Source organism: Anopheles coluzzii, chromosome 2 (genome assembly GCF_943734685.1).
Source record: "Anopheles coluzzii chromosome 2, AcolN3, whole genome shotgun sequence".
NCBI classification, from domain to species: Eukaryota; Metazoa; Arthropoda; class Insecta; order Diptera; family Culicidae; genus Anopheles; species Anopheles coluzzii.
In genome coordinates this window covers 41,554,717-41,676,612 of record NC_064670.1, presented here as the reverse complement: position 1 = coordinate 41,676,612, position 121,896 = coordinate 41,554,717, and the positions used below count along the sequence as shown (strand labels likewise).

The window sequence follows — 121,896 nt, the reverse complement described above, 5'->3', positions numbered from 1 at the left end:
CTAGAAGTGCACCGGTTATGGTAGACGCAGGAGAAAGGAGTAAACCAGGAGCCAGCCCTAAGGATATGAACGGTAGTAAAGCTGTCCAAAGTCACACAATCTCTGGGCGGTGGTGAAAAGTAATGGTTGGTGGGTTTCATAAATTTAGCCGAAAAGATTGTAAAAGCGATCCTAAGAAACGACCACCAGGAAGCTCAGTGTCGCGTTTTAGTGGTATGATCGTAGTAGCGATCTTTTCCAGTTATTTGACACAAAACTGTCATCTAATGAAATTAACTTTATTCCTAAATTAGGTAATGGTTTAAAACAGCCTTCTTCAGTTGATTTTTCGTCATTTTTCAGTCATCCTTAGCTTTTTTGAATATCAACAGGTGTGCGTGTAAAGAGATGTATAAGTATATAAAACATAATGAGGATTTTGTATCTTGTTTTATTTTTATATTTGTCATTTTTGTCAATGGTATCATGAATTTACTTCTTGATTGATATATTAGTTATATACTTCATTCAATTGGTATTATCATTATTGTTCATTATTTTTATTTGTAATGATCTTCTCATTTTATTTGTCTCTGTTTCTATACTTTTAGCTTTTACAGCTTACTTATTACAGCTAGAGTTTTCAGGAAAAAAACCCTAATATTTGTTCCTGACAAAAATACCCCAGAATGTGTTGTCTGATAATATTGAGTATTTTTCTTAAGTTTAAACATTATGTATCATTAATCTGAAACTGTTGCATTTATAATGAGAATGATATCATTGGTTGAATTATGTTATAAATTTTGTTTTTTCGATCTATACATATTTTTTAAGATCTATATAATAAGTAACGCATTTAGAAATATCCAACATAAGAAGAACTCCTGAACTAAACTACACTTATTGAGCAAGAAACTCGATTTTTAATCTTTACACCGTGTTAATGTCAATTCAACCTTCTAGCTTCCCGTCTAAAGTGTTAATCCACCTTCGTTTTCCAAATTTGCCACTACTTGACCTCTCTCTCGAGGAGGAATGATCGGACGACCCCCACCCCCCTCCCTTCTTCTGCTTCTTCCTAATTGCTATGTGTGTGTGTGCGTTTGTTTTTTTTTTTTTGAGATCGCATGCAATCTCAGCTGCATAGAATTCCAAAAGGACCTTAGAATTGGCTACCGTTTTCAGTTATTTACCCGTCTTCTACAGTACCTAAGATTTTTTTTTGTTTCCTAATGAACTTTAAGAAAAAAAAACCTATAACAAACAAAACTCAGAGCATAGCATACAGTTATGCCAATCAGCATCATATGTTCAGCATAATGTTTCTAATCTTACCTAAGAATGCAAAAAGTGCAACAAATTCTTTCAAGCCTTCAGCAAATTCTTCCTATCGCTTCGTCCTATTCGCCGCTTTTTACGATTCCAATTTTGTTCTGTTTGGTACAAACAGAAAGATCGGACGAGAATAAGAGTCCCAGATTCGCATCTCTTTTTATATGTTCACTATGGCATGCGGGTAACATAGTTGTGCACTGTTTGGCAGATAATTGATTAATGTTCGGCGAACCGTTCGACCTTTGCTATAGCCACCCAACCCTCTTAGACGCCAGAGTCGATGTTCACCTTCCCGGCAGATACGCACATGCACCAATCGCAGCATGGTGTCAGGACAAACTGTGCATTAGTGTTTGTGGACGTTCCCATCTTCTTCTTCTGGTCGCATAATGTTGCGGATCATTGCGGATCAGCACCATAAAACTAATTAATTGCCGTTGGCGGTGTACAGTGTGACTGGTTTCAGCAGCCGATGCTTGTTCATGCCACACTTGATAGCTAATTAGGTTAAAGTGGAACAATAGGGCTTAACTTTCAAGGTTGCAACAACCTTGACTAAGAGCAATAAAATAGATTAAATACACACATTTGCCTGTAGACTTATCGCGATACCACACAACTACAATAATTAGGTGATGCGGTGATTGCGACCTAGTGTTATATGAATTTTAATGGAGATATACCATGATTTTGAGTGTAAGACTTGTAAGACTGGTGGTCGTCGTCAGTAAACCAGCCGTCATGTTATGCCCTTAAAATTATTTAAAGAACAAAACGAATTTAAATTCAACACAGACTGCTAATTTTAGGCATCATCTCTACACAAGCCTTTCCAAGGACCGTAAAAGGACCATTTTGGACATTATGGTAGCATCCAATACTTTAAGGATATTTTTTCGATCAGGACAATGCATTCTGTTATAACTTTTTCGCACATGGTATAACGCTTTGCCAGTGAAAATGAATTATGGTAGAATGTCCTCAAAACAATTGAATATAATTTTAACGTAAATGAGTAATTTTTTCTATGCGAACTTTAAGTTAGCGAAGAAAAATATGAGTATTTATTTTATCGGATGGAATTTGTATCTGAATTTATCTTTTTTAATACACACATATTATATCTCGCTAAATGTATTATCATTCTGTTATACTGCGTTGTATGCCTTGCAGTAACCATAAACCCAGTAAGGACATTTCGTTGGAAAATAATCCTTTCCATAATTAATGTATTCTTATGGCAAATACAGTGGAACCCCTCATAACGAGTTTATTCCGTTCCAATGACTCACTCGTTATGCGAAAAAAATGTAATGCGGGAGGCTCTTTTTCATACAATTTGTATGAAAAGTGAAATAATTAGTTCCAGGCTAAGAAAAGTGTAGGTATACAGGGAATATATGCATCGCAACCTTACGTGCCAACAGTAATCAAGTGATAAATTCTTAGTATCGAAATACTCGCCTTCATGAGCAGGTAGATCCATTGATCCAAATGAAATTGCTCGTTATGCGAGATTTTACTCGTTAAGATGGGTATTTGTAGAACATTTAGATTTGCTCGTTATACTCGTTATGAGGGGTACTCGTTATGAGGGGTTCCACTGAAATCTTAGTAGATAAAAATATAATTAGAGTAGTAAATTTCCTTACTTTTTCATTTCTTTAAAATTTCTATAAAAACACAAAGGTAAAATCACAAAACAAAACTTCGCACTAGGTAAATATTGCTAAGCAACTCCTTTTATTCAATCCGGACCAAGTTTTTCTCAAAATGAATATAAAAAAGAATACATTTCATTTGTACATACACTTTTAGTTCCTTTATTATCCATTACAGTATCTCAGATGAAAGTTTTATTGTGTTTAATCCAACGTAAGCACAGCTATTACAATTGGTAGTTTTCGACCCTTGTTACACATATTTGCTCGTCCTTGCATCTTTGCTCGTCTCATTACATTGCAGACCTGCTACGAAGTGGTTCGCTATCTTCGTTCGTGTCTAGGAAACCAATAACGCAAGAACTCATTCAAAAAGCTTGCGATTTGAACTGTTACGGTACCCCATTTTCCAACATTTAAAATGCCTCTCCATTCTTCCAACGGAGCAACATAGCATCAAGCCTATTGCATCCAAAAAGGGATCTGTTTCTTCCTGCTTTCGTACACGCGTGTCGAAGTGGCCCTAAGATTTGCTTTTAAAAATCATAACCAAGTTAGATAAATCAAACACCCTACACCTCAGCTGAATCAGTAATCTACCGTCAAGCTGCTTCAAGTCATTTTATTTTTATTTCATTTCGTTCCTTTTCTTTTCATATGTTGCTGCTGAGTGTGTTTATTCATATGTCAATTGAAAATGTTTATAAAAATATACACTCCATTGTACTTAGCAAACATGGCCCTAATGTATTACATGCTTCTCACACGCTCCCACCAGAATGAAGTTCACTTGTTATCGTTACCTTCGTTTTTAGTTTGGCTTTGTTATTTTCCACGATTTTTTCTTCGTTTTGTATTTCAGTGTTTTGTTTCTTCTTTTTTTTATTTAGCAGCCTCTCACTAAGTAAATTTTCAAGCAGCTAAGCGTTTAAAACGCTTTTCTATTACAGATGGGTTTTATGATTTGGATTCTTGTAGAGAGAGAAAGAGAGAGTGGAGGAAGAGCGCAAACAAAACAGCACTTTCGAAAGGGGAGCAGTTGTTTCAACTCTTTGTTTCGTAGTGTACGTACATGGTTTTTAGTGTTTCTTGTTGCTTCATGCAGTTTATGGCAATCTCATTGTAATAATCACATGCGTGTTATCCTACATCCTAAAGCGTTACCTTCGGCAACTGCACAACAGACTACCGCTCTTTACACAACCGTTGACGGGATGATGAAAGGCTTCGTTAAACGGAGTTCAATATGTGTGGGCGCGCGTGTATAAAGTTTTGTATTCATGAAAATATACATTTTCCTTTGTATACAAGCTTCTGCTTGTGTGGTTTTCCCTTTTCTGTTTTCCGTATTTGCTTCGGTTAGTGTTGGGTGTAATCTCTTCTCTTCTCTTCTACGATACATTCATCATCGTGCTGAGGTAGTGTAAATCGACCAGATTTTTTCCTTTATCCAATTGTTTCCATCCTAATATTTGTACCAGAGCAGGAAACCACACCACCCGGTGAAGCAATTTCAAAGCTTGTGAGGATGAAAGAAATATATTTGTACATTCTATGCATTCTGTACGAAAGGAACTGCAAACTGGCATTGCAGACCAGCACTGCGGGCTGCACTGCTTTTTGCAACGAACTGTAGCCAGGTACCGGTAGAAGAAGGAAAAAAAACGTAGAAAAAAGAACATTCATCCTAATTACTGCTTCACACATTTTTGTAGATGATGATCACTAAAGTAGTCCCCTTAGTTGACACACGCTTTGACGCTGTAATGCGTTGTTGTATTATATTTGTACAATTTGTTTCGATCAACTTGGGCTGTGTAAACGGGCGAAGGAGGGGGGCAAGAGGTTAGAGGCCTGTTTCAGCTTGGTTATTATCATTGTGTTCATCATTTGATTGCGAGAGGAGAATTGTAGAATTATTGTTTTTTTTTTATGATGTGTTTATGATGTTAACCTGTATTTGGTTTGCCAAACATTGATTTCGATAAGTGTCTCGCTGCAAATTCCTTTTCTGCTTCCTAGACATAATGTGGGATAGGAACATTTGACTTTTGTTTGATTTTTACCACTAAATTTAATCCTCCATTTTAATTTGCGAAAAAAGCTAACCGTAGTAAGATTAAGTTTAAGTAAAACAAGTACAACACGAGGGATGTTGATAATAGAGTTATTCATGTTCAAAAAGAGAAACTTTTGTAATGATCAATAGTATATAGGATATTGTTGCGATTTTTTTTTTAATTTTCGAATTATTTTTTTAATGTGGATAGAGACTGCCTCAATTTAAAGCAACATAATAACGCATCATTTTGCAGGCCATATGATTGATAAACACCTCGGGAAATGATTGATAGTGGATGAAAACCAAATTGCCTTACATATCTTCTACCACACACTGGGCACGATCTTCAAATTGAGTGTTTTCACGCTTGTAAGAATAAATCAATTTGTTAAATTCTAGTTTATACAATTTCGATGCAACTATAATTCCATGCCGTTGCCGTTTTGAATTTTAAACAATAGCACACGCGATTATTTGAAAATCCTAACTTTCCAATCAATTCGTCAAGATATAAAAAAAACTTACATTCTACTCTGGTATTGTAAAGTAAATCTTGCAACAGAGCTGTGTAGGGTAAAATATAGCCAATATCAATAAATTCAACAAACAGAGGTAAGTAATAAGACGAATTCAATCCAGCTCCATCATGCTTAATGCTACGTTGGAAAAGAAACATCGGAAGCAAGTGCCATACTATGCCATTAGTCAACAAACCTGAGCATACGCTGACTGCGCTAGTTCTACTATTCGCGTGCCTTATTCAACCTTTTCGTGTCAGTCCGCTTGTCTGATCCCAACACAATAACTCAGAGAAAGAGAGTTTGGAAACGGTAAGATGCATCGCAAATAATTATTATTGCTTAATGTAATCTGCAGCAAACCAGAAACAAACGGAACGCAAAACAACTAAATTGGAAATACGGACAAATAAAAAGACATAACTGCACGCTGTTCCTAGCCCAAAAACAGAGCAAAACCTTCCTATCGTAGTAAAAATAGAAGCTGACACTACAAAAACGCTCACTATAACATTAACGAAAATCACAGATTGTTTGTAGGTTTGTTGTACGTTGCTGCTGCAGAACAGATTTCTCGGGGTTGCATGCTGCACACAAAAATCAACCACGGAAGTGCATCGGGGTGCCCTTTATTTTCCAAAAAAAAAAAATGATACAGAAGGAAAAACGAACAAAAATCAATTTAAAAACATAAACGTTGTCTTTACCACTGTATTCATTACGTGTTCTGCGTGTTTTTGTTACACATACACACAGGACATACAAAAAACGCACGCTTCGACGCTGGAATTCAAATAAATGCAGTATGGCAGCTTGCAAGTTTCTGTATACAACAGACAATTTGCAGCAAAACAGAAAATATTATCACAATTCTTCGTTTACAACTGCTGCAATCAATGGGTGCGTGTGGGGGTTAAAGCTGTATCGTTCTGCAGCCGAAAGCGATTAAAATGATATATTTTAAAGTGTTTGTTGGTGTATGCGTTGTGCCCAACCAAGTACCAGAATAGTGTCGCTTATTTGCAGAACCATCTGCGAGACTGACTGTTCGCCTTTGAACCGATATTAAAGCGTTGTAGCATTAAACCATCCTCATTTCGAAAATCATTCCTAGCGCCAGGCCGTTTTCTTTTCCAAACAAGCACTTTGGTCACACTTTTCGATATCCCTAGCCCCGGGGGGGACTGCACGGGGGCAAACCGTTCTTCTTTTCCCGGGTACTAGTGCCTAAAATAACCAGAACAATCAACAGTATTAGTCTGATGCTGCTGCTTAAGGTACACTTCTAAGCTCTTTCCCTCTCTCGCTCGATCACGCTCGATCTCCCATTTTCCTGAACAAAGCCTCGCTAAACTATCCGCTCACTACACAACCAGGAAGAAGGGAAATAAAAACACTTGGAAAACGGAAATGATCACTGAATTTTCGTACCGGTTGTGTAATGCAACGCATAAAAGCTATCCTTGACACTGCCTCATCTCCCATCGCTGCCTGTACTGTCGCTGTCTTGCTTAAACAACTACGATTATGAAAAAGGAGGAATTGGGGCGGGAAAGTAACGATCGATTTCGAACATCTCGGAACGCACTTCACACAACTAATGCGACAAGATTCCTGTAACACATGCGACACCGGTGAGCTGAGTAGTATGTCAAATATCTAGTAAAAAACAGGGGTACAGACAAAAAAGTATTCGTTACATACTATAGCACTTACAGAACTACTACTACTACTCCAGAGGCCAGGGGCGGCTGTATTCTTCCATCGTGTTCTTCCGCAAAACAAAAAGACAAACCGCTGACACCCGCAGTATCTATCCTATCACTCTATCTATTTCCATTCTGTTCCTTATCTTTCTCGTAAACCCATCCTACAAGGATTAATCGCACACAATAGTTGAGAAAATGTAAAAAAGATTATATGTGTATACATATCTATATAATGTCTGTTTGTGTGTTTTGTTTTTTTACGCCAGGGTAATTAGGTACATACGTTATCAATTATCAATGGTTATCGTTTTTATACGTTAAAGGTAATTTTCATTCACATTCACGTCGGTCAGTGTACGCATATGCAATCTCTTGATTTCTTTTTTTGTTTTTTTTTTGTTTGCTTTCTTCAAGCATTTCATTCGTCTCGTTCAATATCCACACCTACGGCACACAAAATAATTCCCATCCTTCATTTTTAAAGAGAAAAAGTTTGAATGTTAAAATGATCCTTATGTGTAAATTATCCTGTATCTCAAACATACAGTTTCCATTGCTCCGACACAACTCGTTTTCACATTGAATTTGAAAAAAAATAACAAAAATGGTTCAAAAGTAAACACGTTTGTAAGAAATAAAAAAAACTGCAATTGTTCAATCCAACCCCAATACACACGCACTTTGTTCCTGAGCTTCATTTCATTCGTTTGTGTTTGTTTTTTTGTTCCTGTTAACCCTATTGGTCACGCTGGATGGATGTGTAACTGCATGTATATGTACGCGCGCGTGTAGTTTGTGTGGCACAAAGTATGATAAGTATATGGTCGCGTTTGACGCGGCACTCATCTCAGTCCGTGTGGTTTTGGTTTAGGGATAGTTGGTCATACCGGTTACCAATATTTGTAATCTGCTGTACACATAATAGAGGTGATTTCTGTGAAGTTGATTTGATCAGAGATTGGGGTTTTATACAAAAGAAACCAGTGTGGTTTTGGTTTTGATTTCGTTGTAGAGGTAAAGTGTTTAACTGGAAAGGATCACGACCACTTTCCAATCGAGAGAACGCACTACAAGGCGCTTGCTCGATGAGTTTGCAACAAACAGAAGAAGAAATGTGGAGGCAATAAATCCAAATTAGTACTTGGTGCTTGTTTTCTTTTAGTGATCAACTTCGTATAAAAAATATATCCGTATATATATAATGTAACAAGTTGTACTGACAAACAAAAACAGGTTTGAATAATCCTTATCCGGTACCTTACAGTGTATCTACGTATATGTATATGCATGTAAAGAAATGTGTTCTTACTCGCTAATGCTTGTTCAAATATCATATAATGACCAACATATGTTTCAGCATTCCTCCCTCGCTTTATCTCTCTCTCCCTCTTGCTCTTCTATCTCGCTCTGTCACGTGTTCTGGATTGCACTTTGCATGGAAAGTGCACTCCCCGTACAAATGCTTCTCCTTCTTCTGCAACGATCTTCTCTTAGGTGGTAGTAATTTCTTATTCACTGCGCCATCCGGAGTGATTGCTTTTGCACCACTGCTGCCGGCGTCTGCCAACAGCGCAATGGCAAATATCACTTATTCCCCGCCGCACTATGTGCATCATGTGCCGTTTTATGCATTATTCATACAATGCACGCTCATTAGAAAATATTATGTAGTTTTAAACAAAACGAAGGTAATTGGTTGCTTTCTTTTTTTTTATCTTACAGTCTCATTGATTCGTCATTGGTGATTTGGTGCTGGTTCGACTTTCCCTCCAGAGTGGAGAGAAAATGACGCGCAAAACCATCACCATTCGACTTCGCGACTCCTCCTCCTCCTCTCGGCACGCACACACACGTTGCTGTATCGTTCATAACAAGCGCACAACACAACAGGAAGCTTCCGGACCGATCTAGAAGTGCTCCAGCACCGTATCTATGCTGGTGTTGTTACCCGTCCGCACATTCTCGAGCATTTTATTCACAAACTCAGTAGAATTGCCAGCAATTTTTATTTCTGTTATACAAAAAAGGATAGAGGTAAAGAAAGTACGTTAAGCGATGTCGGTGCTAATCACACCCTCAGCAGTTCAAACACTTACTGGATGACGTTTGCACCAACGTGTCTAGTTGCTGTTTGTACTCTTCTGGGTTCTCACTGGCCGTTCCCGCATTGCTGCACTTCGTCACCAGGATCTGTTTCAGATGCAATATTCCGTTCATGAGACGCTCTGTTGAGAGAAGCAAAACCAGATTCGTTACAACCTCATACAATTCATGAAGCACATAATAATATACAAGTTTGTTTGCTAAAGCGAATGGACAATTGTTCACGTATACGCACTGTGTTCCGTCTCCAGCCCGTACAGCTTGATCTTGTTCGCTTCGTGCTGTGCCTTCTTCTTCAGCCGGCAGGCCCGCGACGCCAGCTTGTTCTTTTCCTTGCGCGTCTTCGGGCGCGCATTGAACGGCAGCTCGCTAACGGGCTTCATGTCGTTGATGACGCGGCCGAGCTTGTCCAGCTCCTTGCCGATGTTGTGCAGCTTGCGAGGATTCGGCGTCAGATCGTTGCCGTCACCCTTCCGCGCCTTGCCGCTGTGCTGTAAACGAAGATTCTTAAGAACATTAACCGTACGTTCGAGCGATTCCCGTACCGATGTGTGCGCACATAATAATCGCCACCAGAGTGTGTCGAAGGTTGGAATGGAATGTAAAGAGGAGGCGTTTCGTGTTTTGTAAGAGAAAGAAAAAAGAGAAGAAGAAGAAGAAGAAGAGAAAGAATCCAAAACGGTTAGTTCACTTTTTGATACAAATTTTGTTGAATTTTAAAATTTATACGGCTTTTCTTCTTAATTTGGACAAGTATACTATATAAAAGGCAAAGCATATTTTCTTGCAATGCAATCCACACTGAAATGCAACGATTGCAGCGGCACGCTCGGGTCATAAGATAAGAGTCAAAATGTCGGGCAATTGCAGAGTGCCTGCAGCCTGCTTTTTACACCAACCTTAATGCCTCGAACGGAGCAGTTCGGGCTGAATACGGGATCGGTGACCGCGTTCAGCACGTGCGGATCCTCCACCTGCGTTTTTATGACCAAACGCTGTCCCTTCGGTCCCTTCGCCTGCACATTGTACTGCCAGAAGTAGCGCTTTGCCTTGCTGCCGGCACTGGACGACACCTTGCCCGTATCCTCGCTATCCGAATCTGTAGCAACAGAAGAGGTAAATGCGGTAAGAAACAACGCTCAACGCTCACAAACATCAAGCACAAACATACCTTCGCCGCTGGAGTAATCCTCATAGTGATCGCTATCGTCTGAGTAGCCTTCGTCGTGTGAAAAATCGGGCGCCTCCGGGCTAAGGATGCTTCCGGTGCTCAGCGAAGAGGTTGAGCCGGCCTCGGCCAAACTACCGGTCGACAGGAGATGTGGGCGCGGTTCACGCCGTTGCCAAATCTGCTCAAAGCCGGAAATGTGTGTCGGTGCGGACGAGGACAAGCGCGACATTGCCGTACCGGACGTGCCGGCATTCGAGCCGACCGAAACGGCCGCACTCGTCGTTCCCGCCGCCAGCTGGGCCTGCAACAGACGCCGGCCGGAGTAACTGCCGCCGCTGCCGCCGGGGCTGAGCGCGGCACTGGACAGCAACCCGGCGGAACCGCTACCGGCGGGAACCGACTGTCCCAGCACCAGATTGCCGCCGCTGCCCAGCCGATCGGACGTGTTGCTCATCAGCAGCTGCTGCAGGGTGGAATACTTCGGGTTATGCTGCACCTGGCCCACGTTGCCGCTGTTCCTGCTAAAGTTGAAGCCACGCCGCGAAGCGCGCAGTGGCATCTGCTGCTGCGGCTGCTGCTGGTGTGCACCAGCATCGAGGCCCGGGCTGCTACCGCCCAGGTTCTGGTTCTTCGCCGTGTCGCTGTTATTATTGCCCGGGGACGTCGCACCGCCGCTCTTGATCAGCTTGCCGGCGCTGATCGTACTCGAGGCACCGTTGTACATCGTGTTGTTGTTGTTGAACGAGCTCTGCAGCTGCTGCTGCAGCAAATTCTTCGCCGCTGAGCTGCCGGCCTGCGGTACCATCAGGTGGCCACCCTCGGAAATGGACGGGCTGGAACCGTGGCTGCTGGGCGAGAAGGCGAGCGGGGACTGGACCGCACTGCCCGGTTCCTGCTTCGTGTACAGCTCGAACGGCGACGAGGAGATGCGCGTCTGCTCATCGTACAGCAAGCTGCTGTTGCTGTTGGTGTTGCTGATGTAGTTGGCCGCCACCATCGGGTCGTTCGTGAGCAGCTGCATGCCACCGGCTGCCGTGGCCGGTCCGAAGCCTGACGAAACGCTGTTACTGCCCACGCTACCAACCGTGTTCTCGCCGCTCGCCAAGATGGTCAGCCCGCCGGACGAAAGGTTCGACGAACGGCCCAGAATCTGCTGGGGCAAGCTGGGCGACAGGATGATGGCACTGTCGCCGCTCAGGTTCGGCGACTGCTGGCTCAGCGGCTGGCTGAGCAGCGTTATATCGTCGTGAAACAGCCCGTCGATCGTGTTCAAATCATTGCACAGCAGCCCGTCGTTGAAATCTTCCAGCGGGTAAACCTCAAACTCTTCCATCAGCTGCTGTCCGGCGCCGAGGCCACCGACGCCACCACCGCCCAGCACGATCGCGGTACCGTCGCCGACCATCACCTGCTGTATGCCCGACTCGTCCAGCTGCGTCGCCGACGACACCGTCGAGGACGGGGAGATTAAATTGTTCCACGTGTCCATCATCTGCAGGCCGGCTGCATTCATCGGCCCGAGATCGATGCCGTCCGCCGTCAGGATCAGGTTGTCCCAACCGCTGTGAAACATGCCGTCCATCTGTGTGGGCAGGCTGCCCGTCTGGAAGCTGCCGCCGTTGCCGGCCGCCATCACGCCGACATCGTGCAGCAGCTGGCCAGAGCTGCGGAACTGGTGGTCCATCTCGTTGCCAAAGTCCAGATCCGACTGCATCACGCGCTGATGGTTGGCGCTCCGGGACGGTATCGGCATCGATGCCGTCGTCAGCATCGGATTGCTGCTCAGTGCGTCCATCATGAAGGTGTTCTGCTGGAAATGGTGTTGCTGATTGTGGCTGTTGTTGTTGTTGTTGTTGATCGTGTTGCAACTACTGTTGTTGCCTGCGTTCGTTCCGCCGTCCGCGGACGAAGCCGTGTATACCGTGGGTTCCTGCTTGACGATCGAAACGCTTCCGTCAACGCTACCGATACCGGTGGTGAAGTTTAGGCCGCCTCCGCTCTGCAAGCCGCCGAAGCTACTCATCATCCAGACTCCTGTACGCGACAAACCAACCACGCTCGGTTTGCTGGATGCTGCCCGAAGGCTAATCCTTGTGTCGTAAAGGGATGCTTTCTATCTGCAAAAAGAAAAGAAAAAGGAAAAATATATTAGTCCGTTGCAACGATTCTATGTTAACGCAAAACGATAAAGTACCGTATCCAGGTAGAAATAAATTAATCTCTCCCACACTAATCCCTTGCAACCCATAACATTCACGATCCAACAGCACATAACTAATGCTGGCGGCGCGGAGAATATGTTGCAAAAAAAAGAAACATATCGTCACTGCTACTTTCGGTCGCTAAAAATACCAATCCGAAAGCGAAAGTTTAACACGCGTCAGCTGACATAACCGCCAAGTACTGCCCGGGGATCGCTACGGCAGAAAGGGGAGAGCTCTCCTGCCCTACCCGGCACCAGAATAGCGCACGGTTGTTTCTATACTTCCGCAATGTAAATACAGTATTTCTCCGGCATTACACACTTCGACTGCCAGGATGCATATTGCACCAGACACTGACAGAAATGTAAGGTGGCCGTTTTCCAAAAAAGTGTGACCTTATGATTTGAATGATTCTCGACCGCAAAGATCAGTTTGCATATACAGACTAAGATCATGCATTAATAAACCAATGAAAACTGCACAAAACACAAAACATCTCGATCGCCATCTCGAGCAAGGACTGCAGTGATCGTATGCATACACATAATGTAATATCAAAGCGGACTTCCATCGATTTCATCAAACGTTTCGATATGTTTATTTATACGTTTCAAATACTTTTGCACGCCCACTTTGCTAACCAGCTTCCCTACTTCTCACCACGGGACACCTAACGAAGACGGTGTTATTATGGCAGCCGAACAAGCGTGAACGCCGATTTGAAAACAAACGCTCTCGCTCTCGCCCTTTCGCCTTCCCTCCCCTAAATCTCTAGTGGTGTTGTGTCCTAGTTACGGAATTCTAAAAATAATCCTCACCAGCTTCTCGCCAATCATGTCCGTGGCCGAGAAGATCCTCATCATCACACCACCAAACCCCCGTCCACACCGTCCGGGTTGTTTTGGTTAGTTTTTGATGACCTTTTCTCGCTACGTGCAATGTAAACACATAGTTTTTTTCGCGTCATTCTATCCCACGATTGTCTGGCCGACCGGGAACTTCGTTTCGCCCGCTCACTGGCAATGCTTTCGTGGTGTAACGACTCGGTCTGTCTCTTGGTTGCTCTTCACCGTGATTAGTAGTAGTGTACGGTTTCAAAATAACAAACCCCGCCGGTTTATTTTCACCACCTTGCAGTAAAGGTTTTTCTTTTTTATTTCGACCTGCCCAGTAGTCCCCCGATGATTGCTATTGCCTTGCACTTAAACACACAAATACACCTGTGTGCGTGTGTTTTGAATGCAATTTAAATATGCGGCACGTTTCTTTAATGTATGCACGCGCCACAGATACAAACTTGATTACGAATCTAGAGGACGTCACGAGGCAGATTGACGGCAGTGTTCACGCATAATATCTTTTTGTTGCAAAATGTTTTGTAATAGAGCACGCCTCTAATTAAATTCAACTTATTGCTTGTGATTATATCATTCTCAATCAAATAATTTAAATCAGTTCGTTTGCGTTACACAAAAAATAGAAATAAAAGGAAACGATTAAGAACACAATGTTGACAAATTAGGGTAAATATATGGGAAATAGCTCGTCACTAACGTTTTCGCCATTTTTTACTCACTCACAAAATTGTAATGCATCACAGCCATAAAGCACACACATAAACGAAATTATACCCGTTACAGTACAAAGAACATACGAACGAAAAACGCCAAACCACCAAAATAATGTTCTACCATTTCCACCGCGTTCGGGTGGTACGTTACCCTGCGTTCTCCGCTCTCTTGGCCACTGTGGCGCACACACACACACACACACATGGCATGGTTCTGCCGTTCCAACACATCCATTCCAGCATGATCGCTTCACCGTCCAAGGCATCATGGTCGGTTAAGTTCAAGGTTTTCCCTACCCTGCCGGTCTGAAGAGCGGAACCAAAAGGCAGCTGTAGTTGCAGGCACGTGTAGCCACGCGTTGCAACAACTTTACGCGTGGTTTGTGCATGTGTGTCTTTGTGTGTGCTTCGACCAAGCGCTGATGATTTGGTTTTGGTAGTGGTGGAGGTTTGATGGAGCAGCTATAACGTTTGGTGAACGTGGGGGGGAGCCGTTTCGTTTTCGGTTTCAATTGGTGCTGGAAAGAGTTGGCCTTTTCCCTTCCCCCCCCCCCCCTCCCCCATTGGTCAGTCAAGCAGAAGTATCGTTTGTTGTGTTTCGGCGCTTTTTTCTCTCCTTCCAGCTGCTTCACAGTTTGAACCGGAAGTGAGAACTTGTTTTGGTAGGGCCTACACTAGGAGGTATTGTTTTGTTTTAGTGGTGAACATGCATATGAAGCAAACACAATGGAATTTTTTTAATTGATTTCCATAAAAAAAAAACTGCGATCAAGCAAAGCGGTATGATAATTTCTACAAAAAAGGCCTAAGTCACATCAAACTACTAAAACTAAGGATATTTTTAGTTAAAACGTTTGTTTGTTTATAAAGCTTTCCGTTCAATAAAGACATAATCTAAAAGACAAATTGATCAACAACTCGAAACAGATTAGTCTGAAGTGGTTCATCAGACACGGTAAACAATGATAGGAAATCGCACATACACACACACACACGACCATCAATACAGCCTGCATTATTTTCCTCTACTCCACACCACACTCCACTCCATGCTAGATGCAGGCAACACATCCCCTGGGGTCCGGCCCTCAACATACCGTCATCGATGTGTGTCATTGTTGTTTTACAAATATTAATTTCCCTTCTCCCTTGCTTGCATACACACCCACACAGAACGGCCTGCCCGGACAGCGGCCTGACCACCACACCAGACGGTTATGTGTCTGGCGTGCAAACAAAATCGTCCCCAACGCCACCCTGAAGTGGGTCAAATGGCGCAAAAGGGGGCTTGTTTTTGATGGTGCGAGATTAGTTAAGAGTAACACCGCGAACGAAAACAATTACCCCGATAACATGCACAGAGTGAGAGAGAGACAGACACACATACACCAACACTCGTGAGAGGTTTATTTCTATATTTAATTTAACAACAAAAAACCAAAAGGGGAGAGAGATAAAGAATATTTTGCGTGGAAATTCCACCCACCAACGCGATATGGCGATTTTAAAGAGCACCACCATTTACTAGCAGCGTGAAACTTTATCTACTAACGTGACAGACGGTTAGGACCTTCTTCCCCCTCGGCCACACTACAAGATCACATTCCACACTACAACAAAGTGCTACACATTCGCTGTTGGCTCGGTCGGTTGAAGAGGAGTGCGCGCTGTGGTGGTGTGTTGTTCACTTTTACACATTAATCCCTTCCCAATGGGACTGGGGAATGGGGGGATGGAAGCTATCGCCAACTCGTGACGTCGGGAGTGTGTGTGTGTGTGTGTGTGTGTGTTGTCGACATTGGGCGAGATGGCGCAACATCCCTTCACTACCAACCCCCATCCTCGTCGGTTTATCAAGTATAGACAAGTGTGTTCTTGCGTTTGTTTGCTGTGTGTGAAGGAGAAGTTACTTACCGCTTCATGTACACAAACCAAAACTACCCTTCGTTGTACACCCCTCTTGTACGCCCTGTGTATGGCTTACTATTATGTACTGCACACTCGTTATCATCGCCCAATCGAGGGTATGATACGATCGTAACGAGTGCGGGTGGAGCGAGAGAGAGCGACGAAGACTCCAGCCACGATTTCGGAAGCTCGCGAAATCACAAACAATCATATCATAGCACTTATCGCCATGCGGTGTTGTACCGATATTTCGACACCTTTCGTGTACTTGCAGAGGTCAATTGGTCAGTGTTCTAGAAAGCTCCGATAGCGGATTGGACATTAGTTTGCGAAGAACTTCTGAACATAAGAAGCATAAGAAGCTTCTCAGAATGGATCCTAAACCTACCAAAAGGGTTATTTTTAATTCCGCGAGGACAACAGCGCTTACAGTGGCCATGAGAACATTAGAATGCCGATCTTAAACATTCAGAATGTTATACAGAAAAATCACACACACACACATATTCAACCGCATTATTACATGGAAAGGTTGGTCTGGATCTAACCATCGTCCGGCAAGATCCTCGAATCCCCCCTTAGCTCCTCCGAAAAAAAGTAAACGGTAAGCTTATAGCACAACACACACACACACACACACACCACACACAAAAAGCAAGCAACGATCAAATACGAATGCTGGCAGTGGTGGAGCTGCGTATAAATTGCCCATTTATTTTCGGCATTTTGCTTTATCCTCTCCTTCATTTCTGGTTTTCGGTATAATGTGTTTCCTTTTCCACCTTTTTTTTTTGTTTTGTTTTCTTTCTTGAGCTATTTTTAGATCGTGTCGAATGTTTATGACAGTGCTAACGCACACAACACAAAACCCCACCCCGATCGACCTCCACATTCCACCGAACGTAGCGCGCGATCAGCCAATAAAGGGTTCAACAATCTGTCTCTAATCGGTCGTGCAAACGATGTACAACCACCCATCAGCTGAGCTAAGCGTGGGCTGAATGGGGAGCTGAAGGAGAAAGAAAGAAAAAAAAGCTCGTCGTAAAGCTTGGACAGCCCAAGACAGTGCAGTGCGATCGCAACTCATTTGGGGGAGAGGCGCCATACAATAATAGTGATTAAATTAGAATTAGAAACGATTCACAACCCACATTCGTGGGGATGGTGGGACGTTTTCGCCAAAATTAGTGCCTCTGCTTGGCATGAACATTGCTCTCCACGATCGAATCTGGCTGTACGAGCGGAATACTACTACGAGCTCGGTTTAAACGGCCCCCGAAGATCCCACACCACTACCATCCAAATGGCTCTTCTCCACACACACACACATAGTGGGTAAAATCAAATCGACCTTGTCAAAGTTTATTAACACAGCAGTGCGCGCGAGATCAACCTGCCGCCTCAAACGGCCGCCGGCCGAGGGGTAGAATCCAACCGCCTCGACTCGGCTCAAAGTACTGGCCAGCCAGTCCAAATCCTCCCCTCTCGCTTCACACCTAATGGTCTGTGAGTGTGTATGTATTTGAGCGGGTTCGTTCGTTTGTATGCGTGCCGCAAGCAAACCACCGCGCCACCGCCACCCAAAACCGCGCAACCGTGTGTTGCAAAGTTTGTTTACGAAATAAAAATAAAACTTTCAGAGGCGAACAAAAAAATAGCCAACGGGGCCCCGCATCGTTCATCTTGGCAAACACTTTTGGCTGCCTAAGGGTAGTATGCTTATCTCGTTTTCGTTTCCTTCCCATTGCAGATGTAGCACCACCACCACCACCACCCTTCATCCCGTTCGATTCGTTGACCAAAACAAAGCGAGAGGAGAGTGCTAACACTGATCATGCGGCGGGAGATTTTCACACGCTTATGGTTCTTCTCCCACCACAGCCAGGCTCAGGACAGTGGAACAATTTTTGTCGAGCTGAGCGGCAAGCAGGATACCGCGAGAAGCATAATCATTATGGGCAATTAAGAACAAAACTCACAAAACAGTTCCGCGATCGTTTCGTTACCGGTTTTTATTAGGGGAGGGCCGAATGGGTCATTCGAGCATAAAATGACACGTTTTTAAAGACGATTGTCAGATAAAAGGGAAGTAAATTCTGCTTCTTCAAATTATTCCTCTACTTTTATGACAAAAAAAATATCGTTAATTTATTTACGATTTTAAAACACATTTTTTATAGCTAAAAACAAACTTTAATTGTAGCTACGCCTAAATCAGTAAAACAATGCTGTAAACGATGTTCATGTATTATAGATTTTTCGGTCGTAGCTCGTTTTTTTTGTCAAGACGGACAAAAAAAGGATAAAACGATGTTTGAAAATATCATCATACATTTCATTTAACACAATAAAATAAAAAAATATATATTTCTAAATAATGATTTTTGTTAAATATATGCTGCCAAGCTCAAATACATATGGCGGAGCATATCAGACGATAGGGTAAGGAATATACCAATCGGCTGATGTAGAACGTTTGACAAACGCTAGCCTAAAATGTTAGATTTCTAACTAATTACATTAATTGTCCAATAATTTCTATTCTTCATTGATCCACATTAGATTTGAGCCTTCTATACAGGTAGTCCCCGAGATACACAGTACCTCTTATAAGCGGATTGGGAGATACGTGGTTTTCAAAATTTGACCGTTTATTGAGCAAATTGTACTGATTTGACACATCCGTGTTAAAAACCATTTCAAAAAGTTTAAAACTGTTATATTCAGTCAGAATCATATCAAATTATTAATAAAGTACTCCCTACTTCCAAAATTAGCAACTTACGCGGAAATTCGACTCACGCGGTATTTTACAGCCATTTTCGGTCCCTATTAACCGTGTATCTCGCGAACTGCCTGAATATGTGGATATAGAATGAGGCTTGTTTCACAGTCTCATGAGATAACCCTTTTTAAGTAACGTTAAACATCATACAAAAAATGTAAAGGATTTATTGTGCAGTTTTAATTTAATAGCCTCTACTGAAGTTGAAAATATTTTCAAAACCTCTTCACATTTATGCATTCATTTACTGTGCCTAAATATGAACTTTACATACACATGCCACACATGCTATTAATAAAAAAACATACGTCCATTGACTATCAAATTAAATATTTGGCACTCCTTTTCATCCACCATATGAATCATTTATACCCAAACAACAAACAATTGCCGTAGCATGGCAAAACAGACCGAAAACCACCAGCAGCCTGGCTTGCCGCAGTTGTTCAACATCTGTTAAATAGCTCTCGTCCACCCATTATTTGCTACATTAGAGGATCGGTTACATTCTATCCCCAGCAAGAAGCTAAAATGCGAACAAAAACTTACTTCCGGGTGAGATGTATGTGTATGTGTGTGTCTGACTTTCCTTTCCGATTCCTTCTTCTCTGCCGCTACAGCTCCCGGCTGCCGGATTTTACATATACTGCGGACCACACGACAGATGCACGAAATAATCTCCCCACACTCCACCAATCAAACAAAGTCTCACGGTTGCTTCACGCGCTGTTCAGTTTCGCTCCCGTTTCGCATGTTCACATTTCGCGCGCAAGTTTCGCTTCTTTCGTTCGCGAGTATTTGCCTGGTTTTTCTCCCCAGGCTGTTTATGTTGATCACTTTTGACTGTGTTGAGAAAAAAAAACAAAAACTCCCAAAAAACACCACTCTCGAACTCCCGTGCACAGCCGTCTAATAATTCCGTTCACTTTTATTCACTCACACACGCACGCAGCGTTCGCCCCAAAAATGGCACCAGGCGATCGACCATGAAACGCTTGATAAGATAAAACAGCCAAAAAACCGGCACCCGTACAACTGGATGGGTGTATTTATGAGTTTGAATGGGTTTTTTTTAATGTTTCACTCGATCACTGCTTTATGCTGCTGCGTTTGGCTTGTTTGTATTCCTTTCTAATTTTACGGTTATTCAAGTTTTTTTTTCTATAAATGTTTAGTTGTTTATTTGTTTTCAGTTAGTTTTCTGTGTTTTTATGCTACAAAAAGAAAATGATTAAAACATTAGATTTAATTATATCAAAAATGAACTATTTGGTAAAACAGAAAAAATGCAATGCCTATAATGAAACGTTACAATGAAAATCGTAACATCGTAATCACATCATACAAATCGGCAATTATCCTTCTTCACGTTCGTCTCGCTCACTTGTTGCCTGGTAAACAACGAACAGTGAAGAAAGCTGTAAATAATACTGTGCCCAATCTAATAAACTCGTCGCACTGCCATCTTGTTTTCCCGGAGGCGGCACCAAGCGCCCGCGGGTAACGAAATTATCGATCGATGGAAATGAGGCAAAAAACAGCAGCAACAGCTACTATTATCACGACACTATCACACATCCCACCCCTAAAAAATCGCGAACCACACAGAAAATAAAGATGATGAAGACGGAACACCTCACGCTTGACCGTTTGTGTGTGCGTTACTTCCTTTCGGCGGGGCTAGGCGATTAAGTGACTGACGAACGATCTCCACAAGTCACAACAAACGCGCGCGGTTGTGCTGTTTTCGTTCGACCGCAAAAGCGTTCATGTCTTGGTTCATCGCTGTTGCCAGTGTATGTGTTTGCTTTGGCTACGTTGGCAAATTTACTTCAAGCAAGGCAAATTGAACTTCCAACCCCGACCGGCCCTTCGCATCACACCCCAATCGGACTCGCCCTGCTCGAGGGACGATGATGATGATGATGATGATAAGGTGGTTGCGCGCACGTGTCCGTCCACGTTTTCTACTTCCACTTCCACCTGGACAACACCAACACAAACACTCAACACACCGCACGAAACCGATCGCCCAATGCACAAGAACACTTCCACACACTCGGCGCGCAGCGTTTGATTGAATTAATATATTAAATCATTCAGTGTTCACCGCACGTACAACGCGGGGTGTGAGGGTGTGTTGCACAAATTAGATTAATAGACGAAATTATCAGCACGCATCAACACCACCACACCGCGCGCACAGGCGCCATTGGTTTTCCTTTCAAGTTCAAACAAAAATTTTCCCTTTCTAGCAGCCGAGGGAAGAGGAGCTGTGACGCGTACGGCGCACGCGGAAGAGCACAAACCTGCTGCGAACCTTTGTTTATCACCGTCAATAACGAACTAGCAGGCTCGCGGGACCCGACTGCCCGACCGACCGACTGACTGACTGAACTTGTGCGGGGGTTTTGTTGCTGTGGTCGTGTGTTTTGGTTGTCGCCAGCAGCATCGGCCGTCCGAACCTACAAATACGCGCATCCACCTGCTGTGTTGAGCAGGTTTTTTTCTGACTGTTTTTGTTGTTTGCCTGTGTGGTGCTGCTGGGCGGGAAGAGCGCGCAACATAACACAGCGGGAGTGCGACGACGAACAGCGACGGGCAGCATGACTGCTGCTTTCCACCCGGCACCGTGCGCCTCCATCCGATCACAAACGTTTTTTCGTTTCGCGCTCTTTCTCTCTCTCTCTCTTTTTCTTGTTTCGGCACGCTCGCGATCGGCATCAACAGCAAAACACAACGCACGATCGGCGTTTCAATGTGAAGGCTGTACAGATAGGACACATTCAAAAGAGGGATGAAAATATCCCTTTCTGCGATCGCGAATCGTACATTCTCTCCTCCTCTTGCCCCTTGATCTTTCGAGCCACACGATTGGGGGGGAGGGGGGGGGGGGTTGCTTCGAATTATTTACCCACCATCCATATTCTAGCCTGCCGCTCGCCCAACATTCGATTTCGTTTCACATCTTATTACTTATTCATTCAGCAAATTCAACTTCGATCGACACGCGCTGGTTGCGGTGGTGTGCGTTAGCTAACCTACATGGATTCCTGCCCGTATGTGTGTGATTGTTTGGTGCTCCATTCTGCCACCGGCATTGGAAGATTGATGCAAGATTACACACATCATCGTTACCAACACTATCGAAGGAAAATAAACGCACAAACACACACACACACACACCCGTCACCAGTGTCTGATGTAGATGAGGAGCTTGTTTTGTAGTACCAAAGCTCAGGGCGCACGCGAAACTCAAATCCTGTAAACAAATCCATTAAGTTCGTCACCGGTTTGCCATTTTTTTCCTGTTTTACTGTTGTTGTTGTTGATGATGATGATGGTTCTCCCTCCATTACAGTGTGTGTTGCTGTCGAAGTTGACATTGTTACGATTGATAGTGCAATATCAGTTTCTTATTTCATCATGACCAGGCCCAGGCCGTCCCATCCAAACGACGTGGTGTGACATATTGGTGATACGGGATCGGGAGCGCAAATGCAAAAAATAATGGTGTCTGGAACGTTGTTTATTTATAGATCATCCTTTTTCTCACTATCTGCCCACAACAGACTCATTGGTTTTTTTCTTCTGTTTAGTTGCAATAACGTTACAGTGACTTACAATTTGATTATTTTACTTTCGGCTTGCCAACATTGGCATAGGGCATAGGAATCTTGAATCAATCATGTCTTATGTATTGTTTTATGTAAATACAGACATTTATAAGTTAGGAAGTATATTTTTGCTGTAGTCTAAAGTAATGAGAAGTGGTTTTACGATTCCAGCTAATTTCTTTCACATGGATTTTGACAATTAATGGCTGATTGAATGTCTACATTCTGTACAAAATCACACACTAAAAAGCCTGAAGTTTTGAACCTCAGTTTTTGGCAGCTAATTTTTTAAAACAAATGCTGCATCGTTGTGTGCTCGAAAAGATTAGCTGATGTATACTTCAAATCTACTATAGTATATGGATTTCGTAAAGAAAGGATATAAAATGTTCAAATTGCTTTTTTGCCATGTAAGAAAAGTATTATAAATAAGCATTAGAAAAAACGAAAAACGAACGATTTTGCGATGTACCACTGGTTGTAAATAATTGTCGAAATTCAATTAATTGTTGTTTCAATGGCAAGGACTAAATATTTTCAGTACACTAACGTTTGCGTATGATTAGAACGCTTTTATATTCCAGTTTCGAAAATTCTTAATGTACTCTTACATAGTTTCCTTCGATTTATTGGTTAGTTCCCATCAATTTTTGGTGGGTTCCCATTTTTTTTTTTTGTGCGTTTCCACGATTTTTTGGTCGTTTTCCAGAATTTTTTGGACCAATTGTATTGATATTCAATAAAAAAATAACAATAAATTATGGGAACGAACCAAAAATCTATAGGATACGACCAAAAAATCGTGGGATACCCTGTAATGTCTTCTTAATAACTCTTAGCTCACAGTACTTTTTTCGTGAAATTTCAACTCATTTTGTTTTTGGAAAGTCATCTAGACAAAACAAAACAGAACCATACAGCATATCATAACGGTTGTGACACTGTTGACTAATCCTTACTCGTGAGGAATTCCAGCAACTTTAAAAATCCTTTCATTTTGACAAACACTCATCGAAAGCTTGTTTACGCTTAGAAATAAAATTTTCCATCTAATCTCCAGGCGAGCAGCAAAAACAACGCGCACAAAAAGGCAGCAAAAAAGGAGCAAGAAACAAAGGGTAACAACAAGAAACAAAACTCGGTAAACAACAACACACCTTTCCTCGTCGGGTCCACTACTCCCCATCCCCATCATCGAACGGAGCAACCAGGAGAGGTGGAATGCATTACCGCTTCTTATCGTTTTCCATCCACCGCGTTTATTGCTGTGTGTTGATCTGCTTAATTCGCTACATTCCTGCACAAATACACCCAGCCCCGCAAGCGGTGTGACTCACACACAAACCATCATCCAAAGGGGAAAACCCGGAATAATTTGCAGTTTGGCAACACATTTAAGTGGATCGCGAGCGCTCGAAAGCCCAGAAGAGGCGTACATTTCCAATGGCACAAAAAAACAACATCCAGATCCATCTATTCCAGATCTCCACCAGCGAACCGACTCATTTTTTTAATTTTCAATTGTGTTTGTAAGGCCCACACGTGACGTCATCAAACTACCCTGCGCACTGTCCATCTTAACCCCCTTTTCACCCCTCACCCACTCAAAGCAGGGGGTTGTTTTTATCGCGCACACAATTTAAGCAGCTCGCGACGCTTGTTTTGATCAAAACCGGTGTATGTGTGAGTGTGCTGAAGCATGGCTGTGTGTGCGTGTCCGGCCGCCGGCTGTTTTATCTCATCGGTGTCGTGGACGTGGACTTTACTTCTCCCTTCGGCTTGCGAGAATGATCTGAACGCCCTCCACCCGCAGCAAAAGGGGGTGTGTATGTAAAAGGGGGAAGGTAAATGTAAGACACTGTGACCAATTGAAAACGGAGCAAGCGTGTGGCGCGCGTCCAACGGAAAGCAATAACAACAACAACAAATCATTCTTGGAGGCTTGGTAGAATGTGGCGTGACGCGAACGCATCAAAACAACAACACAAAACAACCGGCCAACCACCGCCACCAATAGCACACCCCTGCAGCACCGTGGACCCTTAGGCATTCGACGCGAACACTCGCGGGTAAAAGTAAACAGGTTCGCCGCGGTTCTTGCCTGACCGGGATGGAAAATTTCAATTGAATGAGTGCCCGACATGGGAGGGCTGCGCGTGAGTGACCACGCTCCAACTGCCACGCTCAAACGAATCCAATTGGAATGGAATGCTCCGTCCGTCTCCGGTGTCCCGCTGGGGGAATGGAAAGGAACAGGAACGAACGAACGAAAAACGACAGGGAAGAAACATTTCCTTGCTACGCATATAAACAGTTTTATATCTTTTGCCTGCTTGTAGTGGGGTGGGGCATTTTAATCGATCAATCGATCGCCGAAAGCTCCCCGGGCTGCTTCTGCTACAGTAAAAGCAGCAACAAATTTGAGCTAATTTTACTCCGGTAAGTGGCTCATGCAATCGATGCAATCGGGATCCAAAGTTCACTTTCCTCCACTTTTTCTTTCTCACGCAGCTCTATCTCACCCGCCCTGCCAATGGAACTACACACCCGTTACATTGTCAGCAAAGTGTGCTCCAAGGCACGGTAGAGTTGGCAAGTAAGTAAGTGTGTTCCCATAACTCATGCTAAATCACGTACAACGTCGTCCCTCACCCCTGCGCCTATTTTTACGACATTTGCGTGCTTTTCCGAACACAGCACATAAATCCGGGACACATGCCGCGCACATCGAACACGGCGGCGATCCTACGCTTCACAGCGTTTACCGCTTTATGACACCGGAAGAACGATAACCGGCGCTGCTTTCGATGTCAATAAGCGGCGTTCGGCCGGACGGACACATTTAACCGTTCCCATAGTGCAGTTTTTGTTAGTCAAGGTTACACTAGACAGAAATTTTACCATGTGACAACAGCAAAATAACGCAACAAAACATACCTAAATACAAGATCGCAATCGCGCAATGCCAAACGAAAACAAACCCTCTCCGGGGTCTCCGTGCCTCGTGCGTTCTTCTTGCTGACTTACCCGGGCACACTAATCGCAAGTGTCCATTCTCGCCAGTGAGCTTATTCATTCACAAAAACAACATTCAAAAACAACCAACACAGCCCTCGAGGTTTTGATGTTGGTCGTACTGTGTTGCGTCAGAAACGACAAAATAACGATCCCAACACTGCCGCGGAAACGCGCATATTAACCTTTCTTTTGTTGCCGGTGAAGAACATCATACCTATCTTAACCGCTGCTGCACACGGAAATAGAAATATGGCTCACTTCTTAGTAAATGCCTTCAATCAAAACTGAATCCAATTCAGTGGAGGGCTTCGTCGATGCAATTTCGATTGCTAAAAATAACGCCTCCACCTCCACACCTAATGTGACCTTTACGTTGGTGTCAACAGGGAAACGAAATGCGTAACGAACCGCAAGGATTCCTTTTCTTTCCAACCCGAACACCATCATAAACCCGATGGAAATGCGTCTCCTTCTCTCTCACTCTCTCCTCTCTCTGTCTCTTGTCCCGAGACACACCTACTACACCGCCGCTTATTGCACAAGGGGGTAGAGAGTTTGTTATCGAAATGTATTACGCATCGTGGGACTTAATAGAAAATTATCACGCAAATGCTGAGCTCGGTGGTCCAATAACAACAACCCACCCTCGTAACGGGTCCATGTGTCTTACGCAATCGGGCCAAGCCAAGATTGATTAAGCTAGAATGCTTAATTGATGATAAAGGAAAATGGAATAATTATGCCCACATTAATCGATAATCGACATAATGGAAACGTTCGAATGGAAACTTATTTAATTTTTTACAGTAAATATTACACAGTTGTGGGACACTTCCTTGCCTCTTTCCTTATGGGAAGTGAATTTCAAATGATGGAAATTGGATGCTTTTGGCACCCTTTTTGGACAGGTTCCTTGGAAATTCCTATTGGAGTTGTCCAACAAGGATGATATAGAGTCCAATTCCCATTATATTAAGTTCATTTCCTATAAGAAGGAATCAATAAAGTGGACCACAGCTTTGAGTACTCCTGCAAACCCTGTAACTTATATGGAACATTTTTTAATGCAAAAAAAGGAATTCAAAACGTCCAAAACACAATATTACTCATTCCATCAGTGTGAATAACAACATTCTCTTTCTCTTGTCGCTTCCATACCAATAAACACGCTACACATTTAATTAGGCGTAAATGATTTGTAAACACGTAAATATGACACTCACACACACCCTTCGCACGTCTTAGTGGCCAGATTTGATTACCGTAACGGTAGCAAACAGTCTTATGCAAAGCAGAGCATTAGTCCCGTTTGGTCCTATCAGTTTTCCAGCTCCAATAACACGGTACGGTAAAGATGATCGCCTCTTCACATTCCATTACATCAGCAATCATTACAACGCATGTCTCCCCAGCAAGGAACCTTGTATCGTCCTCATCCTACATCCTACGAACATCTAGGAAATACGCCTACATAAACATAAGGATGCCCACCACTTCCATACGCATTTGCTAGCCCACGCGCGACCCATTCTTCTTCCCATAGAGCAGGATCCGTCCTTGGGAGTGCTGCTTGCCTGTCCCTGCTTGGTATGCTTATTGATTTTTGGTCCCTCGCTGAGGGAATGTTTCTTGTTGTGACGGTTTATCGGTTGTGACGCACGCCGCTGCAAAAGGGCGTCCATTCTCTGCCCGACTCGCGCGTAGGCGTACGTTGCGCGTTTTATGAATGAAACGCGCACAACCCTCCCCAACACCAGCTGAACCCCCAAACTCCGCTTCCCTCGAGGAACGATGAAACAACACGAATAACAGCATAAGGATACGCACAACAAAACATACCCATTCGCTCTCTCTCTCTCTCTCGTTAGCAGTATTACGCTCTCCCTCTCTCGTTTTCAAGACGAAGAAACAGGACGAACGCGATTTTTCGAGAGTTTTCTGCTCGAAAGTCAACCCTCGATTCAAAACAAATCCACTGGCGCCATCTGGTGGTGGGTACTGCAACGAAGCTGTTCCATGCTAACATTCCTAGGTGCGAGCGCTCTGCGACGAACGTCGTTTCACCTCCTGGACGTAGGGGACGTTAGTGCATTGACACATCGTAGTCACCCCCTTACCTTTCGACTGTTTTGTAATAAAATGGCAACAGCAGTAGTAGTAGCAGTAGCAGTGGTAGTAACGCTATCAAATAGGTAACAAATCAAACCACTACTACCCAGCGTTCGTTTGCGATTCGTTTGCGAAATGTGAAACCAATGCCTCCGCGCGCTTGTCCCGCAGATGGTGTTGGTGGTTTAGTAGAATAAAAAGCGTAGAACATTACATTAGCCCCGTCGCAGGCCCGGTTTCAAGTGCAAACTGGGTCAATAACATCGTCGAACCGTTTTGCATGCACTTGACCAATGGCGGGGCGGTGTGTTCACGCTCTTTCGTAACAAGACCCAACCAGGGTGGCCGGTCCAATATTTATTATTACTTTAATTTGTTTGCTTCTGTTGAATCGAAAATAAGAACTAACCAAAAACCATGGGAAGTTTGTTTCACTCTAGCTGAAAACGATGGCTCATGTTTCAATTTGCAAAACACACACACAAACGCACAGCAGTTTTGGTTCTTAAAGGAACTCAAGTTCCAATTGTCCATTAGTCAATTCGTTGCCCCGAATGTCTCCACGCTGTCTGGTGGTGAATGATCGGAGAGACATTATGATGATTTAAGCAGGAATAAAAATAAATTTGCAAACTATCCAGCCAGCAAAAAACAAGCTACGCAGTAGGGAATGCAATCAAACACCATTGTGATTTATTTGCTGTGGTAGATTCCATGTTACATTGATTTTCCAGGAAGTCGATAAAGAAATCAGAGCGAATTGATTATATGATTTTAACTCGTACGCGGCATTGCTAAATGTATTCATTTCAGAAATGTCACACGACGATTGCGGTGTCATCAATATATTTCATCCAAAAAACCACCCCGATGTCCTGGATTTGACTCGTCCGGTATCGGCATTTAAGCTATTTCAATATTTAAACAAAAAACTCTAAATAATCTGACCTATTTTATAGCCGAGCGATACATGTTGCGGCACCCTACGTCATGAATCAATCTCATTTACCCCTAAGCAATATAATAAACAGTAGGGAACTTTTCTTGATTTTCCACGCTCACCCTCTCTCAGAAGAGATTGATGTTCTCCCCTCTTGCAAAACACAAGCCGCATCAAAAACTGCTCTTCGCGCAGGAGCCCTCCCGGGTGTGTCAAGATGCCTTTAGCAGACGGGAGTGTACTTGCCGCTAGAGTTCGTTGTCCTTTCGCACGCAAAGGAAATTCTCGAAGGGAACCATCCCTCGAGCGTTCAAGAAAATGCAAAGGGTCGCTAGGGCACGCGAGCTACAGAACAATCAATAGAGCAATCCTTAGGGGATGAAAGAAGGTATGAATCTTACGGACAAGATGTACAGATGTGCGCTGTACGCAAAGGGGGAAAACGCTAGAGCCCCATTGCTAGGACTCGATTGAATCAAACACCATTATAGCAAGAGCTTGTGATGGCTTTCTGTACTGGGAAAAAATACACTTTTTACAAAACCTTTGTAGGAGTTCATGTAGATTCTATGCAATACTTTCAATGCGTAAGAATCACTACAAACTTTCTCCCCTCAAACGTTCAAAAAAATGTAGAAAATTTGATATTTTTAACGCAAACGACGAACCCTCTACTCATCCGAAACGAGGCTCTTCTCTTCCCTTCTTAACAATCGCACCGAATATAGACAGGCACCGAATTTCTTTGTTTTCTCCTTTTCAAAGCTATATCACGGGGAACGAATCAAGAAACTCCCTGGCTGATCCATGCTAAGCATATCCTAGCAAATTTGCACCATTCATCGCGAATGGCTTAGGATCGCATCACTACCAAGGGGAGTGTGTAAGCCCGTGCATCGGACCGTAAACCTCCAGGAAAAATTCCACCACAAGGGGATCTTATTTACTAACACAAACTGTAGCAGCAAAAAACAACACGAAAGGCAAACCTGTTGGGTAGCAACAAAGCACCCAATAAAAAAAAAGCGAAAGAAGCTGAATTCTCATTATGCAATATTCGGGACACGCACTCACAGGAACCACAGGGAATCACCCTAGCGCCGTGCAAATATACCGCTGCTTCTTTTTGCCTCCGAAGGCAAATATACCGCTGCTTCTTTTTGCCTCCGAAGGGTTCGACAAATCGCGAGCAAAGAGGAACTTGCGAAGCGCTACTGCTACACTCGATTGTACACACCGGCGCACATACACACTATAATTGCCACAATGCGCGCGCGGCAGGACAACAAGACAAAAGATTCCGCCTCACCAGTGTGCGTGAAAAGTGGCTCAAAACTTGTCTCAGGACAATGCAAATGGGTTTTAACCTCGTTTTTCTATCACCATTCCAGCACTTTCGTTGCCTTTGACCCGAATGCCCTGACAGGGGGTAGCGCGGAATGGTTCGATTTTTTTTGTACATTGCCCCCTTTTATCATCCCTTGTGCAGGTTATCCCCTCTTCCTTGCTGCCATTTGCAAGTGGAAGAAAGCAATCGACAATCAACCACGCTACTATAGGGAAAGGTGTTCTAACAGGTCGGACGCGCTCGGCACGAAAACTGGAATACTTTCCCCCTTATTCTTCTTTGCAAGGCACCACAAACACAACCCAGGAATGGGATGGAATAGCCGTTCTTCTGGTTTTAAGTGCCACTAAAGGTGGTTCTGTTATTGCTACTTTCACTCAATGGATGGGATGTCCTGTGAGGCCCTTATTTATTTATGTATCATGCATTATGTATTACCGGAGAAGGTAATAAAAAAAGATCATACAGAGATACACGTTTTACTATAATATGCGGTGGGATGATTTTGGAAAGTTTAAAACATTCCTTAATTCGTTTATTAATTATTGATTTAAGACAATTGTCGTAAACAGTAACACAATCAAATTTGCAGCGTTGATCTATTTGTGGAATTGATCAAATGCATTACACACCATGATAAAGATGATGAGTGTTCTGTGTAGATCGACGGTACCAGCACATCTTCTCATACTGATGAAATAAACATTTGAAGTATAAGGAGGCAAACTTCACCCAAAGAAACAATGTGGTAGCGAAAGAAGCACAAGAAGAGTCGAAGCCGGTAAGACTTCATTTTGCGAACTGGGAAAGGTTTATTCTTGGCTACACATACACACACAAGGGATACCATGGGAGAAACTTTCGCAATTTTGCAACCTCATCGTAACACCATCACCCTGGCTGGAATGGGAAGAAGCGAACGTAATTGTAGAGCGGAAGAATCCAGATGGAAAGGTGTTTTTACTTTTTCATCATTCAGTCATTGCATTCCTCTCTATAGCAGCGTTCTCTTCACTTGGCGTTGGTGTGTGCTGTATTCCAGTTTGTTTACCGACTAAATTAGATACGCCTGAGGTATATTCCATCAGATTCCAACAGATTTTTGCATGTTTGTTGACGATAAAAGCAACTTGCTTATGACATGATGACATAATACTTGCATATACAATATGTTCAATGTACTTTAAACAATATAAAACACATCACTCCTCAATCCCAGATTGAATTCATGATCAGTAGCACTGAATCAGGGAATCTGCAACAGTTTGCATACATTTTATACACATTTTAGCTCGCTTATCGCCTTAAACTCCATCCAGACACCAACTATTGCCAGCTAATCATACTGATCCGATCATACAATCACTCCACCTAGCCCTATCTGCTCATTATGGCAACTAAAACAATCTCAGATCCACCAGGCACACGTTTTGATCACGTCAAAACTTTCTCGCTTGAACTCCTTTTTTTTTTGCTCTCATCCTAGCCATAAGCAAAGTTCAAGAGTCCAGACGCACGACAGCCTGCAAGCGGTTATCAAACGTTGCCTACTTTCCCATCGTCATCATCATCATATATTTGCACAAGCTTCCCCCATTCTCCCATTCCCCTCAGACCACAGGCACCTAACAGTGTCTTCCTTTCTACGGCAGGAGCAACGTTGCGCCGATTATCAAATGCTCCCGTCGTCGTTGGCGTCGTCTGGCTACGCTGATAATGGAACTGTGCAGTGCCATAATTTCACAGGCCGCTTCATTCATGGTTCCCAGGGTTGGTGCTGCGGAGCTCTCTGCTTACGATTTTATTCGTTCCCTTCTTACTACACGGCGGTATTTGGCGTGGACAGCGAAGGCGAGAGAGAGAGAGTGTGTGTATGTTTGTGATAAGACCCCTGCCACGAGGTACACGAGACGTTGGACTGCCACGTTTGAGGCACGGCTGAAGTCGCAAATACGCAACTCACAATGCTTCATTCTTCAATGAACAAACTGAAATGCTTGTAGACAATTTTCAAGAAAGTTTTTTCAAACGTATCTATAGCATTAACTTGTTGATAAAATCCAATAAATCTTTCTATATCTTCCTCATGCACGATGTTCAAGAATCAATGTAAACCAAAACCTCCCAAAACCAAACCTTACCTTCATGTTCAAATCCGTCGCCTGGGGAGCATCTTTCCAATAACCGACACCCATAACAACGTTGTTGAGTCGGCGCACTAGGTTTGTTTTGGTTTCATAGAAAGCCGACGACTAATACACATTTACATTGGGGAAGAGCTATGTACACAGCTCAAACGAGAAACTAAACAGCAATGGGTCTGTCGCGAACAATTCAGCAAACACTCCCTCATCTACTACACCTCACCAAGCCTAGCAGGGATAATTCCGCGAATTACCTAGGCTCAGCTCACCTCGATTGGATGACCTCGGACGGCCCGGCGGGTACCGAACGATTTTCCAGCGAATTCCAAGAACTTCATACACGAATGGAAGGACGCACGAAGAGTGGCCCTTGTTACGATTGATAAGGAGATTGGTATAAGGGCTCTCCTCTCAAAATTCGGCAATCGAACCGTATTAGCATCGGAAACGCATTACTGCCCCCTCCAAAACATGACGTGGGATGCGAAACATCGATCGGAATTAGCATTCGCTACACAACAAACCGAGCGCGGTTTGGACATTTGTTTGGCAACATCGTTAGCAACTCGCTCGCTCCATTACACACACCGAGCGCGCGTCTGGTGCGGAATTTTACCACGGCACGCAAGTTTACGTCCCGAAAACACGTGCCCGAAAAAAGAGCGAACCCTCCTCTCATCACCATTCGGTGCTTGATATTTCCCCGCTTGGCAACCGCTGCCAGCACAAGGCAGCAACCAACACAGGAAGCCACACAGGAAAGGCGGCAGTAACCCGGTGAGGTGTGGGGTGTGGTGCAAGCGGTAAGGACGCAAGGGATGAATGCGCGTGTAAGCGCAACCTACTGCCACACATTTGCCCCCTCGTGCATTTTCCAAAGACTTTCCCTTTCCACCCTTGCAACAGCACAAGGACATTACATACAGCTTGTTTCGAAACGAATCCCCCCCTGTCCCCTCCAGCCGGGTACGCAATTCACCCCTTACCCACCCTTGCTGCTTCCGCTTCCGGCAGCACGCACTGCCAAAACAAACACCTCCATATTTCTTTACAATTTGCGTCTGTGTGTGTGTGTGTGTTGGTGCGCAAGAAAATCATATCCCGGTGCGTATCCTTCCCTTCTCTCCGCGCTCACACGCACGTATTGCGCAACGGTGGTCGATCAATATTTTAGACGAAGCCCCTAGCTACACTAACAACCGACACAGCACCGGAAAAATGTCAACAAACAACACAACACACCCCGTCGTCATCATCATCATCATCACAATCTGTTCTGCGCGTGCCCGTACTTGATGGTGGTGCGTGTATTTGTGTCGCGAAAGGGAAACACCTTTGGTTTTTGGAAAATGAAACTTCCACCATCGCGAAACGGCGGCGGTGGCGTGTGGGTCGTTTCGTTTGGGAGACTATGGGACCATGATGGCGCACACGATGGAACGAGACACACCGGTCGGCCCGAAATGGAAGCGAGACGGAGCAACAACAAGAACAACAAGGAACCGGAAGGGGGGGGGGGGGGGGTGGCAGGCTTGTGCGGATTTTGTTGGAGGTGTTTTCGTCGTCGTTACAACAAGCACAGCCTACTGGGGGGAGGCGATGTGTTTAATAACACAGCAGTTGGCATTACACCTACCCCTTCCCTTTTCCCTTTCCTACACCCTGGTTGCTGTACTTTGGCGTCTGTGCTTTGGTCGACAGAAATCATTCAATTTAGTCATCCAACGGATGAGTCATGCCCAACTCTACCTAATTGGATCAGATTAGCGTGTGTTCTAAACAAACACATTTATTTTCCTCCAATCCTAACCAAAGGCAAACTATTAAAATGTGTGTTAGTTTAGATCAATTTTATCTTTTAATCGGTCAAAAACATTTCTAACCACAGACTAATTTATCATTTACTGCTGCCACCCGTCTCTGTGCGCACACACAAACAAGGCAGTACAGTGTGTAGGCGATGTGTAAAGTAAATACAGCTCTAATTACATCAGCAAATGTACGTCACCATATGTGTGCACTTACCTTGTCCCGTGGTTTGTCTGTCGGACGCTTCTCGGTTGAATTTGCCCGTTTCTTGAAGAAACACTGACACAGCCGCTACGACGGACTGTATATGAACTGCAAAATGTGAACGACTCACTCAGGCTGAATTATATCATTTTTTTTTTATTTCCTAACCCACCCCGCGAGGGGAGCAAGGGTGCGAGGTTGCCGTCACCCACTTTCTGTGCCGCACACAAAATGCCGGATCCGCGTAAAGGTTCGGGAAGAATTCGCCAACCGAATTTGATGTTCTTTTCGCACCACAGAACACAGAAACACAGCCACTGCCGACTACTAACAACAATGTTCGACTTCTGCCCGATGACGTGAACAACGATCTCGCCTTTCGATGTGTGTTGTGCCCGTGTCGCTCTGTGTTTGCGCGTTTTGCGTTCGCTCGCTCCGATCAGATGATTTTCCTTTGTTTTGATTCTGCTCCCCACACACGACGGCACCAATATGGCGGCGGCTGTGTTGCTTTTTCTATTCCGCTACCTACTGACACACACACACACCCTTGCACGCATGCAGATACAAGCGCACACGCACGCCTCGCACACTACGACGGAACGAAGCGACGGGTGGCTGGCTGAAAGCAGCGCACGCTGGTACGCGTTCTCGTGCGCGCACGCTCTCGCTCTCTCTCTCTCTCTCTCTCTCTCGCGGGCGCGCGTGTATCGATCGACGACGGACAGCGATTTCTCTCCTTTTCGTGTCAACAAACCACCCTGTTGCGTGCGCCCTTTCCTTCGCACCTCTCCTGTCTCCTTCGCTCCTCTCCTGTCCACCAGCTAACCTGTTTACCCGCGATGTAGCTCAATTTTCAGTGCGACCGAGAGACTCTTTCGTGGAAGCTGTCAACAGTTTTAACTCGAAAACGATATTGTACTTTATGCGGACTGCGAAACACAATAGAAGTGCAATCAATTGAAGAGCAATTACTTTGGCCTTGCTTTAGAGAGTTCGCTTCTTACATAATAATCGTTTGTATATCAGCTGTGCAATACACACACACATACACCGATATGCACACACAAACAAGTTTGTACACAGCACTTTTAGGCCAGGACTTTCGCCTTTTTTTCTCTCTCTACACCTTTTGCTGGTTCCTTGTGGTTGTGTTCTGTTAAAATTGTTTTTGATTCAAATTTGAACACACTTTATTCAGTTTTTTCTCTGTTCAATGCACAACGACAACAAAAACAATAGGAATCACAATTTAGCCTGCTCGGTGGCTGTCGCAAAAATGTACAACACGGAACAAAGCACAACAAAGTGTGTCACTTTTACAGCAACTTTACATCACCACCAGAAAGCAAAAAAAACTGATAACCCGTACGTCACACGCGGTGTCTTCGGAGTTAGTGCAAAAATGTTTCTTTTTTGTTTGCGTACCGTATGTCTCACTGTCTCAATGTTATCACTTTCGGCTGCGACCGCTTTGCGGTGCGTCCGCACTGCTTGTTTGATTGTTTTGAATTGAAGCGAGCAGGACGAACGAGCAAGCGCAACGCTCACTCTGTGTGAGAATTATCATCGTTCAAGCGCAACACACTCACACACCCATACATTCCCGTAGCGCGTCTCGCACTGTGCATGTGTGTGTGTACGTAGAGATTTCAATCTACCACTACAACCCTCTAGCACCGTCTCTTGCACCCCCTGCCCAGCTATTGCCTTGCGAAAGAGAAAGCGAGAAAAAGCGTGCGCGCGCTCCCGATCGCCAATGTGCGAAGGCGAGAGAGAAGTGCCGTGTTTACAATTTAGCGCTTTCGCACATACCGCATTGCAATCGATTTGAAGGGTAAGAATAAAAGGGAGAGAAAACGATGAGAGCCGAGAGGGCTGAAATGAAATCGAGAGCGAGAGCGCAGACGGGGAAAAAGAGAAAGGGAGCACAAATTCCACTAGCCGAATGAGGTGTTTGTGTTGCAGGGTTTGTTGTGCGTGGAAGGTTGGAATGGGGTTGGAAGTGGCAGGGGTTGTTCTTGGATGGTGCGAATAAATAGAGCCACTCACACATCCAAACCAACGAGCGCGAACACAAGCTTTATGTATTGAATTAGATTTAATAAATAGAAAGATAGAACGATTGGCACAGGGGAAAGGGTAGTAAGAGAGAAGGAGAGAGTGAGGGGCTCTTCTCTCGCCAACCCTTGTGCAATCGAAACACACAAAACAAAAGCCACCCTTTTACATAAAACAAACGCAGGGCGCAGACGCGCTCGTGCACACACACATACGCAAATCGTGCTCCAACGCTACGGCGTGTGTAAAAACATTCTCGAAATAAAGCGCCAGCGCATGTAAACAAAAACAAAACTTCGTGACAAGCTGGAAGCCCGGAAAATTGGTCTGCCAGATGACGGATTCTTTTTTTTTTGTTGTCAAATGGTGGAAAGCGTATATTTTAACAATTGCTACTTTTTATTCTCCCCATTAAATGTTAAGCTTCCCATTAAATGTCATTTCAACCAAATGTTACTATCCCCATAAAGGTTTCCACCGTTCGTCCCCACGTGGCATCCAAATGTGTGACCGTGCGTTTGGCAGGCCGCATGTTTACAAACAAAGCCCCCCAACATGATCCGCCAGCGATGGAGAGGGGAAGAGCATAAAATCGATCGACTCACCATGCCACTGGGTCGCTGCACACGGGTTGGGTAAGGCGGACGGGTGCGCATGTCACCTACGAGATAGCGCCGAACCTTCGCCCTAACGCCAAGCGCGACTATGCTGGCGGCATACTTATGCTGCAAATAAATCAATCCCCTTCTCACCACAGCAGCCCTCGCGCTTGGTTTCCCTTTCTTGAGCACATGGTTTTGGTGGGGTGCTTTCTTTCGGTGCGGCACACAGCGTGGTTCTTTGTTTAGCCCTGCACTCGGCAGCTGTGTGGACGGGTTAGTGTTAGTGCACGCTGGCTACACTGTAAAGCGTTTCCAAGCGTTAGCGCATTGAGTTTGGCATGGAAACGCATGGTTCAGCGTTCAAATGGTTTTGAAGTAAATGTTAACATTTTTAAATAAAAATCATTTCATTTTTCGTATTTAAAGAACCCTGTTATTAAATACTTGTTCCTGCTCTTTCATACGTTTAGAGGTTTCTTGTGGTTGGTTATAGCCCAAATGGCCATAAAAAAACGTTGCCAAACCCTCTTCTACACCTTTGGGTTTCTTCGAGTCGCTGCGATGAATACAAATTAATGCATTTGAATATTTTGTCACCGTTTAAGGTCGCACAAAAACAAAAGCCCACTAGCGACCGAGCACGCCGAGCTTAGGTTTAAAACCAAGTTTAGCATATCCAACCGAACCTACGGTCAATCAACTCACCCGAATCTCGATTTGCTGGTTTGATGTAGAACGTATGATATACACTTCAAAGTAAACAACACTATTTTAGAAGCCATTTTTATTATTTGTTTGAAAAAAAAATAAACCCAAACTGTCCCTCCAGCATGCGATGGAGCGGGATGTACACTATACAAGTAAAAGGCTTTATTATCTCTTCATGAAAGCGGTTTACATCTTATTGAACTATCACGCCGTCGTTGAATTACTGAGAGTACATTGAATCGATCATTATTCAAAAAAGTGATTTAAAGTTCTTCAAAACTCCTTAGCGTTTGTTCGTGTGTGTGCAAATACAAGCAACGTGCAGTCGATGTCGATTAATTTACGTGCAAAGGGGATGTTCTATCGGGTCGAACTGTAGAGCTTTGTTTCCTTCCTGTCGCACTGTAAAAAGGCTCCCTTTCTCACTCGTTTTGTGAATCTACTTAAATGGACGTTTGCGATTGTTCTGTATTTGATTTTCCGAAATTACCGAAGCGCAAAATGCTTACATGACAAGCTGTAGAAATATGGTGCGAAAATACATGACTGTTTAGTGGGAAGCTTCGTTCAGAGGAGCAGAGTAAGCTCAGCCGCGCTATAAATCTATAAGCTCTGTGTATATTCTTACTGATTTAGATGTTTGCTTTACCAAGTGTGCTTTAGGTGTGTGTGTGTTGTTTGTTTGGATGTATATTTGCATTGGGGTGGGTTTCAACACCCGCTTTCATTTTTTGCCGTCCGTTCTTCAACACACACGGTGAAGTAATGGTTGGACGTATTGATTGTGCATGTGCATGTGCATACCGCTAAAAAACCGTGGACTGTGTACTGCAGCAAAGGCCTATTTACACACACACACTGGATACGTGTTTGGTACCTGAAGCCCAATCGTTGAAGCAAACGACACAGTCTCAGCCTCAGCCTCAGAGACTTCCAGTTCCGTTCCAGGTGATCGTACAACACAACGCCCCATCCGCTTAGCAAATAGGCGGTGCCGACTCGTGCGCCACCGCCCTTGAATAAATAGTATCTACTTCTTTCCACTACGCGACCCATCACCTCTTGCACGAGGAGTGTGGGCTAATAATTGACACATTTTGGAGACAACTTTCGTTCAAATTTACCGGACAGAATGCCGACCCTCTGGACGTAAGGGAGAGAATTCTGTTTTTCAAACGGAGCTTACTATTAGAGCTACTACTGCTGTCTACCGCTAAGCTATAGAGGTTGACTGGGTGTGTTTGGTGGTACAGAGTAACATTCATTATTTAGCAAAATTCTACTGCAAAAACATTAGCTCTACTCATTCTCCGCATGATTAGGCTTGAATAAACCCATCCTCTACCACTGATGGTATATGTAACGTTCTACTGATGCACTTCGCTAGTATGATTCACAAAACAAGAACATGCAAATCGTGTACCAACAGGATTCTTGCTAGTTTCACAACTTGGTGTGATGTTCCAAGCGCGATTACGAAAAAATAAAACATATTTTGATCGAATAGTAGTTGCTGTATTTGTGTTCACTTCTGAGTACTGGTCTAGTCTAGGCTTACAATTAGCCACAACTGACCCGAAATTCCATTTTGTTGTTGTTAAAATTGATTAAACGCTCCAAAAGATCACACTGTTTTCTTTCAGCTTGCTCTTGAACTGCATTTTCACAACTTTCTTCCAGAAGCATCAATGCAGAGCTGCTTGCACCATACATAGATATCAAAATAACATTAATCAAGCATAAAAAATACACGCCACAACTATATCTCTGCTGCTTCAGCATCATCACCGCATAGTTATCGCTTTTGATCGTCGTTTGCTTATATAAAATAGCTCGCCACCTATATTGTGTCAGCTCTCTGGCTCAATGTTGCCCACTGGGTGCACTTTAATTACAAACGCTAGCCGTTGAATGCCTGTGCCCAATAAAATGCTCGTTGTGTATGTGTGTGTGTGTTTAACAAGCTTCTTCTTATCTAATCATTAGGCCTGCCGCTAAGCTGCATCACAATTCTTACACTGTTTGCTAAAATTAATGCGCATTATGCTGATCGGGCTGGCAGGACGATTTACTCAAACTTGGACTCCGGCAGCAGATCGTACCACGCCTTGATGCCCTGTCCGCTCGAAATGTCCGGATCGCTTAGGGAGAGTTTTTGCTGAAAAACAAGAGGAAACAAATCGTCAAACACACACACTTCTGTGCGATTTTTGCATCTAAACTGCCTACCATTCCGATGACGGGACTGCCGAAGAACCCTTTCTGTGTGCACACCGTCACCTCCAGCTCCGAATTGACCAGCTCCGCGTTCGAGATGATGTACTCGAACGTGGTGTCAAACACGGGATCGCAGTTGTCCTTTACCACGTTCGTCTTGCGCTTCGATTCCTTCGACCGGCCCGGCAGCAGGTACAGCTTCACGTACGGGTCCGGAATGTTGTTGGGATCTTTCAGCGGAATATTGTTGATCTTGTGCACGATCACTAGCAGCCGCTGGCGCTGCACACTGTACGCCACCGTCAGCTGGATGCGTCCGAGGCCAGCCGAGCCGGAGGAGGACGTGGTGCTGGGGCTGCGACGCAACAGCTCCGTGCCGCCGTCGCTCAGATTCGGGCTGCGCGGTGGCGTTGCCATCATGACCGTGTTCAGCGTCGACACGACGAACGGTTCCTCCTGGATCGACATCTGCTCCATGATGGCGGAGGTGGTCGACTTGCGCGAGTCCTGCTTCCGGACGCTACCCTGATGGGACAGGGCGGCCGCTTCCGCTGCGTTCGAGTCCCCGGTCGACGGTTGCTGCTGCAGCGTACCGGACTGCGAACCGTGGGACGCCGAGGTGCGGATGGAGCTGGTGCGTGACAGCACACTGTCCGCCTCGGACGCCGGTCCCTTGTCCGGCGTGGTGACCGCTGGCTCCTGCTCCCGGTGGCGCTTCAGGATGCGCAGCGACAGCGACATAATGATCTTCGTCTCTGGGCCGGACTTTTGCAGCTGGAACGGTTGTGACATGATCTCGAGATTTTTCTTCTCCATCAGTGCGCTCAGGATGTACGTCAGTGTGCCGATGGTGTTGCCCGTCTTCTGGTCGATCACCTTCAGCTGCAACGTGTCGTTGTCCGGGTTGCCCACCAGGAAGGTAAAGCCCTGCTCCCAGACCGGCGCATCCGTGCGCATCTGTACCGAGGTTTGCTCGTTCTTTTTGCCCACCGAAAGCACCAGGTACGGGTCGGGTTGTGACTGTTGGCGTGCTTGCTGTGTGGGGATAAAACGAACCAGTTAAAATCCTGTCAACTACGACCGAACGATGAGCGCCACGACAAACTTACCGGCAGGTTCTTGGCCGAATCGATGAAAACGGTCAGCAGTGCGGTGCTCATAGAGGTCACACGCAGATGTTGCGTTTCTTCCAGTGCTTGCTTCAGGTCAGACTTTTCGGAGCTCAGCTTGAACCAAGTCATGCGTAGATGCACCAACCCATGCTTTGCCTGTTCCAGAGTCAGCCACTGTAAGGGGAATAAGAAGGAATAAGAATAAGAAAATTGTTATTTAACTTATCACCATTCGGATCAGGGGCAACTTTTAACTCTGAAAATAAATGTTAATTTCTGTACAAATTCAACCGAATGCTCTGCGAGCACTGAAAAGTTTGACACCCCTGCCACCTGTAGCTCTTACTCACCGTATCGATTTCACCGTTCTTGGTAACGCTGCTGATTTCTACCGTTGCTCTGTTTAAGCGTCGAGCGAATACGAACCATTGCAGGGAAGACGATAGAAAAAATAAAATTATTCACTATTCTCGTTTCAAACACATTCAGTGGGAAAATGTAAAAAAAGGAAAGGTTAAGCAATAACCATGCAAAATGTAGTACATGATTGGTTTTTATGAGTTAGTGGTAAAAACAAACGGTTTATCATATGCATTATTGAAAAAAGGTAGAAAATAGCCAACAAAAACGGGTAAGTTTAAAATGTATTAGTATTAGAACACCAGCACCAGCAGTTAAACAAACCATCAAAAATCAAAGAGTACGTGCATTCAATACTCAAACTGTTACCAATCTCCCTTATGTTGCTGAAGATAGGGAGAGAGAGATGGAATTTAAAAGAAAGGCAAAAGCATTGCCAAAATACAAAAGTAATCTTTAGAAAAAATGGCACCCCTGAGGAATGGAAACAAAACCTAACAAACTTCTAAACTAAATAAAGAAAACATGACCAATAACTTCAAGGTTTACTACAAGACTCAATACAATGTTAAACAATGATCATTTTCGTTAACTGTAAACTAGAATGAAAAAAATACATAAACAGTTAAATAGGTAACGCCAAAAAATCTTTATTAATGTAAAAATATGACAAACATCAGATTAAGTGAAAGAAATTTCAATAAAAGAGCTACAAAGGGAACATCGAATGAAAAGAATTGCATATTTTTCGTTACAACTTTACTTGCCAATATGCGAATAAGATAGTGAAAGAAATATTACATCAATTTTAAACATTGAAACATAGAAGACAACAGGCACTAAATGAAAACCCAAAACAGAAGCGAGCAAAAGCCCAAGCAATGATATAAGAACGGACGGAGCAAAAGAACGATCGTAAGATGATGAGCAGAGCGTGGAGCCGGGTTAGAGAGTTTAAAAAAGATGGAGTACAATGGTGTAGATTAGACTAGCAAAACAGAGATAGAGCAAAAGGATAGGAGATATGTTGATAGATATACATATACAAATATGTATGGCGCTAGCCAAATACAAGAAATGATTGTACTGCCTGCAAAATGTGTTTGATTTGATTTGCGAACCTTCCTAGTGGGTCGTGGTCACCGGTTCGATCCCAGTCGAACAACTTTATGCCAATCAACGTTTGATGCGTAACGTCAACACACGCCTGTCTCGTCGTCAACGCGCGGATTGTCGTCGGTTTCGGTCGGGGTTTTTTGGTGTGTGTTTTTGTTAGCGATGATGTTGATATGGTGATGTTGCGATGAGTCGGTTAGGTCGTCGATCAGATGGAGTCGAAGCGGAAATCGGATGTAATAGAAAATAGGGGAGTGGTGGTAGTTAAAGGGAGAATGCCGCAGGCCGTTATGGCAAAAAGATGGCGCATGATACCATATCATCGCCCGTGAGTCGGCAGCGGTTAGTTGGGTTAGTTATTAGTTTTGTGCCATTTGGAAAAGGAATTCAGTCGTGTTTGTGGAAACAATTAACCACGCTCGCAGCATTGCCAGCCAGGCACAGATCACGGGATAACACGCGCACAATACAAACGACGCACGAACACAGTGATGTGAACGAGGAAAGCGCAAAACATGGGAAAAATAGACAGAGAAGAACGAGAAAGAAGAAAGAACAATATTTTGTTAGTGCTGTGTTAGTGGTAAACAGGATATCGAATCGATTAGTATCCGCTAATGGTTTGCCAGCTAAGTACATCGGGACGGCACTAGGTCGACTATATGCTAATCACGACTTTCTGCTGCCACCGTCTGCCGCGGGGCAACCCTAATTTGTGCACTCAGGAGTGTGAAAAAAGCTTTCTTTCGTGTGTATGTGTGTCAAAAAAGCCCAGACAAGGAGAAAATGTTTACATTCTGCATTCGTTAATCATATGTAATGCAGTTTGGTAGTGCCGGGAGAACAACACTAATCGATCAAGGAATGGTGAGTACATACAACACAGTCTGTGTGGTGCTTGTTTATTTACAGCAAACTCCGTTGGTGCATCACACCCATCGATCAGCTAATGGCAATGATGGAAGCTGAGAAAGCTAACAGAGGTGATGATGAAACGTCTCCAACTATGGCAATAATATACATTCAATGTAAGCTGTAACGCGTGGCGAACGCAGTCGGTGGTCGGAGCTGACGTCTTCATGTATTTGTAATTAATTTGCCTAGCAGTTCACACCTGTACAGTACGTTAGATTAATGACGACGGTAGACGCATGTTGGCACGAGCGAAATGACAAACCAAGCACTCAACAAACGCTTAATGTTACAGAGGAGTAGAGACAGAGAGAGAGAGCCAGCGGGAGTGTGTGTATGGATCAAAACCGGATGATCCCCTGGTCACGCACAAAACATGTATAGAACACAAACGCAAGAAAACGAAAACCGCGAACATATGATATCGCGCACAGATACAGGAGAAAGTAACAAACTATATAACAGGAACAAGAAAATATAAATATGTAAACAAACTGTGAATGAAAACGTAAAACAAAACATAACAAACGAAAACATAAGCGAAAACTACAGGAAAAGAAAATGGAAACTCATCACCACCTGCCAAGGAAATCGTCGTTCTGTACCCCGGGAAAGCCTGGATCATAATCCCACAGGTTGAGTTCAATCTCTTGCCTAAGAATGGCATTGACTTCAGCCTAGAAAATTAGACTCGGATTAGTGTCGGTGCTCCATTCTCGCGCGCTCCCGTAGTTAACCTTCAACCCCAGGGACATTGTTTCGCCCACTTCGATATTGAGCGACTCCAGAATCATGCCACCCATTGGTATTCAACAAAATGAACTATTGTTCACGTTGATTAAATCTTCCGTTCATCTGCCCATGAGGCTATGTTTTACACACGCTATCCACGATGATACAGTTGTTGCAAAATGCGCAAAAACGAAGCAATACCGCAGTGAATAATCAGCAGCACGTACGAACAACCGAACGAACGAACATTTACCACGAACAACATTAACAACATCAATAACAACGATCAACAGCGTCTGCACTTATACCCAAAAGCACGTAAAAGAAGGAAAAGGTTTTCAACTGAACAACGGAGCCAAACATTAGGTACCAAACAAAAAAAACGGGAACAGCTACACGATAACGGCGCTAGCAAGGCGATGGACAAGGCGCATTCCTTACTTGGGTTGGCCATTTCATTTACTTATAAAACACTAACGGAAACGAACGAAACGGATTAACAGAAAAGTTAAACATATTAAACAACATACAAAAGTAATAGAAGAATGGCAACATGTTCATTGGGTTAGGGAATAATGAGCATGATACTGATTACTGGGATTACCTAAAACATACATACAGAACATTAAACTCATACAAATTATTCAAACAACTTTAATAGAAGAGAAAAACATATTAACCAAAGAAAACAAGCAATATAATGGCATTTAATAAATTAAATGAAGAGTGATGTTAGTAAGGAAAATTATTTACCAAACAATTCAAGGCCTAACGCATACATCATTTGGGAAGTAACCAATACCAATACGAAAACCAAAGACAAAACAGTACGTTCGAAAAATAAACGTTGGTAAATTTGTTAAACAAAATCACCAAAACCATGGAGAGGGTGGGGAAAATCGGGAAAATAAACTAAATCATAAGAACGGAGTGTAAAATAACAATAAACAACGAATTGGCTCACCTTCCCAACAGTTCATCTTCGCCGGCGTCCTCATCGTTGATCACGACCTGAAGTGTTTGACCACTTTCCGCGTGGATAAAGGCCTGTAGGTATGGGGAAGTGTGTAGGTCGCAGTAGTGTTGAGGGTTACAAGAGTTTACGAGTATCATGTGACTATGTAAAGGATGTTTGATTGTTGTTCCGCGCTTATGTTCAGAACTTTGTGAGCGATTTTGCAAGAATTCCAGCCCAATTACTGTGCCAAGTTTCCCAAAGTGGTTTCTAATTTTGTTAAACGAATCCTAATAATGATTTATTGAGTGTCCAACGAACGAAACGGAACAAAGTTCACGCAAGATTTCACGGTACGTCTATAATATACACGTCGTACCAGTACTGTAAACTTTGGCACTATGAAATTTAATGAACACTGACCAGCAACAAGGCCAGATCCTTCACGATACACAAGGGATGCAAAAAACATGTCACTTTTTACTTTGACATGAATTGTTGGAGGTATTTGGGGCATTTTTTCTACTTATTTTCCATTCCCTTGTCACAAAGTAACGGCAAAATGTCGCAGAAAACGTAACAAGTATGTTCTGACGAGGAGCGAGCAAAAAAGACAAACATACATGAACCGTCCATCACCTGTCCTGTCGGCTATGGCGTCGGTCGGGAGCGTTTGCGATAAGCACAAGCTATAATACTGTTACAGCTCAGTCCCATACCCGATGGAAGCATGATAGCTGCAGCGTACGGGTTTGGCAGCATTTTAGCGCAGCTTTTGCAAATACAATACCGTGCATACCTCTACGCCATGTGAGGTGGAGTGTTGTAGTCCGGAAATATAGTATAAAGTATATTTAACACCTGTTTTATATATCAACCGGTAGACCAAAACAAAATAAACGTAAACCATTGCGCTCGTAATCATCGAGCAGCGTTGCGGGCTGAGTAAATGGATATCGGTGTCGTGCTCTACTCTACTCATGCATTAGTCCTGCGCTAGCATATGCAAAACATTCCTGTAAGATGAGTCCTAGCGTTCTAGTGTGTTTGGCGATGGATAGCCTAACTACTGTGCTGGCAATAAAACTGAGCTAAGAAATGTATATACAATTTTATAGATTGCAATTCCATTATTTTGTTTTGTGCACAACTTATGTTTTGGTATTTCATCTGCGTCCTTCAGTAAAAGGCAAAAAATCTATTTAAGAAATCATATTAAGGTAAATTGTCCTACAAATTACTCAAGGAAAGGAAGACACATAATCTTGTGCTAGGCGTTACTAAGGTATGTTTGTCATTAACATGGCATATCTTTAGGCGTAATCAGGCGTATCACGTCAATGTTAACCCAGGATGATAAATCATACGCAATACGTACCTCAAACGCCTAAAGTTATGCAAATCCCATGGCAAATATACCTTCTACAGTTACATGCTACCTTGTTAACGGGGTATTTTATATTTACAGACGCATAAAAACACACTTCACATCACATCATCATGCAAACGCTCCACAACTCCAACTAAGAGTTAAAGACAGTAAAGAGTAAACATCAAATGCTCATATCACAGTGTAAAGACGTTTACCAGTGGGTTAAGTTCAGTAACATTCATACAGTGATTCATGCAAATAAACATTCATATCCTCAGGTGGATAAGACGCACCTTCTCAAAACCAAAACAACTAGAACACATTACGTGCACTGTACAGCTTAAACCAAAAACAAACATTCTTGAAACCGGATAGAGGAAGGAGACAGATTGGCGTGTTGATTGGATTTGCGTTGCCGCTGAAAGTTGGTGGACGAACAGACAGCCCCATGACATCCATTTGAGTAGCCGCCCGATGGACACCTGTCGCGTCACTGTATCCTGATCCACAGGGTTTTATGTGGGCCAGCACTGATTTAGCATACATAACTGTGTAATAACTGCTAAAATATGCTGGCGAAACCGATAACGCGAATAAAAAGTCGTCGAAGATTTGTGGTAGAAAACACTTAAACGCCGAAAGTGATACTTTTCCAGCGTTTCCAGTAACGGTTCGCCTTCCTTTGGCAAACGTAACACATCCTCTATTTTCGTTGCTTTTTCGTGTCTCTTTTTCAGAAAAAAAAAACTACTAACAAACAACCCCAGGCACGCAAATTTCGTTGCCGTCATTTGGTCGTTGTGGCCACTTACCTCGCACCAGTAGTCCCACTTGGGGTTGACCGTGTTGTCGATGGTTTGCGTGCGGAACTGCTGTGCACCGACGGAAATGATGGCGTACGGGTCCGATTTGCCCTTGCCGAGCACGCTGATGTCCTTTTTCATGAGGTCCTTCGCCTCGACGACATGAATCCTAAGTACGCCCTGTGGTAGGACGATAGCCGCCGATCGTGCAGAAAAGGGACGAGAAATTAAATTAATGATTTTATTTACAAACACCTTGTGCTTTCACTGTGGAGTAAAATGTTTGTATGGCGAGAGCATACTGTCGATGGTATGATTGATGAGATTTTCCATTGATTGAATGGCATGTTTTAATAAACATACTTAAAATACGATAAGAATGTAATGATAAATTACACTTACAAAAAAACACAAAATACAAAAACAATATTTCAGATTATTCTAAACTTTCAATCCACCTATAAAAGAGACACAAATGCAAAGGAACATATCAAAAGGCAAAACGATGTAAATATAAGCAAAAAGAACTAAAAAAGGTCCCTTTTTGCATAGGAGTCAAATTTCCCTACGCAATAAAATCACCGCAACGCCAACGGTTTGGCCGCCCCAAATCGACCGACACTGGTGAAATTGCCCGATTCATCATCCGGCTAATAAGCAGCATAAAACATCCCTCGCTTTCAGCGATGACCCGATGATGCTGATTACTTGCACAAGTCCACAAGCACACGAAAAACTTACCTCGGGTTCGGGCATCTTCAACGACAGTGCCGGCACCCCATCGCTCAGCACGATAGGCAGCTTGTTCGGCAGGACCATGATGGCGGCCACCTGCTCCACGATAATCTTACGCAGTATGTCGCTCAGCCCGGGCATATCGAGCAGATCCACCACGCCGACCAGGTTAAAGTCAATGTTGGGATTGTTGAGGAAGAATATCTGCAGCCCGCCGATGAGCGGCATCTGGGAAATGAGTGGCTTCATTATTACGCGCACCGTGCCGTGAATCTGGAAGTCCTTGATGCCACCCCGCAGCCCGCTGAGCGCGAAGCTGATATCGCAGTCGCCCGCATAGAACAGGTCCAGATCCATGATGATTTCATTGCGAGACACGTTCTTGTCGTACACCTTGACGCCGCCGATGCGTGGTGGCTGATATAATTTCAGAAAGTATTCATGAATAAAGCAAGATTCAACGTTTGAGCGTTTTTTGTTTGTTTGTTTTGAGTGAAGACAACAAAAAAGACACATAACAGATGCAAATGCTTACAATCGTTCCCAGAATCATTCGGTCAAATTTGAATCCGTTCAGCTTGTAGCCAGCCATCGCCTGCTGGATGTTGGGTTCGATCGATTCCTTGATGAGATTTTTCGCGTAAAAGTTTGCATTGGGCCAGACTTGTTTCAGGATCTGTACATGGCCGTGGGGAGATTACATGGAAGAAAAATCAGATTACATTTTTCCCATCGATGTTGAGACCATCTACCATCAATCTCCGTTACAACACTTACCCTGTTAAGCCATTCGCAACGTTCAACGTCGGGAAAGAATACCTGGTGGGAATGGAGAAGGGCATTAAAAAGGTTATAAAATTACATGCAATTGGAATTTTTTCTTAGAATCGTGTATTTAACAAATTATGTAGCATTTATTGGTAAAAGTAAACATGTAGTAGTAATAGTTGAAGATTTATTTGTCTATAATGGAATATTGTACGCAAGATACAACTTCACACTAAATCATCAACGGGTTCAAAATTTGTATTGTCTTATTATTTAGTATATTTGCTATCTTTACTGTGTTTAAATGCTTCACTAAATTCGTGTTTGCAAACTGGAGAGGGAAAAACTGAAACATCTTAGACAAAAACTAAAGAATAATAAAAAATATCAATATAAACATGTAAACTTGAAATTTAGATGTTCCTACAAGGTTGAAAAATTAACAATATTTTTAGAGAGTAGACAATTATGGTTTATAATGATAAATGGGACTATTAATTAATAATAGTTAAAAAATACATGCAAAACATGGGAGCTGAGTATTTACTGTTTTTAGCATATCGAACATTATGGCATCATTCGATAGCTGGCTTTACAGTCTAGAACTTTTACGTAAGTTTCCCGGCATGACAACATTTTGCAACATGCATTTAACTCTTTGGCATTGCACCAAAGTCGGCCAAGATTTAAATCATCTCGGGTCAAAAATCAAAGGAAACTGAGTTGCGTGCAAGGATACTGGCAGTTTACAACACTCTAACAGCAGGCCTGAACCACAAGGCGGTTGTAGCGACAGTAAAGTAAGTAAGGAAATAAGTACATATTTTAAAGATATTAATTCGCTTCTAACTTCCAACTTCTTAGGTTCTGTAGCTCACCTGGACAAGGAATGGTCATTCAGTATAAATCATCTTATATTCGTTAAATCAACCCTGACATATGACTTTGATTGTCTGGAGCGAGGACTTCATGCTTTTTCTTTAATATATCTTAAAAAACTTAAGGTATTGCAATTAAAAAAACTAAAAGTAAAACTATGTAATGATGAACTATGGGAATAAATACAGTAATCACAACGCAACATTTTCGTTGTCATCACCTATCATAAGTTCATTAGTACCATAAGTTCATGATCAATAATTATTCTCTACTATCTCTAGTCTTGTAAAATAAATATGACTTGCGGAACACATAACCTACAATATTACATTGTATAATAACTTATAGACGTGAAATAGTTGTATTACCTAAAACATCAATTTAAAGCTAATATGAACCAAAATATCCTGTCCCATAAGTCAACGACCTTAACTTTTTTCATAACCTTGTGTTAGCTAGCTTAATTTCACTTGACCCATATGCTACCAGGCATATACCATCGTTGATACTATCATGGCTGGATTCAATTAAACTCAACCCCGAGAACAAGTTCCTTTACCTCAAACCGTAATGAATGTTGTCCGATAATTCTTGATATAGAAGATAAATAATAGTGCCGCAATTGCACTTTTCTAGTAGCACGAAACCGGCACTATCTCTACCGTTGGAGGTAACCTTGCGGAAAAAAGCTTTCCGGTTGCAATTAGTATACGCCACCTACGTGCCTCTAGCGACATCGTTTGATGTTATGTGTAGTGCTATGGTAGCACCACGAGCTGGCAACATGACACGGCCACCGTCATGTGTACCTGCAACTCACTTAACACCGAAACGGTCCGAAATGGTCCACGGGCCGGTGGTTGAATTCACGAAGGCAGGATAACACCACTTACCAGCGCCATTGGAGTGGAAAACGATTACCAGTGTTAGTGTGTGTTGCCCTGCTTTTTACGCCCCGCAAAGCAAACAGTCACCTCAACCGAGTACTTCGACATGTTGGGCTGTACATTAACCCATCACAACCACCATCACCAACAGCAGCTTTAAGCCCGTTGAAATAACAATCCACTTGGGTGCCGCGGGGTCGGTGTAGGCTTTTCTTTGCAGCATAACACCGATATCGTTTAGCATCGCACGTGGGATTCATATCATGTAAATCGTCCCGGCAGACCCGGCACCCTAACGGCCGCTGATCGATAGTGACTGGGTACAAGTGCACGTGCATGGCTACCGGGTATCCGGCAAAAAAATCCGCCGTGTAAACATCGTACAGCGGTACGCACGGCATAAGCCGAAAATTGAACATACTTTGCATATATTGAAGCATCATTCCATCCACCACATAGGTGCCTGATGGCAGTTGAAAAGTACATGTGCGGTGTATTATCTGCAAGGTGATGAGTACCTGTACATGACTGAGCAAGAATACTTCAGTGAAGTGTAAAAAGATAAAAATGGTACAGTTCGCAATGTCTAACGAACTTGTTACAAAGACAGTGAAGCGATATACGTGTAAAAATAAACATGCAAACCTAAGCGCTTGCCGTAAAGATTATATTGGGTTAGGTTACAATTGAGCGAGAATCCATTTTCAGGCGGCTTTATCTTAAATGAGATGCTGAGAAAAATGCTGGTAGAGATGAAATTAATATGTGATCGTGCATGTTTCGCTCCGCTAGCAGAATTTGATAACTTTCCACGATATGATATTATGCGCTTGTCCCGTTTGCCCGCCGGTAAAAATGGTGCAATTTGCTTTCGATGCCGTATTCCACAGCATTATATATTCATGTATGTATGTGGTGGAAAAATAAAAACTAAGCACGGAACTAATGCTGAGAAACATGGTTATAAAATTGGCAGCAGTAGATTTTAGCAATAGACGTCTTGCATTAGTTGGAATAAGATATTTAATTAGTAATATCATTTTTTAGTACAATTGATACGGCCAACTTTCAACAGCCGACATTAAATCCTATTCGTAAACCGGTTTGAAATATTTTCTTACAACTTGTGTTGTTAATGACAACATTACATGTTAGCTATAACTTCTTATTAAGCTAAATTGCTTCAGAATAAATTAAAAAAATACGAATTTTATGCCATTTGCATACCTTCAGGCGTTCTCAATGTTCGTCGAAGGGTTTATCTTGTCTAAGTGTTGTCTAACTTTCTTGTTTAAGTTTATTATAAAATTAATGTATATTATTGTAAATTATTGTATCCGTAGTAAGTAAACCGTACTTTCAATAAAATACAATTTAAAAACATACACAGTTCAGATTTTGTTTTCCAATATCTTGCAGGGAACGTTTCATCTTCGCTCAATATTATTAATAAGCAAATCCAACTGCCACCCGTATTAGATAATGGTGGTAAACAATGAAAACTAGTGATGGGATGTACAATTCATTTCATTACCTGCCCCGGAGTCGGGTACGAGCTTATCGGAATCGATTCCGATCCGTGGGTACAACTAGTACGGGTCGACTCGAATGATCAGTAGGTGCGAGAAAGTATAAGCAACTACGACCCGTTGGAGCAGCGAGTTCGGGACGGGTCAAAGTAGGTTCATAACCCGACTCGAAGCCACTGCACCAATGGGTCAACATCGCTTATGTTTTATGTTTACCCGTACGACTCCTGGTTGCTTACAGATGGCTCTAACCCGGTAGGTTCGGGTCGACCCGCCCATCACTAATACAAACACCGCATGTATTATGCAGATTGGCTTTGTTCGAGCTCAGCGAAAATTACACACATCGGAGTAATTGTTCCGCATACAATCTTTGCTTTAGGTCATTGGGTTCAGAGTGCAAGTTTCGCCTCAAAAGCCTTGAAACAGAAGAAGAAGAGAAGAAAAATCCCATTCAAGCGTGTTCTTCACCTTCAATGTGTTTGTTGACGTACTTTAGGGTTTTTGATAATTAAGACTTCGCCCGCCGCAACCCTTTTTATGCAAGAAAGCGACAAGTTTATGCGCATTAAAGATTCAGCGAGTTTAACCTGTAACCCTACCATCGTGCCGGTGGCAGGTTCAGCTCATCCCAAACGGCCTGGCTTTGGGTGGAAAGATCATGCAGCCGCACGCCACCAGTCACGAAGTACCGTGGTAAATGGGAATTGTTGTCAAACAAAACATTTACACTCGGTAAGAGCACTTACCCGCCGGTAATGATCTTGTGTTCAAAAATAAACCCTGACACAAGAACGAGAACCCGGGGGCGCCTATAGTTTTGTTATGTTTGTTATGACGAAAATAAGGTACGTTGGCCCCCATACCCCAAGGAACCTAGGTGTGAGTACAAATTAATCATATGACGCTCGGTGCACAAAATAGCTTATTTCAATGTTGTATTTTTTTCGTGACACAGCACAGTGTAAAAATTGCAGCCGGGTGCAACGTAGACACTTCTACGGCCGTTGTTAATTCCGGCATCCCCCGATGGTGGGCATGAATGTTTTAGCTACACCTCTGTATGAGGTTTCGCCCTTTGCCCGTAGGTTTACGATGTTATTACTGAAATGTGCCATTTTTTTTATTAATGAGCTCACCGGTACAACGGTTCATGGTGACCCATTTTGTATTTCTTCTTTTTTTCTGTATTGCTGCGATGTCAAAGTGACAAAAAACCCATTTCGTCTTTAATACTTTTCAACAATAGTTCCGAGTGATAATTAAATATTATACATAAAAAATGAAAACATTTTTTGGAAACTGTCTATTTTATATTGAATTCAAATGTTCAAAAACAGTTATTAAGAATCCAAACTATGCGCCGTAACGTATGCAAACCGCTTTGCAAAACAGAATAGCAAATGCAAACTGTCATGCAAAGATTTCATTATAAAAATATTTAACCAATTTCAAATTTCAATTCATCAAATTCATCAAAAGTTAAATTACCAAAAGGTTGTCCACGTAGTACACTGTCATTCCCACTCAAACATTGCTCATTAATGATGGATTAAACATCACGCATTCATGATATCACGGCGAGTGTGATTCATATCTACCTACTGCTGGATACAAACACTTGTCCGGATTTTCTGAGTTTCATTCAAGCAAAGCCCAATACCTGCAAGCGTTTGCGTGTCAAGCAGTTGTGTTGTTTGGCAGGCGTGTATGTTGACTGGATTTATCATGATTGTCCCCTGAGTTCCTCTCATACATCCTACCGGACAGTCTCTGAGTTAGCAAAATATAATCCCATAGGTAACGCCGGTGTTTTGTGATTGTGTAGCGTTGGCAGGGATAACGAAAATATTATCCAAATCTTTATCCCGCACTATAATGCACACTTCTAGAAACTAATCACGACCCTCTAGTGCCCTGCCCACACCCCCCCCCCCCCCACACTTTACGATCGTGCACTTACCCAAGCCGGCAGATCGTGCAGCCGGGCCAGGATGACTTCCTTATCGTTAGCGAGAGCGGACGCCTTCGCTACGCTGCGTCGTGTGTCGTTGGTTTTGCGCCAGGATTCGCGTGCCACCGACAGGATGACGGGCGTGATGAGCCACGCCACCGACCAGCCCATGTAGCCGACGAAGTAGATGATACCGACCGTCACCACCTTCTTCGCGAACGAGTACAGCAGCGTCATGATGCTGTCGTCCTTCGTTTTTGCCACCTCGGAGGACTCCGGCGGTGCTGATTGCTTTTCCGGGCTTAGCTCTTTGCTTGCGCCCGCCATCTCGCTGGCTTCGCTGGACGGTGGCTGCAGCAAACTGTCGACCTCACTGCTGGAAGGTGAGTCCGGTGATTGATGCTGGTCGGTGAGTGAGTCACTGTTTGGTAGGAAAAAAAATATGAAGGAAACAGATGAATATTAGCGTAAGCAGTGGATGCTGCAGTGGGTTGACATCATAGCCGGAGAATGTCACACATGGAAGAACGTGCTGATAATTAAATTTACATCTTTTCTTCAGTCACAGCGTTGTTTTTCAGTATGAACGATGATCTAATTTACTGACTTTTTCAGAGAAGTCGAAGTTTTTCAGAAAATAGTGTAGAGAAACTATTTCACTATTCAAGAGGAATCGGTTGTTATTTTACATACTAATATTCAATTATTTATTTTCTCATCTATTCAATATGTTTCATTCTATTTGACTTCGTATCGAACCAACCTCATTTTGATGCTGCTACGCTACACAACTGAGCGCTGTTGATCGTCTCCAGACTCTCCGCCAAACCAAACCTTTTACTCGAAATACACTTTTTTGGCACTGTTTTCCATCCACACTCCACGGCACCGAAGATCACAATGTTTATTTTAGATCAAGATGCTATTCGAGAACCTAAATGCAAAGTAAACACACAAACGGTCAGCAACATAAAGTCTGCCACACTAAATGTCCTTCAACGCACAGCTTCAGCGTTCTTGAACATAGAATCACGAATATGATTCTCCGAAACTGTATTCGGTCAAACCGGATACGCTCAAAAAGTAGAACGTCTCCCGTCACTGAATACTAATAATGGTGAGACACAACAAAATTTACCACGGCCCCTCGAATTTTGGTACCGTTTTTTTTTGCGATAACCTCGACGTAAAAACCGTTGACCACCTTCTACGCGAACGTGAACCACACTGGTCGGGAACGCACTGGTCGTGCCAGAACTGATGTGGATGTTAGACCGACCTACCGACAGTAAAGATCGCGGCAAATGAGCGTATAACATACACCAACGAACCCTATTGATGTGGCGCGTTTGTGTGCGCTCCACGTACCACGTTGATCGTTTGCGCATAGTATTGCGCGTTGTGAATGATATCGCGCAGCGAGCTGCGCCAGAGTTCGCACAGGGCTGCGGAATGAAAACAACGTCCGCGACGCGGATGACTTCACCAGGGCCGGTGCGCGTATGCTACGACACGCATACTTGCAAATACGCTCGAACGGTACAACCTCGAGCTTCCCACTTTTGAGCTGATCGTGCACCCGAAGAAATCGGGTGGAAAGAACATGTGTTTATTACGGTGGACGATCATCTTAACCCTTGAAGAGAGGGCAGGAAGTCAATAAAAGCGACGCCTTTTTATTTTGTTTTTTAAATTTGTATTACTGCCTATGCAAGGTCACTTATTCATCGACTATCTTTCCTTACAGGGTTTTCCATTCCAATTAACAACTGTCCACAGTCAACTAGCAATCTTCGATTTGAAAAACACGATTGTCTACCACTTACAAACAAGTCAAGCCGTTTTTGGTACACTGTCCATTTCAATTTCACAATTGTCGTCTTCGAAAACACACGTCAGATGCGGCACGGGTTTGGCTGGAACGTGTATCACTTGTCCGTAAGAATTGAACCATGTTGTAAACAGGTCTTGATTGAATATCAGAATATGGGAAAGCTGAGCAATTTGGACATGTTAAGCAGTTTTATCATTTGCTTTTAGTTATTCTTGGTGTGTTACAGTTTTTAAGTTATTTTGGGATGTTGTTTTTTATTTTTCATTTGCTACCAGTAAAAGCACTGATTAATATACAAATTTCTGCATTGTATTAAAAATTAAAATATAGATAAAACTGCCTAACATGTCCATTTTGCTCAGCTGTCCCAACATCAAGTGATACACGTTCCAGCCAAAACCAAAACAACCCGTGCCGCATCTGACGTGTGTTTTCGAAGACGACAATTGTGAAATTGAAATGGACAGTGTACCAAAAACGGCTTGACTTGTTTGTAAGTGGTAGACAATCGTGTTTTTCAAATCGAAGATTGCTAGTTGACTGTGGACAGTTGTTAATTGGAATGGAAAACCCTGTAACTTAGAAATATTGTTCAACGAATGACTTGAAATAAGTCCAAAAACATACACAATTCTACGTCATACAGTAGGTAAACAAATTTTCTATATTTTTCCATACCAGTAATGGTTTTATTTTTCTACATTAAAAAAATATTTCAATCTATTAATTCATTTTTGTCACAAAGAGGTTAACGCCAGAACCAAGCAACGGAAGTGGTATCATCGTTACGGATGATAGCGTATGGTGTGGATGGGTGTAATGTTAAATAATTTGCTGCCAATGCTGTTTTCGGGCGCATTACGATCGATTGTTTCGAGCTCCAACCAATAAGAGCATCGAGAAACATTTTCAACTGATAGATACGATCCTACCCAATCAATCTGCTCCCATACTAAAAACCAACCTCATTCAACGGATTCGCTGATCGCTGATGTATCGGCACAAGGTCTATAACGAACACCAGCCACATCGCTGCAGTTACGCTGATCGTGTTCGCTAAAAATAAACTATGACCAGAATTTCTTCCCTTGGTACGCCTATTGGTTCGGAAACCCATTCCCCGGTCTCCATCCTCGTGAACATCATACGTGCAGTTATGAACAGTGTGAGAGATAACCTAGTGTGGGTAAACAAGGGAGCAGCTTCCCGTGCCACCGAGTGAGTATGGGTATGTCACCTTTCCCCAGACACAAAATATCACCGAGCGTAATTAGCGCTATTAGGTGGTGACGGAAGTGGGTGATTCCTTTGGACACTGAACGCTTAAGACTTCAATCGTCGTACAAACGTTCTCGACTCGATTTTACAGCCGCGCATGATTAATTGTTCAAAGCTTGAGGAGCTACGAATTGCAGAAGACAAATAAGCGTTTAAGCTTATTGCAAGCAAACTGAGTAAGTAATATTAATGGATGGATGAAACCTAGTTAAAAAAATGAAGCTAATAAGACTACAAAAACAGGTAAATTCTTCAAACATTTCTGGTCGAGATAGGCAGTCTAGCGGTGTGTCCTATGCCTGATCCATGTGAGCTATGGTAAATTAAAATATATGCGTTGAGCACGCCCATAGCTCTTGCCTGGCCTTAGCCATCAATTTCAGATTGATTTTTTTTCGTAGCAGTAGCTGAGTAGCAGTATAGTGCAACACCTGAAGAACAATTCCTAAATCTATTGATCGCACTGCTATCCAGAAGTCATATAGCAACAACCATTTGATTCTCTATGCTCCATTTTTAAGGGAATATTATATATGCCTTTATTATGCCTTAGCCGGTCTGGTGGTACAGTCGTCAACTCGAACGACTTAACAACACGCCCGTCAGGGTTCAAGCCCCGAATAGACCGTCTCCCCATAATACGTAGGACTGACTATCCTCCTATGGTAACAATAAGTCACTGAAAGCCAAGCCCACTTTACTAGTGGGTACTGGCAGTCCTTGACCGGCAGCGGTTGTTGTGCCAAAAGAAGAAGAATTATATATGCCTTACAAATTTGGACAATAAGATCTTAAGAAATTCACATCAAAAAAGTATTAGCAGAACACACTTATCCATAAATGTAATTGTTATTTTGTTATTATCCTGGGAGCCACATTTTTACTGATACGCATACACGTTCCTAAATTTAATCACTGTATACAAAAATATTCTAATTGACTTAGTGGTTCATTGTTCTTGACTTAAATTCCAATTCGCCTAAAAGTATGCAATTGGCGTAGCACGTTAGCATCAATTGCTTCTCTCGTTACCATTTTTAAGAAATCTATTTCTACTCGATTACAATATATTGTCTTATTGTCTTACACAAAATCGGATTTTCAACAGTAATGATCAAATCATTAATCTCACTCCATCACAACAAATAGCGAAATCTTGCTTTTTAAACATAACAAAACACCTAGGAATCTTTCATCAAGCACTTCATTAACCAAAATACTGCCAACAATTCTGAGGCACTCACAATATCGGTCTTATCAAACACTTATGCAAGTCTCTTTTACCTTACCGGTTGACATGAATCTGTTTAACTTCGCACAAGTACTTCACCATCATCTTGCCACATCACCCAACTACCACTTCATTTTTCCTTGACAAAAAAATAAACGTATGCAGCCGACAATTTTCCCCATATCTCTACAGCTTGGTCGACTATCTGGAACACACTGTCTAGATGGCGCCGGGCAGGTTGTCTGGTCTGGGAACGAAATCGATTTTCCATCGAACAAGGAACGCACAGTTCGTTGGCGACATTTGCCGTCCTCGCTATGGATTATTCTTTGCTCATGATTGTGATTGTAGAAAGCGTGAGAAAAGGTGAAAAAGCGATAGTGTAAAATGTTTCAATAATTACAGGAATCCAATGAAGGAAAAGGGTTTTGAAATACTTAATGCATGTTAGCCAGAAAAGAGTCAGGAATAAAACCACATTATACATGTTTACCGGCAGCCATAGCGTGACCTTCGCTCTGCCAGGTAAATGTGGTTGTGTGTGCCATTAGACTAAACGATTAATTATACGGGCTTATAAACAGTAACCCAAAATGAATGTTTGGCCACGTTGTGGATAAATATCAATAATTAATTTAGCGTTCTATAAATGCACTTCTTTTTATGGGGAAATGTTTTTGACCACTTCAGTGCGTCACGTACGTACTATCAGTGACTGAATCATATTATTTTAGAGTAACAATCAATTACATTGTATTTAAGCCGAACTTTTTTCTTGCCAGATCTAAACGATCGTTGTATTCTTCATTAATGTGAATACGTGGTAGATGCAGTAGTGCAAAGTGTGTGAGCCATCAATATGTAATCAATGAATTCATATGATGCCAAGGTTTTATAAAGACCCCTAGGTTCGTTCCTTCCTTCCATTGTGCCAATCTCATACAAAGTTTGCTACGGTGATGATGACATTCTTTATTAATCAACTCGCACGATGTCTGCATAGGGGCACGATGATATCACACCGTCGTACATTTTACTTCCTCAACTTCAATCTTTACTTCCAATCACAGACATTTATGGTTTCTTCGTTTGACCTTCGTTAGTGGTGCTCAGTTCAGTGGGTCCACTGTGTCGCTCTGTGCCGTGTCGTGAGTAACACCAAATTTGGGACCAAACCTTAACCACGAAATAACGCTCACATTTATACACACATTCTGAACGAATTGTCGTCGTCAACTTTTCTCATCAAAAAACCTTCATTTCCTGGCACCTCGAATTTCACACACTACACAAAAGCGCCGGTGGATTGCTGAAGCGAATTCTTTTGGTATGTTATACAAGCTTCGAAAGGCAGCACACACATCTATGCTTATAATCCAGAACGGATAACCAAAAACACCGAACAACAGCTTGTCGTCGTGGTCGAAACGCATTAAACTTTCAGGAACCATCTCAAACGTAAAAATATAAATTAGATGACCACCTGTCCCCGCCCAAGAAGCCGCTTGTTTGCGTTCTCAACCGCTATAAACAGTTTAAATGTTTTACTTCTTCCTCGAAACAAACGAATATCGAATCACAATCTCGTAGCCGCAGCGACGCACTGCCACACTTTTTTCGTCTCGTGCCACCAACTAACTGAACGGCAAACTCTCTGTGGGGACTCAACCTCACATTTCGTACCAATGTCAGCCCATTTTATTGTCAGTGGAGTCACCAAGCTCTTTCCTGGTGCAGAGCAAACCCACCAATCTGCACACAAACACATTCAACAACTTCATGCCCTTCTTCCCAAAAGAGCGTACCGGTCTTTTCGGATACCGGACCGTCGAGTTGTATCGATTGTTTTGCGACTTGCCGGTGTTATGTCATCTCCTGTACGCAACCTTCTTGTGGTGCGCCTTGAGATTCTGGCAGATCGCAAGAGGCAAGTAGCACACCAAGCACGATCGTTACTTTGCGGCAAAAAATACGCCTCAACCTTTGCATGTCCGAGCGCCTCTCTCTTTCACTCTCCGGGGAGCAATCTATCGCTGCCAGCTGGAGCTGAGTTTTGTGATTGTGTTCGTGTGATCCCTTTGCTGTAACAATTCGAGTATGTTTTTTTTGTTGTTGCAGCACCCCAGTAACCGATTCAACGAATAGGGTGGGAATGGGCAAGTGCATCGAATGGCGGATGATGTCATCATAAGTCGGGGGCTTCACTTGTCGTTGTAAGAGCTGGGTTCTATGTTGACGGCAAAAAGTATAGTACATTCGTTTAAAATTGGGTACATGTAATGTTGATTAAATTACAGAAACAACATAGTGAATTTCCCCAAAGAATTGCTACAACAGTAGTGAATAGTGCGAGAGAGTGATTGAATGATAAAATCATCATTCATCTGCGAGAAAATCTCGAGCATATGTTTCCTAAGGTAATGGGTGATCGCATACTCATGCTTCAAACTGATGAATAAATTACTCACCCGAAATGTACCAGCAGAAAAAACATATCTTTGTAAACAATGATTATGTTGTTATTAAGTATTGCCAAGGAAAACATTGAGCATATTGTTTTTTCCCTCTTTTCTTCCAATAAAATCGCGTTGTATTTGTAAACGCAAGCAAAACATACAATACATACACAACAAAATAAAACCGGTCGTATCGGTTGACAGTGTTGTGATGGACCTAGCCCTGAAGGTTAGCATTTGTCCGTCGCGTCCACGAGTCCACGTGCTTGCGAATGCGCAAACAGGTTCCCGGCGTAGCAATTTCCGTCTTCCAAGACACATTAATTTAAGGTGCTTTTCAAAATCGAGGTTCTGTTCTGGAGTATCTTTCATTTACCGAAGTCTTGAAAATTCACTCAGATGGACAATACAATTTCCGGCAGGCAGTAGCACTGTAGTTCGTTCCTTGCCAGGACGACAGCGTACGTCAACCTTGATAAACGTCTTGGTAACATTGCACACCATACACCATCTAATATCCTTTTGTCGTGTTTCTAGTGAAAACGTTCTAGCAATCATAATAATGATAGCTCATTCAACAACATCTGCTCTTCCTGCTAAAAATCATAACATCTGACGAACAAATTTTAATTTGATGTGTTTCTTCGAAATTGTGATACTTTCTTCAACATGGAAGATTTTACAAATGATCAGCAAAATAAATAAACCATTCCAGATTTCAAAGATGAGCATTTCAGTTTAAATCGTTATTTCAACAAAAAGAACTTTGCATAAAAACATACAAAAGGAATTGATTGACAATACCAAGTGTCTTTAATTAGGCAGTACACATGACAAAACAAGTATATTATGACTCTTTTTTATCTGCTTTGTAGCTATTCTTAATGACCGTACATTCATAACTGTATAAATAGGTCGCCAGTTACGCTGCCGAAATGATTTATCATGCCAATATTAACAGCATGTAGATAAAGCTATCATCCTAACGATGATTCTAACAAGACATCAGACAAATTGGACAACACTTATCAGCTGTCAGTGTGGCTTGCCTCCCGTGAGATTCAATATACGGTACAGAGCAACCTTTCACGCAGGAATATGGTCAGACCTTCAACAGTGGACTGGATAGATTCTGCTCTATCTATAACAATGTACAACTGGACATCAAATGTCAAGCGTGACGGATCTTTAGCATAATATTAGGCAGTATGAAGCATTTCCACCCAGTGCGATATAACACTAGACGCAAATTAAAGTATATCTTATCATAGTTTTTTTATATTATATTTGAATACTGTATCTAAAATAATTTAAAAATGTAGTTTTAAAGATTAAAGTCGTATATTTGTCTTTTTTTATTAAATAAGCGATGAAACTAGTTTACTTTTACTTCACATACGATTTTGAAGGATTTATTTAAATCTACTCTATTTCATACCTACACTCAAGCACATTTCATCTGTTTTTCGCATATTAGCTTATTTACCACCCACTAACAAATTCTGCCCGAAAATGACATCTTCCAAGAATTGAAAAGGCCTTTTAAGCAAAAATTAAACATACTCAACCCACTACTACATTATCCTACTGATTTCCCCGGTCTCAGTGTGGGCCATCGTCCACGTGGACCAATCGCTCACCAGCCACACCGTCCATGCTGAGGAAGCTGCAGCCGAGCAGTCCAGCTAAAGCATAATTAATTTTCTCGTGAACACAAAGTATTTGTGTAGTGACTGTGAGCAAAACTCTCCCAACGCAAGTTAGGACATGCCTACGCGTTTCACCACAAGAGTGAAGCTAATTTGGGTGGTGTTATCGATGTACACGATTTGAAGCATTTAATTAAAGCTACTTGCGGGTTGTTGAATGAGTGTCAAACGGGTAGTACTGAAATATATCCAAGAAGAATAGACACAAAAATACAAAAATAAAAAATAAACAGCTTAGCACAAAATTCAATTTCGTCATGCTACCTTGAAAATTGACAACCAATTTCGTTTTTTAGATCATAAATCAACCATATTTACTGCAGTGGAACGCCAATTTAGTATTTCCTTCTTACAAATCACCTTGAAATGAAACTTTTTTATTTCCGCTAGAAACAAAAACACTCTGCATCGTTTTCTCGTGGTCGTATTTTTGCTCTAACCATAAACACAATTACCAATTCTCACGGAAGGTACGTTATATTTACGTTTAATTTATTGCGCTTTGCGATAACATTTTTTAATATTATTTTCAATTCAAATTCATTAAACAGTTAATGCTCCTAATCTATAAAACGCTTATTACTCACTCTTCATATCACTCTTACTTGCTACGCGTTATAACAATTGCATTTTATAATTAAAAATACTTCAATTTTATATCCAATTTCTATTTTGTGCTTTGTTTGAAGATACCTCTTCTAGCATGATTAATGTATCGTTTCAGGCTTCTAATCTTGCTTGCAATCTCAAAAATTTGAACTTATCAGCAAGTGACTAAGAAACCTTAATTTCACTCTTATCAAATGTTTGAGATAATTGTATTACGAACAGCTTTTACATTTGATGTGGGTTTGTTGATAATACCATTAGTCGAGCTGGATGGTCACCGCAGAATGCAAAGAAAGGAACATCTAAAAATCGATCCTTGCATCATTAATATTTGATTTACTATCAAACGTGAGAAGAATAGTTCCATTTCACACTTTTGCAGATACCTACTTCATTTTGCGGGCACAAATGGTATAATCGATGAAAAGTTGAGCTAATTGCTTCTTCTTAGTAATTGAATTTCTATCCTAAACAACTAAACCTCCGCCAACGAGACAATTTCATTAGACGAAACGTGTCCTATTGCTTTATCAACACCCCAAAACCGTACCCACTATCAGATCTGCCCTTGACCCGCTGTTCTGCTACCCTTCACAGACCATGCTAGAAATAACGAGGAGCGATACTGATAAGCGCCAGCACTTCCCCATGCTCAGCGTGACACTTATTGCTGGACCAATGATGCATTAGCTTACCTACGCTAGCTGTTGGACGCTCTCGGTAGCTTTGACTTGTCGACTGCTGATAGATCGCACGTGCCAGTTCACCCGGGGAAACCGTTCCGGGTTGCACCTGTCAAACCATATGCACTGCTGGACCTGTGCACGCTCTCACACTTGAGCCCGCGCTGGTCTGACTTCACACTGAGAATGACATACTTTTGCACTACGACCTATTTACCCTTCTACACAACAGCACTTGTTTTGGGGCAGCGTTGCTCTAGCAAACACTCACACACTCTTCACGTTGTTGCCTTTTGCATACCTACGCACTACTGCTGCTGTTGCTAATATACTTAGCAAATAAACATTTGACACACTCAAACGTACCCGCACCGTACACACACTTGAGATTAATCCGGATGATTCGTAAAGTGGCGTAATCTCGAACACAAAATCAACAGCTCCCGTCACAGGGAACCCGAATGGCTGCTACCAGCTAATGATTCTAATAAAAGGACAATTTCCTCTCGACTTTTGCTAGCTGTCGGTATGATTAGCCTAAAGCTGTTGAGAGTGGAAAGGCTTCCGATTTGACTGGACTGGTCCCCACTTACCTGGGGATGAAATGTTGTTACAAACCCCTAGGCACGACCTTCACGGTGAACGCACTGCTCACGCACGTCCGGACGAAAACGTGTTTCGCTCGCGAATGCGGTATGCTGGCCGAAGTCACGAGGGCGCTCGGGTGCTAGCTCTAGCGATTGGCACAATGGGCCGGGCCGGGCACAAAACGGCACCATTTTAGGTTCCTTTCTAAATGGTGCTTATTCGAAAATCATAACATAACATTTGGGGGAAATTTTATTACATATGTATTTTTTAGTTTTTTTGCAAATCTTTTTAATTTTGATTTTGATAGAATTTAAATAATACATTTCTTTGTAAAATTCTCTCAATATAGCATAGCGACAGATTGCAGCATTGTATTGTTATTAGTTTAGTTGATGATTGCATCACAATCTGTAATTAATTCGTATAAAGTTGAAATTAAATCAAGTGTCTCGCATACAAGAGTATTCATATTTACGGGCTTAATGTGTCTCTCGAATGCGCATTTCCTGTTTGATAAAAATTTTCGTTGTCATCACGTAAACGTCGTAAAGAAATATCTTTGAGCTGTTTTGTGTGAACTTGTTAATAGTTACTAAAACAAACAACCCAAGCGCCACAGATTAAGCTTAAACGACTGGAAAATTCAATATCCATAGAAAAAAATGAAAGCTCCAAAGCTTCATTGGTTTGATCAATAGATGGCGTATTAAAACTGATTATTATATTGCTATCCTTTTCTTGCAATGTGTTTCGACAAGTTTCATCTTATCATGTCCTATATAGCCTTCTAACTTTCCGAGCAAAAATCTATATAAATGGTCGTGTGGTCAGATACGTGGGTATCAACACCAACGACCATTACTCAAATCTCACTTGCTTCAGTGCTGGTGATTTCCATTGGAGTTTAGTATTTAAACAATTGTATCGCCGTTCTAGTTCTAGCGATGCATAACTTCAATGCGAAACCATACAACAGTACAGAGGAAATGAGAAAGCTCTCCTCCAAGCGATGAAGCTCAACTGGTTGGGGTATCCCACCAACAGATAGCGCCATCAGCTTTTTTGCTATTTTTAGAATGTATGAGTCGTTTGCCGTCTGCTAAACGAAGTATTTCTATATTCCGTTTAGGTAGAGAACTTGAGTCGTTTAGAAGCCGTTTAGTGGTCGTTTAGTGGATTTGTGGCACTTGGGAAACGACCGAACATGAATATTTTAAGAGTTTTGGCGCTTTTAAAGGGACATAAACATAAACAAATTATTCCTTTAATTTAAAATCGTTTTTCGTCGTGCATCAAATTCAAGCTAGGTACTCTGCTTGAATTTACGCCGGCATGTATGCAAATTGTATGACACAACAGTTCCTTCTAAAATGGTTCATACAAAAAAAAACATTCCTACCTGAAAGTATGCAATTTGTGAAATAATATTGCAGAGCTTTACATTATCCATTACACCAAAAAACCCAAGCGCCACAGATTAAGCTTAAACGACTGGAAAATCGAATATCCATAGAAAAAAAAACCAAAGCTCCATAGCTTCACTGTTTTGCTCATTAGATGGCGTATTACAACTCTTTATTATATTTCTGTCCTTTTCTTGCAATGTGTTTCGAAAAGTTTCATTTTATCATGACCTATATAGCCTTCTAACTTTCTGAGCAAAAATCTATATTTATGGTCGTGTGGTCAGATACATGGGTATCAACACCATCGACTGTTATTCAAATCGACGAATGGTTCACATTGGAGTTTATTATTTCAACAATCGTATCGCCGTTCTAGTTCTAGCTATGCATAACTTCAATGCGAAACCATATAACAGTACAGATGGAAGGATAAAGCTCTCAAAGCGAGGAAAGCTCCCCACTTGTTAGGTATCCCACCAACAGATGTCGCCACCAACTTTTTTTTTGCTATTTTCAGAATGTATCAGTCATTCACCGTCTTCTAAACGAAGTCTTTCTATACAGTCATTATCCGATATACGCTATCTTACGGGACCGAGCGCAATAGCGTATCTCGAGTTTTCGCGTATAGCGGATTCCTATGGAAAAATAGTTTACACTACCGGTTCGAGGGTTGAAAAATATCGTCACAGAGTTTTGCATTAAAGTTTTTTGTTATAAAATAGGTATCTTTTGCACAAATTTAATGCAAAATGCATTAAGAACATTAAGGAAATTCAAAAAGAGCATAAAATATTTCAAAAATTTAAAATATTTGCAATAAACACATGGAGCTGTCAAATTTAGAGGATTCGCGTACTGCGAATTCGCGTATATCGAGTATCGCGTACTGCGGATAATTGCTGTATTCCATTTAGGTAGAGAGCTTCCACCTCCAAATCATAACTCAGTTTATTCGTCATATTAAAAAAGTTGACGATATCTTAAATTATGTACAGTGTTTCCCCGAGTTACGCGACACTCGAGTTACGCGAATTCGAGTTACGCGAATTTTTATTTTTGACAGTTCAGATGTCAAATCAGTACAATTTTCTCCATCAATTGTCAAATGAAAAATAATTACCGATAAATAACCAAATTTTCTACACCAATTGCATCAAATAAGTATTAAATTACAGAAATGAACTAAATTCAATCAAAAATTATGATAAATAAAGTATATTTTTGCTGTAACATGTGATATTCGACTTACGCGAAAATCCGAGTTACGCGAATGTCTCCGGAACGCATTATTCGCGTAACTCGGGGAAAGACTGTACAACACAAAGAACAAAGAACTTTCGTATCTGCATGCGACAACTATTGAGAATCATGAACCATCACCATCATCATCATCATGATAAAAGAATTTTGCTGCTTGGGACGGTGACCCAACATCATCGCTGTCAAAGGCACACCTTTCTCGCGGGGCGCATCTATTCACCTTGCGCATAATCAGCAATAACAACACAACAATCATCGAACTCTGCTTTCCTCACGATATTTGCCTTCGTCCACCCGAAAACGCAACAATGGCCCACATCCAGTACGTCGACGGGCTGATACGTGAATATATTCTGTTCCGGGGGTTTTCCAACACGCTGAAAGCGTTCGACAATGAGCTGAAAAGCGACAAGGACAAAAGCTTTCGCGTGGACAAAGTGATCGAACAGATACAGCTGCTGATACACAATCACGATTTGGGCGGATTGCGTGAACTGTGGGCCCATTTGAACAATCATTTGTTTCGTAATTTGGAGCACCATTTCGCCACCGGTAAGTGAAAACGGTAATGTACCGTTAGTGTACCCGTTGGGGGCGTTGTGGCGTAACTGTGTGATGGTAATTATGTTGTATTATTTTTTTTTTCAGCGGTAAATAAGCTAGAACAGTCTGTGCTAAAGTTCTACCTCATCGTGGCGTACACCTCGAACAAAACGGATAAAATTACGGAATTTTTCACGAAACTTTCACCCGAGCTCGTCAGTCAGAGCGAATGGAAGGAGTGGTTTTGTAAGTGGCAGGTGAAAAAGAATTTCCTCAACACGTGCCCGCTCAATTTGTCGTGCTTTATTTTCAGTTTTCCCGTTTTGCAAAAACCCTGAGGAGCATGCAGCGTTTGCCGTTTGCTTCACGAAACAGTGGCAGGACACGTTGCTCATCTCGCTGCACAACTTCCTGTCCACCATCTACCAGTGCATGCCGCAACCGATTATAGCAAAGGCTGAATCCGAAGGATGTCTCATAAAAAAGCTGCAGGAAGAGAATAGTCTGTTGCGCAGCAAGCTGGCCACCATCCAGCAGCAACAGTACACACAGCTGCAGTCTGCTGGCCCCGGTTCCGGGCACCATTCGCGGCTGAGCGGTGGGTCGGCCGGTGCCGACCAGAGGCTTACGGCGGACGGCCGAATCCGCTACTCGACGCGACCCTCCTCCAGCATGCTTTCGCTGAACGATCTGCAACCGTTTGGCATTCCACCGCCGACCCACATCGTGGACGATTTCTACATCATCGCGCAGGAATCGAACAGCCTCGGCAGTGCGGCCGAAAGCCAGGCCCGTGGCTTGAAGTCGTTGATCCGGAACATCGGGTCCGGCGGCAGCCCGGTGCTCGGGCGGCGGGAAGCAGCCCTGGAGCGCAACAAAAAACGCTCCGGGAGTGTCGGCAGCCGGGGCAATTGGATCCACAGCTAAGCGAGCGGCGGGGCAGCACTTCCAAGCAAACATTCCGTGGAGCATACATTCGCCGAACAGCTGTATCACCTTCAACCACCATTTTCTCATGTAGCCGGAATAAGCTTTACACACACACACACACCCCCTCCGGGCACGGTTTACAGTAGTCACATTAAATGCTTTATTTCCCAATCGTGTTCGTGCATTAAAATACTGTCTGTTATTTAGCATACTGAATTAGCGTAAGGCAAACCGAACGTAGTAAGGCTGCAACATTGAAGAATGCGCCAGGCTAATCGCTCACGCAAAAGGCCACCATGCTCAAGGAAGTTCCTGGAACTTCTACCATAGTAAATAGCGAAAGCCCTTCCCAGCTTTCCGTTTTGCTCGCAAACGTACGCGTAGTAGTGCGGTACATAAATATCGTTGGCTCGTTTCAAAATTATGTTTTGTGATGTATATATGAGATTCAAAAACATTTGCCTTTCGTGTTACAGATGTTTAGGCACCGCCGATCAGTGCGCAGAGAGCACGCTTGTAGTCGCCGGAACATTCGTTCTGAAATGATGAAAGAGAAGCTCGCTTAGTTTGTGTGTTGTACAATCGACGCAACGGGGAAGAACATTTTGTGCCAGAAAATTGTGCATCGAAAACAGAGGATAGAGTAATGTTATATGAAGAAAAGGTTTTAGATAGCTTATCAAACGGGTCAGAATCGACATTTCATTGCATCGATGGTGAAACGTTTCTGTTTAGTACAAAGCAAGGAGTAGCATATCTATGATTACCTCCTGATTGGATGCATTCATTTCGGTGTTACCCGTATCCAACAGAGCCGGACGACACCGTTGCCGGAGGTAAACATACAGGGAAAGAACGAAAAACATACATACACGCAGTGTCAATGATCGTTACAATCAAGCTATAAGGCTAACATCGTTCCACACGAGCTTTACAAACTACGGGGACCAATTAAAGGCGCAAACGCTTGCTCACTTACCCGCACGGCGCTCAGCAGCGTCTTGTTGTACATCTGCTCGAACTCATCCTTCACGTTCTGCAGATCGATCTCCGACCGCGACACAATGATCCGGATCAGCTTCTCATCATCCGTGCCCGCCCCGTCCATCGCTTTGTGCAGCCGCTTGGCAAAGAAGTGCGGTGCCATCTGGACACACTCCACGATCGCGCTGAGCGCCTCGTACAGCTCACCGCTCAGCTCGCTCTTCATCGCCTGCTCGATCGTTTGACCGGACAGCTTCTTGTACTCCTCGAACACAATCTCGAGCTGGTCGAATGAGGCGTGCGCCAGTATCTTGTAGAACACTTCCTCGTCCGTGCCGAGCTTGCCCTCGCCCGCATCGTACAGCTGCTTGGCCTGCTCGACGGCCAGGTCCGCATCGACCGTGCCCTGCGCGTCACGGGCACCGACAATGATCATGGTCAGCAGCCGGCGGAAGCTACCGTCCGTCTCGCTGCACAGATGCTCGGCCAGCGGCCGGCCGTACATCTCCTCGTAGCAGTCGACGATCTTCTTCACCTCCTCGTTCGTCTGCGGGGCCAGCACCTCGATCAGCGTGTCCTCGTCCGTGCCCATGCCCTTCATCGCTTTGTTCAACTGCTTGCACAGATACTTCTCCGGTGGCATCATCAGCCCAACGATGACGTCCTCGAACTTGCCGCCGAGCTCCGACTTCAAATCGTCAATTAAATCCTACAACAACAACAACAACAACAACATTCCACGCGCAATCATTTAATCACTCTATCGCTCTCTCTCTCTCTCTCTCCCTCTCTTTCTAGCGGGATGAGTCATCACCGCCGCTGCTTACCCGTCCCAGCTCGCTGCTGTACTGCTCCATGATTTGCTGGCGCTGGGCGTTGCTGCGAGCGCAAAGAATGTCGATGATGGCCTGCTCGTCCGTCCCGAAGCCCTTCATCGCGCCCCGCAGCGCATTCGCGTCCGCGGAAGCGTCAAAATCCTCCGCCGGAACGACCGTCGGAACAGGCTGGAGGGGTGTGTTTGGGAGTTATAAAAAAACGGAATTACAATTACATACAGTGTCACACACAAAGACACACACACGAACACGTCAGCCAAGCAACGGGAAAATCGATCGATACTGGCGCGTGCACAATCATTTTTGGGAGGAAAAAACGTGGATTTTTTCCCACTTACCGTATAATACCAAGACATTTTTTTGAAGCAGTTGATTCTCGCCCAAACAACAGCAAAAGACACAAAATACGATCGAGATTGCTGCGATAAAGTTGAGAGGGGAATTTGGGCGCAAAAAATAGCTACACGCAGCCAACACCTTGTCAGCACCACCGTACGAATGAAGCGGAATGAATGGGAAACATCGTAACGGACCGCGGATCGTCGTAGTTGGCCGGGCCTTCTACCACCTCCAACGCAATGCGTTTTCTTCCTCTTCTTTTGCCGTGGTTGAAGTTCATCGGCTGAAGGTAGGTTTCCACGTAGCCGACGCCGTCAACTGGTCAAAGCGTTATCGGAGAGAGGATGTTTGATGATTGGCAGCATTTTGATGGCATATCGTGTTCCACCTGATAACGATGCATGTATTGATGCGTGCACACGCCACATATCGGAGCATAATTGCGGGAAGGCGGAGCAACGCGATGGAAAGTGACTTAAATTGTTCACAAACAGCGAAAGCACTAACGTGAGCGACAGTTTTTGCATTGTTTTCCTGGAAACGCATCATACGCAGTTTCGGGTGAACCTGATCGTTCACTGCATAAGCGTAGTTTGCACACAGCACAGGATGTAAATACCAAGTTATGCTCATTTCTAATGTCGGTATACATTTCACTGTTTTGTTGTCTATTTCTCAAATAATGTATTTGCAATGATCGCTAACACTTTTTTAACACCTCTTTGCAAAAAAGGAATTAAAAAAAAACCCCACAAACACATGGAGTTCATGCACGTCAACATGTGTGCGGCACGTGTTTACCGCGCTTGTCAGAATACGCATACCATCGTACCGCGAATACAGCGAAGACGCTGCTACGCTCGACACGAACAGGTTCTTGCGGTTTAGATTCTCCAGCATTGCTGTGTATTGCGTCGCTACGATTTCTGCGTGCGCGTTTATTTATTCTTGCTAATTGTTTTCATCTTTTCGCACGCGTCGCCGTTTTGGACCGTGCCCATTGACGCTAAACGGACCGGCCGCTTGTGGGGTGTGATTTCGATTCGACTTCTACTTTCGGTGGTGCTGTGTTGCCTAGTGGCTTTGCCGCATCCAGTTCCGTTGCGGCCGTCGACGAACTAATTGTGTTAAATTGTCTGTTTGTCCTAAACCAATATGTCGTGGTACTATACGGTGAGTAGCAGGTGTGAAGAAGCTGCGAAAAAAAAAATCTTTTCGTGCATTCCACCTCCCAAGCAAATTCATTGAGTTAAATGTGTTGTTACTAAAAACAACGTGTTGTGTCTGCTTGACCCACAATGCTCCTCCACAGCCCCACCCGACGGTTGTGCCGGCGGAAGACTTCGATGCATCGGCCGACGCCAATGCACTCCGGAAGGCGATGAAAGGTTTCGGCACGGACGAGCAGGCCATCATCGACATTCTCTGTGCCCGTTCGAACGGTCAGCGGCAGGAGATAGCGGAAGCGTTCAAGCGTGAATTGGGCAGGGTAAGTGTTGGTGATCGGTAACAAACAACTAAAATCTATTTATAACTCCCCTCCATTTGTTAGGATTTGATCGACGATCTGAAGTCGGAGCTGGGCGGCAAGTTCGAGGACGTCATCCTGGGGCTGATGCTGCGCCCGGAAGCGTACCTGTGCAAGCAGCTGCACAAAGCGATGGACGGTATCGGGACCGACGAAAAGTCGCTGATCGAAATCATCTGCCCGCAGACGAACGATCAGATACGGGCGATCGTCGACTGCTACGAGGAGATGTACAGCCGGCCCCTGGCCGAGCATCTGTGCAGCGAAACGTCCGGCAGCTTCCGCCGGCTGCTGACCATGATCATCGTTGGATCGCGCGATCCGCAGGGCACGGTCGATCCGGAGCTGGCCGTCGAGCAGGCGAAGCAGCTGTACGATGCGGGCGAGGGCAAGCTCGGCACGGACGAGGAAGTGTTCTACAAAATACTGGCGCACGCCTCCTTCGACCAGCTCGAGATTGTGTTCGAGGAGTACAAAAGTTTGTCCGGCCGCACGATCGAGCAGGCACTCAAGGCGGAACTGAGCGGTGAGCTTTATGATGCGCTCAGCGCGATCGTGGAGTGCGTCCAGATGGCACCGCACTTCTTTGCCAAGCGGCTGCACAAAGCGATGGATGGCGTGGGTACGGACGACGCAACGCTGATCCGGATCATTGTGTCGCGGTCGGAGATCGATCTGCAGAACATTAAGGATGAGTTCGAGCAGATGTACAACAAGACGCTAGTCAGTGCCGTGCGGGTAAGTTGTGTTGTGTCACCCGAGCTTCTGCAGGTCAACCTTTCCCCGTCCCACATCTCAAATGGTGTCAATCATCTCACTCTCTCCTTTCCTAACAGAGCGAAACATCCGGCGACTACAAACGGGCGCTCTGTGCTCTGATCGGAAATGCTTAAGCACGAGCCGCCGAGCACAGGCCGAGCATCTTCTCCATGATGAATTGTTTCTAATCAAGTATTCTGAACAGCGCCTACACGAAAGCATGCCTTTTTATTATAATACCACCCCCTCACCCGGGTTTTGGGAGAATGTGTGTCAAATTTCTTGTTTATCAATAAAGATTTTAATCACACTCTATCGCAAACAAAATCATTTCTAATGTACTTTGACATTATTTACTTCTTTTTTTTTTTTGGTAAACTGTGACGATAATTAAACACAACACAACCCACACAGATTAGTCCACGATAAATTATGTTTGGGCGTGGTCCGATAGCATCTGCACGGTCCAACATTTTCGTCTCGTTTTCCGTTAGCAAACGACATGGGCGCCGCCTGGTCGCATGTTTCGTGTTGTAACCAGACGTATGCTAGTAATGTTTTCCTTTACATGTTTTGATGAAGAGAAAGAGTGTGAGGGAGAAAGCGAAGAAGTGATGAAAAAAATCAATAGTGTGTCGTCATGTTAGTAAGACATCACGCTGTTCCACCAACGAAACAAATCCCACTAGCACCTCCTATCAACACGGGTTAACGCGAAACGGAAACTACGAACCGTTCAATACATTAATTGGGGCGCCTAATGTAGTTCCGGAGAGAGAAGGGGTTGTTGTAGGGAAATGGAATTTTAATGACGAATTTCTTTAGCCTAAGTGCAACCATTAGAAAGGCGCCAAAACAAATTGAGTTGGATGGGATGACAACAGTTTAACACTGTTTGAACATTCTGAATACAAAAGCTGTAAATAATGTAATGATCGTTCAAATTTTTTTTTGTAATTTCAGTACTCATTGTGTAACATGGATTAATATTAGAAATGTATTAGAACGTTACTGTTTAGTTTCGCATGACTCATCTTGTTATTCGCAATAAGAACCATTAGATATTAATATTGGCACTATGCCATCGGCCATACGGCGTCGCTCTCCGTGGTTCTCTCTCTCGCTCTCTCTAACTGCCTGTGATCGTAAAATCGCGCTCGCGTTCTCTCAAACCCCGACAAGACCCCGCCGACGAGATGCTAACCGATTTGTGAGCGAAGGCTCAAACGACATCAAAGCATAAAATGAACTGTAAACCCTGTCGAGCGCGGACAATCGTACACTCTTCCATACGCAACGGAACCGCGCGTATCGTAATTCTCAGGGTCGCAACAACTCCCATCCGTGGGTTCGTGATTCGCATTAATAAGTGGCTGTGATCTTGTGACGTGTCTTGTTTTTTTCCGCACGATCTAGTAAAACCGATCGCGTGTGGGGCATTTAAGTGATTCACATTCACCTGTAGTGAGGTTTTGGGACGTTCCCTGTGCTGCTGCTTTCCTATCGACAGTAAAGTTTTCTCTCCTATCAGCAATGTCGTGGTATTATGTGGTGAGTGTGATATCTATTTTTAGCACATTGTGGAATACAACTAAAACCCCTCGAAGCAGATGCTAACAAAAGTGTTGTTAATGCATTTGTTGAGGCATAAAACGTAATGATGTATGAGTGCGTGGTGTTTGCCGGTGTAATGCTGTGGAACGTACTCGATCAAACGCTTGTGCATATATTGGAGTACAAAAAAATTGTGAAGCCATGATGGTGTGTCGATCAGAGATCATATGACATGCCTCACATAACCTTGACACAGCTTGCTATGGCTACCGATGTGTATCACGATGCGCTGTTGAACGATTCTAACGCAAATTACGATGTCAACCTAATTACAGCCCAAGCCCACCGTAGTTCCGGCGGAAAACTTCAACCCATCGGAGGATGCTGCCGCCCTTCGCAAAGCGATGAAGGGCTTCGGTACGGACGAGCAGGCCATCATCGACATACTGTGCGCCCGGAGCAACTATCAGCGGCAGCAGATAGAGGCCGCCTTTAAGAACGAGCTGGGCCGCGACCTCGTGAAGGACCTGAAGTCCGAGCTGAGCGGCAAATTTGAGGACGTCATCGTAGGTCTGATGACACCGCCGGTCAACTACCTGTGCAAGCAGCTGTACAAAGCGATGGACGGCATCGGGACGGACGAGAAGGCGCTGATCGAGATACTGTGCTCGCAGGACAACGATCAGATGCACGAGATTGCCCGCACGTACGAGACGATGTACGATCGACCGCTGGCCGAGCACGTGTGCACGGAAACATCCGGCAGCTTCCGGCGGCTGCTTACCCTGATTATTACCGGCACGCGCCAGGACCCGTCGGAGCCGGCCGATCCCGATCTGGCCGTCGAGCAGGCGAAGCAGCTGTACGATGCGGGCGAGGCCAAGCTCGGCACGGATGAGTCGGTGTTTTACAAGATTCTGGCCCACGCATCCTTCTCCCAGCTGGAGCTGGTGTTCGAGGAGTACAAGAAGCTTACCGGGCGTACGATCGAGCAGGCACTGAAGGCGGAGATCAGCGGCGATTTCTACGACGCCCTCAGCGCGATCGTCGAGTGTGTTCAGATGGCACCGCACTTCTTTGCCAAGAAGCTGTTCAAAGCAATGGACGGTCTCGGCACGGACGACAAAACGCTGATCCGCATCATCGTCACCCGGGCGGAGATCGATCTGCAGAACATTAAGGACGAGTTCGAGCAAATGTACAACAAGACGCTGCTCAGTGCGGTTAAGGTAATGGTTAAAGATGACCTAGTGGTAGAAAGCAAAATTAATAAATTGCGATTCTCCTTTTTGTATTTCCCACAGAGCGAAACATCCGGTGACTACAAGCGTGTGCTGTGTGCGCTGATTGGAGGTGCATAATCAAACCTCGAACGGAACAACAACGCATAATCATAATCGTTATCTCTATTTTAATGTTTCATGTTGAGCCATTTTAATGTTAGCGTAAGTTTACACCAAAATCCTCAGTAGTGGCTTTACGAAGCGCATCCAATCTATTTTGACTACTTTTACAGTGCTTTGCAAAACCAGAAACAACAGAGCGAAGAACGATCACCATACAGATGATCATGGAATAGGAACACTTAAGTGCCAATGTATTATTTTACGATAATACACACATTCACATACATTCTTTCTTACATGACAATGAAAAGCGTATTATAATGTGTAGGTATTGTAAAACTTGAACTCACTAATTGAACTTTAATTGTCTGACAAATACAGTCTGAATTCAGTGGTTGAAGAACTTCGATGATATGCCAACTATTAAATTTGTGCTTTTTTGTTGGCACGTTTTTCAATACGCAAAATTATGGAAATGTTTCCAGATATTTTCGCGTATTTATCGAAAATCGGCCTTTCCATACCAACGCGTGCTTTTTAGTTGAATTGTCGGCGAATTATCGAACCATCACCTCAAACGCGTTTCAACTGAAAAGCGTTCAACTATTCAATTCTGACTGTGTTTAATTTAAGCTTTTTATTTGGCTCGTTTCTTTACTAAAAATTCCTGATTTTATTCTCAGAAGTTGAGGATATTTTTCTGATTTTTTTAAATGGGTTTTATTTAAAAACGCGTCCTTTGTACTTGATCTTCGTCGGTGGTTGTACTGTCAGCCAACTACCGAACAGCCAACTAAAAAGCGTTCAATTACTGAGTTCCGACTGTATTTGGTATTTGTTAATAAAAACATATTTTCACCACGGTACTATGTGCTGTGAAAACGGGTATCAGTAGTTGAATTCTTGTTTTTGTAACATCACTCATGTAACAAGAGCATTTCTTAGCCACATGGACCAATAGTGAGGTAAAAACATTTCCATAGCATGCATCTCACTGTTTTCTTTATATTGAATTACGTTTACGAAGCTCCCGAATGAGTTTGGAAAAAAGGGATATTTGGTATGCGGCTGCGAAACTTAGACTAAATTGCTGGAATTGATGTTTCGGTGCTGCTTGGTGTTCTCCGCCTGCTGGTTATGTTGTCAACCACCTGACGTGATCATGATCGTCCCGTCAGTATGGTGTCGGCTGCATACCGGACGGTCCATCCGATGCATACGACACCGTATGTGGATGTTCCGTTCGCGATGTGCGCCGGTTGTCGTGGGAACCAGCTTCCATTGTGGTTCCCGTTGGAACATGGCTTCGCGCGTAGAGCGACATCGGCGACTCGCTTGCGACCGTGTGTTTGCTTATCATCTATGTACATATCTATTGAATAAATATTGTAAATCCTAAAGCTTTTATATCGAAAAACTGGAATCCATTCTCGAACCCCTGAGACAGAACAATATTAAAATCAAAGCATCAAACACGACAAGATAGCATAATTGGTTGAGAAATGGTGCAACGGTCTCGAAATAAGGTAAGCAACCCTGCAAACAAACACGCAGCAAAACACAGCGAATTTAAATTGTTGTGCAATCTGTCATTGCGCATGACGGCAGAGGTAGCACGCTGTGCCACCGGCTGGTTGGTGAATGCGATATCGTGCGTGTGTTGTCTTTTTTTTCTCTACAAGACGAAACGAAACGGGCGAGTTACGTCGCTCCCGAAGAGCTGTAATTTGTTAAGTGAAAGTATCTAATTCCCTAACACCAATATGCATTCGCTGCTGAAGCTGTTTTCCTCCGGCACAGCCAACCATGGTAAGAGTTGCTGTAGAATTGTTTTATCATCGTTTAAAAAAAAAGAGAACATTTCCCACATTTGTGTTTGTTTTGCTTTCTTCCCCGCGGCATAGGCCTGCAGCAATTCCGCACCGTCGCCACCAAACCACGCACGGCCGTGGTTATGCTCAACATGGGAGGGCCCCAAAACACGGACCAGGTACACGACTACCTGCACCGCATCATGACCGATCGCGATATGATTCAGCTGCCGGTGCAAAGGTAACGAATAGTGCACGTGCCAGCCTTCTCAAAACGGAGCACGAACGAAAAGCAAAACGGAACGTTCTCGATGCTTACCCCCATTCGATCGCGTTTGTTGTTTCACTTCCAGCAAACTCGGTCCCTGGATAGCGAAACGCCGCACGCCGGAGGTGCAGAAAAAGTACAGCGAAATCGGGGGCGGTTCGCCGATTCTAAAGTGGACGAACGTGCAGGGCGAGCTGATGTGCAAGCAGCTGGACAAGCTATCGCCCGAGACAGCACCGCACAAACACTACGTTGCGTTTCGGTACGTGAACCCGCTAACGGAGGACACCTTCCGCGAGGTGGAGCGTGACCAGCCCGAGCGGGTGGTCCTGTTTTCCCAGTACCCGCAGTACAGCTGTGCGACGTCCGGCTCGAGCTTCAATGCCATCTACACCCACTTCAAGGAGAACCCGCTGAACGGGCTGGCGCAGGCCCGCTGGAGCGTGATCGACCGGTGGGGCACGCACCCGCTGCTGGCGAAAACGTTCGCCGACAACATACGCAAGGAGCTGGACAAGTTCCCCGCCGAGAAGCGCAAGGACGTGGTGCTGCTGTTCTCGGCCCACTCGCTGCCGCTGCGGGCGGTCAGCCGGGGCGATGCCTACCCGTCCGAGGTCGGCGCGACCGTGCAGAACGTCATGCAGGAGCTCGGCTGGTCGCAGCCGTACTGTCTGGTGTGGCAGTCGAAGGTGGGCCCCCTGCCCTGGCTGGAACCGTTCACCGACGACGCGATCAAGGGGTACGTGAAGCAGGGCAAGAAAAATTTCATCCTCGTGCCGATCGCGTTCGTGAACGAGCACATCGAAACGCTGCACGAGCTGGACATTGAGTACTGCGAGGAGCTGGCGCACGAGGTCGGCGCGGAGAAGATTGGCCGGGCGGCGGCTCCGAACGACCACCCGCTGTTCATCGAGGCGCTGACGGATGTGGTGCGGCACCATCTCGCTAACGGTTCGACCGTCGGGCCCAAGTTCCTGCTCCGCTGTCCGGCCTGCGTTAATCAGAAGTGCTCCGTGAGCAAGCAGTGGTTCAACCAGTTGTGCAATTAATTTAGCAAGCATTTGTTTTTCTTTTTTTTTTTGGTTATTGATAATGGGTGCATGAAGGTCTGCAATTATAGCATGCAACGTATACACAAAAAAACGTAAGAAATCTCTTCTCACACTGCCGAACGAAACACGCTGTTGTTTGTGTGTCTGTGTGTGTGTGTGTCTTATCTCATGCTGCAAAGGCTGTTTTGAAAGAAGACCTGTATCACATCACGTAAAGCAGCATGGATTGAAGATCCGTCAATCGTAGGTTGCGAACGGGGCCGATAAAGTGGCTATTGCAACACCAGATTAATGATTCATTTTAGCTGTCGCTACGCCAGCTTGTTCTGGGGAAATGCTGAGCTGAAGTGCATCGAGCGGTTTTAACGATCCCAAAGTGGTTTAATCCAATACCCTTCAATATTAATGGCAACACAAATGAGTTGTTTAAATTTAAAAAAAATTCTCTCACACAAATCACGCACGGATGTGGCTGTTCCTCGAGAAGAGACAGGAAGGCCTAATGTTATGGTTGCTGGAGATTCCTTCCAATTTCTTCCATCCAATTTTAGCACATTAATAATACTTATTAGATTTCATTTCATTAGCCTCGTTGAGAGAGGGAGAGAGAGATAGAAAGAGAAAACATGCGAAACGTGTTGCTATCAGCGAATGAGCGCACACGCTGCATTCGCCTGAGGAAAGTATGCCATGACATTCGGTAGTATCCTGTTCATTTTTTTTAAATCTCTCTTTCTCTCATTGCTTTCGAAATCTCGCGGAAAATGTACTCTCACTCACGTTTTTGGTGGAAAATTCCACTCAAAAAAGGACGAAATCTCAAATCCCCGTACCGAACGATGTTGCTTGGATGACCATGTCCTTGCTCACAAAGAGCAGAAAGAGAGAGAAGGGAGAGCAGGCTACGGAGAGAGCAAGTCGTACGAAAATTGCCATTTTCATTTTTGCACTCCAACCACGGGCCACAGTTCACCCGTTGTCGTCCTAGGGTAGGTGTGGAGGGCTTGGTCCTTGCTGGCGGATTGCGTGGTGATACGCACGAACTGGCGTCGAATAAAATGGGTTACAGCCATGCTGGTGCACTGTTCGGCTGGCCATCGTTTACGCGGAACTGACCCGCACGATACCCGGTTGTACTGCTAGAACGGGGCAAAAAGGCACCCCACATAAACACAAACGCGCGCGCGGGGGAATCGGTTCGTTCCTGCCTGCCAAAGGGAGCATTACGCAGCAACAACGCAAAGGTGATAGTGGTGTGGTGTACCAGGTTCGTAGGATTGATGCGCATCAAGGTTGTTTGGGCGAAAATTTTGGGTGTGGAGTGATGGTTTCGTGTTGTGTGAACTGTTCTACTGTACAATCGTTTAAGAAGGAACTGTAATTTGCTTTTTTTGTTGTTGTTGTTGGGCTGTTCTACTCCATCAACTTAGGCTACACGCAATTATCGTACGAGCAACGTAGGGAAGCAGCGCACAGGCCATCCTCTACGAGCACACCTCTCCCGCACCACAACACTAGAATAGCCGTCTCCAGTCACTCAGCCCAGGTTGCGCCCAGGTAGCCGAAGGATGGTCACGAAGAAAAGCGTCGACATAGAGAAGGAAAAACTTGCGAAAAACATGTACTCCGGCTGCTCCGGTGGCAGTGGCAGCACCACCTCCGGCCATCTTCCAGCGGCCAAATCGTCCAGTGCGGCAGGAAGCACCACGGCCGGCCCGTGCAACACGGTAGTAAGCTTCAGCCCTGGCACGATGGCCAACAGCAGCAGCCATATGGTGCAGCAGATCCTTCCCCCCGGCCAGGATGCGCCCAACATACTCGTGTACAAAAAGATGGAAGCCATCGTGGAGCGGATGCAAACCGAGGGCAGCGGCGTGTCGGTGCGCACGGTCAAGGCGTTCATGAGCAAGGTGCCGTCCGTGTTTACCGGGGCCGATCTGATCCAGTGGATCATGGCGAACCTGACGGTGGACGACATTAGCGAGGCGCTGCACCTGGCGCACCTGCTCGCGTCCCACGGCTATCTCTTCCCGATCGACGACCATCAGCTGACGGTGCGCAACGACGGCACGTTCTACCGCTTCCAGACGCCCTACTTCTGGCCGTCCAACTTCTGGGAGCCGGAAAACACCGACTACGCCATCTATCTCTGCAAGCGCACGATGCAGAACAAGACGCGGCTCGAGCTCGCCGACTACGAGGCGGAAAATCTGGCCAAGCTGCAGAAGATGTTCTCCCGCAAGTGGGAGTTCATCTTCATGCAGGCCGAGGCGCAGAGCAAGGTGGACAAGAAGCGCGACAAGCTCGAGCGCAAGGTGCTGGACTCGCAGGAGCGCGCGTTCTGGGACGTGCACCGGCCGATGCCCGGCTGCGTCAACACGACCGAGATGGACATTAAGAAGGCGTACCGGAAAGGCGCCTCGTCGCTCGGGTCGGGGTCGGCCGGTACCGCCGCCCACAGCAATCCGGCGGAAACGATGGCCAAAACGATCGCCCTGCTCAAGCAGAAGCTCGACCGTCGCACAATCAAAGTCTCCAAGGTGGCCGAATCGTACGTAAATGCCGGGGTTTGGAGGCGGGCAGAGGGTTTGGTGCTGATACATTTCTTTTCCCCTTCCACAGGTATATCTCGTACTATGAGCAGTATAGCGAGTTTGACTACTTTCTATCCGCGCCCGACCATCCCAATCCATGGCAGACGGATAATACCGAATTTTGGGACGCGGAGAAACTGGGGTACGTATTCCAGGGCCTGCTTACTGGAGCTGGCGATACATGGAGAGGTCCACTAACCACCATCACCACCACCACGCTATCTGTGTACTTTCAGCAAGGACATTCCGATGAAGCGCGTCAAACGGTGGGGCTTTAGCTTGCGGGAACTACTGAACGATCCGATCGGACGCGAGCAGTTTACCAAGTTTTTGGACAAAGAATTTAGTGGTGAAAATTTGAAGTAATAGTCAAAGCACTAAGCCATTCCAGTACTAGAGCTCACATGGCTTTTTTGTTTTTGTTGATTTCTTTGTAGATTCTGGGAAGCGATACAGGACATGAAGGCGCTGCCCCAGTCCCAGATCAAGGAGGCCGCCCAGGCAATCTGGAACGAGTACCTCGCGCCGGACGCTGCCTGCCCGGTCAACATCGACTCGAAATCGCTCGAGCTGGCCCGCGACGTCGTGAAGGAGGGGGCGGCCCAGCCGAGCCGCTGGTGCTTCGATGTAGCGGCCGACCACGTGTTTTATCTGATGAAGAGTGACTCCTACTCGCGCTTCCTGCGTTCCGATATGTACAAAGACTGTCTGAACGGCTCAAAGAAGAAGGTAAAGTCAATTCCTAACCTCTTTGGCGTAAAGTTGAATTACTAGACTAGCTTAGACACAACTAGCATTAGCTGACGGGTGGCGGCGGCGGCGGAGGCGTCAGCGGGAGTAAGGATGATGTTGTTGCGGATTATTGTTTTGCAACTACATCATCCGCATCATCGTTGGCGCCATCTTCCGCAAGTGCCGCCTCGTGTCATATGGTTTTACTTCTGCTGTTCTCGTTATCTAACAAAAAAAAACAATGGGAACACTGTGCGCCCGATTTGTAGTTTATACTGATTTTTGTAATGCTGCTTTTCTATAGATAGAATAGATGCTGTGCTTGCCCGTTTTTTCTGTAATTGTTGATATGAACAGTTGAACAGTTGACATTCGCCGTTTAATCGTAACATTACAACGCCTTCGTTCGTTTTGCGCTATCGTTTGAAGAGATACTTTCGTTGCTTCTAGATTTGAAATAGAATAGCAGTTTTGAATTTCAGTATCACATTATCACATTCATCGCAAAATCATGTTCACTCCGAGAACTTATCAGCTGCGGATGGAGTCACAGCAGAGAAGTGTACAAAAGTTTGTTAAAACCAAATGTTTCTGTGTTTTGGGTGTAAAATAGTGTGAAAATTAAAAAATATATATACAAAATGGAGGCAGCAGCGCCCAGCTGCGCTCTGTATTGGATTTATATAGTCGTACTCTTATAGAGCTTTTCTACATTTCTGACAAGCTTCGATGTGGGGTTGGTTAGTAAAAGGAAGACGCAAATTTAAACCCTCATTGGCTAGCGGTAACAAAACAAGTGATCGTAAACAATCGGATTGAAGTTCCTTTTTTTCCAGACGAGCATCATCACGGTTCGAAATTGAAGAAAAGCTCCCAATAGTAGAACATGGTAGTAGATCGTGTAGTTAATCGTGCCAAACATAAATTGCATCGTTCCGTTTTGTTCTTTTATTGTATGTTCCGTAGCAGGGCGAAGCTGCTGATCAGTAGCAAGTCATGTGTATATTGTTTGTGTCATTATTCAATCGCTAGTTCGCTGTAGTGTGTATTCTAGTACGCGCAAATCTCTCATCAATAGTATGGAATGCAAATTGTGCTACATTGTGCTGCATCAACAATAAGGAACACGTTGAGCAAAGAAAAGAAAGCATGCGCTTGACGGAGCCGATAGCATTGCATTGTACATTTCATAAAAAATAATGTTATCCCCATTTTAATTACGCATTTCTCTTCTTCCAACTGCTCACTACTGCCACCGCACACACCACACTACCGATGTTGCTCCTTCTAACAAATGTCCCGTCATTTTTCAGACATCCGTCAAGGGACTTCGAATATTTTCCGGACGAAAAGATACGCCTGTGATAAATTAACTTTTGCCTGCTTTTAACGGTTCCGATTTTGTTTTTTGTTTTGTGTTGCGCGTTTCTAAAACGCTTTTATGAGATAAACACAAAATATTCACGGTTCACACATCGACCGGGAAGATGCATACTTTTCCGGCGGCATCCGTGCGGTGTTGTTTCTGTGTAGCATGATAGTTTGACGATAAAACCAGACCATTTTCCTCCCACAGCAAACCATCCCCAGCGTTCGCCCAGGAGCCCGCTACGCATAAAGATATCCACTATAGTGGCAAATTTAATAAATTATGATTTTGGGGTTTTCTGCAAACCATCATGTTAGTGCTTTTTAGGAAGAAAAAACATTACTCCACGAATTGGGTTTTACCGTGGTAGCTGAAATAGTAGCGAAGCATTAAACAAAGTAATTGCTTTCCAATAGAATAATTTGCTTGCGCAAGTGTTAGCAAGCACGGAGGAGAAAAGCAAAATAGCAGTAGTCGTCAGCCTGTTGTGTTTCTGCTGCGGATTGTTACGCATCTGCTCACGGAACAGTAGACGCAAAAGAAATAAAAAAGGAAAAAAATGTCTATCGGGTATTCTACATAATGTGATGTGTAAATAGCGTTAGTCGTAATAGTAGCGAAACAGACAAGAAGAAGAAGAAAAAAACTACTAAAATGTTTCCACAGTAAACAACCCGTGTGTCGTCTATCCTGCTGTGTAATGGTACTACTAAGACAATCTAATTTCACATGCAGCGGAAGCGGAAGCCTTCTGCCACGCGCCCCCTGTGCATGATTGGTAATTGAGTTACCTTTTTACGAAAAAGAAAAAAAAAACAACACTATTGCTATAATTACACCCAATTACTAACGCTAACCACTAACTACTAAACTGCTATCTACTAAATTACCACTACTATTACTCTAACGTGTTGTTGAAGAAATGAAATATCAACGTTTTAAAAACGACATTACCCACCACCGGTTCGTAAACAAGAAAGACAAACAAAAACTAGTGAGAAATGTTTTAAAACATACGATTACAGAGACTAGAGACTAGTTGAATTATGATTAGCGCGCATGGGAGCAGCATTTTAAGCGGAAGATCAAGATTAAAAAAAAAAGACTCAACCATCGGTAGAAACATGTGCTTAGTTTAGGAAAAAATGTTTAAATTATTAAGAGAAAAAAAGAAACAAACGTTAGCAAAACCAACCGCAACACAAAACGCACACACACACAGTTGTCCATTGTGCTCTGATGCTTACACGGATTGTAAAACTCTCTAAACATATTTGCCAAAGGTGAATGTTATCGCTATTTAGGAATCTGTTTAGGAGGAAATTGGTTTAGGCGCATTTACTAAACGAACACTGTTTATGTACTGTACTGTTAACAATCAAACCTATATACTCTCTACTTTTTATCGTATTTGGTCGAAGAAAATTGATTGTAATTGGTGTATGTGTGTGTGTATGGCAGAAAAGATCTCACCGTTCCCGTAAAAAAAAGAGGTGAACTCGCGCGATCGCTCATACTCTACTGATATTAGGTATATTCGGCACGGATGGGCCCGATCACGACATCTATCTCCTATGAACAATAATAAAGCTGGAACACCACTAGTGAGAGGTGTGTAATAGAAAAGCTGCAAAACATGTGTGGGTGTTGTTTCTTACTCAGCTCATTGATACTCGAAGGGCTTCGGTATCCACCGGTCCCGACTCGTCGATCTGATAGAAGCCATGCTTCGGTGGGGCCGATGGTCCAAACACAACCGTGCAGCGTCGATCGTTCGAGCTTAGCGTGGTGCGGGAAAGCTGCAAGCGTGTGTGCACCAGCGTACTCCAGGCGAGCCCCAGCGCCGGTACGTTCCGCTGGTCGTCCAGCGTGGAAGAGTCGATCACCGAACGGACCTGGTTCGTTACGCAGATGGCAAAGTTGTGCCGCTCCTGCAGCTGGTGCAGCCGGTGCACTATCGAGCGGAAGGTTTCCGCCCGCGAAATGTAGTCCCTTTCCTCCAAGAATGGGCTCGCGATGGAATCGATGATGAGCATACTGATTTTTGTGCTTTCCAGCAGCTTGGGCAGGCGATCGAACAAACAGGCCATCAGGGTAGGCTGGAAAAGGAAGAAGGCGAGATGAATTGAAAACGGTCGCACACATAACGCACAACGAAGATATGGGTTGCCGAACATACCAAACACCATACGTGCTCCACCAGTATGTGGTCCACAAAGTTATGGTCCCGGACGGCATCATCCGCACTCTGCTGGCGTTTGTATTCTGCCTCCATCTGTAGCAGCCTGCGCGAAGGAAACCTATGCTCGGTGCAGATGTACACCACGCAGGAGTTCGGCACGGTGCGCTGGGCCGTCAGTGCTAGCTTTAGTGCGATCTGTGTTTTGCCCGATCCCGGATCACCCGCCAGCTCGAAGATTCCCCGGGCACCGATACCGCCACCCGTAAGCCGATCGAAAACCGGTACACCGAAGCTCACCTTACGCCACCGATCGGCATGTTTGGTCAATATTTCACTGCCTGTAAGTACGGTAGGGTTTCAATCCGTTGTTTTCGTGATAAAACGGCAGCAGCCTTACCACTGGAAAAGCCTTCAAATTCCGATTCCATCGTTTGCGGGACGAGCAACATAACATCAACACGTTCTACACTTTGCGCGCCATTTTTATTTCTGGCAACACGTCTGCTGGCATTTCCTTTGACACCTAGATTATTCAGAGTAGTGATGGGTAAAATTGGCACAAATCCGGAGTCGACTCCGATCCGACTCCGATAATTTCGGAACCGGCTCCGGAAGGTAGGTCCGCCCAGCATTATCCGGAGTTGTTTGGAGTCGTTCGGAGTCGTTCAGAGTCTTTTGGGAATCGAAGACATCCCGAGTCACCCGGAGTTGTTCGGAGTCGTTTGTAGTCGTTCGGAGTCGTTCGGAGTCGTTCGGAGTCGTTCGGAGTCGTTCGGAGTCGTTCGGAGAGGTTCGGAGTCGTTCGGAGTCGTTCGGAGTCGTTCGGAGTCGTTCGGAGTCGTTCGGAGTCGTCTGGAGTCGTCCGGAGTCGTCTAGAGTCGTTGGAAATCGAAGGCATCCCGAGTCGTCTGGAGTCGTTCGGAGTCGTCCGGAATCGGTTGGAGTCGTTGGAAATCGAATGCATCTCGAGTCGTCCGGAGTCGTTCGAAGTCTTCCGGAATGGTCCGGAGTCGGCCTTCGAAACAAAGACTTGTATATCAAGCGAACGTGCAAAATGAAAGACAAAAACCACAACGAAATTAAATTCCTGATCACAAGCACATTGCACCGGACGGCTCCTGTTGACTCCGACCAACTCCTATTCGTGTGGACTCCGGACGACTCCGACTCCATGTGACTCTCGACGACTTCGGACAACTGCGACTTCGGGTAGAACTAGTGGTTCCCATTTTGCCGGACTCGTAATCGAACTAACAATAGCCGGAGTCGGATCGGAGCCGTGGGTGCGCTTCAAAGAGCACATCACTACTCCAGATATCAACAGTTTGTTTGTTTGTTTGCGTTCTTCTGGACTGGTTCAAGGTCAACGTTTCTTAAAAAGCAAAACATACAATTTTTACATTGCCATGGTAACGATCGTTCGCGGGGTTGTTCATAGGTTGATCTACCAGAACATTTCCTTTGCTTAATTTCCGTAATAACATTAGAAAATTCACGGGGCAAATTTAATTATTACAAAGTTCATTAAAAAAAATCACAAGCAAAAATTAAAAAAAATATATAAAAAAATCACCATAAAAATCACAAGCAAAAATACCATCGTTTCTTGAAAAATATAATATTTTATTCAGTTCGATTGTTAATGAAGGGTTTTGATTGGATAGTTTTGAGCTGGCATTTGCAAACGGCAGAATAAGTAGTTGCTTGTGGTAAAAGCACGCCTTACAACTCATAATTTATAGCCATCCTACGATACGATACGATGCAGTTTTTTTTCTCCAAAATACTAACGCGGACATTCAAACCGTCAAAGCGCTCGCTACGGAGCTATCGAACCTAAAATCGTACAATTTTAACCCATGATGAGTATGATGATGCCTTCCCTGTAAGCGATGGCTGCACGTTTAACGACGGTATGCCCGTATACTTGTCGCGGCTTAGCGGCTTGTTTCTTGGACGCTACCCCACCCAGCAGTCGATACACGCCGTTCATTTGGTATTTGTTTTGTAACGAGAAATTCGAGGGAGACGTTTTCGTAATTTTCACTTGCCTTGTTTAATTCCCATCCCAAACATTTGCTTGCCTCTTGCGCCTGAACTTTATAATACTTTTGATACTGTACAACGGTTGTAGTGTAACGGTCGTCCCGTCGGAAAATCGGTTCGGTTTCGGTTTCATTGCGTTCGTCTCCTTTTTGTAGGGGGTGTCGCGATCGGTACTCTTGGTTCGTTGTTGTTTTTGCACATTTTTGAACTACGTAAAATGGGGTTCAATAAGTTATTTTCTACACAGACAACACAAAAAAACAAAAACACACATAATAGTGTATTGCCACAATGCGATGCGAAATGCGATGAAAAGGTGGGGGTGCGTCGGCAGGTCGGATGATCCTAGCTACTAGCACCTGCGCAATGGTATGGGGTGGTAGCGTGGAAGTTGGCGCTCACAAAGTGTGTGGTCGCGGCTTTGTCAATGGACCGTTAGCATCAGCATCATAGTCCACTTCCACGCAACCTCCGCCACCTCCGCCTTACTCAACAGCCTGTGGTTTGGTCAGTCTTTTAGCACCGCGGCTAGGCGGTCCCTTCGGTTTGGAGAACTGTGGCCGAAGGTTCAGCTTGCGCGGATGCAGCTCCTCGTGCAGGAACTCGTCGGTCAGCTCGGCACCATTATCGATCTCGAGCTTTTTCGCCACCTGTATGCCGTGCTTTTCGATCGTCGCCGAAAACGGGCCCTTGCAGCTGGAGTACATCATGCGCTCGCGGATCGAGCAGCTGTACCCAGGCATCGAGTACACGAACACCACGCTCTCGAGATAGTTGCCCTCGTGGTGGTGCTTGAAGATGTACAGATGGTAGCGGGCGTGGTCGGTCGGTATTTGGGCCGGCAGCCCGGTCAGCTCGATGTTGTCCGCCTTCACCAGGTGTATCTTTTCCTCCTCGAGATCGATGCGAAACTGCAGATAGTTGTAGCCGCCGCGGCGCATATCGTGCAGCGCTTGGGCGACCGCGTCCGCGATCGGGCAGTTGATGCCGCCGAGCGTCTGCTGCTTGGTGTCGATGCCGAAATCTGTCTTCACCTCGGTTTTGCGCAGCTCGGCCAGCTCCTCCTCCCGGCTGGTCAGCGGAGCGGGCGTGTTAAAGTCCACCTTGTGCTTCTGGTAGCCCTGCAGCGTCGTCTCCTCCTTGGACGTCGCGTTCAGTTCCTCCTTGATGTGGCCAGAGCCAAACTCCAGCTTAAGCGTCGCCTTCGTCGAAGCGTACAGCATTTTCTGTCGCACGGTGGCCGATTCCGGCACCCAGCTCATCAGCAGCCATGCGTACCCGGTGGGGATTTTGTAGTCCAATCTACGGGTTTAACGAACAAGGATTTGGGGAATGTTTGCTTGTTTTGATGGTCACCAGTGCCAATTACCTGTAAAGAATGTAGCACGGCGTGCTCTCCTCGATCAGCGGTCTCACCAACGTATCGTAGTCTTTCTCCCAGTCTCGCTTCACATCACTGTGGCTTACCAGTCGGAGCTCCTCTGAAGAAGGGGGAAAAAATAAACAAACATATATACATCATAGATTAATTTATTTTTTTACCAGAAAAAAGCGTAAAAGTGGGTCGCATTCTTACCATTTTCAATAGAAACTTTCAGAACCCGGGTCTTTCCATCTTTGCATTTGCCAAAGAACTTCAGAAGCTCGGCGTTTGCTGTGGGGGTAAAGGAAAAAAAGTGATTAACCATTGTCCTAGCTGTTGCGGTCTCCGCGTTGTCGGGGGGAGATGATGCATCCCCCGGTTTGGGGCGGCGACGATGATTGATTCATTTTCCGTCCAAAGAGAGAACACCTACCCTTGATGCCAGTTTGGTGCGACATACTACTATTCGGATGCACTGAGCTCGAGGGATAGAAGCACTTTTAACAATGAAGCAGTCTGGGCTAGGGCTAGGGCTAGGAACAAAACACAAACAGAAAGTGGGCAAGTTTGTCTGGCGAGAGATCACAATTTTCTTTTTTGCCCGAGCAATGAATTTCACTTGTGACGATTACATCAAAATCAGCTGTCAAAGTCCGCCCCCCTCCTTTCCGACAGTTGTCAAAGTGATCGTACGAAATTGTATCGCCCGCAGGCTAAAACCCGGTTTTCGTGTGCTCACCAACGCTCGAAATCGGGGTGATTTTCCCTTGCTGGCGATTGTTTTTGTAAGTCGTTGTGAGGGTTTTTGAGAGTTCAAGATGGCCACCAAAAAGTTCGCGCTGGTGTGTGATTGTGTTGGTGGGCAAAATTAAATGGCAAAAAAAATACACTCCAACACCTCCCCCCCCCCCTCATTGACCCCACGGGGTCCTACATTTCATGTGTGTGCCATATTACCATCTGCGCAGCGTCGTCCCAAGTGCCACAAATCCATTAAACGACCACTAAACGGCTTCTAAACGACTCAAGCTCTCTACCTAAACGGAATATAGAAAGACTTCGTTTAGCAGACGGCAAACGACTCATGCATTCTAAAAATAGCAAAAAAGCTGATGGCGCTATCTGTTGGTGGGATACCCCAACCAGTTGAGCTTCATCGCTTGGAGGAGAGCTTTCTCATTTCCTCTGTACTGTTGTATGGTTTCGCATTGAAGTTATGCATCGCTAGAACTAGAACGGCGATACGATTGCTTAAATACTTAACTCCAACGGAAACCACCAGCACTGAAGCAAGTAAGATTTGAATAATGGTCGTTGGTGTTGATACCCACGTATCTGACCACACGACCATTCATATAGATTTTTGCTCGGAAAGTTAGAAGGCTATATAGGACATGATAAGATGAAACTTGTCGAAACACATTGCAAGAAAAGGATAGCAATATAATAATCAGTTTTAATACGCCATCTATTGATCAAACCAATGAAGCTGGGTGGAGCTTTCATTTTTTTACTATGGATATTCAATTTTCCAGTCGTTTAAGCTTAATCTGTGGCGCTTGGGATCCCACCAACAGAGAGCGCCACCAGCTTTTTTGCTATTTTTAGAATGCATGAGTCGTTTGCCGTCTGCTAAACGAAGTCTTTCTATACTCCGTTTAGGTAGAGAACTTGAGTCGTTTAGAAGCCGTTTAGTGGTAGTTTAGTGAATTTGTGGCACTTGGGATGGATGCCTCCTTCCACCCCTGGCTGTATCGCCCACTTGATTCAACTACCGAACTCACTGCGAGTTTCCGCGTATCAAACACTCTGGACGTGGTGACGGGTGCGTGCCAATCGGAAACGAATTGAATCCGAGGATGCAGTCAGAGTCGCTATCAAAGTGTTCGTGTTGACCCGAATGATTGGTGCATCGAGTTTAGGCCAGGTCTTGCACCTATTTTACAAGTACACACATCTTTATAATTATTTATACTTCATATCCTGAAGGCTTATGGAGCATATTGGCGCGAATACTTCGGTTCTTCATTGAATTGTACTATCGATGTATTCAACTGTCCGTCAATATGTATTCAGGTGCATGAAGGCGTGTGATGCATACACCGATGTTTGTGGTGGCCTTAAGGGCCGTGTCTGTGCTTCATCGCATGCGATTTTATCGCACGTGCTGTCCGACGCTTTTTCGGTTCATATTGCGAATATTTGATGATTTTAATAGTTTAACGATTATAAAAAAATAGTTTGTGGTTGTTCCTTCAAAACACCACACATATAGTTTGACAAATAACATCGGATGCGGCGTCCGACGAAATCATTTTTTTTTATTCCGTCGTACGACGAAATCGCACGTCCGACGTTATCTGTCAAATTCCATATAAAATTTTGACAGGCCTTCGGATAAAATCGCATCCGATGGAGCGACACGGCCCTAAGGGCGGTGGCAACGCTTTTTCGCATGCGATTTTATCGGACGGCCTGTCAAATTTTTGTATGGGATTTGACAGATAACGTCGGACGACGAAATCGCACGTCCGACGTTATCTGTCAAATCCCATACAAATCTCGTCCGATAAAATCGCATCCGATGAGCGTTGCCACGGGCCTAAGTGGTGGCCTAAAAATAGCAAATTAATACATCAGGATAAGCGTACACTGTAGCACTGTGTAATGATTACAACATACCTACGTCTTGCAAAGTACCCGCTACAGCACCATGTATTTGTGGCAAAATGATTATCTGTAAGATGAAAAATACCACACGTTGTTAATGTAATGCTTAAGATCATGCATTTTGTAACAAACAGCCGCCGGATGTGTTATCTGGTTTCACCCCAGATCTTTTCCTCACGCTGATTTTTGCGTGTGCCTCTTTGAATTGAGGTCCTATGCATTGCGCAGCTTTCCTATGGCCCTTACCCATCAATTTAATTACATTAATACTAAAATGTTATCGACTTCGATGCAAATAATTGAACAAAATTAGGCACATTAAATTTACTCCACCACCAAGTTTATTTACGTAAGGATGTAGAGAAAGGGAGTAAAGAAGTGTAGAAAAAATGAGCGAGATGCAGCGATATTCGAACGTCAAACACCCTCCCCATGTTGTGCGGGACAGCTTGTGGTGAAAACGACATTTGACAGTACGTGCACGCACACCAATGCACGAGCGCCGCAACACAATACAAGCGCAAGTGGGTGATGACTTTTCGAGGCACTGGTCGTCGTCGTCGTCGTCGTCGTTGTGTGATTATCGGGAAGAAAGAAACAAGAATCCCGTTCGTTCTATGAAAGGGGGTGTTTCGCGATTAGGATCTAGCCAGTGAGAACGAACACACTCTCGCAGCGGAAGCAGAACGACTGCAGCGGAAGCTGCGGAACAGGGTAACCGAGGGCACCAGCGCTGATAAATAAGAACGGGGCCGTTGTGCAAGTGGGCAAGATGAGCGAATTCCTGAAATCGGCCATAAACTACTTCAATGCGACACCTGCGAACGGGCTGGACAACGATTTCGTCGGCCAGACGGTGGAGGTGGCGAACGTGAAGCTGCGTATCAAGCGCGTTATAGCGGAAGGTTAGTGTTTCGCTGCGTAAAGTGGCTTACAGGGCGCGTTTATCGTTATCGCTGCTGGATAACGACGAACAGTGATAGTGCGGGGTGGCAATGCAGGCTCCAGCAGCAGAAGCAGCAGCTGTTACTCATCCCGGAATCAGCTTTCGAGTGTATCGAATTACACTCCCCCACTCACTCCCTCGGCCGTCCGATGCCGTCCTTTGTCCAGCGCGCAGCAAATGTCAAGCGCAACCCAAAAGGACACTGTGGCGTGTGGGCGTCTGTAGGTGTCGAATGGATCGTTTCTCGTCCTGCTCCTCCATCCAAAGGTCACGCCAGGACGTTGGAGCAACACAGGCTGGGGGAAAATAAAGGAGGGGGCGGTGGCGCGAACGAACGAATCGCACCAGAGTCTTGCTACCCGTGATTATCTAATTCCTGCGTATCTTTTACTGCGACCGTAGGTGGCTTTGCGTACGTGTACGTGGCGCAGGATGTGCAGTCCAACACGGAGTACGCGCTGAAGCGTCTGCTCGGCACGGACAAGGAGGAGTGCAACAACATCATACGCGAGATCAACTTCCACAAGCAGGTGTCCGGCCACCCGAATGTGGTAAAGTTCGTTGCGGCCACCTTCATCGACCGGACGCAAAGCGCGAACTCGCAGCGACGGGCGGAGTATCTGCTCGTGTCGGAACTGTGCAAGGGTGGCTCGCTGTACGACTGTCTCGAGCAGGACCTGGCCCCGGAGACGGTGCTGCGGGTGTTCTATCAGGCGACCAAAGCCGTCGCCCATCTGCACAGCCAGCCGAAACCGATCAACCATCGGGACATAAAGGTTGGTAGGAAACCTTGCCGCTTTTTTTTTTAAATTCAAGTATAACTTATCTAACGCCTCACAATTCTGCACCCTTTTGACCCTTTTAGATTGAAAACTTTCTCATCGGAAGTGATGGGCTGCTGAAACTGTGCGACTTTGGGTCCGCCTCGACCGACAGCTACGCGCCGGACGTAACGTGGAACGCGCAACAGCGCGACACGCTCGAGGATGCGCTCACGCGCTGCACGACCCCGATGTACCGTGCGCCGGAGCAGCTCGACACCTGGGCCAACTATCCGATCGGCATCAAGATGGACGTGTGGGCGCTCGGCTGCATTCTGTACTGTCTCTGCTACCGCAAGCACCCGTTCGAGGACTCGGCCAAGCTGCGCATCATCAACGCTAACTACACCATTCCCGCGAACGATGCGCGGTACGCGTGCTTCAGCGACGTGATTCGCGGCTGCTTGCAGGTCGATCCGAACCAGCGCTTCGATACGGCCACGGTGCTGGAGCGGCTGGCGGCCATTGCCGAGACGAAGGGATGGCCCCTGAAGGCACCGCTCGGCCTGCTGGGCAAACCGCTCAACTCTCCGCCGACGGGAATGACGCCGGCACCGAGCCCGAGCCACAGCCGACCGAACGGTGGGCTGGTACCGGACCGGCCGGCACCGCCCAGACCCGTGTGCCCGCCGGGCGGCCCGGTGCCGGTGTCGAGCGACGGCAGCCTCCGGAACAAGTACCCCCAGCGGCCACCGGATCCGGTGCGCATGGGGCACGCGAACGCGCCACCGCTGCACTCCGTACCGTCGCCCTATCCCACGCCCCCGGCGCAACAGTTTAGCCAGCCGGCGGCCCCACCGGCGACCGGAGGCGGTGGGCTGTTCTCCTCCATCAAGGGCGGGGCGGGAAGCTTTCTGAAAAATCTTAAAGACACCTCCTCGAAGGTGATGCAAACGGTGCAGCAGAGCATCGTGCGCACGGATCTGGACATGAGCTACATTACGCAGCGCATCCTCGTGATGCCCTGCCCGTCGGAGGGCATCGAGTCGGCGTACCGCACGAACAACATCGACGACGTGAAGCTGTTCCTGGACAGTCGCTACCAGCCGACGAAGCTGAGCGTGTACAATCTCGTCGGGCGTAACGGCTGTCCCCGACTGCCGCCGCCAGTCCGCACGGTGGATGCAGGGTTTATCTACGCGCCTGCTCCGCAGCAAGGTGGAAAGGCGCCGGTACTGACCGGGCTGTACTCGCTGGTGGAGGACATTTACGGGTTCCTGAGCGCGGATCCGAAAACAGTCGTCATCGTGCAGAGCCCGGACGGTGGCCGTGCGCTGGCCGCAACGGTGGTGTGCGCACTGCTCGTGTACGCCTCGCTGGTGACGGAGCCGGAGGATGCAATGCAAATGTTTGCCATCAAGCGAACGCCACCGAATATGCGGCCGTCGGAGCTGCGCTACCTCTACTATCTCGGCGACATCGTGCGCTCGGTGCCGCATCTGCCGCACTACAAGCCGGTCACGCTGGTGTCGCTTGCCGTCACGCCAGTGCCGCGCATGACCAAAGCGCGCGATGGCTGCCGGATGTACGTCGAGGTGGCCACGGCCGACAGGACCGTCTTCTGCACGCTGCAGGATTACGAGCGGATGCGGCTGTACCACACCTCCGAGGGTAAGATTGCGCTCGCGATGAACGTGACGGTCTGTGGCGACGTTACGATCAGCTTGTATCATGCACGCAACGCCCTCGGTGGGATGGGCCGGCCGCAGGGTCTGAAGATATGCCAGCTGCAGTTCCACACCGGCTTCATACCCGAGGAGGAAACGCTGATCAACTACGATCGGGCCGAGCTGGACGAGGTGCCGGATCTGGAGCACGTGCCGCAGAAGTTCAGCGTCGCGCTCAGCGTTTTCGTGGGCGACTCGGAACGGCCGCCAGCTACGCAGCCGCCGTGGCGAACGCCTAAGGCATCGCGCGATCCCCGTACGCTGTTCGCGTCCCAGCTGGAGTATGAGGAGAACGTTGACAATTTCGTCACCAAACCGAGCAGCTCAGCGAGGGCAACTGCAGGCGAATCCACCGCACCACAAAAGCCACCTCCTCCACGACCGGCACCACCATCGCCGCAACCGATGCATCGAGTGCTAGGCGACGATATACCGCGCAGGGGATCGTCCGGTACTCCACCTGTCGTGGCAGCGGCCGAGGAACGTGAGGCTGACCTTTTGAACCTAAACAAATCTAGTCAAGGACGACCGGCACCGGAAGAGTCGCCAGCCCCGGTTCCGAAGATTGAAGAAACGTACGATTTGCTAGGAGGACTGTCGCCCCCGGTCGTGAAAGGGGGAGCATTCGCTGGCTCCGGTGTCAGAAGTACGCCGACCTCCTCAGCCGTACTGGATGACATATTCGGAACGCTGGATGATGCGGGAGCGCCAACGGGCAGCACGCTTCCCACCACCAAGTCCAGCAGTGATTTAAGCGGGCTGAATCTAAACTTTGACCACTTCGGTGGGGTGGCCCAACCGGCCAGTGGTGCTGCTCCCTTCACCAACGGTGCCGGCCAGTCCGATGCTTCGGCAAGCAATGCGAACAACAGCTTTGGCTTCGATGCGTTCGCCGGGGTCGCGCCGCAATCCATCTACAACAGTGCCGCCCCAGCGGGCGTACCCTCGCAACCCGCCCCAGCGGCCGCCGCTGCGTCGAAAGATCCGTTCGCGGATATTGGCAACCTGGCGGCCGGTTTGGGCGGCGGCATTAGCGCCGGCGCGAGCGCTGCCGGTTGGGGTGGCAAACCGGGAACGACGCCGAGCCCACGCTCGACGCAGTTCTCCAGCCCGACGCACCAGTTCAGCGGGGCGAGCACGGCAAACCCCTCGCCGAGGGCACCCTCAACACCCAACCATCAAATGCGCAGCCCGAACGATCCCAGCCAAGCGCAGTCGCGCCCCGACTATAGCCGATCGCATTTCGAACCACCGAAGAATGGAAGCAACGGCAGTGCGAAGGACGCACCAGGGGCTGGTGTTGGCGGTGGTCGATCGGGTGACATATTCGGTGACATTCTTGGCCAGCAGGGCTATTCGTTCGGCAGCACCAAAAACCAGGGGCCGCGAACGATGAACGATATGCGCAAGGAGGAGTTGGTGCGGGAGATGGATCCCGAGCGGGTGAAGCTGATGGAATGGGTGAGTAGTAAACCGCATTGATCTAATTGTGCTTATTGTTATTGAGTCGGTATGTGCATCTCCTTCCCTTTCTGCCACTCTTTTAGACCGAAGGTAAGAAGAACAATATCCGCGCGCTACTGTGCACCGTGCATACCGTGCTGTGGCCCGGCGCTAAGTGGACAAAGTGTGAAATGCATCAGCTGGTGTCGGCAGCGGACGTGAAGAAAATTTACCGCAAGGCGTGTCTCGCTGTACACCCCGACAAGGTAGGTCGAATGCGCCATTTGCCCAAAACTTGCTTCCGCCTGACCATCCGTAACACAAGGAGTACAATTGCAATCGCAACGCTTCGTCCTTTTCAGCACACCGGTACGGAGAACGAGAGTATGGCTAAGATGATATTCATGGAGCTGAACAATGCGTGGACCGAGTTCGAAAGCGATGCCACCCAGCAAAATCTGTTCGCCAATTAAGTACACTCTGTTGCGTGCGTTATTACTGTTGCTGATGCCAACCCAGATCGGTAGGTGATGGTTTGCTAGCATATTACAGTTGCTTGTTTTTGTCCCAGAGAAAACCGTACAGATTCGGCCAATGCGAGTCGAAGTAAGTTTTCTTTTGCGTGTGGGTTCTCTTTACAACCGCGGCAAGCATTTTCGAAACATCACTTTCTTCTCCCGTTTTACGTTAAACAATTAGGAGAGTTTTAATGCATCGAACTATCAGTGTGTGTGTGTGTTCCTTTTCCTAGTAGAAATAGTATACTTCTTCCAACTGTAGAAGGAATCCACGTAAATGGCAGACATTTCCGAACAGTGTCACAGCACTAGATTAAAGAGCCCGGGCCAAGGCGTGGCAAAGAACTGAACTGGCAACGGTTGATTGATGCTAATGTGATAATTTGTCCCCTACTTTTGTGTTTTACTTTTATCGAAAGTGCACTTTAAAACATCACACCGTTTCAGGGTTTCGCTGATCGTACTGTTGAGGGCAAACCCGTACAGGTTGTCCGTTCGTTCCGTTAGCTCTGGTATGGGAAAATTCTCGTGCACATGCAGCGAACCAGAAAATATATTTTATTCCAATGCATTCCGCTTTAACAATGGATGCTGAGTATTGAATTGTTATCCCGTTGGATAAGCAACGATAAGCTGCAAATTTGAGACCAATCATTCAGTGATTCTGAAAATTTCCTAATTTTGTTTGCTGTATGTCGTTAAAAATACAAACAATAACCTTGCTTTTTCTTTCCCTTAAAGTACCTTCTACAAAAGGTACTGGTTTTAAGAAGAATAAACTTGAATGTTCCATCAACGGGCTCAGTATGTGAAGCTTTAGTGTCAGTCGCTTTCAATGATAAGAAAAAGAAGAACAGAAAAAAAAACAAAGTTAAACCAGCAGAATTCCACATTAAACGTATGCTCGGAATGGTATATATCACAATAGATCAATTAACACTAAAATACAAACTTTAGGGTGAAAACATGCTACCAATTATGAGACACGAAACGTTACGTATGGCACGCAAACAAACCTATATTTAACCAGCATAAGATGAATGTTAATCCTTTAGCACTTAACAAAACAACACTTAACAAAACAAAAAGGTCCAGAAAGCAGAACAGAACTAAGTAAGCGTATTGTAATTTAAAACAGGAAAATTTTAGCAAAACCGCATACTGCAGCTGCTGCTGCTGCTTGCCCACGTTGTTGATTGTTCATTACTGTGTGTATGTGCGTAAGCCAGTAACTTATTCCCTCTTACTATACGGTGGTAGATAATGTGAAATGTAATGAAAATTTCATTCGCTCAGATAAATATGTATATTGTGTAGGATATGTAATGATCGCTCGACAAAAGAATGTGTTGGGTGGGATGTGTGTGGGTGTGTGGCAGTCGGCGGCAATGTGGAGGGGGCAGTTGTAGAAGACACCTTATGGAGGATCCACGTGAACCGGTACAGTTGTTGAATAATGGAAGTTATATATGCTTTTTACGCCGTAAAGGCAGCAGTGGACAGAGTAGAAAGTTAGTTGATCCACGGAAAACAGATGCTATTACTAGATTGATGATTTCAACTGCAAATGTTATCATAACGCTCTAAAGGTAAGTTACGTTAGGTGTAGCTTTCTTAGTTTCAATGCTTTTGTTAGTTTTTCACAAGGATGATGCAGGCGTGAGAAAAAGAGGAGGTGAGAGCAAGAGAGAGAGGTACTGATGATGTAAGCCGGAATGTGAATATTGTAACAAATATTGCTCAGCACGACGAACGACGAAGCGATAGGGGGTGGAACGATTTGTGTCGTAAATCCGTTATACTCAACAGGATAAACAAGACTATGATCGCTTTATCGCAACGCGGTGTGTTACGTGTTAGGCGAGGGGTTGAACGGAACTGTGATGTTTAGCTTTGGTCGCAAACCCTGCTGCCTACCGGAATCCCGTGCTGAGCAGAGGTAGAGTGTAAGGTAATCGAATCCTTTCAAACGACATCGTTTCAACATGCGTGTGGGATAGAGATTATTGCAATGATTATATATGTGCATTATTTGGTTGGTAAATACCGGGAAAAGGGAACAATCGCAGAATGTGTGTGTGTGTACAACTATGCGATTGCTGTGTGCAGCCAGCTGCTGTGAAAGCATAAGGATGTGAGACAATGAAATCGTAGGGACAGGAAGGGAAAGGTTCGCTGTAGAAAGTTGCAAAGCAATAACGAAACGCGAAGGTTGATCGAGGGACAGAAGTCACACGTGACAGAAGGTGGTAAAGCCCTACCTAAAGGGTAATTAGTGTAGGGTAATAGAGCAATCGAATGCTTTGCTCGTCGATGGATATGTGCTGTTCCCGTGCTAGGTGATGAATAATTTCAGTTTTCTTTGCTCTCCTCACACGATAGAACATTATTTATTTGCAATTTGCAGGCTTACTTTAGTGTGCAGTAGGAGGACTATGAGGAGGAAGAGGAGTGTGGTACATTCTAATGTAAAACCTGTAACGTTCCATAGATTAATGAATACTGTTTACTCTTGTTTGATTGTAAAAGAAAGATGAACGTGGTGGCTGTATGGGAGGAAGAGTGGAGGAAGAGACATATTTCCAGATATAAAAATCTACTGTTACACGCAAAGTAGGATGCGCGAACGCATGAAAAATTATTACACCTTCCACTTGTACTCGTATACACAATCTATCAGAAAAAAAACTCTTATATATTACGTAAATACATAGCGTTGAATGATGAACATAACGTGTGCGTCATGTGTGTGTGATTAATTTAGCGTTTTGTGAAGGACGATCTTTTCAACGGCAAACGGTAAACGATCTTTACTGCAATTTGTGCTACGGTGGTGTAATCATTCAAATTATTTTCCTCTTATTGATTAACTGCTTTTGTGGAATGTTCCTTCAAAAAACAGCTATACGATCGTTAGATGCAAGCAGTGTCGCGTAAAGTAGTGTTCGTCTTGAAAAGGCGTCCTCGCCTGCTCAATTAGAAATGAAAATTGAAGGCTCAATGTAACTCCAAATGTGCAATGTAGCTCCTTACGTTTAATGTGATGCTACAAGCTCATTGTAGTTCCGTAAGCTCAATGTAGCTACGCCCGTTTTTTCTGTTGATCTTCTGTTGATAATTTAACATTTGCTGATATTCCGACAAATCATGATACAATCCCAGAGCTTTCAATTTGCACCCAACTCTGTGCGTAATAAATATCACACCGTGACCACTCTATCCGAACGTAATTTACATAGAGACTCTAATGTCTAGTATTTTACTATTAACTAATAAAACCAACAGTTAAACTGAACTAACTGTCTGCCATGAGTTTCTCACAGGTTCATAGTTATATCTAGAAAACTACTCGTCGCATACGGATTATAATCATAAATCGCAAGGCATTCGCAAATTGTATGTAATCTGTGGGAATCTTATGATTCACTTACACTTTACTCATTGCAGATCAATAGTTCAGCTTATCCTTTTTGGCGTAGCTTCAAAATATGATTTTGAATTTTAACGGTTAAGGCGTCATCCATATATGGCGTAACACTGATAAGCGGAAAAGGGGGTGTCGTCAAACGTTACAATTTGTTACATGAAGTGGTGTTGAGGGGGGGGGGTCTAATCTTTTGCTATACTGCTTCTACACTGCTTCTAGACGACCAACTTTTGTACCGCGACAAATTTTCTGCGAGCTCTTTGTTCTAAAACAACATCTAAGTTTTAGAACAAAATCAGAGGCAACCGAGAATGTCGCGGGTTTGTGAATTTTGCGGTTAGAGAGATAGAAAGTGTCGCCAAAAATTGGAAACAATTTTGCGACAATCGCAAAAGTTTTTGCGACAATCGCTGAACTTTTCGCGACAATCGCAGAATTTTTGCGACGATCGCAGAACTTTTTCCGACAATCGCTGAACTTTTCACGACAATCGCAGAATTTTTGCGACGATCGCAGAACTTTTTCCGACAATCGTAGAACTTTTTGCGACAATCGCAGAAGTTTTTGCGACAATCGCAGAAATGTTTGCGACAATCGCAGAAATGTTTGCGACAATCGCAGAACTTTTTCCGACAATCGCAGAACTTTTTGCGACAATCGCAGAACTTTTTGCGACAATCGCAGAACTTTTTCCGACAATCGCAGAAGTTTTTGCGACAATCGCAGAAGTTTTTGCGACAATCGCAGAAGTTTTTGCGACAATCGCAGAAGTGTTTGCGACAATCGCAGAGGTTTCAAGTTTTTGCGGCAATCGCAAAAGTCGCAGAAGTTTTTGCGACAATCGCAAAAGTCGCAAAAGTTTTTGCGACAATCGCAGAAGTCGCAGAAGTTTTTGCGACAATCGCAAAAGTCGCAAAAGTTCTTGCGACAATCGCAAAAGTCGCAGAAGTTTTTGCGACAATCGCAAAAGTCGCAAAAGTCGCAAAAGTTTTTGCGACAATCGCAAAAGTCGCATAAGTTTTTGCGACAATCGCAAAAGTTGCAAAAGTTTTTGCGACAATCGCAGAAGTCGCAGAAGTTTTTGCGACAATCGCAAAAGTCGCAAAAGTTTTTGCGACAATCGCAAAAATCGCAAAAGTCGCAAAACATTTTGCGACAATCGCAAAAGTCGCAGAAGTTTTTGCGACAATCACAAAAGTCGCAAAAGTCGCAAAAGTTTTTGCGACAATCGCAAAAGTCGCAGAAGTTTTTGCGACAATCGCAAAAGTCGCAAAAGTTTTTGCGACAATCGCAAAAGTCGCATAAGTTTTTGCGACAATCGCAAAAGTCGCAAAAGTTTTTGCGACAATCGAAAAAGTCGCAGAAGTTTTTGCGACAATCGCAAAAGTCGCAGAAGTTTTTGCGACAATCGCAAAAGTCGCAAAAGTTTTTGCGACAATCGCAAAAGTCGCAGAAGTTTTTGCGACAATCGCAAAAGTCGCAGAAGTTTTTGCGACAATCGCAAAAGTCGCAAAAGTCGCATAAGTTTTTGCGACAATCGCAAAAGTCGCAAAAGTTTTTGCGACAATCGAAAAAGTCGCAGAAGTTTTTGCGACAATCGCAAAAGTCGCAGAAGTTTTGCGACAATCGCAAAAGTCGCAAAAGTTTTTGCGACAATCGCAAAAGTCGCAAAAGTTTTTGCGACAATCGCAAAAGTCGCAAAAGTCGCAAAAGTTTTTGCGACAATCGCAAAAGTCGCAAAAGTCGCAAAAGTTTTTGCGACAATCGCAGAAGTCGCAGAAGCTTTTGCGACAATCGCAAAAGTTGCATAAGTTTTTGCGACAATCGCAAAAGTCGCAAAAGTTTTTGCGACAATCGCAAAAGTCGCAGAAGTTTTTGCGACAATCGCAAAAGTCGCAAAAGTTTTTGCGACAATCGCAAAAGTCGCAGAAGTTTTTGCGACAATCGCAAAAGTCGCAAAAGTCGCAAAAGTTTTTGCGACAATCGCAAAAGTCGCATAAGTTTTTGCGACAATCGCAAAAGTCGCAAAAGTTCTTGCGACAATCGAAAAAGTCGCAGAAGTTTTTGCGACAATCGCAAAAGTCGCAAAAGTTTTTGCGACAATTGCAAAAGTCGCAGAAGTTTTTGCGACAATCGCAAAAGTCGCAAAAGTCAAAAAAGTGTTTGCGACAATCGCAAAAGTCCCAAAAGTTTTTGCGACAATCTCAAAAGTCGCAAAAGTTTTTGCGACAATCACAAAAGTCGCAGAAGTTTTTACGAATATCGCAAAAGTCGCAGAAGTTTTTGCGACAATCGCAAAAGTCGCAGAAGTTTTTGCGACAATCGCAAAAGTCGCAGAAGTTTTTGCGACAATCGCAAAAGTCGCAAAAGTCGCAAAAGCTTTTGCGACAATCGCAGAAGTCGCAGAAGCTTTTGCGACAATCGCAAAAGTCGCAGAAGTTTTTGCGACAATCGCAAAAGTCGCAAAAGTTTTTGCGACAATCGCAAAAGTCGCAAAAGTCGCAAAAGTTTTAGCGACAATCGCAAAAGTCGCAAAAGTCGCAAAACATTTTGCGACAATCGCAAAAGTCGCAGAAGTTTTTGCGACAATCGCAAAAGTCGCAAAAGTCGCAAAAGTTTTTGCGACAATCGCAAAAGTCGCAGAAGCTTTTGCGACAATCGCAAAAGTCGCATAAGTTTTTGCGACAATCACAAAAGTCGCAAAAGTCGCAAAAGTTTTTGCGACAATCGCAAAAGTCGCAGAAGTGTTTGCGACTATCGCAAAAGTCGCAAAAGTTTTTGCGACAATCGCAAAAGTCGCAGAAGTTTTTGCGACAATCGCAAAAGTCGCAAAAGTTTTTGCGACAATCACAAAAGTCGCAGAAGTTTTTGCGACAATCGCAAAAGTCGCAAAAGTTTTTGCGACAATCGCAAAAGTCGCAAAACTCGCAAAAGTTTTTGCGACAATCGCAAAAGTCGCAGAAGTTTTTGCGACAATCGCAAAAGTCGCAAAAGTTTTTGCGACAATCGAAAAAGTCGCAAAAGTTTTTGCGACAATCGCAAAAGTCGCAAAAGTTTTTGCGACAATCGCAAAAGTCGCAAAAGTTTTTGCGACAATCGCAAAAGTCGCAAAAGTTATTGCGACAATCGCAAAAGTCGCAAAAGTTTTTGCGACAATCGCAAAAGTTTTTGCGACAATCGAAAAAGTCGCAGAAGTGTTTGCAACAATCGCAAAAGTCGCAAAAGTTTTTGCGACAATCGCAAAAGTCGCAAAAGTCGCAAAAGTTTTTGCGACAATCGCAAAAGTTGCAAAAGTCGCAAAAGTTTTTGCGACAATCGCAAAAGTCGCAAAAGTTTTTGCGACAATCGCAAAAGTCGCAGAAGTTTTTGCGACAATCGCAAAAGTCGCAGAAGTTTTTATGACAATTGCAAAAGTCGCAGAAGTTTTTGCGACAATCGCAAAAGTCGCAAAAGTCGCAAAAGTTTTTGCGACAATCGCAAAAGTCGCAGAAGTTTTTGCGACAATCGCAAAAGTCGCAAAAGTTTTTGCGACAATCGCAAAAGTCGCAAAAGTCGCAAAAGTCGCAGAAGTTTTTGCGACAATCGCAAAAGTCGCAAAAGTTTTTGCGACAATCGCAAAAGTCGCAGAAGTTTTTGCGACAATCGCAAAAGTCGCAAAAGTCGCAAAAGTTTTTGCGACAATCGCAAAAGTTGCAAAAGTCGCAAAAGTTTTTGCGACAATCGCAAAAGTCGCAGAAGTTTTTGCGACAATCGCAAAAGTCGCAAAAGTTTTTGCGACAATCGCAAAAGTCGCAAAAGTCGCAAAAGTCGCAGAAGTTTTTGCGACAATCGCAAAAGTCGCAAAAGTTTTTGCGACAATCGCAAAAGTCGCAAAAGTTTTTGCGACAATCGCAAAAGTCGCAAAGCTTGCAAAAGTTTTTGCGACAATCGCAAAAGTCGCAAAAGTTTTTGCAACAATCTCAAAAGTCGCAAAAGTTTTTGCGACAATCGCAAAAGTCGCAAAAGTCGCAAAAGTCGCAAAAGTTTTTGCGACAATCGAAAAATTCGCAGAAGTTTTTGCGACAATCGCAAAAGTCGCAAAAGTTTTTGCGACAATCGCAAAAGTCGCAAAAGTCGCAAAAGTTTTTGCGACAATCGCAGAAGTCGAAGAAGTTTTTGCGACAATCGCAAAAGTCGCAAAAGTTTTTGCGACAATCGCAAAAGTCGCAAAGCTTGCAAAAGTTTTTGCGACAATCGCAAAAGTCGCAAAAGTTTTTGCGACAATCGCAAAAGTCGCAAAAGTCGCAAAAGTCGCAAAAGTTTTTGCGACAATCGCAGAAGTCGCAGAAGTTTTTGCGACAATCGCAAAAGTTTTTGCGACAATCGCAAAAGTCGCAAAAGTCGCAAAAGTTTTTGCGACAATCGAAAAAGTCGCAAAAGTCGCAAAAGTTTTTGCGACAATCGCAAAAGTCGCAGAAGTTTTTGCGACAATCGCAAAAGTCGCAAAAGTTTTTGCGACAATCGCAAAAGTCGCAAAGCTTGCAAAAGTTTTTGCGACAATCGCAAAAGTCGCAAAAGTTTTTGCGACAATCGCAAAAGTCGCAAAAGTCGCAAAAGTCGCAAAAGTTTTTGCGACAATCGCAGAAGTCGCAGAAGTTTTTGCGACAATCGCAAAAGTCGCAAAAGTTTTTGCGACAATCGCAAAAGTCGCAAAAGTCGCAAAAGTTTTTGCGACAATCGCAGAAGTCGAAGAAGCTTGTGCGACAATTGCAAAAGTCGCATAAGTTTTTGCGACAATCGCAAAAGTCGCAAAAGTCGCAAAAGTTTTTGCGACAATCGAAAAAGTCGCAAAAGTCGCAAAAGTTTTTGCGACAATCGCAAAAGTCGCAGAAGTTTTTGCGACAATCGCAAAAGTCGCAACACATTTTGCGACAATCGCAAAAGTCGCATAAGTTTTTGCGACAATCGCAAAAGTCGCAAAAGTCGCAGAAGTTTTTGCGACAATCGCAAAAGTCGCAGAAGTTTTTGCGACAATCGCAAAAGTCGCAGAAGTTTTTGCGACAATCGCAAAAGTCGCAAAAGTTTTTGCGACAATCGCAAAAGTCGCAAAAGTCGCAAAAGTCGCAAAACTCGCAAAAGTTTTTGGACAATCGCAGAAGTCGCAGAAGTTTTTGCGACAATCGCAAAAGACGCAAAACATTTTGCGACAATCGCAAAAGTCGCAAAAGTTTTTGCGACAATCGAAAAAGTCGCAAAAGTCGCAAAAGTTTTTGCGACAATCGCAAAAGTCGCAAAAGTTTTTGCGACAATCGCAAAAGTCGCAAAAGTTTTTGCGACAATCGCAAAAGTCGCAGAAGTTTTTGCGACAATCGCAAAAGTCGAAGAAGTTTTTGCGACAATCGCAAAAGTCGCAGAAGCTTTTGCGACAATCGAAAAAGTCGCAGAAGTTTTTGCGACAATCGCAAAAGTCCCAAAAGTCGCAAAAGTTTTTTGCGACAATCGCAAAAGTCGCATAAGTTTTTGCGACAATCGCAAAAGCCGCAAAAGTTTTTGCGACAATCGAAAAAGTCGCAGAAGTTTTTGCGACAATCGCAAAAGTCGCAGAAGTTTTTGCGACAATCGCAAAAGTCGCAAAAGTCGCATAAGTTTTTGCGACAATCGCAAAAGTCGCAAAAGTTTTTGCGACAATCGAAAAAGTCGCAGAAGTTTTTGCGACAATCGCAAAAGTCGCAGAAGTTTTGCGACAATCGCAAAAGTCGCAAAAGTTTTTGCGACAATCGCAAAAGTCGCAAAAGTTTTTGCGACAATCGCAAAAGTCGCAAAAGTCGCATAAGTTTTTGCGACAATCGCAAAAGTCGCAAAAGTCGCAAAAGTTTTTGCGACAATCGCAGAAGTCGCAGAAGCTTTTGCGACAATCGCAAAAGTCGCATAAGTTTTTGCGACAATCGCAAAAGTCGCAAAAGTTTTTGCGACAATCGCAAAAGTCGCAGAAGTTTTTGCGACAATCGCAAAAGTCGCAAAAGTCGCAACAATTTTTGCGACCATCGCAAAAGTCGCAAAAGTCGCAAAAGTTTTTGCGACAATCGCAAAAGTCGCAGAAGTTTTTGCGACAATCACAAAAGTCGCAAAAGTTTTTGCGACAATCGCAAAAGTCGCAAAAGTTGCAAAACATTTTGCGACAATCGCAAAAGTCGCAGAAGTTTTTGCGACAATCGCAAAAGTCGCAAAAGTCGCAAAAGTTTTTGCGACAATCACAGAAGCCGCAGAAGCTTTTGCGACAATCGCAAAAGTCGCATAAGCTTTTGCGACAATCGCAAAAGTCGCAAAAGTTTTTGCGACAATCGCAAAAGTCGCAGAAGTTTTTGCGACAATCGCAAAAGTCGCAAAACTCGCAAAAGTTTTTGCGACAATTGCAAAAGTCGCAAAAGTCGCAGAAGTTTTTGCGACAATCGCAAAAGTCGCAAAAGTTTTTGCGACTATCGCAAAAGTCGCAAAAGTCGCAAAAGTTTTTGCGACAATCGCAAAAGTCGCAAAAGTTTTTGCGACAATCGCAAAAGTCGCAAAAGTTTTTGCGACAATCGCAAAAGTCGCAGAAGTTTTTGCGACAATCGCAAAGGTCGCAGAAGTTTTTGCGACAATCGCAAAAGTCGCAAAAGTTTTTGCGACAATCGCAAAAGTCGCAAAAGTTTGTGCGACAATCACAAAAGTCGCAAAAGTCACAAATGTCGCAAAAGTTTTTGCGACAATCGCAAAAGTCGCAGAAGTTTTTGCGACAATCGCAAAAGTCGCAAAAGTTTTTGCGACAATCGCAAAAGTCGCAGAAGTTTTTGCGACAATCGCAAAAGTCGCAAAAGTTTTTACGACAATCGCAAAAGTCGCAAAAGTTTTTGCGACAATCGCAAAAGTCGCAGAAGTTTTTGCGACAATCGCAAAAGTCGCAAAACTTTTTGCGACAATCGCAAAAGTCGCAGAAGTTTTTGCGACAATCGCAAAAGTCGCAAAAGTCGCAAAAGTTTTTGCGACAATCGCAAAAGTCGCAAAAGTCGCAAAAGTTTTTGCGACAATCGCAGAAGTCGCAGAAGCTTTTGCGACAATCGCAAAAGTCGCATAAGTTTTTGCGACAATCGCAAAAGTCGCAAAAGTCGCAAAAGTTTTTGCGACAATCGCAGAAGTCGAAGAAGCTTGTGCGACAATTGCAAAAGTCGCATAAGTTTTTGCGACAATCGCAAAAGTTTTTGCGACAATCGCAAAAGTCGCAAAACTCGCAAAAGTTTTTGCGACAATCGCAAAAGTCGCAAAAGTTTTTGCGACAATCGCAAAAGTCGCAGAAATTTTTGCGACAATCGCAAAAGTCGCAAAAGTTTTTGCGACAATCGCAAAAGTCGCAAAAGTCGCAAAAGTTTTTGCGACAATCGCAGAAGTCGCAGAAACTTTTGCGACAATCGAAAAAGTCGCAGAAGTTTTTGCGACAATCGCAAAAGTCGCAAAAGTTTTTGCGACAATCGCAAAAGTCGCAGAAGTTTTTGCGACAATCGCAAAAGTCGCAAAAGTTTTTGCGACAATCGAAAAAGTCGCAGAAGTTTTTGCGAAAATCGCAAAAGTCGCAGAAGTTTTGCGACAATCGCAAAAGTCGCAAAAGTTTTTGCGACAATCGCAAAAGTCGCAAAAGTTTTTGCGACAATCGCAAAAGTCGCAAAAGTCGCAAAAGTTTTTGCGACAATCGCAAAAGTCGCAAAAGTCGCAAAAGTTTTTGCGACAATCGCAGAAGTCGCAGAAGCTTTTGCGACAATCGCAAAAGTCGCAGAAGTTTTTGCGACAATCGAAAAAGTCGCAAAAGTTTGTGCGAAAATCACAAAAGTCGCAAAAGTCACAAATGTCGCAAAAGTTTTTGCGACAATCGCAAAAGTCGCAAAACATTTTGCGACAATCGCAAAAGTCGCAAAAGTTTGTGCGACAATCGCAAAAGTCGCAGAAGTTTTTGCGACAATCGCAAAAGTCGCAAAAGTTTTTGCGACAATCGAAAAAGTCGCAGAAGTTTTTGCGACATTCGCAAAAGTCGCAAAAGTTTTTGCGACAATCGAAAAAGTCGCAGAAGTTTTTGCGACAATCGCAAAAGTCGCAGAAGTTTTTGCGACAGTCGCAAAAGTCGCAAAAGTTTTTGCGACAATCGCAAAAGTCGCAGAAGTTTTTGCGACAATCGTAAAAGTCGCAGAAGTTTTTGCGACAATCGCAAAAGTCGCAGAAGTTTTTGCGACAATCGCAAAAGTCGCAAAAGTCGCAAAAGTTTTTGCGACAATCGCAGAAGTCGCAGAAGCTTTTGCGACAATCGAAAAAGTCGCCAAAGTCGCAAAAGTTTTTGCGACAATCGAAAAAGTCGCAGAAGTTTTTGCGACAATCGCAAAAGTCGCAAAAGTCGCAGAAGTTTTTGCGACAATCGCAAAAGTCGCAAAAGTTTTTGCGACAATCGCAGAAGTCGCAGAAGTTTTTGCGACAATCGAAAAAGTCGCAAAAGTTTGTGCGACAATCGCAAAAGTCGCAAAAGTCACAAATGTCGCAAAAGTTTTTGCGACAATCGCAAAAGTCGCAGAAGTTTTTGCGACAATCGCAAAAGTCGCAAAAGTTTTTGCGACAATCGCAAAAGTCGCAGAAGTTTTTGCGACAATCGAAAAAGTCGCAGAAGTTTTTGCGACAATCGCAAAAGTCGCAGAAGCTTTTGCGACAATCGAAAAAGTCGCAGAAGTTTTTGCGACAATCGCAAAAGTCGCAAAAGTTTGTGCGAAAATCACAAAAGTCGCAAAAGTCACAAATGTCGCAAAAGTTTTTGCGACAATCGCAAAAGTCGCAGAAGTTTTTGCGACAATCGCAAAAGTCGCAAAAGTTTTTGCGACAATCGCAAAAGTCGCAGAAGTTTTTGCGACAATCGCAAAAGTCGCAAAAGTTTTTGCGACAATCGAAAAAGTCGCAGAAGTTTTTGCGACATTCGCAAATGTCGCAAAAGTTTTTGCGACAATCGAAAAAGTCGCAGAAGTTTTTGCGACAATCGCAAAAGTCGCAGAAGTTTTTGCGACAATCGCAAAAGTCGCAAAAGTTTTTGCGACAATCGAAAAAGTCGCAAAAGTCGCAAAAGTTTTTGCGACAATCGCAGAAGTCGCAGAAGCTTTTGCGACAATCGAAAAAGAAGCAGAAGTTTTTGCGACAATCGCAAAAGTCGCAGAAGTTTTTGCGACAATCGCAAAAGTCGCAAAACTCGCAAAAGTTTTTGCGACAATCGAAAAAGTCGCAGAAGTTTTTGCGACAATCGCAAAAGTCGCAGAAGTTTTGCGACAATCGCAAAAGTCGCAAAAGTTTTTGCGACAATCGCAAAAGTCGCAAAAGTTTTTGCGACAATCGCAAAAGTCGCAAAAGTCGCAAAAGTCGCAAAAGTTTTTGCGACAATCGCAAAAGTCGCAAAAGTCGCAAAAGTTTTTGCGACAATCGCAGAAGTCGCAGAAGCTTTTGCGACAATCGAAAAAGTCGCCAAAGTCGCAAAAGTTTTTGCGACAATCGAAAAAGTCGCAAAAGTTTTTGCGACAATCGCAAAAGTCGCAGAAGTTTTTGCGACAATCACAAAAGTCGCAAAAGTCGCAAAAGTTTTTGCGACAATCGCAGAAGTCGCAAAAGTTTTTGCGACAATCGCAAAAGTCGCAGAAATTTTTGCGACAATCGCAAAAGTCGCAAAAGTTTTTGCGACAATCGCAAAAGTCGCAAAAGTCGCAAAAGTTTTTGCGACAATCGCAGAAGTCGCAGAAGCTTTTGCGACAATCGAAAAAGTCGCCAAAGTCGCAAAAGTTTTTGCGACAATCGAAAAAGTCGCAGAAGTTTTTGCGACAATCGCAAAAGTCGCAAAAGTCGCAGAAGTTTTTGCGACAATCGCAAAAGTCGCAAAAGTTTTTGCGACAATCGCAAAAGTCGCAGAAGTTTTTGCGACAATCACAAAAGTCGCAAAAGTCGCAAAAGTTTTTGCGACAATCGCAAAAGTCGCCAAAGTTTTTGCGACAATCGCAAAAGTCGCAGAAATTTTTGCGACAATCGCAAAAGTCGCAAAAGTTTTTGCGACAATCGCAAAAGTCGCAAAAGTCGCAAAAGTTTTTGCGACAATCGCAAAAGTCGCAAAAGTCGCAAAAGTTTTTGCGACAATCGCAAAAGTCGCAAAAGTTTTTGCGACAATCGCAAAAGTCGCAGAAATTTTTGCGACAATCGCAAAAGTCGCAAAAGTTTTTGCGACAATCGCAAAAGTCGCAAAAGTCGCAAAAGTTTTTGCGACAATCGCAGAAGTCGCAGAAGCTTTTGCGACAATCGAAAAAGTCGCCAAAGTCGCAGAAGTTTTTGCGACAATCGCAAAAGTCGCAGAAGTTTTTGCGACAATCGCAAAAGTCGCAGAAGTCGCAGAAGTTTTTGCGACAATCGCAAAAGTCGCAAAAGTCGCAAAAGTTTTTGCGACAATCGCAGAAGTCGCAGAAGCTTTTGCGACAATCGAAAAAGTCGCCAAAGTCGCAAAAGTTTTTGCGACAATCGCAAAAGTCGCAGAAGTTTTTGCGACAATCGCAAAAGTCGCAAAAGTTTTTGCGACAATCGAAAAAGTCGCAGAAGTTTTTGCGACATTCGCAAAAGTCGCAAAAGTTTTTGCGACAATCGAAAAAGTCGCAGAAGTTTTTGCGACAATCGCAAAAGTCGCAGAAGTTTTTGCGACAATCGCAAAAGTCGCAAAAGTTTTTGCGACAATCGAAAAAGTCGCAGAAGTTTTTGCGACAATCGCAAAAGTCGCAAAAGTTTTGCGACAATCGCAAAAGTCGCAAAAGTTTTTGCGACAATCGCAAAAGTCGCAAAAGTTTTTGCGACAATCGCAAAAGTCGCAGAAATTTTTGCGACAATCACAAAAGTCGCAAAAGTCGCAAAAGTCGCAAAAGTTTTTGCGACAATCGCAGAAGTCGCAGAAGCTTTTGCGACAATCGAAAAAGTCGCCAAAGTCGCAAAAGTTTTTGCGACAATCGAAAAAGTCGCAGAAGTTTTTGCGACAATCGCAAAAGTCGAAAAAGTCGCAGAAGTTTTTGCGACAATCGCAAAAGTCGCAAAAATTTTTGCGACAATCGCAAAAGTCGCAAAAGTTTTTGCGACAATCACAAAAGTCGCAAAAGTCGCAAAAGTTTTTGCGACAATCGCAAAAGTCGCAAAAGTTTTTGCGACAATCGCAAAAGTCGCAGAAATTTTTGCGACAATCGCAAAAGTCGCAAAAGTTTTTGCGACAATCGCAAAAGTCGCAAAAGTCGCAAAAGTTTTTGCGACAATCGCAAAAGTCGCAAAAGTTTTTGCGACAATCGCAAAAGTCGCAAAAGTCGCAAAAGTTTTTGCGACAATCGCAAAAGTCGCAAAAGTTTTTGCGACAATCGCAAAAGTCGCAGAAATTTTTGCGACAATCGCAAAAGTCGCAAAAGTTTTTGCGACAATCGCAAAAGTCGCAAAAGTCGCAAAAGTTTTTGCGACAATCGCAGAAGTCGCAGAAGCTTTTGCGACAATCGAAAAAGTCGCCAAAGTCGCAAAAGTTTTTGCGACAATCGAAAAAGTCGCAGAAGTTTTTGCGACAATCGCAAAAGTCGCAAAAGTCGCAGAAGTTTTTGCGACAATCGCAAAAGTCGCAAAAGTTTTTGCGACAATCGCAAAAGTCGCAGAAGTTTTTGCGACAATCACAAAAGTCGCAAAAGTCGCAAAAGTTTTTGCGACAATCGCAAAAGTCGCAAAAGTTTTTGCGACAATCGCAAAAGTCGCAGAAATTTTTGCGACAATCGCAAAAGTCGAAGAAGTTTTTGCGACAATCGCAAAAGTCGCAAAAGTTTTTGCGACAATCGAAAAAGTCGCAGAAGTTTTTGCGACAATCGCAAAAGTCGCAGAAGTTTTGCGACAATCGCAAAAGTCGCAAAAGTTTTTGCGACAATCGCAAAAGTCGCAAAAGTTTTTGCGACAATCGCAAAAGTCGCAAAAGTCGCAAAAGTTTTTGCGACAATCGCAGAAGTCGCAGAAGCTTTTGCGACAATCGAAAAAGTCGCAAAAGTTTGTGCGACAATCACAAAAGTCGCAAAAGTCACAAATGTCGCAAAAGTTTTTGCGACAATCGCAAAAGTCGCAGAAGTTTTTGCGACAATCGCAAAAGTCGCAAAAGTTTTTGCGACAATCGCAAAAGTCGCAGAAGTTTTTGCGACAATCGCAAAAGTCGCAAAAGTTTTTGCGATAATCGAAAAAGTCGCAGAAGTTTTTGCGACAATCGCAAAAGTCGCAGAAGTTTTGCGACAATCGCAAACGTCGCAGAAGTTTTGCGACAATCGAAAAAGTCGCCAAAGTCGCAAAAGTTTTTGCGACAATCGAAAAAGTCGCAGAAGTTTTTGCGACAATCGCAAAAGTCGCAGAAGTTTTGCGACAATCGCAAAAGTCGCAAAAGTCGCAAAAGTTTTTGCGACAATCGCAAAAGTCGCAAAAGTTTTTGCGACAATCGCAAAAGTCGCAAAAGTCGCAAAAGTTTTTGCGACAATCGCAAAAGTCGCAGAAGTTTTTGCGACAATCACAAAAGTCGCAAAAGTCGCAAAAGTTTTTGCGACAATCGCAAAAGTCGCAAAAGTTTTTGCGACAATCGCAAAAGTCGCAGAAATTTTTGCGACAATCGCAAAAGTCGCAGAAGTTTTTGCGACAATCGCAAAAGTCGCAAAAGTCGCAAAAGTTTTTGCGACAATCGCAGAAGTCGCAGAAGCTTTTGCGACAATCGAAAAAGTCGCAAAAGTTTGTGCGACAATCACAAAAGTCGCAAAAGTCACAAATGTCGCAAAAGTTTTTGCGACAATCGCAAAAGTCGCAGAAGTTTTTGCGACAATCGCAAAAGTCGCAAAAGTTTTTGCGACAATCGCAAAAGTCGTAGAAGTTTTTGCGACAATCGCAAAAGTCGCAAAAGTTTTTGCGACAATCGAAAAAGTCGCAGAAGTTTTTGCGACAATCGCAAAAGTCGCAGAAGTTTTGCGACAATCGCAAAAGTCGCAAAAGTTTTTGCGACAATCGCAAAAGTCGCAAAAGTTTTTGCGACAATCGCAAAAGTCGCAAAAGTCGCAAAAGTTTTTGCGACAATCGCAAAAGTCGCAAAAGTTTTTGCGACAATCGCAAAAGTCGCAAAAGTCGCAAAAGTCGCAAAAGTTTTTGCGACAATCGCAAAAGTCGCAAAAGTCGCAAAAGTTTTTGCGACAATCGCAGAAGTCGCAGAAGCTTTTGCGACAATCGAAAAAGTCGCCAAAGTCGCAAAAGTTTTTGCGACAATCGAAAAAGTCGCAGAAGTTTTTGCGACAATCGCAAAAGTCGCAAAAGTCGCAGAAGTTTTTGCGACAATCGCAAAAGTCGCAAAAGTTTTTGCGACAATCGCAAAAGTCGCAGAAGTTTTTGCGACAATCACAAAAGTTGCAAAAGTCGCAAAAGTTTTTGCGACAATCGCAAAAGTCGCAAAAGTTTTTGCGACAATCGCAAAAGTCGCAGAAATTTTTGCGACAATCGCAAAAGTCGCAAAAGTTTTTGCGACAATCGCAAAAGTCGCAAAAGTCGCAAAAGTTTTTGCGACAATCGCAGAAGTCGCAGAAGCTTTTGCGACAATCGAAAAAGTCGCCAAAGTCGCAAAAGTTTTTGCGACAATCGAAAAAGTCGCAGAAGTTTTTGCGACAATCGCAAAAGTCGCAAAAGTCGCAGAAGTGTTTGCGACAATCGCAAAAGTCGCAAAAGTTTTTGCGACAATCGCAAAAGTCGCAGAAGTTTTTGCGACAATCACAAAAGTTGCAAAAGTTTTTGCGACAATCGCAAAAGTCGCAAAAGTTTTTGCGACAATCGCAAAAGTCGCAAAAGTTTTTGCGACAATCACAAAAGTCGCAAAAGTCGCAAAAGTTTTTGCGACAATCGAAAAAGTCGCAGAAGTTTTTGCGACAATCGCAAAAGTCGCAGAAATTTTTGCGACAATCACAAAAGTCGCAAAAGTTTTTGCGACAATCGCAAAAGTCGCAAAAGTCGCAAAAGTTTTTGCGACAATCGCAGAAGTCGCAGAAGCTTTTGCGACAATCGAAAAAGTCGCAAAAGTCGCAGAAGTTTTTGCGACAATCGCAAAAGTCGCAAAAGTTTTTGCGACAATCGCAAAAGTCGCAGAAGTTTTTGCGACAATCACAAAAGTCGCAAAAGTCGCAAAAGTTTTTGCGACAATCGCAAAAGTCGCAAAAGTTTTTGCGACAATCGCAGAAGTCGCAGAAATTTTTGCGACAATCGCAAAAGTCGCCAAAGTCGCAAAAGTTTTTGCGACAATCGAAAAAGTCGCAGAAGTTTTTGCGACAATCGCAAAAGTCGCAAAAGTCGCAGAAGTTTTTGCGACAATCGCAAAAGTCGCAAAAGTTTTTGCGACAATCGCAAAAGTCGCAGAAGTTTTTGCGACAATCACAAAAGTCGCAAAAGTCGCAAAAGTTTTTGCGACAATCGCAAAAGTCGCAAAAGTTTTTGCGACAATCGCAAAAGTCGCAGAAATTTTTGCGACAATCGCAAAAGTCGCAAAAGTTTTTGCGACAATCGCAGAAGTCGCAGAAGCTTTTGCGACAATCGAAAAAGTCGCCAAAGTCGCAAAAGTTTTTGCGACAATCGAAAAAGTCGCAAAAGTTTTTGCGACAATCGCAAAAGTCGCAAAAGTCGCAGAAGTTTTTGCGACAATCGCAAAAGTCGCAAAAGTTTTTGCGACAATCGCAAAAGTCGCAGAAGTTTTTGCGACAATCACAAAAGTCGCAAAAGTCGCAAAAGTTTTTGCGACAATCGCAAAAGTCGCAAAAGTTTTTGCGACAATCGAAAAAGTCGCAGAAATTTTTGCGACAATCGCAAAAGTCGCAAAAGTTTTTGCGACAATCGCAAAAGTCGCAGAAGTTTTGCGACAATCGCAAAAGTCGCAAAAGTTTTTGCGACAATCGCAAAAGTCGCAAAAGTTTTTGCGACAATCGCAAAAGTCGCAAAAGTCGCAAAAGTTTTTGCGACAATCGCAGAAGTCGCAGAAGCTTTTGCGACAATCGAAAAAGTCGCCAAAGTCGCAAAAGTTTTTGCGACAATCGAAAAAGTCGCAGAAGTTTTTGCGACAATCGCAAAAGTCGCAAAAGTCGCAGAAGTTTTTGCGACAATCGCAAAAGTCGCAAAAGTTTTTGCGACAATCGCAAAAGTCGCAGAAGTTTTTGCGACAATCGAAAAAGTCGCAGAAGTTTTTGCGACAATCGCAAAAGTCGCAAAAGTCGCAAAAGTTTTTGCGACAATCGCAAAAGTCGCAGAAATTTTTGCGACAATCGCAAAAGTCGCAAAAGTTTTTGCGACAATCGCAAAAGTCGCAAAAGTCGCAAAAGTTTTTGCGACAATCGCAAAAGTCGCAAAAGCTTTTGCGTCAATCGCAAAAGTCGCAGAAGTTTTTGCGACAATCACAAAAGTCGCAAAAGTCGCAAAAGATTTTGCGACAATCGCAAAAGTCGCAAAAGTTTTTGCGACAATCGCAAAAGTCGCAGAAGTTTTTGCGACAATCACAAAAGTCGCAGAAGTTTTTGCGACAATCGAAAAAGTCGCAGAAGTTTTTGCGACAATCGCAAAAGTCGCATAAGTTTTTGCGACAATCGAAAAAGTCGCAGAAGTTTTTGCGACAATCGCAAAAGTCGCAAAAGTTTTTGCGACAATCGCAAAAGTCGCAAAAGTTTTTGCGACAATCGAAAAAGTCGCAGAAGTTTTTGCGACAATCGCAAAAGTCGCAAAAGTTTTTGCGACAATCGAAAAAGTCGCAGAAGTTTTTGCGACAATCGCAAAAGTCGCAGAAGTTTTTGCGACAATCGCAAAAGTCGCAAAAGTTTTTGCGACAATCGAAAAAGTCGCAGAAGTTTTTGCGACAATCGCAAAAGTCGCAGAAGTTTTGCGACAATCGCAAAAGTCGCAAAAGTTTTTGCAACAATCGCAAAAGTCGCAAAAGTTTTTGCGACAATCGCAAAAGTCGCAAAAGTCGCAAAAGTTTTTGCGACAATCTCAAAAGTCGCAAAAGTCGCAAAAGTTTTTGCGACAATCGCAGAAGTCGCAGAAGCTTTTGCGACAATCGAAAAAGTCGCAAAAGTTTTTGCGACAATCGCAAAAGTCGCAGAAGCTTTTGCGACAATCGCAAAAGTCGCAAAAGTTTTTGCGTCAATCGAAAAAGTCGCAGAAGTTTTTGCGACAATCGCAAAGGTCGCAGAAGTGTTTGCGACAATCGCAAAAGTCGCTAAAGTTTTTGCGACAATCGCAAAAGTCGCAAAAGTTTTTGCGACAATCGCAAAAGTCGCAAAAGTCACAAATGTCGCAAAAGTTTTTGCGACAATCGCAAAAGTCGCAGAAGTTTTTGCGACAATCGCAAAAGTCGCAAAAGTTTTTGCGACAATCGAAAAAGTCGCAGAAGTTTTTGCGACAATCGCAAAAGTCGCAAAAGTTTTTGCGACAATCGAAAAAGTCGCAGAAGTTTTTGCGACAATCGCAAAAGCCGCAAAAGTTTTTGCGACAATCGCAAAAGTCGCAAAAGATTTTGCGACAATCGCAAAAGTCGCAAAAGTTTTTGCGACAATCGCAAAAGTCGCAAAAGTTTTTGCGTCAATCGAAAAAGTCGCAGAAGTTTTTGCGACATTCGCAAAAGTCGCAAAAGTTTTTGCGACAATCGCAAAAGTCGCAGAAGTTTTTGCGACAATCGCAAAAGTCGCAGAAGTTTTTGCGACAATCGCAAAAGTCGCAAAAGTTTTTGCGACAATCGAAAAAGTCGCAGAAGTTTTTGCGACAATCGCAAAAGCCGCAAAAGTTTTTGCGACAATCGCAAAAGTCGCAAAAGATTTTGCGACAATCGCAAAAGTCGCAAAAGTTTTTGCGACAATCGCAAAAGTCGCAAAAGTTTTTGCGTCAATCGAAAAAGTCGCAGAAGTTTTTGCGACAATCGCAAAAGTCGCAAAAGTTTTTGCGACAATCGCAAAAGTCGCAAAAGTCGCAAAAGTTTTTGCGACAATCGCAAAAGACGCCAAAGTTTTTGCGACAATCGCAAAAGTCGCAGAAGTTTTTGCGACAATCGAAAAAGTCGCAAAAGTCGCAAAAGTTTTTGCGACAATCGCAAAAGTCGCAAAAGTCGCAAAAGTTTTTGCGACAATCGCAGAAGTCGCCGAAGCTTTTGCGACAATCGAAAAAGTCGCAAAAGTCGCAAAAGTTTTTGCGACAATCGAAAAAGTCGCAAAAGTTTTTGCGACAATCGAAAAAGTCGCAAAAGTTTTTGCGACAATCGCAAAAGTCGCAAAAGTTTTTGCGACAATCGCAAAAGTCGCAGAAGTTTTTGCGACAATCGCAAAAGTCGCAAAAGTCGCAAAAATTTTTGCGACAATCGCAAAAGTCGCAAAAGTCGCAAAAGTTTTTGCGTCAATTGAAAAAGTCGCAGAAGTTTTTGCGACAATCGCAAAAGTCGCAAAAGTTTTTGCGACAATCGCAAAAGTCGCAAAAGTCGCAAAAGTTTTTGCGACAATCACAAAAGTCGCAAAAGTCGCAAAAGTTTTTGCGACAATCGCAGAAGTCGCCGAAGCTTTGCGACAATCGAAAAAGTCGCAAAAGTCGCAAAAGTTTTTGCGACAATCGAAAAAGTCGCAAAAGTTTTTGCGACAATCGCAAAAGTCGCAAAAGTTTTTGCGACAATCGCAAAAGTCGCAGAAGTTTTTGCGACAATCGCAAAAGTCGCAAAAGTCGCAAAAGTTTTTGCAACAATTGCAAAAGTCGCAGAAGTTTTTGCGACAATCACAAAAGTCGCAAAAGTCGCAAAAGTTTTTGCGACAATCGCAAAAGTCGCAAAAGTTTTTGCGACAATCGCAAAAGTCGCAGAAGTTTTTGCGACAATCGCAAAAGTCGCAAAAGTTTTTGCGACAATCGCAAAAGTCGCAAAAGCTATTGCGTCAATCGCAAAAGTCGCAGAAGTTTTTGCGACAATCACAAAAGTCGCAAAAGTCGCAAAAGTTTTTGCGACAATCGCAAAAGTCGCAAAAGTCGCAAAACATTTTGCGACAATCGCAAAAGTCGCAGAAGTTTTTGCGACAATCGCAAAAGTCGCCAAAGTCACAAAAGTTTTTGCGACAATCGCAAAAGTCGCAAAAGTTTTTGCGACAATCGCAAAAGTCGCAAAAGTTTTTGCGACAATCGCAAAAGTCGCAGAAGTTTTTGCGACAATCGCAAAAGTCGCAAAAGTTTTTGCGTCAATCGAAAAAGTCGCAAAAGTTTTTGCGACAATCGCAAAAGTCGCAGAAGTTTTTGCGACAATCGCAAAAGTCGCAAAAGTTTTTGCGACAATCGAAAAAGTCGCAGAAGTTTTTGCGACATTCGCAAAAGTCGCAAAAGTTTTTGCGACAATCGAAAAAGTCGCAGAAGTTTTTGCGACAATCGTAAAAGTCGCAGAAGTTTTTGCGACAATCGCAAAAGTCGCAAAAGTCGCAAAAGTTTTTGCGACAATCGCAAAAGTCGCAGAAATTTTGCGACAATCGCAAAAGTCGCAAAAGTTTTTGCGACAATCGCAAAAGTCGCAAAAGTTTTTGCGACAATCGCAAAAGTCGCAAAAGTCGCAAAAGTTTTTGCGACAATCGCAAAAGTCGCAAAAGTTTTTGTGACAATCGCAGAAGTCGCAAAAGTTTTTGCGACAATCGCAAAAGTCGCAGAAGTTTTTGCGACAATCGAAAAAGTCGCAAAAGTTTGTGCGAAAATCACAAAAGTCACAAAAGTCACAAATGTCGCAAAAGTTTTTGCGACAATCGCAAAAGTCGCAGAAGTTTTTGCGACAATCGCAAAAGTCGCAAAAGTTTTTGCGACAATCGCAAAAGTCGCAGAAGTTTTTGCGACAATCGCAAAAGTCGCAAAAGTTTTTGCGACAATCGAAAAAGTCGCAGAAGTTTTTGCGACAATCGCAAAAGTCGCAGAAGTTTTTGCGACAATCGCAAAAGTCGCCAAAGTCGCAAAAGTTTTTGCGACAATTACAGAAGTCGCAGAAGCTTTTGCGACAATCGCAAAAGTCGCATAAGTTTTTGCGACAATCGCAAAAGTCGCAAAAGTTTTTGCGACAATCGCAAAAGTCGCAGAAGTTTTTGCGACAATCGCAAAAGTCGCAAAACTCGCAAAAGTTTTTGCGACAATTGCAAAAGTCGCAAAAGTCGCAGAAGTTTTTGCGACAATCGCAAAACTCGCAAAAGTTTTTGCGACAATCGCAAAAGTCGCAAAAGTCGCAAAAGTTTTTGCGACAATCGCAAAAGTCGCAGAAGTTTTTGCGACAATCGCAAAAGTCGCAGAAGTGTTTGCGACAATCGCAAAAGTCGCAAAAATTTTTGCGACAATCGCAAAAGTCGCAGAAGTTTTTGCGACAATCACAAAAGTCGCAGAAGTTTTTGCGACAATCGCAAAAGTCGCAGAAGTGTTTGCGACAATCGCAAAAGTCGCAAAAGTCGCAAAAGTCGCAAAAGTTTTTGCGACAATCGCAAAAGTCGCAAAAGTTTTTGCGACAATCGAAAAAGTCGCAAAAGTTTTTGCGACAATCGCAAAAGTCGCAGAAGTTTTTGCGACAATCGCAAAAGTCGCAAAAGATTTTGCGACAATCGCAAAAGTCGCAGAAGTTTTTGCGACAATCGCAAAAGTCGCAGAAGTTTTTGCGACAATCGCAAAAGTCGCAAAAATTTTTGCAACAATCGCAAAAGTCGCAGAAGTTTTTGCGACAATCACAAAAGTCGCAGAAGTTTTTGCGACAATCGCAAAAGTCGCAGAAGTGTTTGCGACAATCGCAAAAGTCGCAAAAGTTTTTGCGACAATCGCAAAAGTCGCAAAAGATTTTGCGACAATCGCAAAAGTCGCAAAATCTTTTGCGACTTTTGCGATTGTCGCAAAAACTTTTGCGACTTTTGCGATTGTCGCAAAAACTTCTGCGACTTTTTCGATTGTCGCAAAAACTTTTGCGACTTTTGCGATTGTCGCAAAAACTTCTGCGACTTTTGCGATTGTCGCCAAAACTTCTGCGACTTTTGCGATTGTCGCAAAAACTTTTGCGACTTTTGCGAATGTCGCAAAAACTTCTGCGATTTTTTCGATTGTCGCAAAAACTTTTGCGACTTTTGCGATTGTCGCAAAAACTTCTGCGACTTTTTCGATTGTCGCAAAAACTTTTGCGACTTTTGCGATTGTCGCAAAAACTTCTGCGACTTTTGCGATTGTCGCAAAAACTTTTGCGACATTTGTGACTTTTGCGACTTTTGCGATTGTCGCACAAACTTTTGCGACTTTTGCGATTGTCGCAAAAACTTTAGCGATTTTTGCGATTGTCGCAAACACTTCTGCGACCTTTGCGATTGTCGCAAAAACTTCTGCGACTTTTTCGATTGACGCAAAAACTTTTGCGACTTTTGCGATTGTCGCAAAAACTTCTGCGACTTTTGCGATTGTCGCAAAAACTTTTGCGAAAAGTCGCAAAAGTCGCAAAAGTTTTTGCGACAATCGCAAAATTCGCAAAAGTCGCAAAACATTTTGCGACAATCGCAGAAGTCGCCGAAGCTTTTGCGACAATCGCAAAAGTCGCAAAAGTCGCAAAAGTTTTTGCGACAATCGAAAAAGTCGCAAAAGTTTTTGCGACAATCGCAAAAGTTGCAAAAGTTTTTGCGACAATCGCAAAAGTCGCAGAAGTTTTTGCGACAATCGCAAAAGTCGCAAAAGTCGCAAAACTTTTTGCGACAATCGCAAAAGTCGCAAAAGTCGCAAAAGTTTTTGCGTCAATCGAAAAAGTCGCAGAAGTTTTTGCGACAATCGCAAAAGTCGCAAAAGTTTTTGCGACAATCGCAAAAGTCGCAAAAGTCGCAAAAGTTTTTGCGACAATCGCAAAAGTCGCAAAAGTCGCAAAAGTTTTTGCGACAATCGCAGAAGTCGCCGAAGCTTTTGCGACAATCGAAAAAGTCGCAAAAGTTTTTGCGACAATCGAAAAAGTCGCAAAAGTTTTTGCGACAATCGCAAAAGTCGCAAAAGTTTTTGCGACAATCGCAAAAGTCGCAGAAGTTTTTGCGACAATCGCAAAAGTCGCAAAAGTTTTTGCGACAATCGCAAAAGTCGCAAAAGTTTTTGCGACAATCGCAAAAGTCGCAAAAGTCGCAAAAGTTTTTGCGACAATC

General features: G+C 44.1%; 11 protein-coding genes across 24 annotated transcripts; 6 read left to right on the top strand and 5 right to left on the bottom strand.

Moving 5' to 3' along the window:
• Window positions 1-3,111: 3,111 nt before the first annotated feature.
• Window positions 3,112-35,715, bottom strand: LOC120953495 (protein CREBRF homolog). 4 transcript variants are annotated; one of them, XM_040373469.2, is made up of 6 exons: window positions 34,210-35,715; window positions 10,542-12,658; window positions 10,270-10,469; window positions 9,606-9,876; window positions 9,364-9,492; window positions 3,112-9,278 (listed from the first exon to the last, which is right to left on the bottom strand). In XM_040373469.2, the coding sequence occupies exons 2-6, from the start codon at window positions 12,565-12,567 to the stop codon at window positions 9,175-9,177; spliced, it is 2,730 nt and encodes a 909-aa protein (XP_040229403.2). In that variant the 5' UTR covers window positions 12,568-12,658; window positions 34,210-35,715; the 3' UTR covers window positions 3,112-9,174. The 4 variants fall into 4 exon arrangements, with proteins under 4 accessions (XP_040229403.2, XP_040229404.2, XP_040229402.2 ...); XM_040373470.2 differs by lacking the exon at window positions 34,210-35,715 and adding an exon at window positions 21,318-21,424; XM_040373468.2 differs by lacking the exon at window positions 34,210-35,715 and adding an exon at window positions 19,558-20,240.
• A 1,993-nt stretch (window positions 35,716-37,708) lies between these two features.
• Window positions 37,709-64,400, bottom strand: LOC120947614 (extended synaptotagmin-2). 10 transcript variants are annotated; one of them, XM_049606163.1, is made up of 12 exons: window positions 59,791-59,879; window positions 54,663-54,833; window positions 53,909-54,320; window positions 48,660-48,701; window positions 48,418-48,558; window positions 47,889-48,299; window positions 47,157-47,327; window positions 43,865-43,962; window positions 41,248-41,296; window positions 40,895-41,071; window positions 39,798-40,820; window positions 37,709-39,726 (listed from the first exon to the last, which is right to left on the bottom strand). In XM_049606163.1, the coding sequence occupies exons 2-12, from the start codon at window positions 54,665-54,667 to the stop codon at window positions 39,637-39,639; spliced, it is 2,619 nt and encodes an 872-aa protein (XP_049462120.1). In that variant the 5' UTR covers window positions 54,668-54,833; window positions 59,791-59,879; the 3' UTR covers window positions 37,709-39,636. The 10 variants fall into 10 exon arrangements, with proteins under 10 accessions (XP_049462120.1, XP_049462122.1, XP_049462123.1 ...); XM_049606165.1 differs by lacking the exon at window positions 59,791-59,879 and adding an exon at window positions 59,726-59,747; XM_049606166.1 differs by lacking the exon at window positions 59,791-59,879 and adding an exon at window positions 59,442-59,659.
• A 2,774-nt stretch (window positions 64,401-67,174) lies between these two features.
• On the top strand, window positions 67,175-68,604 carry LOC120947264 (WD repeat-containing protein 91). The gene is made up of 3 exons (XM_040362441.2): window positions 67,175-67,511; window positions 67,608-67,748; window positions 67,816-68,604. Exons 1-3 carry the CDS (start codon window positions 67,268-67,270, stop codon window positions 68,427-68,429), a joined length of 999 nt encoding a protein of 332 aa, XP_040218375.1. The 5' UTR covers window positions 67,175-67,267; the 3' UTR covers window positions 68,430-68,604.
• Window positions 68,569-71,069, bottom strand: LOC120947267 (annexin B10-like). Its single transcript, XM_040362444.2, has 4 exons — window positions 70,591-71,069; window positions 70,244-70,420; window positions 69,412-70,125; window positions 68,569-68,969 (listed from the first exon to the last, which is right to left on the bottom strand). The coding sequence occupies exons 1-4, from the start codon at window positions 70,606-70,608 to the stop codon at window positions 68,913-68,915; spliced, it is 966 nt and encodes a 321-aa protein (XP_040218378.1). The 5' UTR covers window positions 70,609-71,069; the 3' UTR covers window positions 68,569-68,912.
• Window positions 71,070-71,421: 352 nt separating this feature from the next.
• LOC120947266 (annexin B10-like) lies at window positions 71,422-73,205 on the top strand. The gene is made up of 4 exons (XM_040362443.2): window positions 71,422-71,764; window positions 71,904-72,080; window positions 72,144-72,857; window positions 72,956-73,205. The coding sequence occupies exons 1-4, from the start codon at window positions 71,747-71,749 to the stop codon at window positions 73,010-73,012; spliced, it is 966 nt and encodes a 321-aa protein (XP_040218377.2). The 5' UTR covers window positions 71,422-71,746; the 3' UTR covers window positions 73,013-73,205.
• Window positions 73,206-74,121: 916 nt separating this feature from the next.
• Window positions 74,122-76,664, top strand: LOC120947265 (annexin B10-like). The gene is made up of 3 exons (XM_040362442.2): window positions 74,122-74,429; window positions 74,768-75,661; window positions 75,737-76,664. The coding sequence occupies exons 1-3, from the start codon at window positions 74,412-74,414 to the stop codon at window positions 75,791-75,793; spliced, it is 969 nt and encodes a 322-aa protein (XP_040218376.1). The 5' UTR covers window positions 74,122-74,411; the 3' UTR covers window positions 75,794-76,664.
• A 726-nt stretch (window positions 76,665-77,390) lies between these two features.
• LOC120947263 (ferrochelatase, mitochondrial) lies at window positions 77,391-79,034 on the top strand. The gene is made up of 3 exons (XM_040362440.2): window positions 77,391-77,587; window positions 77,683-77,830; window positions 77,943-79,034. Exons 1-3 carry the CDS (start codon window positions 77,542-77,544, stop codon window positions 78,904-78,906), a joined length of 1,158 nt encoding a protein of 385 aa, XP_040218374.2. The 5' UTR covers window positions 77,391-77,541; the 3' UTR covers window positions 78,907-79,034.
• Window positions 79,035-79,706: 672 nt separating this feature from the next.
• On the top strand, window positions 79,707-83,655 carry LOC120950827 (regulator of G-protein signaling 7-like). 2 transcript variants are annotated; one of them, XM_040369175.2, is made up of 6 exons: window positions 79,707-80,176; window positions 80,340-81,460; window positions 81,532-81,645; window positions 81,740-81,865; window positions 81,941-82,232; window positions 83,549-83,655. In XM_040369175.2, the coding sequence occupies exons 2-6, from the start codon at window positions 80,478-80,480 to the stop codon at window positions 83,606-83,608; spliced, it is 1,575 nt and encodes a 524-aa protein (XP_040225109.1). In that variant the 5' UTR covers window positions 79,707-80,176; window positions 80,340-80,477; the 3' UTR covers window positions 83,609-83,655. The 2 variants fall into 2 exon arrangements, with proteins under 2 accessions (XP_040225109.1, XP_049462128.1); XM_049606171.1 differs by lacking the exon at window positions 79,707-80,176 and having other exon boundaries at window positions 80,183-81,460.
• Window positions 82,463-87,063, bottom strand: LOC120950828 (DNA repair protein XRCC3). Its single transcript, XM_040369176.2, has 3 exons — window positions 86,184-87,063; window positions 85,784-86,124; window positions 82,463-85,703 (listed from the first exon to the last, which is right to left on the bottom strand). Exons 1-3 carry the CDS (start codon window positions 86,416-86,418, stop codon window positions 85,263-85,265), a joined length of 1,017 nt encoding a protein of 338 aa, XP_040225110.2. The 5' UTR covers window positions 86,419-87,063; the 3' UTR covers window positions 82,463-85,262.
• Window positions 87,064-87,388: 325 nt separating this feature from the next.
• On the bottom strand, window positions 87,389-89,860 carry LOC120950776 (twinfilin). The gene is made up of 4 exons (XM_040369062.2): window positions 89,629-89,860; window positions 89,409-89,486; window positions 89,202-89,313; window positions 87,389-89,134 (listed from the first exon to the last, which is right to left on the bottom strand). The coding sequence occupies exons 1-4, from the start codon at window positions 89,651-89,653 to the stop codon at window positions 88,318-88,320; spliced, it is 1,032 nt and encodes a 343-aa protein (XP_040224996.2). The 5' UTR covers window positions 89,654-89,860; the 3' UTR covers window positions 87,389-88,317.
• A 2,412-nt stretch (window positions 89,861-92,272) lies between these two features.
• Window positions 92,273-99,993, top strand: LOC120948465 (cyclin-G-associated kinase). Its single transcript, XM_040364813.2, has 5 exons — window positions 92,273-92,770; window positions 93,214-93,587; window positions 93,677-96,760; window positions 96,847-97,008; window positions 97,105-99,993. The coding sequence occupies exons 1-5, from the start codon at window positions 92,638-92,640 to the stop codon at window positions 97,213-97,215; spliced, it is 3,864 nt and encodes a 1,287-aa protein (XP_040220747.2). The 5' UTR covers window positions 92,273-92,637; the 3' UTR covers window positions 97,216-99,993.
• Window positions 99,994-121,896: the final 21,903 nt, after the last annotated feature.

Excerpts from the sequence above, each read along its gene's own strand:
- LOC120953495 (XM_040373469.2), bottom strand. The coding sequence starts at position 12,567 with ATGATGAGTAGCTTCGGCGGCTTGCAGAGCGGAGGCGGCCTAAACTTC. Across the intron at positions 10,470-10,541 it reads GGATTACTCCAGCGGCGAAG|ATTCGGATAGCGAGGATACG; the intron begins GTATGTTTGTGC and ends CTGTTGCTACAG. Across the intron at positions 9,279-9,363 it reads GTTGGTGCAAACGTCATCCA|AAATAAAAATTGCTGGCAAT; the intron begins GTAAGTGTTTGA and ends TTTGTATAACAG.
- LOC120947614 (XM_049606163.1), bottom strand. Across the intron at positions 48,300-48,417 it reads GAATGATTCTGGGAACGATT|CCACCACGCATCGGCGGCGT; the intron begins GTAAGCATTTGC and ends AAATTATATCAG. Across the intron at positions 47,328-47,888 it reads TGAAGATGCCCGAACCCGAG|GGCGTACTTAGGATTCATGT; the intron begins GTAAGTTTTTCG and ends GTCCTACCACAG.
- LOC120947264 (XM_040362441.2), top strand. The coding sequence starts at position 67,268 with ATGGCCCACATCCAGTACGTCGACGGGCTGATACGTGAATATATTCTG. Across the intron at positions 67,512-67,607 it reads GGAGCACCATTTCGCCACCG|CGGTAAATAAGCTAGAACAG; the intron begins GTAAGTGAAAAC and ends TTTTTTTTTCAG. Across the intron at positions 67,749-67,815 it reads CGAATGGAAGGAGTGGTTTT|TTTTCCCGTTTTGCAAAAAC; the intron begins GTAAGTGGCAGG and ends CTTTATTTTCAG.
- LOC120947267 (XM_040362444.2), bottom strand. Across the intron at positions 70,126-70,243 it reads ACAGCAGCGAGCTGGGACGG|GATTTAATTGACGATTTGAA; the intron begins GTAAGCAGCGGC and ends TTGTTGTTGTAG. Across the intron at positions 68,970-69,411 it reads CGCTGCTGAGCGCCGTGCGG|AACGAATGTTCCGGCGACTA; the intron begins GTAAGTGAGCAA and ends TCATCATTTCAG.
- LOC120947266 (XM_040362443.2), top strand. Across the intron at positions 72,081-72,143 it reads TCAAGCGTGAATTGGGCAGG|GATTTGATCGACGATCTGAA; the intron begins GTAAGTGTTGGT and ends TCCATTTGTTAG. Across the intron at positions 72,858-72,955 it reads CGCTAGTCAGTGCCGTGCGG|AGCGAAACATCCGGCGACTA; the intron begins GTAAGTTGTGTT and ends CTTTCCTAACAG.
- LOC120947265 (XM_040362442.2), top strand. Across the intron at positions 75,662-75,736 it reads CGCTGCTCAGTGCGGTTAAG|AGCGAAACATCCGGTGACTA; the intron begins GTAATGGTTAAA and ends TATTTCCCACAG.
- LOC120947263 (XM_040362440.2), top strand. The coding sequence starts at position 77,542 with ATGCATTCGCTGCTGAAGCTGTTTTCCTCCGGCACAGCCAACCATG. Across the intron at positions 77,588-77,682 it reads CTCCGGCACAGCCAACCATG|GCCTGCAGCAATTCCGCACC; the intron begins GTAAGAGTTGCT and ends CCCGCGGCATAG. Across the intron at positions 77,831-77,942 it reads ATTCAGCTGCCGGTGCAAAG|CAAACTCGGTCCCTGGATAG; the intron begins GTAACGAATAGT and ends TTTCACTTCCAG.
- LOC120950827 (XM_040369175.2), top strand. The coding sequence starts at position 80,478 with ATGGTCACGAAGAAAAGCGTCGACATAGAGAAGGAAAAACTTGCGAAA. Across the intron at positions 81,461-81,531 it reads GTCTCCAAGGTGGCCGAATC|GTATATCTCGTACTATGAGC; the intron begins GTACGTAAATGC and ends CCCCTTCCACAG. Across the intron at positions 82,233-83,548 it reads TGAACGGCTCAAAGAAGAAG|ACATCCGTCAAGGGACTTCG; the intron begins GTAAAGTCAATT and ends GTCATTTTTCAG.
- LOC120950828 (XM_040369176.2), bottom strand. The coding sequence starts at position 86,418 with ATGCTGGGCGGACCTACCTTCCGGAGCCGGTTCCGAAATTATCGGAGT. Across the intron at positions 86,125-86,183 it reads ATTTGAAGGCTTTTCCAGTG|GCAGTGAAATATTGACCAAA; the intron begins GTAAGGCTGCTG and ends CCGTACTTACAG. Across the intron at positions 85,704-85,783 it reads TGGAGCACGTATGGTGTTTG|CCTACCCTGATGGCCTGTTT; the intron begins GTATGTTCGGCA and ends TTCCTTTTCCAG.
- LOC120950776 (XM_040369062.2), bottom strand. The coding sequence starts at position 89,653 with ATGTCGCACCAAACTGGCATCAAGG. Across the intron at positions 89,487-89,628 it reads GCACCAAACTGGCATCAAGG|CAAACGCCGAGCTTCTGAAG; the intron begins GTAGGTGTTCTC and ends TTACCCCCACAG. Across the intron at positions 89,135-89,201 it reads CCGTGCTACATTCTTTACAG|ATTGGACTACAAAATCCCCA; the intron begins GTAATTGGCACT and ends TTAAACCCGTAG.
- LOC120948465 (XM_040364813.2), top strand. The coding sequence starts at position 92,638 with ATGAGCGAATTCCTGAAATCGGCCATAAACTACTTCAATGCGACACCT. Across the intron at positions 92,771-93,213 it reads CAAGCGCGTTATAGCGGAAG|GTGGCTTTGCGTACGTGTAC; the intron begins GTTAGTGTTTCG and ends CTGCGACCGTAG. Across the intron at positions 96,761-96,846 it reads GGGTGAAGCTGATGGAATGG|ACCGAAGGTAAGAAGAACAA; the intron begins GTGAGTAGTAAA and ends CCACTCTTTTAG.